The following is a 144,179-nucleotide window of genomic DNA, read 5'->3' on the forward strand; positions in this document are numbered from 1 at the left end:
AGTAGTTATATTCTTGTACATAGGGGCAGTATTATAGTAGTTATATTCTTGTACATAGGGGCAGTATTACAGTAGCTATATTCTTGTATATAGGGGCAGTATTTTAGTAGTTATATTCTTGTACATAGGGGGCAGTATTATAGTAGTTATATTCTTGTACATAGGAGGCAGTATTATAGTAGTTATATTCTTGTACATAGGGGCAGTATTATAGTAGTTATATTCTTGTACATAGGGGCAGTATTACAGTAGCTATATTCTTGTATATAGGGGCAGTATTTTAGTAGTTATATTCTTGTACATAGGGGGCAGTATTATAGTAGTTATATTCTTGTACATAGGAGCAGTATTATAGTAGTTATATTCTTGTACATAGGAGCAGTATTATAGTAGTTATATTCTTGTACATAGGGGCAGTATTATAATAATTATCCGTATTGCAGTCATATGGGGCATTCTAGGTGACACTTTCTCTAATCGCAGCATCTTGAGATGTTTTCTTTGCAGAATTCCCGTCATTGTTTTACCCCAGATTTATAATGGAAACTAATGTGTACGGTCTGGGATTTGGACGGGGCAGAATAATGATGAAAGGGAATTTGTGACTCTGTAAAGACCCTAAGAACCAGCAGGAAGGAAGCCTGCAGCGTTAACTTGCTGACTGAGGAACACCAATTCCTGTTGTTTGGAGACTTCCCGTCCGGTCTGGGATGAGGAATTCCTCCATGTTTTTTGGTCTTGGGTGAAAAGTTAACCTCGGTATCAGCCGTAACCTCTTTGTCTCAGGATATTTACTCAGGAGATGGTCTGATATTGTGTGATGAGGTGTCATTAATATGTAATTACAATCCTTTTTCTTTGGCCGTTACATACGCGTCCATACAGTTTTGTATGACCATCTATATAGTCAGGTGAACAGCGCCTCTAGTGGTCATCTGGGGTATAACAGATTTGGAATATTAGAAGTTTGCTAACAATATTAATAATAAAAACATAATATTCTACTATGAAACCAAATACAAATAGATTGAAAGGGTTTCCACAGTAAATTATTACTATTGTTGTGTTAATGACATGACATATTAATTGTTAATGACAGGATCATATTCCTCACCAATCGTTACACCGATGCCTCTACCTTGTGCCAGTCATTACACTGGCTACCCATCCACTCCAGAATCCAGTATAAACTTATTACCCTCACCCACAAAGCCCTCCATGGCTCAGCACCACCCTACATCTCCTCCCTTGTTTCAGTATACCACCCTACCCACGCCCTCCATTCTGCTGATGACCTGAGGTTAGTATCCTCAATAGTCAGAACCTCCCACTCCCGTCTCCAAGACTTTACACGTGCCGCGCCAATTCTTTGGAATGCACTTCCCAGGTCAATACGATTAGTCCCCAATCCCCACAATTTTAAGCGTGTCCTGAAAACGCATTTATTCAGACTGGCCTACCACCTCAACACATTAACCTAATCTATCCCTGTGTGGCAGAGCCAAAAGTTTTACCATAACCAGGTTCCCAGCATCATGTTCCCACATGCTTTATGCATCCATTAGCCCTCTGTGTCTGTACTGTTACACACTTAACATTATGGCTGGTCCATACAATTCAGGGTAACTGTTACCACCCACCTTTCGTGTCTACCTCTTTCCTCATAGACTGTAAGCTTGCGAGCAGGGCCCTCATTCCTCTTGGTAGTTGTTATAATCTACTGTATGTGATTATTGTTATGCTGTAATGTCTATTGTCTGTACAAATCCCCTCTGAAATGTAAAGTGCTGCGGAATATGTCGGCGCTATAAAAATAACATTTATTATTATTATTATGACATGAAAAGTCCAATAATAACTTGTAAAGTGGAAAAAAAAACCTTAAAAAAGAAAACCCCAATAGCGAGAGATCAGCTGAACCTCAACATGGATCAAACACATGTATATAAGCCGAATCATGTAACTTTCTAATATTACATCTTGTGTGTTAATGTTTTACCATTTATAAGATCTGTGCTTGCTGTCAGTGACTGTGAACATTGTTTACCCTTACATGGGACTGATAACTCTCAGCTGAGGGTTTGTTACATTAGGTGTTGTCTTGAGAAGCCTCCATGAGCTAAGCACATCAGCAGCACAAATCTCTGTCCTGTGCTGAAAGTTTGTTACAATGTATCAGTGCAGGTGAAATGCATCAGTCTGGAGTTCACAGCAGAGGATTGTCTCCACTGGATGCAATTGTAACAAACCCTCAGCTGCATACACTCACAGTTCCCAATTTTTGATTCAGAGATCTTGAAAATAGAGACTGAGACATATTTTTTTTTTTTTTTGTTCCAAAAAGTCCCCTGAAATTATTTGCTTTTTTTCTCTTTTGTCAGTAAACGGTAAAATCTGCATCATCAGCACGACGACGTAAACCAGGTCGTTATTGTTGTAGTAACTTTACATCCTCGTGAGATTTGCACTGGCGACGACTTATCCCAGTAACTTAGTGACCAGACATTTCCACTAAAGGGAAGGGTCTAGCAGGAACTATATATATATATAAATAAATATAAATATATATATATATATATATATTTACAGACACACACTGTGGCTTGTGAAAGTATTCACCCCCTTGGCTTCATACCTATTTTGTTACATTACAACATTTTTAAATATTTTTTGTAATCCAATTTGTGTGTGATGCATCAGCCCTAAATAGTCTAAGATTGCGAAGTGAGGAAAATATAGTCAGAAATTACATTTATTGGGATCAAATAACTACAAATTTGCATGTGCATACGTATTCACCCGTTTTAATGGGAAACCTCTAAAAATTTATGGTGTAAGCAATTCCCTTCATAAGTCCCATTCTTAGTGATGGGACTTCCCCCTGTGTGCAATCTAAGTGTCACATATCTGTCAGTATATACACTTTACCTTTTCTGAAAGGCCACAGAGGCTGCAACACTATTAACAAGAGGCTCCACTAACCAAATATCACCATGAAGACCAAGGAGATCTCCAAACACCACCATGAAGACCAAGGAAATCTCCAGACAACACCATGAAGACCAAGGAGATCTGCAAACAACACCATGAAGACCAAGGAGCTCTCCAAACAACACCATGAAGACCAAAGAGATTTCCAGACAATACCATGAAGGCCAAGGAGATCTCCAAACAACACCATGAAGACCAAGGAGATCTCCAAACAACACCATGAAGACCAAGGAGATCTGCAAACAACACAATGAAGACCAAGGAGATCTGCAAACAACACCATGAAGACCAAGAAGATCTCCAAACAACACCATTAAGATCAAGGAGATGTCTAAACAACACCATGAAGACCAAAGAGATCTCCAGACAACACCACGAAGACCAAGGAGATCTCCAAACAACACCACAAAGACCAAGGAGATCTCCAAACACCACAAAGATCAAGGAGATCTCCAGGCAACACCATGAAGACCAAGGAGATTTCCAAACAACACCATAAAGGCCAAGGAGATCTCCGGACAACACCATGAAGACCAATGAGATCTCCAAACAAATCAGGGAATAAGTTGTTGAGAAGTACAAGTCAGAGTTGGGTTCTAAAAAAAAAATCTCCCAATCTCTGATGATCCCCGAGAGCACCATCAAATCCATCATCATCAATTGGAAAGAAAATGATACCACAACAAACCTGCCAAGAGAGGGCGTCCACCAAAACCCTCAGCCCGGGCAAGGAGGGCATTAATCAGAGAGGCAGTACAGAGACCAACCCTGAAGGAGCTGCAGAGTTCCCAAGCTGCGACTGGAGTATCTGTCCATATGACCACAAAAAGCCTTACACTCCATAGAGGTGACCTTTATGGAAGAGTGAGAAGAAAAAAAGAAAGCCTTTGGTTACATACAAGAATTGTAAGGCTCGTTTTCAGTTTACCAAAAGACATGTGGGAGACTCCCCAAATGCATGGAGGAAGGTGCTGTGGTCAGGTGAGAGCAAAATTGAGTTGAGCTTTTTGACCACCAAGTTAAACACTATATCTGGCACCAAGCCAGCACAGCTCATCACCCCAAGAACACCATCTCCACAGTGAAACATGGTGGTGGTAGTGTCATGCTGAAGGGATGTTTTTCGGTGACAGGGACAGGGAAAATGGAGCAAGTTGAATGGGTGGTGAGAATTACGGGGATATTCTTGAGCAGAACCTGTTTCAGTCTGTCAGTGGGGTGGAGGTTCACCTTCCAACAAGACAATGACCCAATGCATACTGCTAAAGCAACACTAAAGAGGGTTTAAAGGGAAAAATGTAAATGTTTTGGAGTGGCCTAGTCAAAGTGCAGACCTGAATCCAATGGAGAATCTGTGGTCAGACGTGAAGGTCGCTGTTCACCAGAAGAAACATCTAACCTGAAGAAGCTGGAGCAGTTTTGCCTTGAGGAACGTGCAAAAAATCTCCGTGGTCAGATGAAGAAAGCTCATAGAGACGTGTCTAAAGTGACTTGCAGCTATAATTGCTGCAAAAGGAGGCTCTACAAAGTACTGACTTTAAGGGGTGAATAGTTATGCACACTGAAGTTTTCAGTTATTTTGTCCTATTTGTTGTTTGCTTCACAATAAAAAGAAAACAAAATGTTCACAGTTGTCGGCATGTTCTTTATATGAGCTGATGCAAACACTAAAAAAAAATTGAATTTTCAGGTTGTGAGGCAGCAAAACATGAAAAATGCCAAGGAGTATGGGGGGTGAATACTTTCGCAAGCCACTGTATATAGACTTAAAGCCCAAAAGTGCTAGAGTGTCACGATAAGAGAATCATAATGCACCATGATACTTCCAAATTACTCTATAGCAGGGGTCTCAAACTTGCGGCCCGCGGGACAACAGTTTGCGGCCCTCACCTCATGAGTCTCGCATGTGAAATCCCAGTCACACGTAGTACCGCTCATTAAGGTCATGAATATGGATGCCACTCCACTCTCATAGGCATGGCACCAATATTCATGAGCTTAATGAGCGGTACCACGTGACGTGTGACCACGCGCTCATACAGGAAGAAGATGTCGGCGCTGGATCATCGGAACTGCAGCAGGGGGAGGTGAGTATGATGATGGCTAGACAGCCACAGCAGCCAGGTGTCAGCAGGCAAGGCATATGAGTCACACTCGCATGCAGCAGGAGCAGCCGAGCAGGGACCGGACCGCGCCACAGACTCAGGTGCGCCGGGTTCAGAATGAGCAGTGGGGCGGTGCGGTATATTGCTCTCGGTGGCGGGACATCAGCCGGCCTTATTGCGAACTTGCGCCATTACCCCGGGCTCAGCAGCGGAGGCGACCGCGGAAATTGCTGCTCAGCGGGACAGAAAAAAAGCGGAAAAGACGCATCGGCTAACACTGAAACAGTGACACCAAGTGGAATTATCGATTACACAGCCCCAAACATGTCTTTTTCAAAGCCTGCAGTGAAGAGAGAGGTTGGTGATGAGCACAGACAATTTCAGGAAAAGTGGGAAGTGCAATATTTCTTTGTGGAGCACAGGGGCATCCGACGTGTCTTATGTGCACAGAGAAAGTGGCGGCGCACAAAGAAACATAACTAGACATGCTCAGGAGTATGCAAAACACCAGGGAGATGAAAGAGCCAGCCGGGCTGCTAATCTTAAAAGAGATCTACTGGGGCAACAAGATTTCTTTAAGAAAGCACCAAAGAGAATGCTGCAGCAGTCGAAGCCAGCTACGGGGTTAGTGAGATGATTGCTAAAGCAGGAAAGCCATTCAAAGAAGGTGAATTTGTAAAAAAGTGCGAATTACAGGCGGCGAGTATTGTCTGTCCAGAAAAGAAAGGTCAGGTTAGCAGCATCAGCCTTTCTGCCTACACCGTAGCAGAGCGCATGTCTGACCTGTCCAGTGACATTTATGATCAACGGTGTGAGGAAGCGGAATGTTTCCGTGTCTACTCAGTCGCTCTTGATGAGACCACAGACATCACCGACACGGCCCAGCTCGCAATCTATGGCCGTGGTGTTGGTGACCATTGTGAAGTCATAGAGGAGTTGCTCACAGTGATTCCAGTGCATGGCCAGACCACCGCTCAGGAGGTATTTCACCAGCTGTGTGACGCCACTGAGAATGCCGGTTTACCTTGGAGGAGGTTTGTTGGAATAACAACTGATGGAGCGCCATCAATGACAGGGAGGGAAAATGGGCTGGTGGCACTTGGTAAAAAAAACTGGAAGAGGAAGGTGAGGAGGAGGTCATTGCTCTGCATCATCCATCAGCAGGCACACTGCAGCAAACGCCTGAAGTTTGACAATACAAATATGCAAACAAAGTCCGTGGAGCCTCATTTAAGAGTCTCAAACACGGGATTAGCCAGATCTTCCTCCAGGGAAGGACCCAGCCAAGGAGTGGATCCTTTCGGAAACCACCATTACCACATTAAGTGGCCCTTTAAGTCAATATCCAGCTCTTTACGAGTTTACAGATATGACAAGGGAAATACCAAGGCCAGGTATCCATCCACAGACAGCTGTTTCGGGGAGTTGCCCCTCAGCAGTGTGGAGTAGGATTCTGGCTAGGTGGGAGCAATGCCTAGTAGACCAACATCACGAAACAATCACTGACCTCAGGGAGACCAGTCAAAGAAAACTCTGCGGCACCTAGGATTTCACTGAGTGAGCGCCTTTGCCGGCTGCCGCAGTTTTTTCTTTGACTGGTCTCCCTGAGGTCAGTGATTGTTTCGTGAAGTTTGACAATGTGATGTCTTTCGTTGTGAAATGCATCAACCAAATCAGATCCAGGGTCTTAAACCACAGAAGGTCCAGACTTACTGATGAGCATCTCCCAGCCCCACTGAGGGTCTCAACTGCTTCCTCCCTTAAGCCAAATGTGGCTCGGCTCTGCGAGAGTAAGGCTGAGTTCACACGTGGCGTTTTTTTCGCATTTCCGCGGTGGTTTTAACCGTGAAAAATAAGCATCCCATGCGATTCCGCAATGCTGTGCTAATGCTGCAGTTTTTACCGCTGCGGAATCGCTTCGCGGTAAAAAACGCAGCATGCTCATTAATTTGCGGAATCGCGGCGATCCCGCACCCATAGGAATGCATTGTTCCGCTTACTTCCCGCATGTGGCTGTGCACAGTATGCGGAAAGTAAGCAGAACAATTGCGGATGGTACCCACGGTCCGGAGTACCATATCCCTGTAAAAAATAGAATTTAAAATAAAAAATATTGTTATTCTTACCTTCCGGCGTCCCGCGCAGCCTTCCCGCCTCTCTCCACGCTCCCGGTCCCAGTAATCCTTTGCGAAAATGCCCGCGATGACGTCCAGTCTCGCGGTCATTCGCGCGACGTCATCGCGAATTACCGAGAGACATCGCGATCCCGCGAGAACGGACGTCATCGCGGGCATTTTCGCAAAGGATTACTGGGAACGGATGCGTGGGACGCCGGAAGGTGAGAATAACACTATTTTTTATTATTATTTACATTCTATCTTTTACTACTGATGCTGCATAGGCGGCTTCAGTAGTAAAAAGTTGGTCACACTCGTCAAACACTATGTTTGACGAGTGTGACCAACCTGTCAATCAGTTCTCCAAGCGATGCTACAGATCGCTTGGAAAACGCTAGCATTTTGCAAGCTAAATACGCTTGCAAAATGCTAGTTTTTCCGCAGGAAAATCGCGGGAATTTAAAATGCGATTTTCCCGCGGAATGGAATTCCGGAATTCTCGCGGTAATTTCCGCGAGAGTTCCGGTACGTGTGCACTTAGCCGCAAGAAGTAGGCAGGAGAAGCCATGTTCAAAACAGTTTATGTTCAATGTTCCATTCATGTTCAAAAAGTTACATGTTAAAGAACTGTTAATACAGACATCTGAATCTGAATAATAATGACATTTCTCTAGTCAGCAACTCTATGTGGTTTCTTCAGTCTTCTATATCTGCTGTATTATTATCATTTTCATTTTATTTATTACTGATTGATTTATTTTTTTCTTATGATTTTGTTGCTTTATTTTTTAACACAAAATAAGATGAAAAAATAAAGACATTTGATAACATTGGAATGTTTTTGTAAGAGCTTTTCTTGTGGAAAACCTGATGCGGCCCAGCCTCACCCAGATTCCAGCGGCCCCTGGGTAGATTGAGTTTGAGACCCCTGATCTATAGAGAGCCAGAGTGCCACATACAGTGTTTAGTACCGCATAACTGTGCCATAAAACTCTGTATGGTTCTTAAGCACTCCATAACAGTACCAATGTCCCCTGGAACAGTTCCAAAATACCCCCAAAATGTCATACTGTTCCATACCAATCCTGAGTGATCTGTAACACCATTAAAATCCCCTAAAACAAGTTCAAAGTGCCACATATAGTGACTTATTGCTCCATTTCAGCACCAAAGTACCGTGAGTGAGCTCCGGAGTATCCTATAACAGTGCCAGTGTGCCAGATACAGTACCTGAATGCCCCATAAAGGCATTAACGTTCTGCCCCATACAGAACCTTCAGCATCACATCCCATAAGACATTCACTATAACACTGCTAGCATTCTCCATACAATGCCGAAGAGACTGTGGGTAAAACACCCAGGACATATACAGTCTCCATATAGATATGGCCCTGGACAAATTCAGGATCAGGACCCCAGTGCTGAACCCATCAGATTATATTGTACTGTGGGAACCTAAACCCACTCCCCTCATCGATATCTGTATGACCCCAATACAATTCTCCAGGACTGAGAAATCCTGTTCTGAAACTGTATGCTAATGAGGCTGGAAGTGCATTAGGGGCGTGTCAGTGCACAGCAAGTGCATCAATCTTCTTCACTACCAACCTTTCTAAATACGCCTCTGCCCTCCTCTCCACACATTTTGTGAGATTAATTCTTGAAGTGGCAGGTCAAGATGAAAAATATGGACAAAATGCAAAGGTACGGTGGGCAGGACATGCTGGACGGCACGGGGAAAAGTGAAGACCAGGGCGACAGACAGACAAGCGGAGGGATGAACACAGGACAGCAGAGACCTAGGAGTAACGCTTGCAGCAACTTTTGTAGTGCGAACAAGTCCAGAGAAGACTTTGGTATGCTTACAGCAGATGAAGGGTTAATCAGGTCAAAAATGCATAGAAGCTGGCAGCTGAGATGAGCAGGCAAGCTTGTTTGTAAATAAAGATACACTCTGATGCAGCAGCATTTGTAGTGTGTACAGGTCCAGAGAAGAGTTTGTTTCATTTACAGCAGACGAAGTGTTATTTAGGCTGCAAATGGATAGAAGCTGGCAGCAGAGAAGAGCAGGCGAGGTTGTTTGTAAAGAACATGCACACTGATGCAGCAGCATTTATAGTGTGTACAGGTCCAAGGAAGAGTTTGTTATGCTCACAACAGATGAAGGGTTAATCAGGTTGAAAAAGGATAAAAGTTAACAGGAAAGATGAGCAAGCGAGCTTGTTTGTAAATAAAGATACACTCTGATGCAGCAGCATTTGTAGTGTGTACAGGTTCAGAGAAGAGTTTGTTACATTTACAGGAGATGAAGTGTTAATCAGGCTGAAAATGGATAGAAGCTGGCAGCAGAGAAGAGCAGGCGAGGTTGTTTGTAAAGAACATGCACACTGATGCAGCAGCATTTGTAGTGTGTACAGGTCCAAGGAAGAGTTTGTTACATTTACAGCAAAGTGTTAATCAGGCTGAAAATGGATAGAAGCTGGCAGCAGAGATGAGCAGGCGAGGTTGTTTGTAAAGAACATGCACACTGATGCAGCAGCATTTGTAGTGTGTACAGGTCCAGAGAAGAGTTTGTTACATTTACAGCAAAGTGTTAATCAGGCTGAAAATGGATAGAAGCTGGCAGCAGAGATGAGCAGGCGAGGTTGTTTGTAAAGAACATGCACATTGATGTAGCAGCATTTGTAGTGTGTACAAGTCCAAGGAAGAGTTTGTTATGCTTACAGCAGATGAAGGGTTAATTATAGGTCTGAACCATGAAGTAGAGGCAGATTGTAGAAATAAACAGCAGACATGATTGCAGCTGAGAGATCTGATTGAGTGACGCAAACTCCTAGGCACTCGTACTGGACACAAAGCGTTCCGAATCCTCATACACACGTGGATGTCAGAGTTTTTCTTTCACTGGAGTTCTCTGGGCAACTTGTAGAACCGAAAATGGCCCACAGTGACAGCTGAAGGGGAAGGGAGCAGGGTCCGGCCCTGGAGCTGAGACAGGAGGGACAGATTAGCATGTTTTTTCCTGAGTTGCACGGGAATTTTCTGTTAGGGTATATGTATTTGATGACAGGTTCCCTTTAAGAATGCATCAGAGAGTAATTTTTTATTTTACGGTATGCAATCATTTTTGCAAAACCTCACATTCCCCCAGCACGTGATAGCGATCGGGGGTAACTACCACGTACTACAGCAGCGGTGCTGTGGATGATTGTGAGCTGTGCGCAGTAGGCCTTACACCCCCTATAGCTGCGCCCCTGACTCTACTGCTGGGACTTGTAATTCCACAAATATAAGCGTCCGTCCAGAGGGGTCTGCTGCTATTATAACACAAGGAAGTGGCTGAAGGAAACACAGGTTTAAAGGCAGGAACCAGACAAAAAAGAGCCCGGACCACCATAAGGAAGAGGATATGGCCACAATGTACATACAGGAAAGCGGGGGCCGCGGCCTCACAACATGCTGCCTGTCAGGGAATAATGCTGCCGTATCCCCGGGGAGACGCTCATTGTATACATGGAAGTCACTGACATAGACTGGGGCTGTGATCACTCGCTGTACAGCTGGTATAACCTGGGCATCTCCTGTATATAATTATATATGTACAGCCGGTGTAACCTGGGCATCTCCTGTATCTAATTATATATGTACAGCTGGTATAACCTGGGCATCTCCTGTATCTAATTATATATGTACAGCTGGTACAACCTGGGCATCTCCTGTATATAATTATATATGTACAGCCGGTATAACCTGGGCATCTCCTGTATCTAATTATATACGTACAGCCGGTATAACCTGGGCATCTCCTGTATCTAATTATATATGTACAGCTGGTATAACCTGGGCATCTCCTGTATATAATTATATATATACAGCCGGTATAACCTGGGCATCTCCTGTATATAATTATATATGTACAGCCGGTATAACCTGGGCATCTCCTGTATCTAATTATATACGTACAGCCGGTATAACCTGGGCATCTCCTGTATCTAATTATATATGTACAGCTGGTATAACCTGGGCATCTCCTGTATCTAATTATATATGTACAGCTGGTATAACCTGGGCATCTCCTGTATCTAATTATATATGTACAGCTGGTATAACCTGGGCATCTCCTGTATCTAATTATATATGTACAGCTGGTATAACCTGGGCATCTCCTGTATCTAATTATATATGTACAGCTGGTATAACCTGGGCATCTCCTGTATATAATTATATATGTACAGCTGGTATAACCTGGGCATCTCCTGTATCTAATTATATATGTACAGCTGGTATAACCTGGGCATCTCCTGTATCTAATTATATATGTACAGCTGGTATAACCTGGGCATCTCCTGTATCTAATTATATATGTACAGCTGGTATAACCTGGGCATCTCCTGTATCTAATTATATATGTACAGCTGGTATAACCTGGGCATCTCCTGTATATAATTATATATGTACACCCGGTATAACCTGGACATCTCCTGTATATAATTATATATGTACAGCTGGTATAACCTGGGCATCTCCTGTATCTAATTATATACGTACAGCTGGTATAACCTGGGCATCTCCTGTATATAATTATATATGTACAGCTGGTATAACCTGGGCATCTCCTGTATCTAATTATATATGTACAGCTGGTATAACCTGGACATCTCCTGTATATAATTATATATGTACACCCGGTATAACCTGGACATCTCCTGTATATAATTATATATGTACAGCTGGTATAACCTGGACATCTCCTGTATATAATTATATATGTACAGCCGGTATAACCTGGGCATCTCCTGTATATAATTATGTATGTACAGCTGGTATAACCTGGGCATCTCCTGTATATAATTATATATGTACAGCTGGTATAACCTGGACATCTCCTGTATATAATTATATATGTACAGTCGGTATAACCTGGGCATCTCCTGTATATAATTATATATGTACAGCTGGTATAACCTGGACATCTCCTGTATATAATTATATATGTACAGCCGGTATAACCTGGGCATCTCCTGTATATAATTATATATGTACAGCCGGTATAACCTGGGCATCTCCTGTATATAATTATATATGCACAGCCAGTATAACCTGGGAATCTCCTGTATATAATTATATATGTACAGCAGGTATAACCTGGGAATCTCCTCTATATAATTATATATGTACAGACGGTATAACCTGGGCATCTCCTGTATCTAATTATATATGTACAGCCGGTATAACCTGGCCATCTCCTGTATATAATTATATATGTACAGCCGGTATAACCTGGGCATCTCCTGTATCTAATTATATATGTACAGCCGGTATAACCTGGGCATCGCCTGTATATAATTATATATGTACAGCCGGTATAACCTGGGCATCTCCTGTATATAATTCTATATGTACAGCCGGTATAACCTGGGCATCTCCTGTATATAATTATATATGTACATCTGGTATAACCTGGGCATCTCCTGTATATAATTATATATGTACAGCAGGTATAACCTGGGCATCTCCTGTATATAATTATATATGTACAGCTGGTATAACCTGGGCATCTCCTGTATCTAATTATATATGTACAGCTGGTATAATGTGGGCATCTCCTGTATATAATTATATATGTACAGCTGGTATAACCTGGACATCTCCTGTATATAATTATATATGTACAGCTGGTATAACCTGGGCATCTCCTGTATCTAATTATATATGTACAGCTGGTATAACCTGGGCATCTCCTGTATATAATTATATATGTACAGCCGGTATAACCTGAGCATCTCCTGTATATAATTATATATGTACAGCTGGTATAACCTGGACATCTGTATATAATTATATATGTACAGCTGGTATAACCTGGGCATCTCCTGTATATAATTATATATGTACAGCCGGTATAACCTGGGCATCTCCTGTATATAATTATATATGTACAGCCGGTATAACCTGGGCATCTCCTGTATATAATTATATATGTACAGCTGGTATAACCTGGGTATCTCCTGTATATAATTATATACGTACAGCTGGTATAACCTGGGCATCTCCTGTATATAATTATATATGTACAGTCGGTATAACCTGGGCATCTCCTGTATATAATTATATATGTACAGCTGGTATAACCTGGACATCTCCTGTATATAATTATATATGTACAGCCGGTATAACCTGGGCATCTCCTGTATATAATTATGTATGTACAGCTGGTATAACCTGGGCATCTCCTGTATATAATTATATATGTACAGCTGGTATAACCTGGGCATCTCCTGTATATAATTATATATTTCACGCATCCGTTCATTCCGTTCATCCGTTCATTCCTCACCCAAGAATCTGCAAAAACCCTAGTCCATGCCCTCATCATCTCTCGCCTTGACTACTGCAACCTCATGCTCTGCGGCCTCCCCTCAAACACTCTCGCACCCCTCCAATCTATTCTAAACTCTGCTGCCCGACTAATCCACCTGTCCCCCCGCTATTCCCCAGCTTCTCCCCTCTGTCAATCCCTTCACTGGCTCCCAATTGCCCAGAGACTCCATTACAAAACCCTAACCATGACATACAAAGCCATCCACAACCTGTCTCCTCCATACATCTGTGACCTCGTCTCCCGGTACTTTCCTGCACGCAACCTCCGATCCTCACAAGATCTCCTTCTCTACTCCCCTCTTATCTCCTCTTCCCACAATCGCATACAAGATTTCTCTCGCGCATCACCCCTACTCTGGAACTCTCTACCACAACATATCAGACTCTCACCTACCATCGAAACCTTCAAAAAGAGCCTGAAGACCGACCTCTTCCGACAAGCCTATAACCTGCAGTAACCACTGATCGACCAAACCGCTGCATGACCAGCTCTACCCTCGCCTACTGTATTATCACCCATCCCTTGAAGATTGTGAGCCCTCGCGGGCAGGGTCCTCTCTCCTCCTGTACCAGTTATGACTTGTATTGTTTAAGATTATTGTACTTGTTTTTATGTATACCCCCCTCACATGTAAAGCGCCATGGAATAAATGGCGCTATAACAATAAATAATAATAATAATAATAATAATAATAATATATGTACAGCTGGTATAACCTGGGTATCTCCTATATATAATTATATATATACAGCCGGCATAACCTGGGCATCTCCTGTATATAATTATATATGTACAGCCGGTATAACCTGGGCATCTCCTGTATATAATTATATATGTACAGCCGGTATAACCTGGGCATCTCCTGTATATAATTATATATGTACATCTGGTATAACCTGGGCATCTCCTGTATATAATTATATATGTACAGCAGGTATAACCTGGGCATCTCCTGTATATAATTATATATGTACAGCTGGTATAACCTGGGCATCTCCTGTATATAATTATATATGTACAGCTGGTATAACGTGGGCATCTCCTGTATATAATTATATATGTACAGCTGGTATAACCTGGACATCTCCTGTATATAATTATATATGTACAGCCGGTATAACCTGGGCATCTCCTGTATCTAATTATATATGTACAGCCGGTATAACCTGGGCATCTCCTGTATATAATTATATATGTACAGCCGGTATAACCTGGGCATCTCCTGTATATAATTATATATGTACAGCCGGTATAACCTGAGCATCTCCTGTATATAATTATATATGTACAGCTGGTATAACCTGGACATCTCCTGTATATAATTATATATGTACAGCTGGTATAACCTGGACATCTCCTGTATATAATTATATATGTACAGCTGGTATAACCTGGACATCTCCTGTATATAATTATATATGTACAGCCGGTATAACATGGGCATCTCCTGTATATAATTATATGTGTACAGCTGGTATAACCTGGGCATCTCCTGTATATAATTATATATGTACAGCCGGTATAACCTGGGCATCTCCTGTATATAATTATATATGTACAGCCGGTATAACATGGGCATCTCCTGTATATAATTATATGTGTACAGCTGGTATAACCTGGGCATCTCCTGTATATAATTATATATGTACAGCCGGTATAACCTGGACATCTCCTGTATATAATTATATATGTACAGCCGGTATAACATGGGCATCTCCTGTATATAATTATATGTGTACAGCTGGTATAACATGGGCATCTCCTGTATATAATTATATGTGTACAGCTGGTATAACCTGGGCATCTCCTGTATATAATTATATATGTACAGCCGGTATAACCTGGACATCTCCTGTATATAATTATATATGTACAGCCGGTATAACATGGGCATCTCCTGTATATAATTATATGTGTACAGCTGGTATAACCTGGGCATCTCCTGTATATAATTATATATGTACAGCAGGTATAACCTGGGCATCTCCTGTATATAATTACATATCTACAGCAGGTATAACCTGGGCATCTCCTGTATATAATTCTATATGTACAGCCGGTATAACCTGGGCATCTCCTGTATATAATTATATATCTACAGCTGGTATAACCTGGTCATCTCCTGTATATAATTATATATGTACATATGGTATAACCTGGGCATCTCCTGTATATAATTCTATATGTACAGCCGGTATAACATGGGCATCTCCTGTATATAATTATATATGTACAGCCAGTATAACCTGGGTATCTCCTGTAGATAATTATATATGTACAGCCGGTATAACCTGGGCATCTCCTGTATATAATTCTATATGTACAGCCGGTATAACCTGGGCATCTCCTGTATATAATTATATATCTACAGCTGGTATAACCTGGTCATCTCCTGTATATAATTATATATGTACATATGGTATAACCTGGGCATCTCCTGTATATAATTCTATATGTACAGCCGGTATAACATGGGCATCTCCTGTATATAATTATATATGTACAGCCAGTATAACCTGGGTATCTCCTGTAGATAATTATATATGTACAGCCAGTATAACCTGGGTATCTCCTGTAGATAATTATATATGTACAGCCAGTATAACCTGGGTATCTCCTGTAGATAATTATATATGTACAGCTGGTATAGCCTGGCCATCTCCTGTATATAATTATATGTGTACAGCTGGTATAACCTGGGCATCTCCTGTATATAATTATATATGTATAGCTGGTATAACCTTGGCATCTCCTGTATATAATTTTATGTGTACAGCTGGTATAACCTGGGCATCTCCTGTATATAATTATATATCTACAGCAGGTATAACCTGGGCATCTCCTGTATATAATTCTATATGTACAGCCGGTATAACCTGGGCATCTCCTGTATATAATTATATATGTATAGCCGGTATAACCTGGGCATCTCCTGTATATAATTATATATCTACAGCCGGTATAACCTTGGCATCTCCTGTATATAATTATATGTGTACAGCTGGTATAACCTGGGCGTCTCCTGTATATAATTATATATGTACAGCTGGTATAACCTTGGCATCTCCTGTATATAATTATATGTGTACAGCTGGTATAACCTGGGCATCGCCTGTATATAACTATATACAGTATGTACAGCTGTTATAACCTGGTCATCTCCTGTTTGTGACCCGTGTCCCGGTGCTGTGTCAGTAGTCGTCAGTTTATACAGCTCTGACTTCCCTGAGGATGGCGTCTGCACGGGAGGATGAGTCATTATTGCAGTTGATGCCACATCCTATATGAGCTGGGGGGGGGGGGGGGGGGTGTAGGACCCCAGTAAAGCTGGAAGAGACTAATTGACAATTCTTTTTTCTGCATTTTACATCCTTTTTCCTTCTCCAATGAAAGATACTGATAATTGGGGTCTCCTCTGCAGAACAATGATAGCCCCAGTAGACTCCTAAATCCATTCACCGCTCTTATCACCTGCAGGTTTGGGGTCGCTGTTCATGGGGGCTCATTGTAGTCGTATATGGAGTGTGATGCGTCGCTTTCCATCATGCTGTGATAAGCAGAATTAACCCTTACTATAAGGAAACAATGGCGTTATCATAGTCAGTGTAAATCTGTGGACGGTGCAATGAGCCCCGGATCTGGAGGGGGTCCTTGGCCACGAAAAGTCACACCGAGGAAGAATTTTGGCATTTGGGTCAAGGATCTTTTGCATTTCTTTCAGCGGAGATAAGTGGCGCCGTGCCTCAAAGTTGTTTGCCAAATTGCAAAGTTCCGCACTGAATTAACGGTGATGGACCACATACGAACCGCTGCTTCCCTGGTCTGTGCCCTCTTGCAGCATTGACTGGGTAGTTTGAGGCTTAGTGACCCCCTGCGGCCCCTCCAATCTCATGAGTCACTGTCGTGGCCCCAGAATTTACAGATCCGGCTCTGGGATCACAGCCACATCACCTTGTGACTGAATCATCCATCGCTCTGGATATTCAGGCATGAAAGGAATAGCAGCCATGGGGGGGCGCTGCGTCATGGTGAGGGTCTGTTGTCTTATATAACCAATGCACCACCAAAGCGTGAGGTCCTGAAACTTTAGGACCTTAAGGTCACCGCTATAATACAGGAACCGGATATAGGATGATGGAGACCTACAGACATAAAATACCAGGAGCCTAACTGACCCCCTCCTCACAGGCGCCCCCACCTCTTCATCGGGGGGGGGGGGGGATCTATAGATCAGGAGAAGCGCACAGATGACCCTTTCCTGGGCCGCCCCCTGCCACAGGCCCCACAATGTGATTCAGGATAACCTCGGTCCGATTGCACGTCCCCGTGATGAAGACCACCACCCCTTCAGGCGACTTTTGCTGGCACTTTCTTTGCCTACCACAGACCTCCGTGTAATCAGATGCCATCATCTTCCACGGCCGGCCAGGGATACAGATGGCACAAAGTGAACAGCACCACTAGCGCTCACCCCAGAAGCTGATGGGGTTGATACGATGCTTCGACTGCAAAATTTGCTGAAAGTTCTGCTCCAGATTTGCATTTGGCTGCATCTTGTGTATTGCAGAGTTATCTGATTATCCAGAATATCTGCTAATCTGGCGCCGGATTACCGGAGCTGTACTCTAGGGAACAATATAAGCAAACTGAGAGATTACATGAATGTCACATAGTTGAGAGCGTGCTAGCTTCATCAAGTATTTGTATTTCCCCATGTAATTGCATACTCCTATATAACAAAAATTGGAGAACTATACAATGTGTACAAGGTATCAAAAACTTTAATAAACAGTTCTGAATACATATTTTACATATTGAAAGGATCACTATTCACAAAAAGTAGCAAAAAAGGACAAATGACCCTAGTAAAAAAAAAAAAAAGCCTAGTAAAAAAAAACAAACATCATGGTAGTAGTCATGAAACAGGCGGATCACCAAGACACATGGCAGCGGCATATGAATAATGAAACGATCAAAGCAAGTGCAATTTAAACATCGCTATGTTGCCATCTTGTGCATAGTATCAGAGACCAGACCATCCGAGATCTGCTACAGGGTATTCACTCAAAGTATCGTGGTAATATAGCAAGTCAGAGAAAAGGTACAGTTATATACATAAGTGCTTACCCGTGAGCATAAGCATGCCAAGGAGCCAGGCACGACCCTGACGCGCGTTTCACACTAGTTTTATTCCCTAGGGTCATTTGTCCTTTTTTTGCTACTTTCTGTGAATAGTGATCTTTTCAATATGTATTCAGAACTGTTTAATAAAGATTTTTTGATACTTTTTTCACATTGTATAGTACTCCAATTTTTGTTTATTTTTAATTTTTACTCTAGGATACATATTGTTAGAGGTGTGCAACCACTGTGTACGGAGCAGGGGGTCGGTCTGAGGAAGGGTGAGGGTATAAGAACGGGTCACCATTTCCCTTAGAGAAGCACGAGCTGTAATTCTGTGTCTGTGCAGGATTGTGTTTCCTGTAGATAAGCAGCCTCCTGGGTTTTCAGATCTGGGGGAAGTGGGAGCGAAGCTGGGAGGTTTGATAAGAGATGAAGTCACCCTATTGGCAGCAGGACAGACTGCGGGAAAGATGGCAGCACTTCAGCACCAACCTGTGGCCCCATGCGGGCATTGCCCCGGGTACCAATCACATCACCTCACTGACAGGAGGAAATGTAACATATTAGTGACGGGACAGTTCCTCTCATCAATGTACAAGCTGTAGAGCTGGACCGCACAGAATATAATATATAACTGATCGGTAGTAACAAAAAAAGGCAAAAACCTGAAAAGCCTTTTCTGTGAGCGGCAATACAATGGGTGCACAGCGCCATCTCCTGTCTGTGACACATATTACATCTTGTGCAGTTCATGCCCTGCTTTCTATCAACTGCACGTCTGTCGCCTTCCTCAGGCCACGTTCACACGCAGCAGGTTGGTTGCAAAATTTTTTTGGACAGTCCTAACCATGTAAATAGGTTCCATAGGTGTCTATGCACTTGATGCAGAAACAACCACATTAATTCACCATCACCAGTAATGTGTCCCACTTGGTGCAGCTGCTAATCTCTACTGCTGCGGATGGGCTATGGATGGAATCACTCTCCTACCCCCTCTGGCAGATCACAATATAATCCCCTCTTACTCTTCCTGTAGAGGGAGACTTATCAGCTGCCTTCTAGTTCAGAGCCTCCACTCCTTCCTCAACCAGCAGGCAGAAAGCTATTTCTATTGGCTGCCAGGCAGAGTAAACAGAGGATCACTATGTGTGGGGGCACCAAGGAGGGAATGACTGCAGCATGAACTACTTCTGTGAGCTAGGATATACAGGGGGTCTACTACTGTGTGCTAGGGTGTCAAGGGGGTTCACTACTGTGTGCTAAGGTATCAAGGGGGTTCACTACTGTGTGCTAGGGTATCAAGGGGCTCTACTACTGTGTGCTAGGGTGTCAAGGGGGTCTACTACTGTGTTTAGGTATCAAGGGGGTTCATTACTGTGTGCTAGGGTATCAAGGGGGCTACTACTGAGCGGGGGCACCGCAGGACACAACTCCTGCACTGGGGCACAATAGGGGACGTTTCAGCTGTGTGGGGCAGAAAGTCAGCCAACATTGTGTAGGGAGGACAGAAGGAGCCACTACTGCTTTGTGAGGCCTAAATGGGGATATATTACAGGTCAGGGGTCCCATCAGTGTTTGGATGGGGATAAAATTTGGGGTACGACTACCGCATTGGTCTCAAAGTGGGGGCATTATACCTGTGTGGGACACTGCGAGTCTGTGATAAATCGGTGTAGATGCTGCTGGAGACAAGGAGCTCATATCATCTGTAGAGTTGAGTCATGGCTGGAGGCCGTCATGATGGCGGTTTGAAGCCAATCAGAAGACGTCACCGGCCGTTCCTGGATTTCCCTCGACTGCTATCACCCCTCTGGTCTGACGTGACATTTACAAACAAAACGACCAAACTGTTCTTTAAAAACATGACTTTTATTCCACGCCCCCACTCCAAATAATAATTAAAATATTAAACAGGAAATAACAAACCTCCGTACACACAGCAGGAAGGGAACACTGTACCGAGCGAGCACTGCGTCCAGTCACACCCACTCCGCGTCTCCCACAGACACCACTACTGCCCCTAGTGGCTCACAGCAGCACAAGCATCTCAGAGAAAAAAAAAAAAAAAAGTGCGGCCAATTGATCGATTTGCAACTTTCTCTACCAGAGGGGCTTGGAGAGTGCTGCGGGCCACCCCTCTGGCAAACAACAGCATCACTGCTACCGTAAAATAGTAAAGAAGGACCTAAAAAAAACAAAGATCAGAAATACTGCGCTCACGTGTTTATACAGGGGGTGAGGAAGTCAGATGTCAAAAGAAACGACATCCTGAGCAGCAAAGGGGTTGACCAGGCGACTTTTTACATCTTCTCCTCGGTCACCCCTCTCTTCAATCCTCCCGGCCACCTGCCATCTCCAGGAATGTGTCGCTGTGTGGGCATTTGTAATGCCTGCTCCAGCCGGGAAAGGGTTAATAGAATCGGAGAAGAGCGACTGAAGTCCACTGATTCAGTGAAAAGGCAGTTTGGACCCCGGCCAGCCCCTCTAACACCTATTTTGCCACCTATTGACCTCAAAATTTCAGTTGCAAAACAGTTTCCCCCCCTCCCCGAGAGATGGATGCAATAAGGCACTTGGGCGAGTTGATGGTGCCCGGGTCAGGAGAGTGTCAGAAGCAGGCGGGCGCGCCTTATTGCCACGCTCAGCGTCCACGTCTTGCTGCATTCAGAGCCGCCCCTGGACACAGACCCTGGGGGCACCGACCTGGGTGACGGGGGTGCAGGTGCTGGAGTAGCAGAGCACAAAAAATATTGCAGCACGCGTCCTTCAGTCGTAGGGGAGACCTCTCTCCCCTACAAAAAAAAAAATAGAAACATGTAAAAAGTCCAAAATTCTCTCACAATGTAAACAGTACACTCTCACGTCCGACTGCCCCCCAGTCCGATCCAGAAACTGCAATTCCCAAAGGGCAAACATTACTCATGTTGGAGTGTTGCAGAATGCCCGTTGTGGCCCTCCTGGATTTTAAGGCGTGAGGAGGGGGCAGCGTGAATTGGCAGCTATCCAACTCAAAATGGCCTCAATTCAAGGACTATCCCTGTGATCAGAAACGGTATGACCCCCCCCCCAGGCACAGGCCAGGTAGGCTCTCCCAATGTACCCAAGTAAAGTCTGTACCATCCAAGTCCCAATCTTGGGGGTGTTAGTGAGTCTGGTTATCTCTGCGGTGACAGCAGTCTCTCCAGGTACCCAGAGAACGAATCCGAGTGTTTGTATAGGAGCGCGGCCAGTAGGACCAGGAGCAGCGTCCCCAACGTCCGGCCACGGGTCTTCAGTAACGGGACCACACAGTTGGCCACAGTGGACACAAACACCAGAACCACGGCCATGAGGGCCAGCAGGATGTTGATGAGTTTGCCCAGAAGGTTACGAGCTGTTGCGTTCTCCAGTCCCTCCAGCTGGACCACCTGCTGCTGCTGTTGCTGCAGCTCCATCTTGGAGATCCTGGTCTGACAAGCTTCTAGCGCCTCCTAGAGGACAAAAAAATACAACGTCAGCTGAGATGTAGAGAACCAACAGCCAACCTGCAAAACTACAACTCCCAGCATGCCCCATATTCCAGTCGCTCCTGTACCACTCAAACTTTGGTGCAATTTTTAAAACATTTTTAGAGGAACAGACGACTTTTAGGCTACAAATTCGCAGAACAGATTAAAGACAGAAATAAAAAGGGAATTTTAGGTTTTGTGCAGAATTCATTGACAGTGTGCATTTTGATGAATTTGCTACAAAAAAATGTCAGCAAATATCGCAAGACATAAATAATCGCAAATGATGTTCAATTCTGCAGCATTTTCCTGCTTCCTGTCACTGAATAGAAACATACCCAGACCTAATAGCTAAATGGTTTGCTACCGTTCAGCTGCTGATCATGAGCTGCACAACTGTCTTTGCAGGTGGTTTACTACAATGTATCGGTCTGTTACATCAGATTGTCTGCGAACATCTGCAGCAAACCCTCAGCTGTGATCACACGTGTTGGGATTTGCACAGATTTCCTAGCGTATAGCCAGCAGAACGGCTGACTCTCACATTTCTGCCGTGGATTTGCAGGGCAACGTGCTGCAGACCCGTGTGAGGATTAGTCCCATTCGATGGGAGTAATCCTCGGCTTTTCCTTGCGGCATGTATGAAAATACAGAACGGGCAACTAATTCTTGCAGATTTTCTGCAGTAATCCAGATTTTACAAAACATGTGTGTGAATGAATCGATTAATAGATTCTGGTCCAGCAAATATGGCTGGCAGCAGTCAGTGACCGACAGAAGCAAGCCCGACGAGCCTCCTCCTGGCCACTGGCAGCCTCTTTGGATTAGGAGGTCTGATGCTACATCACAAGTGCACAAATCAGAAGAGGTGTAGGGCTCTCATCCGGCGGCCATAGACTACTGACGTGGCCACTGGTCCTGAAAAATTCACTTACTCCTGTCTAGTGAACGGTGTTACAATACCTCCATTCACATGCAATGGAGGCGGATTGCACTTAATATGACGCTGATTTCAATATGGGATCTGCAACAATTTCACAACATGTGAACAGACTAAGTTTAGGATGAGTTTCTAGCTTCTGGAATGTTCTCATTCACTGACAGCAAGCAGACGCTTTGGAAATGATGAAAAACAGAAACAAAATGTACATTAAAAATGTGAAAAAAAACCCCCAGAAAACATTAATTTTCAAGAAAGGACTTTGAATACAGATACGACGGGTCCCCAGACCAATCTGCATTGTGTGCACTGGGATATTAGGGTGAACGGTAACGCAGTGGGGGTGATGGGCCACATCACACGTTTCCATTAATATGGTAGTTCCATAGAGACTGAAGTATATGGACTGTAGTGCAGTGGTCAGTGTGTGAACACGGCCGTACGGCAGACCCAGATCAGAGCACTCACAGAGCCCCTAGATGATGTATAAGCTGTCTTAGTCCCATAACGGCTCCCATGATCCCTCACCTGGATGTCTCGCGCCCTCTCGTAAGACTGGTAAGCGATTTTCTCTTCCATGCTGGCCAATTCCTGCTTCAGGTTGAGGATCTCGTTCTGGTGCAGCTCCGTCAGGTCGTTCAGCTGCTCCTCCAGCCGCTCACATCTGAAAAAAAAAAAAAAAAAAAAAAAAAAAAATAGATGAGAGATCTGATCCAAAGATTTAAAACAGTCAATTATTGTAATTATGCAAAACTGGCAAAACACACAAATACTTAATTACAAATTGGCTTGTTAAATCTTTCACGACATCAACTAGCGTCATATGTTGTGTCCCTGCCTTTGATGTGGGCTCACACACGCTGAGCCCGCATCTCTCCCAGCAGATGATGGCTCTGTTATTCAGTCATCATCTGCTTCTAACAGCCGTGGGTGGAGTGGAGCGCCGGCAGCTGTTAACATGTTAAATCCCGCTGTCTATCTCTGACAATCCCACATGTCACTCCACGCTACTATCGGTGCTCCTGTAACATGATTTTGGGGCATTGTTGGGTTGTCATAACACCAGGGGGGTCTGCTGAAGACCCCTGTGCTTGTCATTACAATCTTCCTGTGAAAGACAACCCGTAGCATTCATAGATCATTATTTTCCCTATAGGCTAAAAACCCATCCAAAACTGAGTCTGTTAACACGTGGATTTGTTGCGGATCCCATATTGAAATCAGCGTCATGTATATAGAAGCCCAGCTATACAGCTCTGGCAAAAATTAAGAGACCACTGCAAAATTTTCAGCTTGTCTGATTTTTCTCTTTATATATTTGAGTAAAATGTAAATTGCTCTTTCATTCTATAAACTTCAGACAACATGTCTTTGAATTTTTTCCAAGAACTAAATTTTGTATTTATTTTCAAAAAAATGAGAAATGGTCAAAAGAACCAAAAAATGCAGAGCTCAAATAATGCTAAGAAAACAAGTTCATATTCATTTAGAAACAATATTAATGTTTTACCTCAGGAAGAGTTCAGAAATCAATATTATGTGGAATAACCATGATTGTTAATCCCAGCTTTCACGGGTCTCAGCTGCTTTCCACCAGTGTCTCACACTGCTTTTGGGTGACCTTATGCCGCTCCTGGTACACACATGTAAGCAGTTCTTCTTTGTCTGATGGCTTGTGACACTCCATCTTCCTCCTGATTACATTCCAGAGGTTTTCAGTGGGGTTCAGGTCTGGAGATTGGGCTGCAAATGACAGGGATTGGATGTGGTGGTCCTTCATCCACACATTGATTGCGCCATGCCACACAGCTACGTCATTGTCCTCAGAGTTGGGGAACATTGACTGAGCAGAAGGAATCAGCTGTTTTCCAGGATAACCTTGTATGTGGCTTGATTCATACGTCCTTCGCAAAGATTAACCTGCCCAATTCCAGCCTTGCAGAAGCATCCCCAGATCATCACCGATCCTCCACCAAATTTCACAGTGGGTGAAAGACACTGTGGCTTGTACTCCTCTACAGGTCTTCGTCTAACCATTAGATGACCAGGTGTTGGGCAAAGCTGAAATTTAGACTCAGAAAAGATTACCTTACTCCAGTCCTCTATGGTCCAATCCTTATGGTCTTTGGAAAACTTCAGCCTGGCTCTCCTTTGCTTCTCATTGATGAAAGGCTTTTTTCTAGCTTTACATGACTTGAGCCCTGCCTCTAGGAGCCTGATACAAACTGTTCTTGCCATGCACTTCACCCCAGCTGCCATTTCCCATTCCTTTTGAAGGTCACTTGATGTCATCCTGCGGTTGCTGAGTGACATTCGAATAAGATGACGGTCATCCCAGTCAGTGTAGAGTCGTTTTTGCCTTCTGCCGGTCTGTAAGCTTTGTTGTCCCCAATGTCTGCTGCTTGACCTTGTTGTAATGGACTGCTGTCTTAGAAATAATTTTAAGGATGGAGGCAACATGACGCTCACTGTATCCCTCTGCTAGGAAAGCCAGAATTGAGCCCTTTTTCTCACTCAAGAGTTTTCTTTTCAAAACCTTTAGCATGATTAAATGCTATTTTTTCGTTCCTATTACTTTTGGGATATTCCTAGCACTTGTTTTGTCATCCAGCTTGTCCTATTGCAGGAGGATTGTGAACACCACAGCAGGGTTTTTATACTTTCCTTCGTTAATAAGATTTGGTTCAGGTGAACACCTAATCAGAAGCATGTTAAGTAGAATGAGGTGGACTCTGGTTGGAATTCAGCTGACACTGGAATGGAATGGCCGTCAGACATGGAGAGAAGCGGATTTTTTATAAAATTGCAGTGGTCTCTTAATTTTTGTAAGAGCTGTATATACACATTGACCTAGGGAATCCTATTGCTAGATCAGTTTTATCTTATAGTGAACATGGTAAATAAAAAAAGGTTAAACAATTGGGAAATTGTGCTTTTTTGCAATTTCAACACACTTGGAATTTTTTTCCCCTTTTCCAGACTATTATATGGTAAAATTAATGGTGTCATTGAAGAGTACAACTCAACTCGTGAATGGAAAAAAGAAAAAAAAAAAAAAAAAAAAGCTATGGTCCTTGGAAGAAAGGGAGGAAAAAATGAAAACGGGGGGAAAAAAAAATAGAGAATGGCAAAGGCATGAAGAGGTTGATGAATAGGACATGTCAGGACATTCTGGGATTAGTTATCCATCATTCCTATCAGTCTCCACCAGGCGGCACTCCAAGCACACACTATATATATTGCTGTATATAAAAAGATAAAATTAAAAACGGTTTAAAAGGGGAAGTCCAGACACATAAATTGGAGTTTGACAAGTGATCCCTTTAAGTAGGACACAGATAATTGTTAGTGGTGGCCTGTGGTTCCCTAATGGTGGGGGACGTTGTGTAAGATCTCTCAGGCGTAGATTAGGTTTTTATTAATTAGTACAAACATGGGAACAAGATTACACTGAACATCATGTGCTAGGAGGAAAGAAAAAAACAAACCAATAAGTATAAAAACCCCCAAGACATTACACAACGTTAATGAGTGGATTAATCAGACGGCGCAGCCTTTATGGCTTCCTGACTGGGTTACACACCGCTGACTAACCTCAGAGATCAGCGCTGCTGTATATATAATGTACATATACACGGACAGCTCATGGGAATCCGCAGCAGTAACGTCACCTGCTGATATGCACCTATGTGACTGGACAGGATACTAATCACCTGAAATCCTCTGTGCTGCTGGGGACCTGTTTCTTCTGCTATGTGACTCAGAGTCTGTGACCTCATACAAGAACAGCACACTCATCTCCTAAAACACTGTGCTGCTGAGCACCTCAGCTCCTTCCACTCTCTCAGCACGACATAGTTTGCGCTGTTAAAGACTCAGTCTACAGCCCTTTACAATCTGTACGTCAGTCTGCTGAAATACTCTGTGCTGCTACACACCTTGCTTCTTCAACAATGAGACACGCAGTCTCCACCCTCCCACAAGATCAGTTCACCCCTCTAGTGAAACACTCTGTGTTGCTCCTTCCACCAGGACCATCACACGCCCTCGTCACCCTGCCGGCACTCACCTGTACCGCTCCTCCTGCAGGGACTGGAGGATGAAGGAGTAGTCACTTTGATACTGAGTCCTGAGTCCTTCTAGAGACTCCTCCAGTTGGTTTTGGGTTTCCCGCATTTCCTGGATCTCCTGAATCACCATCTCAAATCCCATCAGTCCTTGCATATCCAAGGTGTTTGTTCGGGAGCTGCCCCCTCCGCCCCCGCCGGGTCCCCCGCTGGTACTGTTGGCGCCCAGTGAGCCTGAGGTGGCGCTGGAGCAGTCCTCCTCGCTTCCATACTTGGGACTAGCCTGAAACATGTTCATAGGTGCAAGGCTCTTCCCCTGCGGCCCCCCATCTTCCCCTAAGACGGTGGCATCGTCCAGAGATGAAATGTTGTCACTGCTACCAAAACGGTTCCGTAACAAGGAGGCAATTTCCCGCGGCTTGGAGACCACTGCACCTGCGGCCGAGTGAGTGGCCTGAGAGAAACTGGACAGCCCTCCTTTAACGCTGCCAACCACCCCTCCACTGAACCCAGTCACTCGGGCCCCAACGTCCTTCAGACCCTGGTGCATATCTCTTAAGACATCCTTGGGTTGGCGTGCGATTCCGTTCTGCTCCACCTCGCGCAGCTTGCGATGATAGTGCTCCAGCTTCTTCTGCAGCTGGAGGATGTTCTGAGACGACTTCTGGTTCTTCTTCTCAAACACCTGAGGAACAAAAGAAGGAAAGTCAGGAAAGGCGGCCCAGTCTGTGACATAATGCTGTCGATATAAGAGCACCTACACTGACACACTGTAACAGACCATCAGATAGCCGCTGCACTTAGACCCCCATGAGAGATGTGCCTGAAAAACCCATTCCCACATCGGTATTATCAGTGACACATGATGGTGGTGTACTTGCAGTTCTTCTGCAATGCGATGTTAGGATCGGCGAGATGGTCCCCCAATATTATGATGCTGGATGATATTTTCCAGACCCGCGGAGGTCCATATATATGACATCTAATTATCTGGTGTTTCCATTACATTGTGGGGTCTCACCTGTTTGATCCGTGCGGTCTGCTGTCTGTCCGCGTTGTTCGCCAGCTTCAGGTACTCGGCCACGTTGTCATCTCGGGCCGTCTGCTCTATCTTTATCTGTTCCGTTAGTTTCAGGATCTTCTGCTGCAGCTGTAGAATGGCCGCCTTGGTCCGCTGTGGGTCAGGGGTTCCGTCAACCATGTCTGTGGCCAACATGCCGTCCGCCCCCGAGGACACCATACTGGACACCTGCGTGAGACCTCCTCCTTCTAGCCGGTCGAGCTGTGAGAGACAAAACGATGACAAAAATTATTTCCAACATGGCAGCTACAGAAGCAGATAAATGGATGGCAAAGAACTACAAATCCCAGCAACATTCTATCAAAGCTGAACTAGGATCGTTAGTTCTCTACTAGTTGGACAGATACTGCATACGTCGCTTCAATTACATGAAATTATCCAAACACTATAATTAACAAAGGGAAATTATCTATTTAAAGTGGCATCCGCTCGTCACCAGGGAAGCAAGGGAAATCCCATAGCCGGGGGCCTTCTCCGGGAGACACGGGGTTAAGCGTGCGTCCTCCTCAGGAGACATCTCAGTAATTGTATTAGCACAAGGTGGGATTTTCTGCTCTCCACCCCGATGTAATCCTGTAAATCTGGGAGCAGTCAGTGGTCAGGAGGCTGCAGCATGGATTAGAGGTGCCAGGCCCCAGTGAACAATGGGCCATTCTTAGTGGTCACGGGGGTGTTCTTAGAAGCCCCCCCAATAGTGTGTGGAGGTGGAAGGAACTCATATGTAACTCTTTGATGCTTCTTTTTCCCCTCTCTCTAGGAATGTTAACAGCCATCAATCACTGGTGAAAGATGGTACTTGCGCCCACTGGCAGAGACACCATGTAATCAAACCTTGTACAAAGGCATCACACTGATCAGCATTGCCTAGGCACAGTAGCCATCATTGGGCTCAGGTAACGCCAATCAGTGGACAGAGATTGTGCCCGGGAGACACAACCACAGAACACTCACCAGCACCTATTGGCATGGTGGGCGCATGCCGATCATTATCACTGAGGCACTATGAAAGCATCACCAAGACATACTGCCATCATAAATCATCAGTGGCACACTGCCCTATGGCAACATACTGATCTAAGCCGGGCACAGTGGGTGCACACTACCATCCTTGGGTCTGGGTAGCTGATTATTTCTATCCTGAATCGAACACTGATCCAAGTGACCTGAGCTCATAACCTAGTCACACAATGGCACCACACTGATACTGTCTCCAGGGCAGAAATAAGACTATCGCAGCCCCTGGGGCACAACATAGAATCATAGAATCGTAGAGTTGGAAGGGACCTCCTGGGCCATCTGGTCCAACCCCCTGCTCAAAGCAGGATTTGCTAAATCATCCCAGTCAGATGTCTGTCCAGCCTCTGTTTGAAGACTTCCATTGAAGGAGAACTCACCACTTCTCGTGGCAGCCTGTTCCACTCATTGATCACTCTAACTGTCAAAAAGTTTTTTCTAATATCTAATCTGTGTCTCCTCCCATTCAGTTTCATCCCATTGCTTCTAGTCTTTCCTTGTGCAAATGAGAATAAAGTTGATCCTTCTACAATGTGACAGCCCTTTAGATATTTGTAGACAGCTATTAAGTCTCCTCTCAGTCTTCTCTTTTGCAAACTAAACATTCCCAAATCCTGCAACCTTTCCTCATAAGACAGGGTTTGCAGACCGGTCACCATTCTGGTCGCTCTTTTCTGAACTTGCTCCAGTTTGTTGATGTCTTTTTTAAAATGTGGTGCCCAAAACTGGACACAATATTCCAGATGAGGTCTGACCAAAGAGGAGTAGAGGGAAATAATGACTTCACGTAATCTAGACTGTATGCTTCTGTTAATACATCCTAGAATTGCATTTGCCTTTTTTCCTGCTGCATCACACTGTTGACTCATATTCAGTCTGTGATCTATTAGTATACCCAAGTCTTTTTCACATGTGCTGTCACTTAGCCCTATTCCTCCCATTCTATATATGCTTTTTCCATTTTTATTGCCCAGATGTAGTACTTTGCATTTCTCCCTGTTAAAAACCATTCTGTTAGTTGCTGCCCACTTCTCCAGTTTATTTAAATCTTTTTGAATCCTCTCTCTCTCTTCTCTAGTATTAGCTATCCCTCCTAGCTTTGTGTCATCAGCAAATTTAATCAGTTTACCCTCAATTCCTTCATCTAAATCGTTGATAAAGATGTTGAACAATACAGGGCCCAGGACAGAGCCCTGTGGTACCCCACTTGAGACATTCTTCCAACTGGATGTGCAGCCATTTACGACCACTCTTTGGGTCCGATCACTAAGCCAGTTATGAATCCACCTAACAGTTGCCTTGTCCATTCCATACTTAATCATTTTTTCAATAAGGAGACGCCACAACTGTGCACACTCCTGGCACAACCATCCCGCACTGTTCACATCAATACTGACTGGGGTCCCGCTGGTGAATCCTCGCATGCCGCCTGCAGCACAGTACCCTGACCCCTTGTACCCTCAGCCTAGTGCCCCCCACTGCTGGCACTGCCCGCTGCTCACCTCCTGCTTGTGTAGCCTCAGTATTTTGTCCCAGTGCATGGCTGGTGCCTGCCGCCTGCTGCATACTCCTGCGCTCAGCTGCTTGTGAGCACAGAGGTATCTCTCCACCTGAAACTGTCAATCACAGGGATGAGCTGCTGCGCCCTCCCCACGAGGCGGGACCGCCAGCGGCCAGGAGGTGAGCTAACCCTTTACTTCCCAGAGAGATCAAAGGGAGTTTCACTATCACAGGACTCAGAGATTTTACCTCTATCGCTCGGCTATAAACATCTGTATTATTTCTCTTATGGGATTTTCTGCATGTTCCGTATAAGTGTGACCTGTGCCCCTGATCTGGGGTACCGCACCAGAAATGTGACGCTGCTTTATACACCCACATTCCAGACCGCTAGCAATAATCACATCAGCCAAAATATCTGTGGTCGGCGACTATCCTGCCATTTTAGGTCACTCGGATGTTAGGACACAGCACTAGAATCATTTTCGTATCACGGTCAACAGCTCTGCTTGCGATTAGTAAAAGGGGCGACCAAAAGATTAACGAGTTACAGTCCTAGAGGCAAATAGAAAACCAGGACACGATACGTAAACTCTCACGTAATGCCGGTGTCATCATTATTGCCGGGCGGCAGAAACCGCAGGCGGTCTTACTATGGATTGCTTCTGTTTTGCAGCACAGATGAAAAAAAATTTGTGGTGAAATCTCAAGTGATCTTTGTTGCGCAGTTCACGCCCGTGCGGTGAAAAGCAGTCACACAACCATTACACGTGCAGTAAATTCTAGGGGAGCTTTCACGTGACACTGTTTTACTTCAAAGTGACGCTCCCCCCCCCCCCCCAGCACAAATGTTGCGAATCCAAAAACGTGCGTAATGGATTTGCCAAGTTGGAATTGGCAAAACTAAAAGGCAGAGCTATTCGGCCTCTGTAACTGCACCTTAGGGGTGTAGTCAAATCACAATTTTTATTTTTGCAAAGATTGGTGAAAAATATTGCAGTTTTCATCAAAGTATAGCAAAACCAATGCACTTTACATTGATGTCATGGTAGGACCCTGTAAATGCACGCCTACACTAACAGCAGAAGATTTGTTACAATCGTATCCAGCCTAGACCAGCAGTGCCCATCTGTATCCAGCCTTGATGGTTTTGCTACAATGTATCAGTGCAGGTAATAAGTATCAGCCTGAACTCAATTGTCCAGACTAGATTCAGTTGTATCACAACAGTATACTTATTTGTAACAGTCTTTACCTCTGGATGTCAACATGGTTGTTCCTATTCACTGACAACAAGCAGAAATCTTGTAAATGGTGCAAAATTGAAACCCAAAGCTCCAGAAAACTTCATAAAACCAAACGCCGCCCATCGGGGATGCAATGGCAGCTCAGCGCCCCTTCGTGTACCACGCAGCCCCAACCATCTCGTGTCCATAATCCGTGAACGTTCCCGTGTGATAGCGGATTAATTCTGGGGTATAATCCCGTTATGCAAAATATGGAAACAATGTCTTCTTGATATAGGGTTATATAATGCACGGGAACAATGCTGGTAGTGTAAACCAACACACAATCTTGCTGCCAGCCACAAAAATCCTGTTTATGGGGCTGCGTTTCTCACGACATGGCATGCTGGGAGTGGTAGTTTCACCCCGCTTGGGGAGTCACAGGTTGCAGATACATTATATAAAGTATTGATGGACACACAGTTTTGCCAGAAGTGGGTCTGAGTCCAGAGCGTTCTGACCCCATTCTCTTGAATAAAGAGTTTATGTTCATGTGGGGGCCCCCCGATGTGGGCACAGCCAGTGCATTCTTGTGCGTCTGCCAACCTGCTCTCCCATCTTGTACAAAGCTTTTTTTTTTTTTCCATGAATTATGGCCAGAAAAATAAAAAACCGCCTCCGGGATCCTTTGCAGCTTCACATTTAAGACGATATTACAAACCTCAGCTGTTGGGAAGTAGCACCCTGGATCACAAAAGATGAATGACGGCAACAAGCCTCATGTTCTGCAGCAGCTGCAGTGACCAGCTGCCATCCCCTAGAGGGCCAAACCACCCACAGCGCCCAGATCATCAGGGCATAGTCTCAGTTTGCAGAAATCCACACAACCACAATTCGGTTTTAGGGGACTCATTCTTGCAAATCCACTGACAGATTTTGCTGCGGATTCTTACTCTATAGATTTTACCCTCTATATGGAAGCAGCAACATTTATCCAACCATGTCAGATAAGCTTCCTCCTCATTAGTCTATTTCTGGGCATCTGCAGGGGACAAGAGGGCCTGGAAGTGTTAACAATGTTCGCCCTGAGGAGCAAGGGTTAAAAGAAACTTCTCTCATGACATCATGGTGATCAGTGCACAGCTCATGTCTATGGAATGAAAACAGCAGCTCAGAGGGAGGTGTGGATCACAGCTGATACTGGAGGCGGAAGTGACTACTACCCCCAGCAAACACCACGGCTCACTGCCCCGGGGCAAACATCCTGGAATCAGGACTCCTACCCAGAGAGAGAAAGTGCAACACACGTTACCTGCACACACGGCCGCAAAACGTGAGCTCCAGCCGGGGAGAAGACAGACCCCAAATGTATACGGCTCCCCAGCCCATACACCCCCAAATGTATACGGCTCCCCAGCCCATACACCCCCAAATGTATACGGCTCCCCAGCCCATACACCCCCAAATGTACATGGCTCCCCCACCCAGACCACCAAATGTACAAGGCTCCCCGCCCAGAAACCCCCAAATGTATACGGCTCCCCCGCCCATACACCCCCAAATGTACACGGCTCCCCCGCCCAGAAACCCCCAAATGTATACGGCTCCCCCGCCCATACACCCAGAAATGTATACAGATCACCCCCCCAGAAACCCCCAAATGTATACGGCTCACCCGCCCAGACCCCCAAATGTGCACCTCTAACAAATCGTAAATGTACACAGCTGGACTGTCCGCTCCCCAGCCTGAACCCACGGCGTACACCGCTCCCCAGCCTGAACCCACGGCGTACACCGCTCCCCAGCCTGAACCCTCGGCGTACACCGCTCCCCAGCCTGAACCCTCGGCGTACACCGCTCCCCAGCCTGAACCCTCGGCGTACACCGCTCCCCAGCCTGAACCCACGGCGTACACCGCTCCCCAGCCTGAACCCTCGGCGTACACCGCTCCCCAGCCTGAACCCTCGGCGTACACCGCTCCCCAGCCTGAACCCTCGGCGTACACCGCTCCCCAGCCTGAACCCTCGGCGTACACCGCTCCCCAGCCTGAACCCTCGGCGTACACCGCTCCCCAGCCTGAACCCTCGGCGTACACCGCTCCCCAGCCTGAACCCTCGGCGTACACCGCTCCCCAGCCTGAACCCTCGGCGTACACCGCTCCCCAGCCTGAACCCCCGGCGTACACCGCTCCCCAGCCTGAACCCTCGGCGTACACCGCTCCCCAGCCTGAACCCACGGCGTACACCGCTCCCCAGCCTGAACCCACGGCGTACACCGCTCCCCAGCCTGAACCCACGGCGTACACCGCTCCCCAGCCTGAACCCTCGGCGTACACCGCTCCCCAGCCTGAACCCTCGGCGTACACCGCTCCCCAGCCTGAACCCTCGGCGTACACCGCTCCCCAGCCTGAACCCTCGGCGTACACCGCTCCCCAGCCTGAACCCACGGTGTACACCGCTCCCCGGCAGGTTTGCTGCAGTGCTCACAGGCAGCGATTGTTTACCTTAGAGTAAGCACCTGAGCAGGATCCCATTGTAGTCTAATCTAATGTACACATCAAATCACCACAGCCTCATAGTCAGCCGCCATAAATCACTGCACAGGACGTGGCAGGTGCAGTCGCTCAGGACAGCTGAATAGGTCATAATAAGCAGAAAAACTACAGGAAAAAAAACAAAAACTGTCAGCATGGTAATTACTGTTATAACTTGAAACATGGCGCCACATGCTGGTGCCCCTAGGCCCTGGCAACAAGGCCACCTCAGAGAGCAGGCCTCATTGTCCATAGCAACCAATCACAGGTCAGCTTTAGTTTTAGAAGCAGCATTTGAAAAATGAAACACAGCCTGTGATTGGTTGCTATGGGTTACCTTATACTTTGAGGCCTGTATGGTCCAAAACAGCCATTTTGTAAGATGAATTAATATTACTTGTAGCTGGTCTACTCACTCACAGCCATTTTGTAGAATGGTTCAAGATTTATAGGAAGGTAGCCCAATAAACAAACAAGGCCATGAAAGGGACAAAGTCCTAAAGGAGAGCAAGATCCTAAAATGGTGTCCGGTTCTTTCCGTGATGACTCATTTTAAGAAACAACCTAGAACTAAGCAGCGAAAGTGTAAAATGGAAGGTTAATGAGATGCGTGTTCACGGCTGGGCACATGCCTGTAAATCTCCCAGATGACATGTCTGAAGGCAGGCGATGCAGACAGAGATGGATGCCGACAGAAAGCCCGCAGGCTAACTTTACTGACAAGTTAATAATGCCTCCCAGGATTCGGGAGGAAGCGCATGGACATGAGGGGAAAAAAAAATTCTGACCAAAACAAAGATGTCACCGAGCTGTGACATTGAAGAACCACATCACTGTGGACAGAAAAAACAATCATCCCCTTTAATGTGTGGAGGAAGGGAGGTGACAACCACCAAGCACAATCCACACCAAACGCCGGCGGTTGTCAGAGAGAGTATATAATAAAAAAAATGCACGCACAGCATCTTGGTTGCTTGTTCACTGGGGTATTAAATGGCGGCTATAATCCCATGTACCTGACAGGATTTACACTTGTCTGTACGGAGGGATTTGGCCCCAAGGGCAGGAAACATTACGCCTATCGCTTACACGGGGGCAGTCATGGAAATCCGGGCGTAACACACAGACGAAGCCGTGAGCAAAAAAATGTATAAATGACTGACATTTCCTTGAAATATACAAAGACGCGGCTACAATACGGCACCGAGCCGCCTCATGTAAAAGGAGAAAAACCAATCTCAAAAGTGTAAAGTGAGAAAAAGAATAATGGCCGACTTGTGCTACAAACGCACACCTCTGCAGGACAGAGTCACCAATACGTGTCAGAGGACATGGCGAGAGCGGCGTCATCAGCGCCACAAGATGGAGGCGCACAACCCCCAACATTCACATTTTACCTATAGTCATGATTGGTATCGGGCAGTGAAAAGCGCGGTGAGGAGGAGGCGGTGAATACATGATAAATCTGAGGTGTGCGAGACCCCCAGAGACAAAGGAGTGTGAGGAAGTAATCAACGCTCGCCCCCCGCGCTGATCACACGCGAATTCTCTGGAGGACGCGGCATCTTTATGTTATTATGGCTCCTACACTAATATCCGACAATTTTTTATATTAAGCTTAAAAAAAAAAAAGAAACCCTCCATGTTACCACAGATTGTGATGCGGTTTTCGTCTGTGTGATATTTAGAGGGGGTCTACATGGCGACGTTTACGTGACTGAATTAGCAGCCTTAAATCACGGTCACACGTGACGGCACAAAAAAATGAGAAAAAAATAAATTAATTGCGATATACACTGTAAAACTGCAGTGCTGCAAATATTAAAAAGAACAGCTGTGGCATTCAGGGCCCTGGGATGTACGGCGGCCATATTGGTGTCAGCCATCTTTTCCAGATATTAATTAGGAAGTATCGCTGTGACACAAGGGAAGGACTCGTACATTTCCCGGTGATGTCGTCAGGGCTCACGAGCCGCGTGCCACCGGATAACCGGCGCCCTGTAATTTCTGGCCTATTATAAGTCTATGAATCCCATATTAGAAATGCTCGTATCGACATGATTCATTGTGAGGAATGGTGATGCACCGGCGGCAGGCACAGAGCGGACGGGTCGGACCAGATTCATCATGACACCTAATAATTAAGGAGTCATTCCCATATAAACCATCCTCCATAGGGAAACACACTAACCACGGATCCCCAACATGGCGCCAAGCACCCCACAATACCGGATCCAAGCTCTCCCCTAGAAGCCATTTTCTATGGCCAAATGCACATACTCGTGGCTTTTAATCCCACTCCTCTCTTATCAGGCTTGGACTGTTTCTAGAACCCTCGCCTATGCTTTACACTGCAGCTCTGCTTGTTCAGATTGGCAGATTTATATTACAAGATGGAAGAATATGAACCACAGGTAGGCGAGGAGCCTTAACACAGGAATATCCTTCCACCATACTTTACACTGCATCTTTGCTTCATTAAGGTATAGCTATCACAACGACAAAGGCAGCAGTACAAAAATACAGAATATTCCAGAGGTATGAAACATTTACAGGCATGAGGGGTCCGAAGCAGCCAGGGACCGAATCAGCCTGGGAACCTGTATTGCTGCGGCCTTACATGCAGACTTGCTCTCTTAGGGCATGTGCACACATTGTGGATTCTGCTGCGGATCCGCAGCGGATTTGGCCCTGCGGATCCGCAGCGGATTTGGCCCTGCGGATCCGCAGCAGATTCTGCTGCAGTGTACAGTACCATTAAAGTCTATGTAAAATGAAAAACGCGGATCCGCAGCGTTTTGACACCTGCTCCATTATAGGAATTCGCAGGTGTCAAAACGAAGGGGAAATCCACACAATCTGCAGGAAATCTGCAGGTAAACCGCAGGTCATTTTACCTGCGGATTTAGCCAAATCCGCGTAGAAAAATCCGCAGGGTAATCCGCAACGTGTGCATGTACCGTCAGGGTATGTGCACACGTTGCAGATTCTGCTGCAGATTCTCCTGCGTTGTATAGTACCATTAAAGTCAATCTGAAATGAAAACCGCTGTGCACATGCTGTGGAAAAATCCGCAGCATAAACGCTGCGGGTTCATTTCCGCAGCATGTCAATTCTTTGTGCGGATTCCGCAGCGTTTTACGCCTGCTCCATTATAGGAATCCACAGGTGTAGAAATGCAGGTGGAATCCGCACAAAATCCGCAGGTAAAACGAAGGTCATTTTACCTGCGGATTTAGCAAAATCCGGCGGAAAAATCCGCAACGTGTGCACATACCAAGGGATCGGCCTGTATATAGGGGCAGGGATCAGCCTGCAATAAGGGGCAGGGATGAGCAGATCAGTTCTTGCTGCCCTGGTCCGGCATCCAGTCCAGTCCTCCGTGCAGTCGGTCTCCACTACCGAGCTGAGGATGGAGGGCGAAGTGAGGATCGGCTGCACAGAGGACCAGACTGGCGTCTCCAAGCCGCTGATTGCTGCGATTCCTCCAGGGGAGAAATCCTTTGCTTACATCTGTACCGTCGGCCGTGAATATGGCCGTGTGCACACACCCTTAAAGGGGTTGACCGGGATGTTAAGAAACTAATGTTACAAATAAAATACAAATTAAACACCGCCGCTTTGGTGGTCCCGGTCCTGCAGCAATAACATCACATCCACCATTTAACTGGCCTCAGCCAATGTATGGCAAGTAAATGGGTAGCTGGCGATTGGCTGCAGTGGTCCTGTGATCCTACACAAGCGACTGCTAGCTCCAATCACTGCCTGCGACAGCAGCTGATGTGTCACCATTGTGGTATGGGGGTGGCCGCAGATAGTCAAACTTTTACAGATTGTTAAAAACTGAGTTTTTGCAGAATACCTGTCCCCCATCTTTTGATTCCATTGCATAGCTTCCTCTCAGTTTGGAGAATGGGTTCTGACAATGACAGAGAAGCCCAGGGGCACGTGAGGAAGGCATGGACTCGTATGAAGAAGCTGGGCCCAGCACGGGGATTCGGTGCCACGTAGCACAGATGCAGCTGATGGCATTTGTGGACCTTTCCATCCCCGATCTGTTTGCAGATACTTCACTGATGATTGTTTCCTCTTTGCAAACAGGAACCGGGCGCGGCCAAATTAGGAACAAGCTGTCCGAATATACCAGAGCTCCCACCAGACACCATTGTGTGCCCTGAATGAACCCACATTGTACCAGGAGCAGACACTCATCACAGAACAAGGAGACAGGTTAGGCTGGTACTTGTGGTTTCACCAGTGCTGTATAGGAGGGCACAGTCCCGAATGTCCCCCTTTGCAAAATATCATTCACAACCTACAAAGGAAATCCTGCAGCGTAAATTTCCTGTGGTTAAGTTATCTGCTACAGCTGGATCATTTATTAAAAGAATTAATTGCAACATAAGCAATTATCCTAAAAATCTGCAAAAACAATTGGAATCGGGAGGGGGCAACGAAGGAAAGAGTGAAAGAGCAATGCCCACGTGCCCCATGGGTACATATAGTAAAGGACTGCACCCCGCACAGGTTATGAACACCTCTGGAGAAGGTTTTTAAAAATGTTTCTTTTAAAGGGTCTTTAAGCTCCACTCCCCAATCCTATATGTACTTTTTGTTGGGGCAGCACAGATTTCTATGTGTCTAGGTATACCAGGGTTCATAAGCGACCATCTGTAGCTGGCTGTGGCGGCAGGGGTTAATGGTACATGGTCGCCATCTGTAGCTGGCTGTGGCGTGGCAGGGGTTAATGGTGCATGGCCGCCCATCTATAGCTGGCTGTGGCAGCAGGGGTTAATGGTGCATGATCACCTATCTGTAGCTGGCTGTGGCAGCAGGGGTTAATGGTGCATGGTCACCCATCTATAGCTGGCTGTGGCGGCAGGGGTTAATGGTGCATGGTCACCCATCTATAGCTGGTTGTGGTGGCAGGGGTTAATGGTGCATGGTCACCCATCTATAGCTGGCTGTGGTGGCAGGGGTTAATGGTGCATGGTCACCCATCTATAGCTGGCTGTGGTGGCAGGGGTTAATGGTGCATGGTCACCCATCTATAGCTGCTGTGGCGGCAGGGGTTAATGGTGCATGGTCACCCATCTATAGCTGGCTGTGGTGGCAGGGGTTAATGGTGCATGGTCACCCATCTATAGCTGGCTGTGGTGGCAGGGGTTAATGGTGCATGGTCACCCATCTATAGCTGCTGTGGCGGCAGGGGTTAATGGTGCATGGTCGCCCATCTATAGCTGGCTGTGGCGGCAGGGGTTAATGGTGCATGATCGCCCATCTATAGCTGGCTGTGGCGGCAGGGGTTAATGGTGCATGGTCGCCCATATATAGCTGGCTGTGGCTTCAGGGGTTAATGGTGCATGGTCACCCATCTATAGCTGGCTATGGCAGCAGGAGTTAATGGTGCATGGCCGCCCATCTGTAGCTGGCTGTGGCTTCAGGGGTTAATGGTGCATGGTCACCCATCTGTAGCTGGCAGTGGCGGCAGGGGTTAATGGTGCATGGTCGCCCATCTGTAGCTGGTTGTGGCAGCAGGGGTTAATGGTGCATGGTCGCCCATCTATAGCTAGCTGTGGCAGCAGGGGTTAGTGGTGCATGGTCACCCATCTGTAGCTGGCAGTGGCGGCAGGGGTTAATGGTGCATGGTCGCCCATCTGTAGCTGGCTGTGGCAGCAGGGGTTAATGGTGCATGGTCGCCCAGCTGTGGCGGCAGGGGTTAATGGTGCATGGTCGCCCATCTGTAGCTGGCTATGGCGGCAGGGGTTAATGGTGCATGGTCGCCCAACTGTAGCTGGCTGTGGCTTCAGGGGTTAATGGTGCATGGTCATCCATCTATAGCTGACTGGAAGCAGGGGTTAATGCATGGTCATCCATATGTAGCTGGCAGTGGCGTCAGGGTTCAATGGTGCATGGTCGCCCATCTATAGCTGGCAGTGGCGGCAGGGGTTAATGGTGCATGGTCGCCCATCTGTAGCTGGCAGTGGCGGCAGGGGTTAATGGTGCATGGTCGCCCATCTGTAGCTGGCAGTGGCGGCAGGGGTTAATGGTGCATGGTCACCCATCTATAGCTGGCTGTGGCAGCAGGGGTTAATGGTGCATGATCACCTATCTGTAGCTGGCTGTGGCAGCAGGGGTTAATGGTGCATGGTCACCCATCTATAGCTGGCTGTGGCGGCAGGGGTTAATGGTGCATGGTCGCCCATCTAGAGCTGGCTGTGGCGGCAGGGGTTAATGGTGCATGGTCGCCCAGCTGTGGCGGCAGGGGTTAATGGTGCATGATCACCTATCTGTAGCTGGCTGTGGCGGCAGGGGTTAATGGTGCATGGTCACCCATCTATAGTTGGCTGTGGCGGCAGGGGTTAATGGTGCATGGTCACCCATCTATAGTTGGCTGTGGCGGCAGAGGTTAATGGTGCATGGTCACCCATCTATAGCTGGCTGTGGCAGCAGGGGTTAATGGTGCATGGCCGCCCATCTGTAGCTGGCTGTGGCTTCAGGGGTTAATGGTGCATGGTCATCCATCTATAGCTGACTGGCAGCAGGGGTTAATGCATGGTTGTCCATATGTAGCTGGCAGTGGCGTCAGGGGTTAATGGTGCATGGTCACCCATCTAGAGCTGGCTGTGGCAGCAGGGGTTAATGGTGCATGGTCGCCCATCTGTAGCTGGCTGTGGCGGCAGGGGTTAATGGTGCATGGTCGCCCATCTGTAGCTGGCTGTGGCGGCAGGGGTTAATGGTGCATGGTCATCCATCTATAGCTGGCTGTGGCTTCAGGGGTTAATGGTGCATGGTCGCCCATCTGTAGCTGGCTGTGGCGGCAGGGGTTAATGGGTGCATGGTCATCCATCTGTAGCTGGCTGTGGCGGCAGGGGTTAATGGGTGCATGGTCATCCATCTATAGCTGGCTGTGGCTTCAGGGGTTAATGGTGCATGGTCGCCCATCTGTAGCTGGCTGTGGCGGCAGGGGTTAATGGTGCATGGTTGCCCAACTGTAGCTGGCTGTGGCAGCAGGGGTTAATAGTGCATGGTCACCCATCTAGAGCTGGCTGTGGCGGCAGGGGTTAATGGTGCATGGTCACCCATCTGTAGCTGGCTGTGGCGGCAGGGGTTAATGGTGCATGGTCGCCCATCTGTAGCTGGCTGTGGCGGCAGGGGTTAATGGTGCATGGTCACCCATCTGTAGCTGGCTGTGGCAGCAGGGGTTAATGGTGCATGGTCACCCATCTGTAGCTGACTGTGGCGGTAGGGGTTAATGGTCCATGGTCACCCATCTGTAGCTGGCTGTGGCGGCAGGGGTTAATGGTGCATGGTCACCCATCTGTAGCTGACTGTGGCGGTAGGGGTTAATGGTCCATGGTCACCCATCTGTAGGTGGCTGTGGCGGCAGGGGTTAATGGTGCATGGTCACCCATCTGTAGGTGGCTGTGGCGGTAGGGGTTAATGGTGCATGGTCACCCATCTGTAGCTGACTGTGGCGGTAGGGGTTAATGGTCCATGGTCACCCATCTGTAGCTGGCTGTGGCGGCAGGGGTTAATGGTGCATGGTCACCCATCTGTAGGTGGCTGTGGCGGTAGGGGTTAATGGTCCATGGTCACCCATCTGTAGCTGGCTGTGGCGGCAGGGGTTAATGGTGCATGGTCACCCATCTGTAGCTGACTGTGGCGGTAGGGGTTAATGGTGCATGGTCACCCATCTGTAGCTGACTGTGGCGGTAGGGGTTAATGGTCCATGGTCACCCATCTGTAGGTGGCTGTGGCGGCAGGGGTTAATGGGGTGTGTGGGGGTCCTTCTTTTGGTCAGGTACTTTAGAACTCTTGAGACTCACCTGCATGAGGGGGGCCGCAGGTGACAAACAGCAGGATTACTGCCGGCTTCAGGAATTCTGTCTGGGTATAAATGTCTGAGCGACCCAATGCTGGGGTCACGGGCGACAATACTGGGGTCACGGGCGACAATACTGGGGTCACGGGCGACAATACTGGGGTCACGGGCGACAATACTGGGGTCACGGGCCACACCTGCGGCCAAATGCATCAGGTACAGTCATCGGTAGCTGCGTAATTAATCCATCCAAAACTGGGGTTAAGTTTACAAATGTTATTGTCCTACTGAAAACATATGAGGGAAAAAACTAAAACCACTATATACAAGTGACGTCCTGACCATTACCCCACTTACTGCCCTCTATATAGGGGGAAATTTACTTTTTTTTTTTTTTTCCAGAAAAAAAGTTTAAATGATGCAACTCTTGATTCTTGCCACCAGATGGCAGTGCAGAGCAGGGTCCTGTGTACATTACTGGTGAGAGAGTGAATATAACCTTTCCTGGGAAGAAAATCGTGTGATTTAACCATTTAAAATATTGGAGTAATCTGCAGAAGGATTAAACTGGCTGCAAAGGAGATTTGCATATTGCTTTCCCATTGACATAACTGTAACTGCTGTTAGAAATAGCATGACGAATAAAGCTGGCATCTGGCATTCTGCAGCTGGACGCCCAGGACGGGGGGGGGGGGAGATATGGCTCCTTGCACATTTCCAATCATACATTTGGGAAGTGCTATTTAAGCAATTCCCTTCTACCATGATTCGAGAAGCATAAGCCAACAGAGTGTAGGGCACAAAGGAATAAGCTGCGGCATCTCGTGCCCTTCCTGTCACCTCGGCACCAGCTCGCCCGGTAGTGGAAGCGATGAGGTCTGCGGCAGGAAACCGCTCTGCGCACCCAGCGGTATAAATATATACGGAAATTGCAAAACCTACAAAGCTTCAGATGACTTCGCTACTTAACTCCTTCAGTGCTGAGACTCCAGATAAAAATGGTTTCGGAGAAAGGCATCTTCTTTGTGGGATCTATGCAGTGACATAATGGAGGCTCTAAAATCCAAGGAAGGAACTAACCTGATACCTTGCAGAAGATGGCACAGCGTCTGGTGGAACTTCCCCTTTAAGGAACAAGCAAACACAAACTGCTAGGACATGCTATGGTGGTCCTGGTGCAGTGAGAGGATGGGGGCGGCGTTGGATCCGGGTCCCACTGTAATTCTGAATATCGGAGGTCTTTATGGTCAGACCCCCACAGATTAGCAAGTGGCGGCCTACCCCTGTGACACTCTTACTGTAATCCCCCATTATGAGTCGGGGGGTCTCATGCCTCCCTGGGAGGTCCGTGCAGGAAGCCACATGCTGTCATTTCATCTTGTATATAGATACACAGCAGACGCCGGGGCCCGGTCGCCATGACAAGTGGCGCTGGCGAGGTTGGTTTTGGTGTAATCGGCGCTCTACTTGGGGACGGGACATGAGGAAATATTTAAAGTAGATTCAGAAGCCAAATATCCCACAGACGCCTCGTTGCCTCCTGTTCTACATTCAAGAGTTATTTTGTCACTGCACAAGTCATGTCCTATCTGGGTCTAGGAAAGCTGGGTGGCGACGATTAAAAGGAAACTGTCAGCAATATTCTCGGTTTGCAACCAGAGGTCGTACAAGATAGAGCGGTGTGCAGGGATAGCAATTGTCGCTATTCATTTTTTTTCTCCATCCACAATGGGCGCCGGGGTGGCATCGATGCTCCTGCGGTCCGTGGCTCCTCGCCACTTCTCTGCCGCAGTCACCTCTGACTTCGTCTGAAATCTCGCACACGCGCCGCTCTTCTTCAGGCCGGTAAATGCACAGCACCTGTGTATTGACTTGTGCAACAAAATACTGCTCTGGACAAAAGTAGAGCAGCACGTGTGCAAGATTTCAGCCGGAGTCAGAGGTGACACGAAGCCCTAAGGGATGGTGAGACGTGAAGGTGCGCAGCGGACTGCAAGTGCATCCCCCCCCCCGTGCACTTTGCAGACAGATAAAGACGAATTTTGCTGCAATGGTGCAACATACGACAGGTATCAAGGCATTTTTTTGCAGCCTGCCTCATTCTCTACTTGTCTACTAGACAGGTCCTGTTTAAAGGGATATTGCCAAAAAACAAGTTATATCCCGATTCCAATAGGGGATATCACACTGATCTTTGGGGGTCCGACTGTTGGGACCCACAGCGATTCATAAGAGGGTCTGCAGCCCCATCGTGTATGGAGAGGAGGTGGCGTGCTCGGCCTCCAATCCAAGCACTTTGGCAATAAATCTGTGATGCATGCAGAACCCCATTAGTGAGAGCATGGAGGGTCCCCGATGACAGACCACCAATATCTGGTCCGTTTTTCTATACCTAAAGACCCTTTAATGTACAGCGGGGTAGGATGGCTAAATGCCATATTGCACAGTGATACCTCCTGCTTACCGGTCAGGTCTGCCATTCAGGGTCATAGGAAAGCTGGATAACAAAACACATTGTGGTCTTCTTCCTTCCTTAGTCCTCGGCTGAAGAAAAAGTTTGTGGTGGATGAGAAAGTGGTGTAATTTGGAAATATTACAATGGGGCCTGTAAGATTCAACTGAGACCCCCCCCCCCCCCCCCGCCCGGCATCACGAGTGTTTAATAGTGGCAGTGTTCTTATATGGACCCCAAGGCTGCACTGCACCCACTATAGTTACGCACCTGGGAGGAAGACCCTTATAGATAGCAACACTCCCATCATCTACAAGCCCAGGACATTGGGGGGGTTGGTGTTATCTCGGCAGGAGCTGCTCCCTGGCCGGTATCACAGACAGTTGTGGTCTCGCACACAAGGTCACATACGTTTTCGGTGGATGTTTCCATCCCGGTGGTGAGTAGAGCGGCCACGGTGGACTCGTGCATGCTGCTGCAGACGCTCGGCTCTGCTACCTCGTTCTAGAACGCACTTTGCACAATCGCTGAGAGCGATCAGCTGATAACTGACCAGTCATATGGGATCAGAGGCAGCGCTGTAAAGACGGCCGCCCTCCTGACGACGGGCCACGTCCCAAACAGTGTTGTCCTCAGGTCAATGCACTCGATGTGAGGGGACGGGACCTTTCCTCTCCATTTGCTGATGAATGCCATCAGTTTCTCTGACATTTCAGCACAGGACAGAAAAGACCGAGCCATGATCTCTGCTGGTACCGGCTCATCTCCAGAGCAGAGAAACTGCAGGACAGCGACTATCGGCAGATAAAAGAAGAGCGGCCTGTAAGGCCACATGCCCACAGTGAGTATTTGAGTGTTTTGCCCCAGTATTTGTAAGCCAAAACCAGGAGTGGATGGAAAATGCAGAAGTGGTGACGGGTTTCTATTATACTTTTCCTCTGACCGTTCCACTCCTGGTTTTGGCTTACAAATACTCAATGTGTGCATGTGGCCTAAGGCGGTATTCACACAGAACATTGAATGGAGTGGGTCTGCAGCCGATGCAAACATTTCTGCAAGGATAGATCCCGTGCGGTGTAGGATATAGAGGATGTGTCCCGTGTGGTGTAGTATATAGAGGATGTGTCCCGTGCGGTGCAGTATATAGGGGATGGGTCCCGTGCGGTGCAGTATATAGGGGATGGGTCCCGTGCGGTGCAGTATATAGAGGGTGGGTCCCGTGCGGTGCAGTATATAGAGGGTGGGTCCCGTGCGGTGCAGTATATAGAGGGTGGGTCCCGTGCGGTGCAGTATATAGAGGGTGGGTCCCGTGCGGTGCAGTATATAGAGGGTGGGTCCCGTGCGGTGCAGTATATAGAGGGTGGGTCCCGTGCGGTGCAGTATATAGAGGGTGGGTCCCGTGCGGTGCAGTATATAGAGGATGTGTCCCGTGCGGTGCAGTATATAGAGGATGTGTCCCGTGCGGTGCAGTATATAGAGGATGTGTCCCGTGCGGTGCAGTATATAGAGGATGTGTCCCGTGCGGTGCAGTATATAGAGGATGTGTCCCGTGCGGTGCAGTATATAGAGGATGTGTCCCGTGCAGTATATAGAGGATGGGGGACCCGTGCAGTATATAGAGGATGGGGGACCCGTGCGGTGCAGTATATAGAGGATGGGGGTCCCGTGCGGTGCAGTATATAGAGGATGTGTCCCGTGCGGTGCAGTATATAGAGGATGCGTCCCGTGCGGTACAGTATATAGAGGATGGGTCCCGTGCGGTACAGTATATAGAGGCTGTGACCCGTACGGTACAGTATATAGAGGATGGGTCCCGTGCGGTACAGTATATAGAGGATGGGTCCCGTGCGGTACAGTATATAGAGGAGGCATCCCGTGCGGTGCAGTATATAGAGGAGGCGTCCCGTGCGGTGCAGTATATAGAGGATGTGTCCCGTGCGGTGCAGTATATAGAGGATGTGTCCCGTGCGGTGCAGTATATAGAGGATGTGTCCCGTGCGGTGCAGTATATAGAGGATGTGTCCCGTGCGGTGCAGTATATAGAGGATGTGTCCCGTGCAGTATATAGAGGATGGGGGACCCGTGCGGTGCAGTATATAGAGGATGGGGGACCCGTGCGGTGCAGTATATAGAGGATGGGGGACCCGTGCGGTGCAGTATATAGAGGATGGGGGACCCGTGCGGTGCAGTATATAGAGGATGGGGGACCCGTGCGGTGCAGTATATAGAGGATGGGTCCCGTGCGGTGCAGTATATAGAGGATGGGGGACCCGTGCGGTGCAGTATATAGAGGATGCGTCCCGTGCGGTGCAGTATATAGAGGAGGCGTCCCGTGCGGTGCAGTATATAGAGGATGTGTCCCGTGCGGTGCAGTATATAGAGGATGTGTCCCGTGCGGTGCAGTATATAGAGGATGCGTCCCGTGCGGTGCAGTATATAGAGGATGCGTCCCGTGCGGTACAGTATATAGAGGATGGGTCCCGTGCGGTACAGTATATAGAGGCTGTGACCCGTACGGTACAGTATATAGAGGATGGGTCCCGTGCGGTACAGTATATAGAGGATGGGTCCCGTGCGGTACAGTATATAGAGGAGGCATCCCGTGCGGTGCAGTATATAGAGGATGTGTCCCGTGCGGTGCAGTATATAGAGGATGCGTCCCGTGCGGTGCAGTATATAGAGGATGGGGGACCCGTGCGGTGCAGTATATAGAGGAGGTGTCCCGTGCGGTGCAGTATATAGAGGAGGCGTCCCGTGCGGTGCAGTATATAGAGGATGGGTCCCGTGCGGTGCAGTATATAGAGGCTGTGACCCGTACGGTACAGTATATAGAGGATGGGTCCCGTGCGGTGCAGTATATAGAGGATGTGTCCCGTGCGGTGCAGTATATAGAGGATGCGTCCCGTGCGGTGCAGTATATAGAGGATGCGTCCCGTGCGGTGCAGTATATAGAGGATGCGTCCCGTGCGGTGCAGTATATAGAGGATGGGTCCCGTGCGGTGCAGTATATAGAGGATGGGTCCCGTGCGGTGCAGTATATAGAGGATGGGTCCCGTGTGGTGTAGTATATACAGGAGGTGTCCCGTGTGGTGTAGTATATACAGGTGTCCCGTGCGGTGCAGTATATAGGGGATGTGTCCCGTGCGGTGCAGTATATAGAGGATGGGTCCCGTGCGGTGCAGTATATAGAGGAGGCATCCCGTGCGGTGCAGTATATAGAGGATGTGTCCCGTGCGGTGCAGTATATAGAGGATGGGTCCCGTGCGGTGCAGTATATAGAGGAGGCATCCCGTGCGGTGCAGTATATAGAGGATGTGTCCCGTGCGGTGCAGTATATAGAGGATGTGTCCCATGCGGTGCAGTATATAGAGGATGGGTCCCGTGCGGTGCAGTATAGAGGATGGGTCCCGTGCGGTATATAGAGGGTGCAGTATTACTAGTATTGGACTTATAGGTCATGTTCACACTCAGCATAAACCTTAGAAGATCAGTTTGCCTCGTGCACACATCGCTTATTTTTTCTTGCAGATCTGAAGCAGATTCTTACAGGGTTTCTCCCTTAGGCCGGGGTCACACTTGTGAGTGCAATGCGGGAAACTTGCGCCTCATTACCCGGCCCTCGGACCAGTGTGTATGGCTGCATGTATTTCTGTGTAGCTGATGGCTCCGGCCCGAGTGCCGGTGGCAGTGACGGGTATTGAGGCGCGAGACTCGCCTTGCACTCGCAAGTGTGACCCCAGCCTTAGTCTAATGGATGCATTTTTTGTGTTTTCCGTATGATGAGACGTGTACGATGCAGGAACAACAGCAGAATACACAGTGTGCACGTGTCCGCTCTATTAAAGGTTCACGTTTCCTTCCATTATTTTGGCTAAAAAAAAACAACACTGGAAAAAACAAAACCATAAAATAATTGAGGCCATAAAACGTCTCAAAGTCTGGGCTCAGCTATGTAATGTGTGTCCTCTCCGGAGCTGCGGATTTCTGCTGCAGGAGGAAGATTTTGACCCCGATGAGACTCTCGTAAAACGAGCGCTATCTTTATTGCTTAGATAAACTGGAGATAAGAAGGGTAATCGCTACCTACAGGATCCTCAGGAGAAACTGGGATGGAGGCCCGATACCTGGGATGGAGAACTTTAACCCATCGGCCTCCCAGAATAGATCCAACCTGACCTGCGCTGACCGTGACGTCTGCGGTGTTTTCCTGCTGTTATAGCAGCCATTATTAGCAGGTGTGGAGCAGTCATGTAGTCACAGTCCCCCACTTCCCTACATATTGATAAAGAAGTAAACTTTGGAAGATTCTCACATATGACGGGGGATAGTTTGGTGACCGAAACACCCCACCATTCCTAAGAACAGGGTCTGCAGCCCAAGCCTGAACCTTGGTGGGGCTGCTGAGTGCAGCGCTTGTGTCAGCGCCCTAGACAATGACTGGAGCGAGGCCGGACCCAGGACAGGGCTGCAGCGCTCGGTTCTTGGGATCACACGTTGTTACCTTTAGGCCGAACCCAGGACAGGGCTGCAGCGCTCGGTTCTCGGGATTGCACGTTGTTAGCTTCAGGCCGGACCCGGGACAGGGCTGCAGCGCTCGGTTCTCGGGATTGCACGTTACCTTCAGCCCGGACCCAGGACAGGGCTGCAGCACTCTGTTCTCGGGATTGCACGCTGTTACCTTTAGCCTGGACCCAGGACAGGGTTGCAGCACTCTGTTCTCAGGATTGCACGTTGTTAGCTTCAGGCCGGACCCAGGACAGGGTTGCAGCACTCTGTTCTCAGGATTGCACGTTGTTAGCTTCAGGCCGGACCCGGGACAGGGCTGCAGCGCTCGGTTCTCAGGATTGCACGTTACCTTCAGCCCGGACCCAGGACAGGGCTGCAGCACTCTGTTCTCAGGATTGCACGCTGTTACCTTTAGCCTGGACCCAGGACAGGGTTGCAGCACTCTGTTCTCAGGATTGCACGTTGTTACCTTCAGGCCGGACCCAGGACAGGGTTGCAGCACTCTGTTCTCAGGATTGCACGTTGTTACCTTCAGGTCGGACCCAGGGCAGGGCTGCAGCGCTCGGTTCTCAGGATTGCACGTTACCTTTAGCCTGGACCCAGGACAGGGTTGCAGCGCTCTGTTCTCGGGATTGCACGCTGTTACCTTCAGGTCGGACCCAGGGCAGGGCTGCAGCACTCTGTTCTCGGGATTGCACGTTACCTTCAGGCCGGACCCAGGACAGAGCTGCAGCACTCTGTTCTTGGGATTGCACGTTACCTTCAGGCCGGACCCAGGACAGGGCTGCATCACTCTGTTCTCGGGATTGCATGCTGTTACCTTCAGGCCGGACCCAGGACAGAGCTGCAGCACTCTGTTCTCGGGATTGCATGCTGTTACCTTCAGGCCGGACCCAGGACAGGGCTGCAGCGCTCTGTTCTCAGGATGGCACGTTGTTACCTTCAGCCCGGACCCAGGACAGGGCTGCAGCACTCTGTTCTCAGGATTGCACACTGTTACCTTCAGGCCGGACCCAGGACAGGGCTGCAGCACTCTGTTCTCGGGATTGCACACTGTTACCTTCAGGCTGGACCCAGGACAGGGCTGCAGCCCTCGGTTCTTGGGATTGTATGCTCTTACCGTCTCTTTGTATAGGGGGATAACATGAATTATTTTTGGACTATCCCTTTCAGCCTATAATTGTATATTTTAGCCCAGTGTTTGCCATCCACTGGCAGCTGTAATATTACAACTCCCATCATTACCAGACAGAGTTGTAGCATGGCAGCAGCTGGAAAGCGGCACTCTATCCTTACTGTCTCCGGTAATATATGGCCAGGTCGCTACACATCTGATCTGCGGGGTCTCCTGGAATTGCCCTGGAAGCAATATTCCTGTATTGTACGGCTTCTATCCCAGCGAACATGGCCGTATTTCACCCGTTGACGCCAGGCTCCTCACCGTCTCTTCCCCCTCCTGCCAGGGGTGGGATCAGGCCGGGCCGTCTGTTTGCTTCTGTTAAGACTGGTATTTAGTTTGGGTCTCGGCCAATGTATAAAATTCTGGAGTGTCTCGGTCTTCATAAATTATCTGCTGACAATGACTGTCACCGGTTACTAGAGCAATGGAGGCGGTGAATGAGAGGAAGGACACGTCTGTGCCGAGAGCAGCAGGGGGGTATCGGTTTATGTGTTATTACAGTATGTGGCGGTAATACGGGCCTCAAATAGTGACAACCTTATAAGTCCGAAATGGGCTCCCAGCAGTTGTCACTTCCCTTGCCCCACCGCTCCTCCATGCAGAAAAGAAAGTGGATTTCAGAAAAGGTCCTATACACCTCAAACCACCGCACAGACCAGCCGCTCCATCAATCCGCCAGCGTCATCTATCCGCCAGCGCCATTAATTTGCCAGTGGTCTGATGCACCAGCACCATCAATCCACCAGCGGCCTTTTGCACCGCTGCCAGACAGTTTCCTTCTGATGAGATGTCTGGGTGGCATTTACCTTTGAACTTATAATTTAACCATTGACGGAGCCTTTATCAATCATCTGCCTTTTATTCAGAAATCCTAAAAGAGTGGCGTGGGACTTATGACCATTTTTTTCTGATATGGTGCAGGTTCTATGAAGCCTCTCGATCCGCGCTCCATTCCTCCACTACGTTCCAATCTCCTGCTCGTCAGCTAACCAGAAAGTTGTGGGATAAATAATCACAAGTGGAAGGTACCGCTGGCCAGACCCGCATTAGGACACGTCACTTGGCTGCAGCGTCGCTCTCCCTCCTCGATCCTGTTCATCCGATCCGGGGTGTCAGATTGAGTTGGCGCCGTAAAGCCGCAGATCTCCAGAAACCTGAGTGCAGGGGATATAGTTATAAGGCTGAAGCGCTGTAAAAGTAGGCCAAAACAGCCAAGAGGGCATCGGCCTGAGCGATCAGGATACAGACGTTGCCGGGTGGGTTAAGAAACAAACCTTAACGCTGCCAAAGACTGACTGGGGAGGACGGATGGTTTTCTGGTAGATGACTATGGGCCGTGATATCTGGCACTGACCACCAGAGGCGCTGGGGCCACAGAATTAGCTCTAGCGCCACCTATTGAAGACACAAGATGCCTGAAAGGTCGGTGGGTGCACGCATCCTTTTGGAGAAGGTTAAACTCTTTAGTCCTATATTTCAAGGTTCCTAAAGTGTGAAAATGTTGTTAATGCCAGCACCTATAGTGCAGGAGAGTGACAAGCTGCATGGCATAGTCTATGGCCATTACCAGATGGATATTTTTTTTCTTTAAATACAGCAGGTTAGGTCTTTCAATGTCGGCTCAATGGTCGGCAGAGTCTCTTTGTAGCAGTGGAGTCTTGGGGGTGAAACCAGTAAAAAGCCATAAGGATGTCAGCCTGCATCGGGATAGAGCTGGAGCGACAATCGTGAGGAGGTCGGGACAGCAGTGACCGATGCTTTTGGCGGTGGTCTCTGATCCATGGCGGCAGCGTTCCCTCGCTCTTAACCCCAATCAGCTGCTACGATTCCTCCAACTCTGCCGCCACGGGTTCAGACACTGGCAGAGTAGGCAGGAGCTGCGTCCGTCCTGTGCGGAGACTACACCCATGGGGGACGCAGAGAGCCCCTAATGGGCAATTCCCAACCACCAGCCCTGCGGTCGCCTCATACACCTGAAACACGTAGATATCGCCAATCCATCACAGAGCATCTCCGGAGCAGATTCCTGGTGTGAACAGCGTTTACTAGACTGAAGGCCACGGCGGTGCGAGACCCTTGTGTAATATAGAGGGAAAGTTCAGCCGTGCGGTTGTGCAACTCATCTGTGAATCGCAAGTGTAAAAGTGCATTTCTCCTGAGGAGCGGCTGCCGGGCCGCACTCCTATTCCAGGGTCATCGGAGAGACACATTCCAAGTTCACACACTGCGTATTTGGGGCAGATTTTTACGCACGTGTCACAGATTTTGCTGTGGATTCACAGCAGATTTTTCCCTTTCTTGCAAGGGCTGAAATCTGCACAAATAACAGACTAAAATCCAGAATCGTTCAGCGAGATGTAGATGAGATTTGCTGAAAATCTGCACCCGACAAGGTGTGAACGCCTCCTAAGGGAGCCTGCAGATTTCAGAACTCACATGTGAAACAAGCCGTTCTGTAAATCTGCAGAAGAACGGCCGGAGCGTCTGCGCCACAGGTCTGCCACTTGTAATCTACAGCTCGGGGGATCGTGCTAAACTGTGGATGTTCTGCCTGTAAATCCATAATCTGAGCATTTACCTCTTCAGTGCAAAGTCAGAAAGCAGCCACGAAGTATAATGTCAGAGTGAGAGAAGGGGAACAAAAAATGAATCAATGATGATCACAGAGTGTAGCCAAGAACGCTCAGCGAGCTTCATCGCCCGTCATGTGAGAAGCTTTATTCACTCCTGGGAGCTTTCATCCAACAATACCGGAACACGAGGTTTAGGACTTCGCCTCTGTAGTGGTCACATTGCAGCCGGAGCAGAAATCTTAAAGAGGCAGGACTCCAGAGAGCTCTTCTGATAACCTATTAGGTACCTGTAAGAATGACCCGAAATTTCCTTTAACTCCATTTCAAGCTATATTTTGGTATTGGTAAAGGTGGTAGGTTTTTAGGGTAGGAGCCCTGTCTCGTCATGCGATAATCCAAGCAGAGACTGTGTGTAAGTGAAACTTTCTGCATCCAGATGTAGAGAGAGGAGCAGCTCTGGAGCACAAACTGCTGCCCTAATAAGTGATGTACTGTGCAGAGCAAGTCTGCCTGATTACCTGAAGCCTGTCTGGTCATTCATCATCGAATGATGGCGACCAGCAGCCGCCAGCAAAAAAGGAGAAAAAAAAAAAAAATCTGCATTTCTCATTTTCCTTCACTAATGAGTATCTTCTGGTACCGGGCCGAGCCGCCCTGAGCACACAAACGAGCCAGAAGAATAAATATAATAAGATCAAATAGTGAGCCTGCTTGTTGATGGTTTCCATGCATCTTCCTTAAAGCCGTAGCTTTACTGAAAGGTGCAGAGCCACAGTCCTCGGTGGTCAGCATCTCACCAGGCGCAGAGCGGAGCCAAGTATCGGCTTACTGATGGCTCATTACAGCGGCTCAGTTTCTTAATGAAAATGTCATTATCCCGCTGGTGGCTTCCTGATCGCTTTCTGCTTTAATTACAGCAGGACGCGGATTTCACTGGGGTAAAACGAGGCTGAGAAAGACGACAGACTCCCGCACCCCAGTATTGCAGCTGTATTAGCATTTTGCTCCTCTTTGGACCAGGGGAAAGCAAAGTGATCAGTAATACGGCAGCCATGACAGCCACCCGCCCTGGGGTTGTCACCCAGCTTTTCCGTGTCAGGAATGGTAAAATCTCCAGATGTCCTATTCTGCAGTCAGCCATACTGGTGGTCTCCCAGCTTTCCCCACACCAGATGAGTGTCTGCAAAATGTAGTCTTCAAAACAACATCAGGTCAGCAAAGAGAAAAACATTACGGCAAGAAAGGAAAACCCTGAGAAGAGTCCGAAAACTGCAGGAAGGAATCTAGAAAAAGGTGATAATCCTCTGATACGAGAAGACAGAGGGGCCCCAAACCGCCGGCCGAGAAGACAGAGGGGCCCCAAACCGCCGGCCGAGAAGACGGACGGGCCCCAAACCGCCGGCCGAGAAGACGGACGGGCCCCAAACCGCCGGCCGAGAAGACGGACGGGCCCCAAACCGCCGGCCGAGAAGACGGACGGGCCCCAAACCGCCGGCCGAGAAGACGGACGGGCCCCAAACCGCCGGCCGAGAAGACGGACGGGCCCCAAACCGCCGGCCGAGAAGACGGACGGGCCCCAAACCGCCGGCCGAGAAGACGGACGGGCCCCAAACCGCCGGCCGAGAAGACGGACGGGCCCCAAACCGCCGGCCGAGAAGACGGACGGGCCCCAAACCGCCGGCCGAGAAGACGGACGGGCCCCAAACCGCCGGCCGAGAAGACGGACGGGCCCCAAACCGCCGGCCGAGAAGACGGACGGGCCCCAAACCGCCGGCCGAGAAGACGGACGGGCCCCAAACCGCCGGCCGAGAAGACGGACGGGCCTCGAACCGCCGGCGCAGGCCGAGAAGACGGACGGGCCTCGAACCGCCGGCGCGGGCCGAGAAGACGGACGGGCCCCGAACCGCCGGCCGAGAAGACGGACGGGCCCCAAACCGCCGGCGCAGGCCGAGAAGACGGACGAGCCTCGAACCGCCGGCGCAGGCCGATTAGACGGACGGGCCCCGAACCGCTGGCACGGGCCGATTAGACGGACAAGCCTCGAACCGCCGGTACAGGCCGATTAGACGGACAAGCCTCGAACCGCCGGCGCGGGCCGAGAAGTCCTGCTCTCCGTTGACAGATCCTCATCGCCATGATCAGGAAGCCAGATGAGATCCTCCTCGCCAGAAGGAACTGGGCCGGGCACATTCCTGGCATCTGACGACGAAGGAACTCCACCGTCGCTGCAATGCCTGGTCCCCTGCGAGCTCCATACACTGAAAGTCTGTTCCTGGATGACAAGCCATATGGCAGAGGGAGTTATCACCCAGCTTTTTCAGACCCCCGAGACAGTGTACACCCATGCCTCTTTTCCTGCAGGTTTGTACAGTAGCAGTCGGTCACTTCTTTGTGCAGAATCAGATCGGCTTTTTTTGCAATGTAAAGGGTAAAATTTGAAGCAAATCTGCAGCAGGATCCTCTCAGAAGTAGCAGATTTTCAGGCAAGTACGATGTGGGAGAACCTTAACCAAACACACAGCGGATGAACGTGGTCTTACCAGTCACTGCTGTGGCCGAGTCCTCACCTGGCAGCAAAATCCACACATCGGCGTGAGGTTATGTGTCAATGGAATCTTTAAAGCAGAAACTATAAGTCTTTTTTCCTGCAGAATTTGGAGCGTTTCTGCCACTAAACCTCCGTGTGCACGTACCCCACCAGGGGATTTTGTTGCAGATTTTAACCCGCTGCCTTGAAAAAGTAAAATTCACAAAAGAAATGTTCAGGTTTCATATTTTTAATTCTGCACAGTACGTAAAAGAAGAAAAAAAACAAACAAACAAAGTCCATAGCGGGCAGAACATTTGGCAAAATCTCATCCATGCGGTCGGCGCCGTATTGCGTTGAGAATCACAACACGGTCACATTTTCCAGCAAAAAAATCACAACCAAGAACATCGAGGCGAATTCACACTGAAGAGTAAGAAATACCAGCGCTATATTCCTCATGTGAATGCCGGCGCCTGGGAAAAGTTGGGGGGCTGTCAGTACGGGGGTCTTTCCTAGATCCCTGAGCGATAGAAGTGACAATAAGGAGACTTGTGTGTACAAGAGGAGATGGAGAAATTAGCAATCAGGAGACGGAGAGAATATACATATCTAATACCAGCCCCCCGGCATCCGTGCGCCCCCCGGCATCCGTGCGCCCCCCCGGCATCCGTGCAGATGGCACAGAGATAATCCCTGACCATGAATGCAAAAAAAAAAATTGACAATTATCCAACAATGCAAAAGAAAACTAAGTAAAACAAAAAGTGTCACCCCACCAGGGTGCAGAGAGCGTCTCGGACCCACCTTAGATAGCTGCCTCCGCAGGCTGAACCGCTGGACCATGTTGAGTCCCTTCTTCACACAAAGGAACAGGAAGAAACGGTGGCCGCCGGCAATTAAAGGAGCATTCTCCAGAAGAAAGTGGGGGCAGGAGAGTCAGGGCGAGGGCAGAGGGTCCCCCACGATCAGCTCAGGACAGAGGAGACGCAGGCAGATCAGCCACCTGAAGTTTAGGGAGCCTCATTGTTCCTGTCGTCCGCTGCCAGTGACAGGCGAGGAGGGAGGGGCGGCTGCTGCTGTCTACGCTTCCTGTGAGTCAGCTGTGAGAGGGTCCCAGACAGATGGACCCTGAAGACAATCCCCCTGACACTATCCGCCTCCTCCGCCAGACACCTGACCCCGCTATTACCTCAATTTCATCAGCTGCAAATATAGCTGCGGCTGCAGGGTGTACTTACTTATCCCAGGACCTCATCCTCCCCTGCCTGCAGCGGCTGATATCAGGGAACAACAGTTTGCACCATCAGCCTCGTCTTCTGCGTTATATTATTTTTTTTAACCTGCTGAAGACTACAAATCCCAGAATGCCCTGGCATCCAGGGTGGTAAGGGTATGCTGGGAGTTGTAGTTTACAACAGTCGGAGACGCTCCGGGTTGGATTGTACAACGCAACAGAAAAATGGTGCAACTCAAAGAAAAAAAATAAAACCGCCAAATCTGCACGAGCGCCATGTTTAGGCATAAGGGATGGAGGCGTCGGTTTTCGGCACTTTGCTCCCCGTTACAGGAGCAGCCTTTTGCTGGATTTGGGGGCGATTCACCATCTATCGCCGGCTGTGACGAGCCGATCTTCTGACGACCTCGGAGTGACGCTTCCAAGGTGAAACAATCAAATGAGAAACATCTCGCACTTCAGCGGCTCGGAGCACAAGGGGTTAAGTGCGATGTGGAACCAGTCGGAGGCAGGGGAGCGGCGGCATTAAATAAAGACCATTGTTCTGCCGCTGCCCCGGCATTCACCTCCTGAGATTACAATACAGCAGCGATGCACTCCAGCTGCTGCAGAACTACAACTCCCAGCAGCCTCCAACTGCACAGCTGCTGCAGAACTACAACTCCCAGCAGCCTCCAACCTGCGGCTGCACAGCTGCTGCAGAACTACAACTCCCAGCAGCCTCCAACCTGCGGCTGCACAGCTGCTGCAGAACTACAACAACCAGCAGCCTCCAACCTGCGGCTGCACAGCTGCTGCAGAACTACAACTCCCAGCAGCCTCCAACCTGCGGCTGCACAGCTGCTGCAGAACTACAACTCCCAGCAGCCTCCAACCTGCGGCTGCACAGCTGCTGCAGAACTACAACTCCCAGCAGCCTCCAACCTGCGGCTGCACAGCTGCTGCAGAACTACAACTCCCAGCAGCCTCCAACCTGCGGCTGCACAGCTGCTGCAGAACTACAACTCCCAGCAGCCTCCAACCTGCGGCTGCACAGCTGCTGCAGAACTACAACTCCCAGCAGCCTCCAACCTGCGACTGCACAGCTGCTGCAGAACTACAACTCCCAGCAGCCTCCAACCTGCGGCTGCACAGCTGCTGCAGAACTACAACTCCCAGCAGCCTCCAACCTCCGACTGCACAGCTGCTGCAGAACTACAACTCCCAGCAGCCTCCAACCTGCGGCTGCACAGCTGCTGCAGAACTACAACTCCCAGCAGCCTCCAACCTGCGACTGCACAGCTGCTGCAGAACTACAACAACCAGCAGCCTCCAACCTGCGGCTGCACAGCTGCTGCAGAACTACAACTCCCAGCAGCCTCCAACCTGCGGCTGCACAGCTGCTGCAGAACTACAACTCCCAGCAGCCTCCAACCTGCGACTGCACAGCTGCTGCAGAACTACAACTCCCAGCAGCCTCCAACCTGCGAATGCACAGCTGCTGCAGAACTACAACTCCCTGCAGCCTCCAACCTGCGGCTGCACAGCTGCTGCAGAACTACAACGCCCTGCGGCAGGTTGGCAGAGTAGGATAGGAGTTGTAGGGCATCAGCTTTTGCAAAGCTACAGGTGGGGACAGCGAGGTTGCAAAACTACAACTCCCAGCATGCCCAAAATCCTCCAACATGAGACTCAAGCTGTTGCAAACCTATAATTCCCAGCATGTCCCTATAGTGAATTTTCAACAGCCGGGGAGTCACAGGCTGTCACAGCATGCTGGGAGTTGTAGTTCTGCATCAGGTGGAGCATTACATTTCAAAAGCATGCTGGACATGGAACTCCTTCCATGATCTGGCAAGACTACAGCACCCATCATGCCTCAACCACCTACAGCTTGTGTTTTCTTCAAGTTAACAGAGCATGTTGGGAGTTGTAGTTCTACAGCAGCTGAGAACAGAGTTTAACCCTAGAAAATTCTCCAGCATTCAGGCGTGTGCTGGATTATTAGAGATTCTGGACTATTGGACTACTAACTCCAGACAAACTGAATGAACGTGGCCCATTATGCACCGACCCAAATGAACGATCCAGGGAAGAAAAATCATTTAACTCCTGACGTCATGGCACGGATCAACAAAGGCGGCCTTATAGATTTTTCTGCTCTGGATTCCCCTTGGAGACGTCTCGGTCCACCTGGCGAGATCCCGGGGACGGATGGGAGTGCGGACTGTCTTTGACACTTCACAGCTGAGGGATTGTTAAATCAGCACAAATATCTGATACATTGTGTCATTGTGGAGACTGGATACAAGTGTAACAAACCCTCAGCTGTGCAGTGCAGGATTTGTTTTAGGATCCCACCCAGAGATTCACCTTCTGCTCCTATACTGCACGACTAGTCAGATCGGCGCTCCTAGCCTGGAAATGCGGCAGGAGCTGTAATGGCAGCAGCAAAACAGCGCCACCCCTGTTCACAGGTAGCAGATGGTACTGCAGCTTCGTCCCATTCACTTACATATACGCGACAGGGGCGGCGGCGTTTCTGCGAGGCAGCGGCCATATCTTTAAGATGCCCTGGGTGCCATCATGATGGGGTTTCACAAGGGCAGGGTGGCTCGGGCACCGGCTGCTCAGACATTCAGGCTGGAGGCAGCAAATAGCCAGGATTCTTGGCATGTCTTGGGTATTAAGAGACGCCCCATTTAATCAGCCGGGATAACAGGAATTAAATGATTTGGCTTCATTTTCTTCCGAGACAGACATCTGGAGCAGATTAATGTTTTGGGCAGATCAGGTCATCGCCGCCTCCTCCCTTCGCCCGGCAGCAGAGGGCATCTCTGTATACGCTGCCAGAGACGAGCGACAGGATAGGATTTTCTATGGCGTCGACCGACTGCGACGGACACAAACGTTCACCGATGTGTTGGATCTTCTGCCGCCGGTCACTGATCAACGATGTCGACGCAAGTCACACAAGACTTTTATCCCCATCAGAATCACAGCCGTCGCGTCCCCGGCCTCGGCCTCATGCCACATGGCCTTGGCAAGAACCATAAGGCTAAAACTTGGGAAAAAGTTACAATTCAACACAAAATTCTTTAGTTTTTTTTAAAAACAAAAGCTCTGCTTGCGGTCACTGACGCCCTGTAAGTCTGGGTCCACAGCCATGTAATCTGGTTAATAGCGGAAGGATAACCCACCGTGCAGCGCTATTCGTTCCGGTAGGGACAGGACGGCGTGGGGTCGGTCGGGCACCAGTCATATTGGTCGTGCAAGTGGTCTGTCATTTTAACTTTCCATTTCTTTGCTGGTAACGCAGATGTGACTCCGGCCTCCACCCGAACTGCCAGCAGAGGAATAATGACATAAATCCGCAGACCGCCCCAGGGACAGGACCTTTTCCTTCTACTCCCCTCCATCACTCACTCTAGAATAGATTACTTTTTAGCGACTACTCTGATCCTCAGGATGACGGCGAAGGCAGAGATGGGTCATATCACCTGGTCCGATCACGCCCCGGTGATTTTAGACCTTAAAGGGAATCTGTCACCTCATTTTTGGCCTATGAGATGCAGCCACCGCCATCAGGGGCTTGTCTACAGCCTTCTGTAACGCTGTAGATAAGCCCCCCGATGTAACCTGAAAGATAAGAAAAATGAGAGATTATACTCACCTGGGGGGTCCGGTCTGATGGGTGTCTGTGTCCGGCGCCACCTCCCATCTTCTAGAGAGGACGTCCTCCTTGCTTCTGCCGTGGCTCCTGCGCAGGCGCCCTGTTGAGGGCAGAGTAAAGTACTGCAGTGTGCAGGCGCCGGACCTCTCTGACCTTTCCCGGCGCCTGCAATAGGGCAGATATAGTACGTCTGCGCAGGAGCGCGACAGAAGCAAGGAGGACGTCATCGCTAGAAGATGGGAGGCGCTGGACCGCAACACCCATCGGAACGGACGCCCGGGTGAGTATAATCTCTCGTTTTTCTTATCCTTCAGGTTACATCGGGGGCTTATCTACAGCATTACAGAATGTTGTAGATAAGCTCCTGATGGCGGTGGAAGCACCTCATAGGCCAAAAATGAGGTGACAGATTCCCTTTAAATCCTCTCGACCAATTGCTAGACGGTGTCACATGCAGTTGAACGAGTTTGTAATTAAGCACCCGACAATTCGGAGGACCTTACTGAACCATCTCTCTGACTTTCCGCTTGAACGTGGGTTCGGTTTCTTCCCCTGCAGTGCCGTGTCATGAGGGGGCTCCGTATTAAGGAAGGCTCTAGATTAAAAAAGAAACGTTAGAACGGAATTTGACAAACTGACCTCCCAACTAGCAGATGAGGAGCGTAAGTCGGTAGCCTCGCCTTCAGTAATGGCCTTAAATAGAGTTGTGGAGCTTAGAAATAAATTGAAAGATATAACATCACGCAAGATCGAAAAATTCCTTCTTTACTCTAAACAAAAAGTATTACGAAAAAGGAAACAAAGCCCGCATACTTTTGGCCAGAATGTTGAACGATTAGGGCCCTAAACGCCCATCCACGGGCTGAGAGAGACTGACGATACGATTCGTTATGACCCTACTGTCATTACGGAATTGTTCTGTAACTTCTATAGTAAATTATACAAACTACAAGATATTACCTATTCAAAGAAATCCGATAGAATGGGACCTCTACGTCAATTTTTGTCAAGTCTTAACCTCCCAACTCTCCCTACTGAGGCCTTGTCGTCTCTCAGAGTGTGACGCGGGAGGAGGTTTTGGGCCGACCTCCCCTTGGGCAAGTCTCCTGCTCCAGGCCGGCTGACATACTTGTACTATAAAACCTTTCCAGAAGAGCTTTCCGCTCACATGGTCAATCTCTAAGGCTTTTTTGGAGGGCTCCCCCAATCCTGGACTCATTGGCTCATTCCTACTTGGTTCTTATCCCAAAATCGGGGGAAGGATCCTCTGGATTGTTCAAACCATCGGCCAATAGCGTTGCTCAATTCTGATTTTAAGGTATTTACTTGTTTGTTGGCCAATAAACTGAACTGTTGGCTTCCTCAGCTTATTAATAAGGGTCAGGTGAGTTTCATCCCTAACCGACAGGGGGGAGACCACACGAGAAGGGCGATAGACACTTGATGTGGCTAATACAAAAAAAACTACAGTCTCCGATACGGAGTCTAGATGCTGAAAAGGTATCTGACCGTCTTAACTGGTCTTATATGTTTGGCTGTTCAGGCAGCTATAAGAGTTTTGTGCAGCACGCCGACTACCTCACTTAGGCTTCCATTCCACAGGTCTTCATTTAAAAAAAAATTCAATGGGACCCGGCAGGGTCGCCCTTTATCGCCCCAATTATTGTTTTATGCACTGAACCGGCGATGAACAGGCAAAACCCGAACATATCGGGGATAGAAGTTTGCAATAAGATGTTTAAGATTTCCTTATTTGCGGATGATTTTATTTTAACCCCGACTAATCTTCATATTACGCTACCTCATCAGATGGATGATCTTAAAAAATATGGAAAATTATTTAGAATTGAGAGTCCTCAGTGGCCGAGACCTTTTAATGGCGAACTGAAAAGATGGTAAATTGCAAGCTTTCCAGACTACTCAGGTCGCTACATCAGGCAAAGACTAATACAAAATCTGAAGAATCACATATTTATACACAACACAGAAAGAAAGAATGCAATAAATAAGACAAGTGTCATGGAGCAGAAATGTATCCTTATGGGAGAGTTATTGGAACAGTTGTGGCCATAAATATTGGAATGTTCATAGATAAGGAGTGTGAATGTTTTATAGTCTGGTTCTGCGTTGTGATGCCCCCATAAGGTCTGATGGGCACACACAATAAGAGAAAAAAGAATGGGTGAACCTGTGGCAAAACATTTTTCCATCTCTGGTCAGATCATCATGGACATTAAATTACTTGTTTTAAAAGGCAATTTCAAATCTCAGAAAGACAGAAGGGTCTGGGAGAATAGACTCATGATGACCTTTGATACCCTCAGTGCAGGAATGAATGTGTTTCATTGATGTAAAAAGACAAATCCATGCGACACATTCATTCCTGCACTGAGTGCATCAATGGTCATCATGGGTCTATATGGAATGAGAAGGTGTGTCCAAACTTTTGGTGTGTGTGTGATAGATTATATATATTTTAACTTACTGCTTAAAAAATATGGCGATTTTTTTTATTATGGATGAATAGGACCGGAATAATCCCATAGCCCCTTCTGGGTCCCATTCGATTCACAAGGGAAATATGGCTCTCATGTATGAAGTTTGGCTTCTCCTAATTTGCCTCTGATTTCTTTTATATCCCCAGCAGTCTAGAGCATGCAATGGCCCACCCTTGGTCCTCTGCGTGCCTGCTTAGATTTGCGGATGTGGTAGACGGGGAAACGAATGAGCTTCATTCCCCTGATACTCGAAAAATGGGGTGACAGATTCCCTTTAAAGGTTACATTCCCATAGGTCTATCCCTTTGATGTATTGGAAGAGATATTGATAATCTCCCAATTTCCTCTGTTTTGTATTGTCAAAAGCAACTTTTACTTGTCTATTTGTCAATAATTGATGATTAATTAATACAAGTTTACAGTTAAAAAAATAATTCCGACTTTACACATCTACTTAAACCATGAGGGGCACAATAGGACAACGTTGCGCAGACCGCCCATATTACCGACGCGAGGGTCTAAATAGACACATCAGGGGTAAGACATCTCCGGCAGGCATTGGGTTAACAGTAATTGGTGTAAGTTTACAATTAACGTCGGTCCCTGCGCCGACCGCGTCCTGACAAATCTCCGGTGAATCGTCTGGGGTTTCAGTGAAACACAAACATTTGGATTAGGCCGGCGTTGTATGACACTTCTGTGGGCACCAACGGGCGCAGTGCCAGGGGGAGCCGAGCAGACGCCATGTAACCAGAAGCCACCCAGGCTGAGGAACCGCTGGAGGATGATGTAGCAGCTCTGATGAGGGTGGTAGTACGGGCTGAGACACTTGCATACAAAGCAATCCCTGCCCAAATCACAGCAGGAAAAAACAAATCTCAGAGAGATGAAGAGTAAATAAAGGAGTCTCTCTGCAATTTTATTAGCGCCAATTTCATCTAACTTCTACAGAGCTGCACTCTCAATTCTGCTGCCTGCACAGAGTAAGGCTGGGTCCCTATTTGTCCGCAGCGCCCACATAGATGTGTCAGATTCATCAAATATGGCAAGACACTGCGCTAGATCTAAATGGAGCTCCGGATGTGACTGGGGTATAAGATATAATTTTACGATATGAAATCACTAACTTTGGGGGTCCACATACTCGGAGCTGCTGCCTACAACACAGAAAACAAGAGAGGAAGCGGGCGCCACTGAAGGACAAAATGCCAACAGGTCCTCGTTCTCTGGTTAGTGGGGTCACAGATGTCAGTGTTAAACTTACTTAAAGTTACAGCCAATTTTCACTAATTTGCTGTCTGTGGAGGCAAAAACTAGAAATCCCGTTTCTTTACTTTTCGGGATGAAGCAGGGAGAGGCGCCAGGAAATTGGCAATGCAGTGTGGGCGACACCTGGTGGCCAAACTGCGACATGACCGCGCCATATGGAGAGGTTACACTGGTGCCTTGTCCCAAAGTAACACTGAAAATATCGATCGGCTTAGACTGAGCCAAATATGGCGAAACGCGACACACCCTGCCGGCGTCACAACCTTAACCAGTTACCACAGCAACCTGCCGCCAAGTGACCAGATTGGCAGAGCCATACAGATGCTATAGTGTATTTATTACAGGGCACACCATCACTCTCTGCTGTACTGATCTGATAATGGGGTGACGGGGTGTTACCAGATCAGTGGACCCAAAGGTAGCGTCCTGCGCTCTGGTGGCCGGACGTGGAGCCCGGCGCTGGCATTACCAGGCACCGAGCTGCCCTGACCTTTGTACAGACCCTTATCAGATCTCCATTAACCCCTGACTGATAAGTCGGCCGTATCCCCCGATATTCCAACACTTTTAGAGGTTAGCAATGGGGGGAGAAGGGGTGTTAGAGTTTCGGGCGGATTACCGGAAGTGTATATCCAGATTATACGCCGCCCTCCAGGCAAACAGCAGAGGCTCGGCGTTATCTGATGTCCTTGGCATCAATCGTAGCTCAGATTACTTTCACAAGTTCTTAAAGGAGAAAGGAACCCAAAAGTATGAGGAGGTAAAAATATTAGAGGTGCTGTCCAGCACATACAGAAAAAAAAAAAGTCACTAAAAGTAAAAATTTCCCCGCTATTCCGGCGCCTGTACTATGGTGGTCCCCATATATGAGGTGCTGTGCATGCATGAGACCACTGCAACCAATCACTGACCTAAACAGTCGTGTGCCTTATGTGCAGGCACCACCGCTGAGACCAGTGATTGGCTGCAGCGGTCTGATGTATGTACAGCACAACTGAATAACTACAGTCATGGCCAAAAGTTTAGAGAATGACACAAATATTATATTTTCACATGATCTGCTGGCCTCTGGTTTTTGTCAGATGTTTTTATCACATACAGAAATATAATTGCAATCATATTATGAGTAACAAAAGGTTATATTGACAGTTAGAATGAGTTAATGCAGCAAGTCAATATTTGCAGTGTTGACCCTTCTTCAGGGCCTCAGCAATTCTCCCTGGTATGCTCTCAATCAACTTCTGGATCAAATCCTGACTGATAGCAGTCCATTCTTGCAAAATCAATGCTTTTAGTTTGTCTGAATTTGAAGGTTTTTGTTTGTCCACCCGTCTCTTGATGATTGACCACAAGTTCTCAATGGGATTAAGATCTGGGGAGTTTCCAGGCCATGGTCCCAAAATCTCTATGTTTTGTTCCCTGAGCCATTTAGTTATCACCTTTGCTTTATGGCAAGGTGCTCCATCATGTTGAAAAAGGCATTGTTGATCGCCAAACTGCTCTTGGACGGTTGGGAGAAGTTGCTCTTGGAGGACATTCTGGTACCATTCTTTATTCATGGCTGTGTTTTTAGGCAAGACTGAGAGAGAGCCCATTCCCTTGGCTGAGAAGCCACCCCACACATGAATGGTTTCAGGATGCTTGACAGTTGGCATGAGACAAGACTGGTGGTAGCGCTCACCTGGTCTTCTCCGAATAAGCCGTTTTCCAGATGTCCCAAACAATCGAAAAGGGGATTCATCAGAGAAAATGACTTTACCCCAGTCCTCAGCAGTCCACTCCCTGTACCTCTTGCAGAATATCAGTCTGTCCATGATGTTTTTCCTGGAGAGAAGTGGCTTCTTTGCTGCCCTCCTTGAGACCAGGCCTTGCTCCAAGAGTCTCCGCCTCACAGTGCGTGCAGATGCACTCACACCTGCCTGCTGCCATTCCTGAGCAAGCTCTGCACTGCTGGTAGCCCGATCCCGCAGCTGAAACACTTTTAAGAGACGGTCCTGGCGCTTGCTGGTCTTTCTTGTGCGCCCTGGAGCCTTTTTGGCAACAAGGGAACCTCTCTCCTTGAAGTTCTTGATGATGCGATAGATTGTTGACTGAGGTGCAATCTTTCTAGCTGCGATACTCTTCCCTGTTAGGCCATTTTTGTGCAGTGCAATGATGACTGCACATGTTTCTTTAGAGATAATCATGGTTAACAGAAGAGAAACAATGATGCCAAGCACCAGCCTCCTTTTAAAGTGTCCAGTGGTGTCATTCTTACTTGATCATGACAGATTGATCTCCAGCCCTGTCCTCATCAACACCCACACCTGTGTTAATGGAGCAATCACTGAAACGATGTTAGCTGGTCCTTTTAAGGCAGGGCTGCAATGATGTTGAAATGTGTTTTGGGGGATAAAGTTCATTTTCTAGGCAAATATTGACTTTGCAAGTAATTGCTGTTAAGCTGATCACTCTTTATAACATTCTGGAGTATATGCAAATTGCCATTAGAAAAAATGAAGCAGTAGACTTTGTAAAAATTAATATTTGTATCATTCTCAAAACTTTTGGCCATGACTGTAATCTGCCTCACTGGAGCGGAGGAAAACAAATTTTACAACATTTCCTGATTTTATCCATCCTGGACAAACTCTTTGAATTTCACATGCGAGTCTCTTATTTAAAGGGGTGACATGTCAGAAAACCCCAGACACTTAAAGGCAATTGCATTACTCCCTCCACTAGGGGGCAAATTATCAGCACTTAAGCCCTTTATTGACCTGGATAGGATGTGCTCCTGACTGCCCCCTAATGGCAGCAACATAAATTTTTGGTTGCGGCTGTGGTCGCACTTTTAAAGAGGGGTGTTGGCCCACAAAACATCAGTAGCTGATAAATGTATAACTACTGGGGGGGTCTGATCTATCGGATCCTCACTGTTTTGGAGGCCGGTTCCCTGAGTGAATGGAGCCGTTGTGAGTATGTGCAACCACCTCTATTGACAGTCTACAGTTGGGTGGTCGCACATGCTCACAATGGCCTGCCGTTCTCGTGATCGGTGGGGTCTCAGCAGGCAGAATCCCCAGCGACTATGCATGTATTATCTATCTGGAGGATGCAATGTCAGAGACCATTACACTGAAGACCCCTCCTGGAAAGACTCTGCTAATAATCCAAGGCCTCTTACCTTCTCAGCCGACTCCTCTCCAGACAGGTAGGAGGCGCTGCACATCTCTAGGGCGGCAGTGGCCATGTAGGCGTCAGTGGTGGACGAGGAGCGTGGGCGTCCTGGATAGGTGAGGACAGCCATGATATCCTGAGCAGAACGCCGGCCGATCTGCGGACTCCCCCGGGTCTTGCCTTTGCGGTTCTGCTGCAGGCTGCTTCCTCTTCTGACTTTCGGGGGGGCCCGGATCTGTTGCAGGACACGATTCAGGGCGGTGGGCTGAGACGTTCCATCAGATTCCTGTAGCTGGGACTGATCCGGTTCTGGTTCGGGCTCCGGCTGGGCTTGTGACACGTCATGGGGCGAGACGGACGAGCGGCGCCTCTGATGCTGAAACAAGTGCTTCAGGCCCTGGCCGATCACGTTGATGTTGTCGAAGTGCGAGCCCTTGGGGGCCTTCAGCTCGCCGTCCACCAGCCTCTTGCAATCGTTACCCCCGGGGTCGGAGTCATCGTAGAGGCTGTCGCTGCCGAGGGTCTCCATCAGAAAACAACCATTCCCTCCACCCCCCCAAATCTTCAGTGTGCAGGTCGCTGCTCGTGTGGAGTCCTCCGAGGAGGTTACTTTAACTTGAAATGGATGGAGTAGGCCCCCAAGACTCGCGGGGACGGGCGTAGGGAAGTCATAAGAGTTGGAGGTCAGTGCTCCTCGGAGGTCTGGTACTTTATATCCGCTCCCAAATCTGAAAAAAAAAAAAATGTGGGTACACATGAAAGAGGGGTGCGGACCCCCAACATTCTCAGTAGGCAAAACATCACCCTATCCAGGGGGTGCTCTTAACCCTATCCCATCCTTGACTGCACTTTGCGTCTTTTACTCACATGTGGCCGGTGACCGCGGCTGGACATCTGTACGGCACCCTCAGCCTGCAGCCTCCTGTGAGCAGTCCCCCGACGTCTGGAGCTGTCACTGTATGGGCAAGAGTCACAAGTAAATAACATACACGTTCCTATGACAACACTTCTGGTATGACACTCATTCCTACATCATTGTGCTCCATTCCCCCAGCCGTCTCTTAACAGGGCGGACGTGGATCCACCTGTGACCAGGCAGAACTTTCAGAGGACGGGACCAGAAGTGTTATCCTGCAGGCGCCGGGACAATGTGTGTCCGTTTTATGAAATCCATTAATAATTGCCGCTCTTATGAAGGATTAGTCAGAGACGAACAAATATTGGAGCGGCGATAACGGCAGAGCCGAGCGCGGCCTAATCCAAGGGCACTTTGCCGGTGCGGCGCATGCAGCTAATAGCACAGGACAGATCTGGCTCACTGCTCCGGGCCGCGCTCACATGCATATTTTATGTTATATTTATACCCTTTATTATGTGCGGATCATTCCGGCAATGGTTAACCCCAAACTGGCCGGGAGCCACCACTCTGAAAAGGGGAAAAAAATCCCCCCCTATTGTTTGACAATGGATGATTGTTGGGGAGGGCTCCCCAGGCCATAGATATAGATGACCCCTCCATAGGATAAATGTCATATCGCAATGGGGGTCTGACCCCCTTGCACCCACCGATCAGCGGGTCCCACTCGGCCCACTATGTAGTGGTCAATATCAGATCGGCCGTCAATATCCAAGTCTTGGACAAACCTCTATTAAAGAAATCTGCAATTAAAGTAACAATGTACATCTGCCTGACAGCCATCTCCCCTGTTCATCCTGTGCTGCCTGTTTCATGAACGCAATAACTACAGTAAAGACTGACCACTAATAGCCTGGGTGACCCCTACGGGCACCGTCATGGCGGCCGACATTGGCGATTACCGCGTGGTAACAGGAGGAATCCTATTAATAACAGCTGCAGTTACACGGTGACGCCGCGGCGGAGGCAGCGCACATGAGGGATTTACCAGCCGAGGTGTGGAAGAGAAAGAAAACAGTCAATTGGAAAGAACAGGGAAAAAAAAAGGGTTTTGTGCCAGTTGAGTGGGATGGCAACTCCAGCGTCGTCCTCCCTCCCCCCCCCCCCAGAGAACGACTGGAGGAATGTGGAGGCAGAACAGACGCTGCCGGAGCGTCACCAGGAGGCAGCAGCGAGTCCGGGGAGACCGGTGCCAGAAAAACAAAGAAACCCCCCGGGAATAACACCATCAGCCCCAGCCGGCAGGTGCAGGAGAAGCAGGGCACTACAAGTCCCAGGACGACTAGCAAACCAGGCACCTGTCGTGACCAACACAGAGATAAATATTTTCTTATGGCATCAACTGATAATCGTTTTTATGTATTAGCATTTTCAAGATCTCTTCCGACTGTCAGTGAATGGAAACGTTTCCCCAGCATGAAACCCCCCCCCCAAAAAACCCTACAATATATGTATCACACTGCTGAGGGTTTGTTACATTGCATCAGTCTGGAGAACAGGCTGTTCAGCTCACAGAGGACAGTCTGGACACAACTGTAACAAACCCTCAGCTGTGAGGCTCCCGCGGCTCAGAATTAACATTGTTAAATACAAAGTCGCAGCTGGAGGTTTGTTACAGTGTATACAAATTCAGTCATGACACAGAAGAGGTCTACCTCCGCTACAATGTCTATAAAAAGTCTGAAGCTTTTACTTCCTGGGGCAGCTGTTTTCTATATCCACCATGCTTTACACTGCAGCTCTACAAGGTCAGCAGGTAGGAAAGTCCATAGAGCAAGGACTCGGGGTGCACCGTAAGTAATGCATTGTCTGCTGCTGCCTTCCGCAAGATCCCTTCCAGCGTTCGCCACCTGTCTCACCATCAGCCTCTAATCAGTCTTCCTACAGACAATAAAGCCAATTCCACCTGTCCGCCACGACTGGCAAGGGTTAAACTGCTCCGTCCCAGGTTGGCCGGTCAGATTAGGAAATAGAAAGGCAAGCGATGATTTAGTGAGAACCGGCTGGACCGGTTATTCCAGGACCGGGTGCTGCGCCAAAAGTAATACCAAAAAGAAACAAAAACAAACAAAACGACTAATAAAGTCAAAACCGGATCGCTGAATCGCAGCGGTGGGACGCCCTCCGATCGGTGGTCAGAGCCGCTCATCTGCCGCGAGGTCAGTGAAGACGTCCGCATTAATGCACAACGGGAACCAGAAATAACCCGGGCGGAGAGCAGGGATCAGCACAGGAAGCGGGTCAGGATCAGCGGCCAGCAAGCACAAGGTTAAAAAGGCGAGAGATTAAAAAAAGGGGTTTAGGAGGAATATTACAATAAAAAAAAAATTATGACAGCAGAGTGCAAATGTAAGCGCCATAGTCCGGAGGAGAGGGCTGCGTGACCGCTGCCACCACGAACAGTCCGCCACGCCCGACACCACGCAGCACGGACAAGAACGCACAGAGAGTGTGGACGGCAACAACCTTCTGAAACTTTTTAGTTTTCCTCTTATCTCAATAACCTTCCTGCCGTCGGTGAATCAGGTCACTTCAGTTTACATCCAGAGCTCAGCATAAGACGTTACAGGACCCGGGACCGGCCACCACGGCTTTAGCCCGACGAAGCTTTCACGTCCCAGCAGGGAAAGTAAAAAAAAGCCTCACGGGACCCTGGTCTAGCAGTCGTGGAGCACCGTCGTGGCTGCAGAACCAGGGTCCTGAAAAGCTCTTGTCCTCAACTCAAACGGATACCTAATGCGATTTCTCACAGCTGAAGGTTTGTTACAGTGTCTCCGGTCCAAATGTTACTGAATAGTACAAACCTCAGGGCTCCTGCTAGGTGGGCATGGTCGATCAGCATTACCAGGCCGTTTAGGGCGCAGAGGACTGATGAGACTGGATGCAACTGTAGCAGACCTGCAGCTGTGAGACATACGTTTTAGACTATGAATGTAATTAGGTAGGTTTCCTTTAGCAGCAAGCAGAGATCTTGAAAACTGAGGAATTAAGCTACACAGCACCACTTTACAGCAAAACACCCCTCAATGTCCCCCCAGGGCCACCTGCCAAGGTTAACCCATTATGTACAAGTTTATCTGACTTCATACCCATCTGCCACCATCAAATATCTGCCCTGACATGTACGCCATTACATAAATTAGAAAGGGTCATAAGATGATTAAACTTTAACCCCACGGTGACTATGGAGGGGCGGGTGGGGCCCCTGGCAGCTTTGGACATAGATCCGGACATAAAGGACTCACGATGTGTACCGATGCCGGATCCCACGCTCTTCTCCGGAGCCGTCTGCTCCTGGCAGGTCCCGTAACGAATCGCTTTTCCGCAGCGCTGCCATGTACAGCAAATGGAGGGACATGTGCTTGGCGGGGACTGCAGATCCCACGGAGGACCGGCTGTGCTTACAAATGGGAACTTTCCGGTTTCTCATCCCTGCAGCGCGGGAACGATCACTTTGTACTGATCAAGGTTTGATGAAATCACAGCCAGTGTTACGTAGCGGACGGTACACTGCACCGTGCCCCCGGTATTACACCTGCTCAACCCAGATAGCCTGCAGGATTAAGGGGAGAGCGGCCTGGAAGCAGAAAAACTAGAAGAACTAGAACTGGTAAAAAACAGATGTTGCAAAAGTGACAACCACAGACCCTAAAAAACAAAATCACTATAAAGTGTTGCATCGCCCCCCTGATTCTGCCTCTAAGCCTCACAATAATACAGGCATGCTGCTCATGAAGCAGGAGGCCCAGGATGAACCAAGTAAATGCACTGAACTCTACTGGCACATGTGGGATTTTTACACCGTGTTGGGGAGGGGCATAGTCTACTTACATGGGACTGACAGTTCACTGTAAATCACATCCACTGAGGCGACAGCTTTTATCCGATGTCTCAACAGGAAGGACGACACAATGAGGACGTCAGAGCGAGATTAGGCTGCGGCCGCGTAATGGGAAGTAATGACCCCAACGCAGTGGAGATAATATCCATCCACAGAGGGTAATGACCCCGGGTGGGAGAGTCCGAGAATGGTACCGTCACTGCAGGGAGGGAGGCAGGGTCCTTAAAGGGGGTCCACCAGGAATGGCGAGGTGGGTGCACACAAACAGCTTGTCCACTCACATAAGGTCACCACGACCCTATTCTTGTATAAGCCATAAATGTCTGAGATTACAGACAGTGGTCTCCAGAATGCTAAAAAAACTACAACTCCCAGTTTGCCAAGAGAGCCAACTGGTGGGCATGCTGGGAGTTGTGGTGGTTGGTCAGCTATAGGGCCACAGTATGGAGGGCACGGCTTTACATGTTCATCTTACCATAGAAAACATATCAGAACCGTATGATCAAAGAGACCGCCCCGAGAGGTCCGCAAGGCATTAGCAGAGATCCACCAAGTTTTCTTTGGACCCAATTTCTACAGGACAGTGACGGAATTCAGGGAAATCTCCCCCTACCCCAAGCTTAATGTGTACTTGCTCTGATACAATGTATCAGTCTGGGGGGGATGTTCCCAGCAGAAATGGATACAACTGTAGCAAACAGAAGTATTCAGTCCCCGGATGGTAACAAGACTGTTTCCAGCAAGCAGAGATCTTGAATATTATGTAGTATTAATACACCAGGTCTTATTGGAAAGCTGCAGAACTTATCGTCAATGATTCCTGGGGGGATCCGACTCTCGCCAGCGGGAATAGCCCCTGATCCCACCAACCATAGATGCCTTGTGTTAATCAATAGAGTTTATGGGACATTAAAAGGAAGGAAACCCCGGGGAGCAGCTCTGCCCGACTAATAGAATGATGGAGGGTCAGAGGCCGCGCAGATGTCAGCTAGACACAACACAAGGCCTTATGCAGAAAAACAAGTCTCCATTTAAAGGAGCCAGCACTGCAAAAAACAGGTAGTTCTCAGCTAGTGTCATTCTGTATCTGGGAAAGATGGGTAACTACCAATACAATGGAGTGTCCCCTGAATGACAAGCCTGTATCCAGGGGAAAGGGCTGCATCAGAATCAGTTATACGAGTCTCCCATAACTGACCGGTCCAATGGAAATACACCCTCCATGGAAAGCAGCAGCCACATTGGTGCCGCCACACCCACCCACTCGAAGAAGTGGCCGGGACACTGGGAGAGTTAGCGGGCCTCTTCCTTCAGAGGTGTAGGGGGCAATGTGGCCTCAGCTTTTTTAGCGGTGTAGGAGCAGCAGCAATGTAGCCGTTACTTCTTTCAGGGTGTAGGGATGGTAACTAATGTAACTACTTTGGGGGGGTGGGGGGGTGGCACCAAAGAAACTGCAACATTAGCACCACCCCTGCACCCCCAGAACAAGCAGCAGCCACATCAGCACCACCCCTGCACCCCCAGAACAAACAGCAGCCACATCAGCACCACCCCTGCACCCCCAGAACAAGCGGCAGCCACATTAGCTGCACCCCCCCAGAACAAGCGGCAGCCACATTAGCACCACCCCTGCACCCCCAGAACAAGCGGCAGCCACATTAGCACCACCCCTGCACCCCCAGAACAAGCGGCAGCCACATTAGCACCACCCCTGCACCCCCAGAACAAGCGGCAGCCACATTAGCACCACCCCTGCACCCCCAGAACAAGCGGCAGCCACATTAGCACGACCCCTACACCCCCAGAACAAGCGGCAGCCACATTAGCACCACCCCTACACCCCCAGAACAAGCGGCAGCCACATTAGCACCACCCCTGCACCCCCAGAACAAGCGGCAGCCACATTAACACCACCCCTGCACCCCCAGAACAAGCGGCAGCCACATTAGCACCACCCCTGCACCCCCAGAACAAGCGGCAGCCACATTAACACCACCCCTGCACCCACAGAACAAGCGGCAGCCACATTAGCACCACCCCTGCACCCACAGAACAAGCGGCAGCCACATTAGCACCACCCCTGCACCCACAGAACAAGCGGCAGCCACATTAGCACCACCCCTGCACACCCAAAACAAGCGGCAGCCACATTAGCACGACCCCTACACCCCCAGAACAAGCGGCAGCCACATTAGCACGACCCCTACACCCCCAGAACAAGCGGCAGCCACATTAGCACCACCCCTACACCCCCAGAACAAGCGGCAGCCACATTAGCACCACCCCTACACCCCCAGAACAAGCGGCAGCCACATTAGCACCACCCCTACACCCCCAGAACAAGCGGCAGCCACATTAGCACCACCCCTGCACCCCCAGAACAAGCGGCAGCCACATTAGCACCACCCCTGCACCCACAGAACAAGCGGCAGCCACATTAGCACCACCCCTGAACCCACAGAACAAGCGGCAGCCACATTAGCACCACCCCTGCACACCCAAAACAAGCGGCAGCCACATTAGCACCACCCCTACACCCCCAGAACAAGCGGCAGCCACATTAGCACGACCCCTACACCCCCAGAACAAGCGGCAGCCACATTAGCACCACCCCTACACCCCCAGAACAAGCGGCAGCCACATTAGCACCACCCCTACACCCCCAGAACAAGCGGCAGCCACATTAGCACCACCCCTGCACCCCCAGAACAAGCGGCAGCCACATTAACACCACCCCTGCACCCCCAGAACAAGCGGCAGCCACATTAGCACCACCCCTGCACCCCCAGAACAAGCGGCAGCCACATTAGCACCACCCCTGCACCCCCAGAACAAGCGGCAGCCACATTAGCACCACCCCTGCACCCCCAGAACAAGCGGCAGCCACATTAGCACCACCCCTGCACCCCCAGAACAAGCGGCAGCCACATTAGCACCACCCCTGCACCCCCAGAACAAGCGGCAGCCACATTAGCACCACCCCTGCACCCCCAGAACAAGCGGCAGCCACATTAGCACCACCCCTGCACCCCCAGAACAAGCGGCAGCCACATTAGCACACCCCTGCACCCCCAGAACAAGCGGCAGCCACATAGGCCGTAATGACGCAGCACGATGCGCTATGGACGCTTCCCATCAGACCTTGTGTCACTGCAGTAGGAGCAGAACTATATTCGGGTTTTATAATAATCCTGTTTACACAGCAATTTGTTATCTTCCTGGACCAGAGGAACAGATATAAACTTAAATCAATGCCGGGCGGGCGCGCTGCCAGCCGGGGACTATTAGAGAACTGGTAAAATGGAAACGTCAGCTGGAAACCTGGCGAATGGAAATGGGGAAGAGGTAGAAAACGAGGGAGGGGGCTCTAGACCGCAGGGTAGGGTTTACAAAACATGAACTGAATCTAAGGCCAAATTCAGACGTCTTGTGAACAGACAGTCTCCCTACAGCAGCCCTATATGAGGTTGGTCACTTTGGGGCAGTCTGTGCAGAGACCGTGTTTCACAGTGTCTGAATCCAGCAGATTCGAGCACATCCAGCAGATTCACGCACATCCAGCACTGCTCAATCACAGGAGACAGCACAGCAGGTAATATTTTGAAGGGAAAATTACATCCAAATTGTCAGGTTTTATTTTCCTTTAGGGGGTATAAGACCCATTCTTGTCCACAGAATTCAGACACATTTTCTGGACAGAATTGCCATCATTACCCAAAAGACGTGGACTTCTTGCAAGATGACAGCGGCGAGGGCAAAGCTGCAGTGTAGCCCAGGGCTGTACCGGGGTCCTTGATTAAAGGGCTCTCAACCAATGGCCATGTGACACCCCATGGGCGTTTGCTACTCAGCTTTTGAAAGAAAGGGAAGTCTGCAGTCGTACAGTTCTATACCAGGGAACGTCTCTTTTCAGGCCTCTAGGAAAGCAGGGTGACAGCTGCTAAGCTGGAATGTTGGGCACATTGGGATTTTTCTCCTTCTCCCCCGCAGACTCCTACAAATCAAGGGTGACTCAGGGCCGACCATGGATTTGCACAACGTAAAAGGGCCTTTTGAGGAGGTAAATGGATTTTCCGTATAGAGTAACAGTAAATCTGCCTTTATCTGCTCCCTGCTCTGTGAATGCGGATTTAATGGCTCTCGCTGCAAGACAGGAGATGTATAAAAATAGAACAGAGCGAGCGTCCTTCACGCTGGAAGACCGGCAATGCTGGGAAAAAGCAGTTAAGAGCAAGCAGCAGCCTGGGGGAGCCGTGACCCCCAGCAAGGCACGGCGACTGCATGCAACCAGAATCGGGGTGATCGGGGGCCGAGCCTGCGGTAAACCAGTCCAACATACAACCTAACTGCAGCAAGCGATCGGTGCAGCGGTGGCGATGACGAGGTTGTACGCGTTTCATAGAGGTTTCGGCCACTTTATAACCTAAATGGGGAGGAGGGGGATTAAAGTTCCTAATGAGGGCGGTCAATGCAAAGCATCATGGAGTCAGCAATCTAAGGGGCATTACCCTTTACAATGCCCCTCCTGAATAGGTCTTCTCATTTCAGACATGTCTGACAGATGCGGCACATGGGCAGCTCTCCATTCACTTCTACAGAGCTCAAAAATACATCCGAGCTCCTATAGAAGTCAATGGAGATCCACAGATACTGCGCAGCATCTACTCATGGCGGTGCAGGAGAGGCCCCGTCCTCCGTAGGCGCCCTGATGTGAACAGAGAGGATCCGTGCCTCTCCGTTCACTTTATGGGCTCACGTCTGCTCAGATATTTCTTTTTTTGGGGGGGGATTACTATAGAAGTAAATGAAACCGGTTTCAAGATGGAACACGAGAGTCAGAGTAAGCATTTTTGGTAGATCTTATATTGAGTTTTGCAATGTTCTTGTAGACTTGTTGCTTAACTTTCTTCTTAGGAAGACCTCTGTTTGCGGTCAGTGAACGGGACCCCTCTTCCTGACATCCTGAAGACTGAAACCCTGCACAGACCGCAGGCTTCTTCCAGCTGCTACAGATGTATCTGGAGCAGACAAACCCCAGACTGATACACTGTAACAAACAATCAGGACGGAGATTCTTCCCTGATGAGTTGTAGGTCATTGAGGATAGTCTGGACTTGAAACAACAGTAGCAAACCCTCAGCTGTGAGTAGCACATCTGGAAGGTTTTTAGACCCTGGAATTAAAAATATCAATAAAATCCCAAATTCAGCAGAAGGAATATAGAGAACAGTCCGATCTTTCATGTCATGTGGTAAATTCTACTTTTAGGCCATGATTCTGTTAAATGTAAACCCCATTTATACAAATCCACTTCCCAGTGTCTCTTCCTGCTGCAAATCCTCATGGCTGAAAAAGCCTCACAGATGGGTATTAGTAATTATGCAATGTACTTAGAGGAGGAGACACATCCGTGATACAAAGAGACCCCCCTGGAGGCTGAGCATGTACCCAGAAGACCCTCTCACCCCTCCCGGTAATCAGTGCCGATCATATACACTGATACACAGTAACAAGGTAACTGCTAATTTATACAAAACCTATAAAAAATGACGGCCATCTGGTCAAGCAGGCCCTGTAGATTAAAGGGTCCCCCGCACTAGACCAGAGGAGGACAGACCACCTGAAGAGAAGCGGAAAATATAGCTCTGCTCAATCAGGAACAGTTTTGCAACTTTCTCATGTACTTTATGAGCCATTAACTCATCATATCCAAGATCTCCGCTAGCTGTCTGATTGGAAACCATCCAGATCCTGATTTAATCAGCTGGACTTTGTTACAATGTATCAGAGGAGACAAAGTCATTAGCTTCAAGTCAAAGTTTTGTCCCTGATCTGTAAGTCTATAATGCCACAGGCGATGCCAGGCGGCGTCTATAGGCTCCCGCTATGCCGAACACCCACACTGCTGTACCTCTCGGATCCGGTACAGGGATCTACTTGGTTGCTAATGACAACTACTCCAGGCTAGTAATCATTAGAAACTTTTCCCATGGACAGTTCTTTTAAGAAGTCAGACACCTCTGTAGCCGCACAGGTTATTCTCCCTATTAGCTGTTTTCAGTGTGCCCCCCCCATTTTCCCGCACGTGCCCACGTGTCCTACAGCGCAGTTCCCTGCCCCATGAGAAAGCAGCAAACGTGTCTCCAAGATACGGAGCCTGGCACCGGCCCAGATCTCCATTTGTCATCTATGCAGATTTGATGCGAGGAGGCGGAAGAAAATCTACATAACCGAGACGGGTGAAAAACAGGCGCAGCTCAGGGTGCTGCACCTCATCAGGGGTATCGGACGGGACCCTACAGTGACTGCAGTGAAGACCCCTATCAGTGTATAGCCAGACTGGGGGGCATGAAGTTTAACCCCTTGCTTACTCAGTACAAGACTATGGTCCATTACAACACGTCCCTACAACCTTCCACACCCAACATGCACCGAGCCTGTAGTGGAGGCTCCCTAGCTTTTAGAAAACCTAGAACACCCAGAATGCACCAACAGCTCGAAGTTATTCAGCAAAAAGTTGCAGAGCTACAAGTCCCAGCGGACACTGGCACAAACCTGCTGAGATTTGTAGTTTTGTAACATCTGAAGAACTACAGGTTGGGGAGCAGTGGTAAAAGGAGAAGTGCGGCCTCCCCGCCAGACGGAAGGACGAGGCTTATGGGCCAACCACCTGCCGCTCCCTGCCAGGCGTGCACAGATCTGCTTGCCTGTGCCCAGCGACAGTTCATATCTGCTGCCAGAGCGCAGGGTCCGTGTGTGGCCGTCCACTCACTGATGTCAGGGGCTGCACCTGCAAGAGGGGTGCACCGTGCTTATATGCCCCCCCCCCCGCAGGATAGTGGGTCCTTACTGTATCCCACCCCCTAGTCCTGCAAGAGGGGTGCACCGTGCTTATATGCCCCCCCCCGCAGGATAGTGGGTCCTTGCTGTATCCCACCCCCTAGTCCTGCAAGAGGGGAGCACCGTGCTTATATGCCCCCCCCCGCAGTATAGTGGGTCCTTGCTGTATCCCACCCCCTAGTCCTGCAAGAGGGGTGCACCGTGCTTATATGCCCCCCCCCCCCCCCGCAGGATAGTGGGTCCTTGCTGTATCCCACCCCCTAGTCCTGCAAGAGGGGTGCACCGTGCTTATATGCCCCCCCCCGCAGGATAGTGGGTCCTTGCTGTATCCCACCCCCTAGTCCTGCAAGAGGGGAGCACCGTGCTTATATGCCCCCCCCCCCCCCCGCAGTATAGTGGGTCCTTGCTGTATCCCACCCCCTAGTCCTGCAAGAGGGGTGCACCGTGCTTATATGCCCCCCCCCCCCCGCAGGATAGTGGGTCCTTGCTGTATCCCACCCCCTAGTCCTGCAAGAGGGGTGCACCGTGCTTATATTCCCCCCCCCCGCAGGATAGTGGGTCCTTACTGTATCCCACCCCCTAGTCCTGCAAGAGGGGTGCACCGTGCTTATATTCCCCCCCCCCCGCAGGATAGTGGGTCCTTACTGTATCCCACCCCCTAGTCCTGCAAGAGGGGTGCACCGTGCTTATATGCCCCCCCCCGCAGTATAGTGGGTCCTTGCTGTATCCCACCCCCTAGTCCTGCAAGAGGGGTGCACCGTGCTTATATGCCCCCCCCCCCGCAGTATAGTGGGTCCTTGCTGTATCCCACCCCCTAGTCCTGCAAGAGGGGTGCACCGTGCTTATATGCCCCCCCCCCCCCCGCAGGATAGTGGGTCCTTGCTGTATCCCACCCCCTAGTCCTGCAAGAGGGGTGCACCGTGCTTATATTCCCCCCCCCCCCCGCAGGATAGTGGGTCCTTACTGTATCCCACCCCCTAGACCTGCAAGAGGGGTGCACCGTGCTTATATGCCCCCCCCCCCCCGCAGGATAGTGGGTCCTTGCTGTATCCCACCCCCTAGTCCTGCAAGAGGGGTGCACCGTGCTTACATTCCCCCCCCCCCGCAGGATAGTGGGTCCTTACTGTATCCCACCCCCTAGTCCTGCAAGAGGGGTGCACCGTGCTTATATGCCCCCCCCCCCCCGCAGTATAGTGGGTCCTTGCTGTATCCCACCCCCTAGTCCTGCAAGAGGGGTGCACTGTGCTTATATGCCCCCCCCCCCGCAGGATAGTGGGTCCTTGCTGTATCCCACCCCCTAGTCCTGCAAGAGGGGTGCACCGTGCTTATATGCCCCCCCCCCCGCAGGATAGTGGGTCCTTGCTGTATCCCACCCCCTAGTCCTGCAAGAGGGGTGCACCGTGCTTATATGCCCCCCCCCCCGCAGGATAGTGGGTCCTTGCTGTATCCCACCCCCTAGTTCTGCAAGAGGGGCGCACCGTGGTTATATGCCCCCCCCGCAGGATAGTGGGTCCTTGCTGTATCCCACCCCCTAGTCCTGCAAGAGGGGTGCACCGTGCTTATATGCCCCCCCCCCCCGCAGGATAGTGGGTCCTTACTGTATCCCACCCCCTAGTTCTGCAAGAGGGGTGCACCGTGGTTTATGTCGGTCCTGCCAGGTAGGGGGTCCTTACTGTAACCCCTCCCCCAGTCCTCTAGGGGGGGTGCACCGTGGTTATATGCCCCCCCCCCCCGCAGGATAGTGGGTCCTTACTGTATCCAATCACATAGATCTGCAGGAGGAGTGCACTGTCAATATACGACCCCCCTGCAGGATAAGGGGGGGGGGTCGGTGGTCCTTCCTATATCCCATACCCCAGTTCTGCAGGAGGGGTACACTGTGGTCATACATTCCCCCTGAAGGATAGAGATGGGGGGGAGGTGCCCTTTTGTTATATGACCCCCCCCTTCATGCAGGATAGGGGGTCCTTCCTACATCTTGTCCCTTGGTCCTGCGGGAGGGGAGCACTGTGATTCTACTCACTGTATCCCCCCCCCCCTCGCCTTGTCCTACAGGAGGACCCCCGCAATCACTGCCCTGAGCCTTCCGCTCCCATGCTGGGATTTGTAGTTCCCCACGGCTGGGGAGCGCCACAGGTTGCCCGGACATCCCGCCTCCACCGCAGACATTACCTGGAGCTGGTGAGGTGACCGGCAGTGTCGGCTCCACACGGCAGCTGCACCCGCCGGGATGACACTGAGCGCGGAGCGGCTCCTGCCGGGAGAAGTCACGGCCACTCCCCCTCAGCCGGCGTTTTGCGTCATGACGCACAGGCGTGGTATGCAGCTACTGGGCGTTCCTAACAGCACAAGCCACACCCAAACGAACGTAGACACGCCCTCCTCAGGCAATTCAGCAAGAAGTGGGCGGGGCCTCCACTGGGTATAAAAGCAAGAGACACCTGCAGTACCGACCAGTCACCGCTGGAGGCAGTGAAGGAACAAGCGTCAGTTCATAGTGGCGGCAAAGAGTCCGGCTGACACAAGTCTCTGCGGGGTCGGGAAGGGAACTGGGGGCTCCAGGCAGATGGCGCCGGTGCCTCCCCCAAGCAAAGGGCTGGGGCAGAGCCTGGTCAGGTAACAAGCGCTGAACACCACTGCCACTGGAGTTTTTACCTTTTTCATTAAAAAAAGACAAAAAAAAAAAATGAGGTATTATAGGGGTGAGGCTCAATGGGGAAAGTCCAAGGTGTAGAACCAGTCATTGCTCGGAGACCATTTACACCACAGCGATATTCACCTGTGAAGTCCAAGACTTTATATGTCCGAGCCAAGGGCGGTTATGGAAACGCTGTTATAACGGGGGCGCTTTGGTTTGAATTAGGGTCCAGCGTTTGGTGGATATCCCAAAGAAAGTAATCAGACCCCACTATAGATAAAAGCATCTGTGTGCATCCATCATGCCACAAATACAGCTGCCCAGAACCGATGGTGGTTCAGGTGCCACATCTGTGTAGTGATGATGGCTCTGGTGATGTAGTCACATAGGGAAGATGATGATACGTCACCAGAACAACGATCAGCACATGAATCCAAAATCATCATCAATAGGAAATGAATTGGGATATTAGTTATTAGAACCATAATAAGTAAATAAGTGCAGAACCAGATCCACCATCAGTGCAAGAATACATCACCAGTACCATCATCACTACAAGAAAACATCACCAGTACCATCATCACTACAAGAAAACATCACCAGTACCATCATCACTACAAGAAAACATCAGCAGTACCATCATCACTACAAGAATACATCACCAGTACCATCATCACTACAAGATAACATCAGCAGTACCATCATCACTACAAGAAAACATCACCAGTACCATCATCACTACAAGAATACATCACCAGTACCATCATCACTACAAGAAAACATCACCAGTACCATCATCACTACAAGAAAACATCAGCAGTACCATCATCACTACAAGAAAACATCACCAGTACCATCATCACTACAAGAAAACATCACCAGTACCATCATCACTACAAGAAAACATCACCAGTACCATCATCACTACAAGAAAACATCACCAGTACCATCATCACTACATGGATGTCACCAGAACCATCATCACTGCAAGAATACATCACCAGTACCATCATCACTACATGGATACATCACCAGTACCATCATCACTGCAAGAAAAAATCACCAGTACCATCATCACTGCAAGAAAACATCACCAGTACCATCATCACTGCAAGATAACATCACCAGATTCACCATCACTGCATGGATGTCACCAGAACCATCATCACTACATGGATACATCACCAGATCCACCATCACTGCAAGAATACATCACCATCATCAGCACATGAATACGGCACCAGAGCCGGCATTAGTACATGAATACATCACAAAACCCATCATCGGTACAGGAATACAGCGTCAGAGCCATCATAAGTACTTGAATACAAGACCCAAGCTTAGTACAGCAATCAATTGAAATATCAGGTCAGCCCCATACAAATCTGTATAGCAAGAACCTACAACTCCCAGTACTTCTTTATCGGTCTATGAACCATACAGGAAGCCACAGTACTGATGAGATGCAGAAAGGATCACAAATAAACACTTTCATCCATGTACCTTATAGGTGACATCTTCTTTGTCTAGTTTCTTTCTTTTTGTCTCCATCTTGTCCAGACGCCATGATGAGTTTTCACAGCCACAGCTCGTCTCTGCAGACTGCTCTCTTTTACGGTCTTCTGCAGTAGATCCCATCACGGTACCCTTAAAAAAAAAAAGTGTCCTCTGCATAAAAAATATCTTCATATTATGACCTAAATTAGCCTCCTATGGTATATGGCCACCACACTGTCTGCCCTTATGAGGTATGGCCAGCACACTGTCTGCCCTTATGAGGTATGGCCAGCACACTGTCTGCCCTTATGAGGTATGGCCAGCACACTGTCTGCCCTTATGAGGTATGGCCAGCACACTGTCTGCCCTTATGAGGTATGGCCAGCACACTGTCTGCCCTTATGAGGTATGGCCAGCACACTGTCTGCCCTTATGAGGTATGGCCAGCACACTGTCTGCCCTTATGAGGTATGGCCACCACACTGTCCCCCGCTATGCTAACCCCTCTCCATACTGTGCCCCCATTTCATGCTGCACCCTCTCCGTGTCCATTCTGTGCCCACTTTCACACTATACCCTCATATTAGCCACCACACTGCCCTCTCCAAATTGTACCCCTTCCTCACACTGTCCCTCTGCACACTATGATGGTCTCCACATCTGTCCATACAGACCCCCTATCCACAACAGAACCCCAGTATACACTATGATGTCCACCACAGTCGCCCATTATATAATATGGTCACCGACACAGCCCCCATATACAGTGTGGGTGCTTGTGATAACGTCACTTCATCGCACGCCATGCTGTGTGCAGGGCGATGTGGCTGCTGAGGCGCTCTGCGGAGCCTGGAGCAGCGGGGAAGCGAGGAAAGTAAGCTGCATTATACTCTATGGAGGGCTGCATTGGGGGGCTGCATATACTCTATGGGGGGACTGCAGTATACTCTGGGGAGCTGCATTCTACTGTATGGAGGACTATGGGAAATGCATTATACTATATTGAGGATTATGGGGAGTGTATTATACTATGTGGAGGATTATGGGGAGTGTATTATACTATGTGGAGGACTATGGAGCACATCATACTATATGGAGGACTGTGGGGTGCATTAAACTAAACAAGCAAAATGCTGCCTATTCGTCGAGTGATTGAATTGTTTATGCAGGAACAGAAATCCTTGTTCTCAGCAGCACGTCGCCGGTGTAAACTGTACATATGCTGCTGATAACATGATACTATATGGGGACAGATTGATCTACTAGTGATTGTTCTGTCCCCATTATTCGTCCTCAGCTGGTGTAAAGAGACCGGGAAACAAGCAGCGACCGATATTGTCTATAGCGTCCTGAACTCAGCGCATGTAAATACAACCAAAATGTGTTTGGGGCCCCTCTGTAAACTTTTGCCCAGAGCCCCACTTTGTCTAAAACTGCCCCTCCATACTGTAGTGAGGAAGAATAAAAATGTGCAGTTTCCTGTTGCCCCCGACCCATAAGATGTGTATTACACTATATGATGGGTTGCAACCTGTTGATACCAGTGCATCAACCCCGTATGCAGTACTCTACAGGTGGTTCCCCAGTACATTGCCATATATGATGTATATTTCTTCCCCAGCGTTCCCCCGGACACTATGATATTTTATATTACTGGAAAGTTGCATAAAATATTACAATATTACATGTAACTTGAAACAATGGTTTGTTTGTTTTTTTTAGCCCCCTCTCTGGACACATAAGGGGGAGACGAGCCAATATCCACATATAATGTCAGACCTGCTGCCCCCACAATCTGCTCATTGTGCCCCCGGCCCCTCGCTCTGTATGGGAATGATCGGCCATCTCTGCCCCCCCGATCTGCTAATTGTGCCCCCGGCCCCTCGCTCTGTATGGGAATGATCGGCCATCTCTGCCCCCACGATCTGGTCATTGTGCCCCCGGCCCCTCGCTCTGTATGGGAATGATCGGCCATCTCTGCCCCACGATCTGCTCATTGTGCCCTCCGGCCCCTCTCTCTGTATGGGAATGATCGTCCATCTCTGCCCCCACGATCTGCTCATAGTGCCCTCCGGCCCCTCGCTCTGTATGGGAATGATCGGCCATCTCTGCCCCCACGATCTGCTCATTGTGCCCGCCGGCCCCTCGCTCTGTATGGGAATGATCGGCCATCTCTGCCCTCACGATCTGCTCATTGTGCCCGCCGGCCCCTCGCTCTGTATGGGAATGATCGGCCATCTCTGCCCCCACGATCTGCTCATTGTGCCCGCCGGCTCCTTGCTCTGTATGGGAATGATCGGCCATCTCTGCCCCCACGATCTGCTCATTGTGCCCGCCGGCCCCTCGCTCTGTATGGTAATGATCGGCCATCTCTGCCCTCACGATCTGCTCATTGTGCCCGCCGGCCCCTCGCTCTGTATGGGAATGATCGGCCATCTCTGCCCCCACGATCTGCTCATTGTGCCCGCCGGCCCCTCGCTCTGTATGGGAATGATCGGCCATCTCTGCCCCCACGATCTGCTCATTGTGCCCGCCGGCCCCTTGCTCTGTATGGGAATGATCGGCCATCTCTGCCCCCACGATCTGCTCATTGTGCCCGCCGGCCCCTCGCTCTGTATGGGAATGATCGGCCATCTCTTCCCCCACGATCTGCTCATTGTGCCCGCCGGCCCCTCACTCTGTATGGGAATGATCGGCCATCTCTGCCCCCACGATCTGCTCATTGTGCCCTCCGGCCCCTCGCTCTGTATGGGAATGAGCATCCATCTCTTCCCCCATGATCTGGTCATTGTGCCCCCAGCCCCTCGCTCTGTATGGGAATGATCGGCCATCTCTGCCCCCACGATCTGCTCATTGTGTCCTCCGGCCCCTCGCTCTGTATGGGAATGATCGGCCATCTCTTCCCCCACGATCTGGTCATTGTGCCCCTGGCCCCTCGCTCTGTATGGGAATGATCGGCCATCTCTGCCCCCACGATCTGCTCATTGTGCCCGCCGGCCCCTTGCTCTGTATGGGAATGATCGGCCATCTCTGCCCACACGATCTGCTCATTGTGCCCCCGGCCCCTCGCTCTGTATGGGAATGATCGGCCATCTCTGCCCCCACGATCTGCTCATTGTGCCCCCGGCCCCTTGCTCTGTATGGGAATGATCGGCCATCTCTGCCCACACGATCTGCTCATTGTGCCCGCCGGCCCCTTGCTCTGTATGGGAATGATCGGCCATCTCTGCCCCCACGATCTGCTCATTGTGCCCGCCGGCCCCTCGCTCTGTATGGGAATGATCGGCCATCTCTGCCCCCACGATCTGCTCATTGTGCCCCCGGCCCCTTGCTCTGTATGGGAATGATCGGCCATCTCTGCCCACACGATCTGCTCATTGTGCCCCCGGCCCCTTGCTCTGTATGGGAATGATCGGCCATCTCTGCCCACACGATCTGCTCATTGTGCCCGCCGGCCCCTTGCTCTGTATGGGAATGATCGGCCATCTCTGCCCCCACGATCTGCTCATTGTGCCCGCCGGCCCCTCGCTCTGTATGGGAATGATCGGCCATCTCTGCCCCCACGATCTGCTCATTGTGCCCGCCGGCCCCTCGCTCTGTATGGGAATGATCGGCCATCTCTGCCCCCACGATCTGCTCATTGTGCCCGCCGGCCCCTCGCTCTGTATGGGAATGATCGGCCATCTCTGCCCCCACGATCTGCTCATTGTGCCCTCCGGCCCCTCGCTTTGTATGGGAATGATCGGCCATCTCTTCCCCCACGATCTGGTCATTATGCCTGCCGGCCCCTCACTCTGTATGGGAATGATTGGCCATCTCTGCCCCCACGATCTGCTCATTGTGCCCGCCGGCCCCTCGCTCTGTATGGGAATGATCGGCCATCTCTGCCCCACGATCTGGTCATTGTGCCCGCCGGCCCCTCACTCTGTATGGGAATGATCGGCCATCTCTGCCCCTACGATCTGCTCATTGTGCCCCCGGCCCCTCGCTCTGTATGGGAATGATCGGCCATCTCTGCCCCCACGATCTGGTCATTGTGCCCGCCGGCCCCTCACTCTGTATGGGAATGATCGGCCATCTCTGCCCCCACGATCTGCTCATTGTGCCCCCGGCCCCTCGCTCTGTATGGGAAGGATCGGCCATCTCTGCCCCCATGATCTGCTCATTGTGCCCCCGGCCCCTCGCTCTGTATGGGAATGATCGGCCATCTCTGCCCCCACGATCTGCTCATTGTGCCCGCCGGCCCCTCGCTCTGTATGGGAATGATCGGCCATCTCTGCCCCCACGATCTGCTCATTGTGCCCGCCGGCCCCTCGCTCTGTATGGGAATGATCGGCCATCTCTGCCCCCACGATCTGCTCACTGTGCCCCCGGCCCCTCGCTCTGTATGGGAATGATCGGCCATCTCTGCCCCCACGATCTGCTCATTGTGCCCTTTGGCCCCTCGCTCTGTATAAGAATGATCGTCCATCTCTGCCCCACGATCTGCTCATTGTGCCCTCCGGCCCCTCGCTCTGTATGAGAATGATCGTCCATCTCTGCCCCCACGATCTGCTCATTGTGCCCCTCGGCCCCTCGCTCTGTATGGGAAGGATCGTCCATCTCTGCCCCCACGATCTGCTCATTGTGCCCCCGGCCCCTCGCTCTGTATGGGAAGGATCGGCCATCTCTGCCCCCACGATCTGCTCATTGTGCCCCCAGCCCTTCGCTCTGTATGGGAATGATCGTCCATCTCTGCCCCCACGATCTACTCATTGTGCCCTTCGGCCCCTCGCTCTGTATGGGAAGGATCGTCCATCTCTGCCCCCACGATCTGCTCATTGTGCCCGCCGGCCCCTCGCTCTGTATGGGAATGATCGGCCATCTCTGCCCCACGATCTGCTCATTGTGCCCGCCGGCCCCTCGCTCTGTATGGGAATGATCGGCCATCTTTGCCCCACGATCTGCTCATTGTGCCCGCCGGCCCCTCGCTCTGTATGGGAAGGATCGTCCATCTCTGCCCCCACGATCTGCTCATTGTGCCCCCCCGGCCCCTCGCTCTGTATGGGAATGATCGGCCATCTCTGCCCCCACGATCTGCTCATTGTGCCCTTCGGCCCCTCGCTCTGTATGGGAATGATCGGCCATCTCTGCCCCCACGATCTGCTCATTGTGCCCCCGGCCCCTCGCTCTGTATGGGAATGATCGTCCATCTCTGCCCCCACGATCTGCTCATTGTGCCCGCCGGCCCCTCGCTCTGTATGGGAATGATCGTCCATCTCTGCCCCCACGATCTGCTCATTGTGCCCGCCGGCCCCTCGCTCTGTATGGGAATGATCGGCCATCTCTGCCCCACGATCTGCTCATTGTGCCCCCGGCCCCTCACTCTGTATGGGAAGGATCGGCCATCTCTGCCCCCACGATCTGGTCATTGTGCCCCCCTGGCCCCTCGCTCCATATGGGAATGATCGGCCATCTCTGCCCCACGATTTGCTCATTGTGCCCCCGGCCCCTCGCTCTGTATGGGAATGATCGTCCATCTCTGCCCCCACGATCTGCTCATTGTGCCCGCCGGCCCCTCGCTCTGTATGGGAATGATCGTCCATCTCTGCCCCCACGATCTGCTCATTGTGCCCGCCGGCCCCTCGCTCTGTATGGGAATGATCGGCCATCTCTGCCCCACGATCTGCTCATTGTGCCCCCGGCCCCTCACTCTGTATGGGAAGGATCGGCCATCTCTGCCCCCACGATCTGGTCATTGTGCCCCCCTGGCCCCTCGCTCCATATGGGAATGATCGGCCATCTCTGCCCCACGATTTGCTCATTGTGCCCCCGGCCCCTCGCTCTGTATGGGAATGATCGGCCATCTCTGCCCCCACGATCTGCTCATTGTGCCCGCCGGCCCCTCGCTCTGTATGGGAATGATCGGCCATCTCTGCCCCCACGATCTGCTCATTGTGCCCCCGGCCCCTCGCTCTGTATGGGAATGATCGGCCATCTCTGCCCCCACGATCTGCTCATTGTGCCCGCCGGCCCCTCGCTCTGTATGGGAATGATCGGCCATCTCTGCCCCCACGATTTGCTCATTGTGCCCACCGGCCCCTCGCTCTGTATGGGAATGATCGGCCATCTCTGCCCCCACCTCACATATTCCGCACATTCCAGAACACAAGGAGAAGCTTTGTTCAATGACAGAAATTGCAGATTCAGCCCCACAGCTGACAATGGCCGAGCGCCGCACCACGTGCCTGTCACCGGCAGCACCGCCGTCATCTGTCTGCACCGTACACACCATGTACGATTTACTGCGCATGATTAGAGATGAGATGTGATCTGTGATAACTTTTCTTTCATATTATGTATTGTCTGAATCCAGCAAAAATGTTACCAGCTGGATCATTTATGGGGCTGGAAAGGGTTAAAGAAAAATAATTGATGACTTGTCCTGTTCACATCTCACTTTCGAAATAGATCCAGAAATGGAGAAAAACAGAAGCAGAAAGTAAATTGGGAAGTGTCAGAACTTTTTATGCTACAATGATTTGCGGGAAATCTCCTTCATTGTTTGTGCTATTGCCATGCTGGGGGCGCTGTTGTATTGATTTGATTATAATATTTAGGTAATTTTGGATAGTGGTGGGAATGAGTACTGCAAGTAGCAAGAGTTTTTAATTAAAGGGGTATACCCATCTAAAAAGAAGTGGTAGTTAAGGTATACACTGTCATCATTTTATGATCTTATGAGGTCTAGAATACAAAGCCCCAGATATAGCAGAGCTGTATTACAATCTTTCAGCTGAACCCTACTTTATACACAGGTGATTTTTGATGTGAAAATTCTTCCCCTTTAAAAACTTGTCACACACAGCGGCTAAACTAAAATATTCCATCATTTATTGGTACTTTGTATAAAGTTCTTATCTTCTTATCTATTGTTTTTTTTTTCCCTAACACCAGCAGGAAACTTTTAATTTCAATGAAGCCGTTTAGTTCCTCTTTCCACGTAACCACAAAGCAGGAAATAAATTCTGTACACGGCAGGTTGTCCTCCAGCAAACAGCACATATTTACCTCCATCTCTTTCCCAGGGCTGTGTATGTACTGTGTTATGTACTGAGATTGTTTCCTTGTGATGTAGGAGTATTGTCCTTGGTTATCCAGTGATACAGTGCCTTGCGAAAGTATTCAGCCCCCAGTAACTTTTCCACCTTTTCCCACATATCATGCTTCAAACATAAAGATACCAAATGTAAATTTTTGGTGAAGAATCAGCAACAAGTGGGACACAATTGTGAAGTTGAACGAAATTTATTGGTTATTTTAAATTTTTGTGGAAATTATAAAACTGAAAAGTGGGGCGTGCAATATTATTCGGCCCCTTTAACTTAATACTTTGTTGCGCCACCTTTTGCTGCGATTACAGCTGCAGTCTCTTGGGGAATGTCTCTATCAGTTTTGTACATCGAGAGACTGAAATTCTCGCCCATTCTTCCTTGGCAAACAGCTCGAGCTCAGTGAGGTTGGATGGAGATCGTTTGTGAACAGCAGTTTTCAGCTCTTTCCACAGATTCTCGATTGGATTCAGGTCTGGACTGTGACTTCACCATTCTAACACCTGGATACGTTTATTTGTGAACCATTCCATTGTAGATTTTGCTTTGTTTGGGATCATTGTCTTGTTGGAAGACAAATCTCCGTCCCAGTCTCAGGTCTTTTGCAGACTCCAATAGGTTTTCTTCAAGAATGGTCCTGTATTTGGCTCCATCCATCTTCCCATCAATTTTAACCATCTTCCCTGTCCCTGCTGAAGAAAAGCAGGCCCAACCCATGATGCTGCCACCACCATGTCTGACAGTGGGGATGGTGTGTTCAGGGTGATGAGCTGTGTTGCCTTTACGCCAAACATATCGTTTGGCATTGTTGCCAAAAGTTTGATTTTGGTATCATCTGACCAGAGCACCTTCTTCCACATGTTTGGTGTGTCTCCCAGGTGGCTTGTTGCAAACTTTAAACAACACTTTTTATGGATATCTTTGAGAAATGGCTTTCTTCTTGCCACTCTTCCATAAAGGTCAGATTTGTGCAGTGTACGACTGATTGTTGTCCTATGGACAGACTGTCCCACCTCAGCTGTAGATCTCTGCAGTTCATCCAGAGTGATCATGGGCCTCTTGGCTGCATCTCTGATCAGTCTTCTCCTTGTTTGAGATGAAAGTTTAGAGGGACGGCCGGGTCTTGGTAGATTTGCAGTGGTATGATACTCCTTCCATTTCAATATGATCGCTTGCACAGTGCTCCTTGGGATGTTTAAAGTTTTGGAAATCATTTTGTATCCAAATCCGGCTTTAATCTTCTCCACAACAGTATCACGGACCTGCCTGTTGTGTTCCTTGGTCTTCATGATGCTCTCTGTGCTTCAAACAGAACCCTGAGACTATCAGAGCAGGTGCATTTATACGGAGACTTGATTACACACAGGTGGATTATATTTATCATCATTAGTCATTTAGGACAACATTGGATCATTCAGAGATCCACAATGAACTTCTGGAGTGAGTTTGCTGCACTGAAAGTAAAGGGGCCGAATAATATTGCACGCCCCACTTTCAGTTTTTGAATTTCCACAAAAATTTAAAATAACCATTAAACTTCATTCATCTTCACAATTGTGTCCCACTTGTTGTTGATTCTTCACCAAAAATTTACATTTGCTATCTTTGTTTGAAGCATGATATGTGGGAAAAGGTTGAAAAGTTCCAGGGGGCCGAATACTTTCGCAAGGCACTGTATATAACTATTGTCGCTGGTGATGTATGTAGTAAAATAAACTGTCTCTTGTGACTATGTACTAAATATTGGAGCAGATGATCCTAGTCCCTGTTGATCTAGTCCCTGGTGACCTAGTGGCATCATTTGATCCAGGTTCTGGTCTTGTTCCTTGCTCCGCGCTCCCATCACAGAATGTGAACAAGGGTCTTAGACACAGAACTGAAGCAAGTCCAGATGATCCGATGTACACCTGTACGGTATAATAGGAAGCGTATAATTACTCAGCGATTAAGACTTTAGATAAATGGACATCGCACGTCAGAGCCGAGGAGGAGGTCACGGCGTCCCATCACTGCCTGGAATCCTGGTGTCTCCTCCCAGAGATCTGCGGACAATTTAACAACTTTCTAATAATAATCAGGGTGGCCCTCAGGCACGGTCAGAGGCATCTCTGCAGATCACCATCCACCAGGTGATCAGTGACTGCAACTCTGGTTTGGATGAAATTTATTGCGCCACCTGCTGGACAGTGCTAAGAACTGCCAGAGCAGAGCAATAATAATAATAATAATCTTTATTTTTATATAGCGCTAACATATTCCGCAGCGCTTTACAGTTTGCACACATTATCAATGGTCTGGAGGGGCTGCAGTATACTGTTCTTCTCTCCCTTCTTGGCTTCAAATTAGCTCTTTTCCAGAAAGAAACATTTTGCTTATTCCTCATCAGTCAATATCAACTAGGACTACAAATATCAGTCCAGACCCATCTGGGAAGGTTGAAAGGCTCAGCCTTCGTCTGACAGATAATGGGGACTTTGCAGTTTTAACCATTAATGAACATCAGATAATCCCTTTTAAGTAAAAAAAAAAAAAAAAAAAAGTGCTTGTAAAAACAGGCAACTTTACCTCTAAGTAAGAATCCTCTCCGTTCTCAGGAATTAAGGAATTTGTAGTTTCATTGTTTAGTTCTTGTTGCTATAGTTACCGGCCATTTATAGATGTTGTAAGTGCTGCGCTGTAGCTACCGGATCTGGCCGCCTCCGTGTCTCTGCGCTTCTCCGCACCGCTGCCGGTAGCATCGGAGTACGTACTGTTCAGACCCATGGCGTGACCATGACACTAGTCCGTTCTGATGGTGTGGAAGCCCAGAGATGGAGGAGAGGAAGAAGATAAGATGAGCTCTTCACTGTAATCTAAAAATATTCAAGATTGTCCCATTGCCGAGCCCCAATCTACTGGCAGAAATGCAAAACGCAGCAGTCACCAGCGCATTATACGACGGGTGCAATGCTGCAGTTACCAGGACAATGCACCAGTATGAAGGGGGCGCTGCAGTATATCACTGTATATTGGGGGTGCTCCACCTGCATTTCTGCATACACTGCACTCCTGGCACTGCACCCTGTATTATAATGCCATATATTATTGGAAGGTTGCAAAAAATGTTTACTTCAAACTTAAAGAGTAACCGTTGTTTTCATTTTTTAGTACTGAAAATAAGCAGCTTTGTGATGGATCTTATCACAGGCATCTGCTTCCTTCTGCTCCCGGACTGATCACTCACACTAATGGGTAAAATCTATATTCTCTGAAAACACTTTCCTATTGCTGATATAGGAGATGACAGTTAGTGCTCATGAAATTCTATGGAGAAGGCCGGGGGAGCGAGAAGCTGACAGACATTCTGCTGTAAGTTCTCCTAAAGGGACAGTTGACCTTTAAAGGGAATCTGTCAGGAGCCTAAACCACACGCAGTGCGCGTCAGAGCCGGCTGCACGGTTCCCATAGCGACAGACCTGTCAATCACCTAGATTGGTGTAGGTGACCCAGCAATGGGCAGCAGCACCGGACTAGTCTTATCTCCGGCCAGAGCTCCGCAGTGTTTCAGGAAAAATCTGCGATCGTGCAGCAGCCCATGGTTTGACAGGTCCTTTTTACCCTTTTAAGCCCCCTCCCTGGACACACAAGGGGGAAACGAGCCAATATCTGCATATAATGTCAGACCTGCTGCCCCCACAATCTGCTCATTGTGCCCGCCGGCCCCTTGCTCTGTATGGGAATGATCGTCCATCTCTGCCCCCACGATCTCCTCATTGTGCCCGCCGGCCCCTCGCTTTGTATGGGAATGATTGGCCATCTCTGCCCCCACGATCTCCTCATTGTGCCCGCGGCCCCTCGCTCTGTATGGGAATGATCGGCCATCTCTGCCCCCACGATCTCCTCATTGTGCCCGCCGGCCCCTCGCTCTGTATGGGAATGATCGTCCATCTCTGCCCCCACGATCTCCTCATTGTGCCCGCGGCCCCTCGCTCTGTATGGGAATGATCGGCCATCTCTGCCCCCACGATCTGCTCATTGTGCCCCCGGCCCCTCGCTCTGTATGGGAATGATCGTCCATCTCTGCCCCCACGATCTGCTCATTGTGCCCGCGGCCCCTCGCTCTGTATGGGAATGATCGGCCATCTCTGCCCCCACGATCTCCTCATTGTGCCCGCGGCCCCTCGCTCTGTATGGGAATGATCGTCCATCTCTGCCCCCACGATCTGCTCATTGTGCCCGCGGCCCCTCGCTCTGTATGGGAATGATCGGCCATCTCTGCCCCCACGATCTCCTCATTGTGCCCCCGGCCCCTCGCTCTGTATGGGAATGATCGTCCATCTCTGCCCCCACGATCTGCTCATTGTGCCCGCGGCCCCTCGCTCTGTATGGGAATGATCGGCCATCTCTGCCCCCACGATCTCCTCATTGTGCCCGCGGCCCCTCGCTCTGTATGGGAATGATCGTCCATCTCTGCCCCCACGATCTCCTCATTGTGCCCGCGGCCCCTCGCTCTGTATGGGAATGATCGGCCATCTCTGCCCCCACGATCTGCTCATTGTGCCCCCGGCCCCTCGTTCTGTATGGGAATGATCGTCCATCTCTGCCCCCACGATCTCCTCATTGTGCCCGCCGGCCCCTCGCTCTGTATGGGAATGATCGGCCATCTCTGCCCCCACGATCTGCTCATTGTGCCCCCGGCCCCTCGCTCTGTATGGGAATGATCGTCCATCTCTGCCCCCACGATCTCCTCATTGTGCCCGCGGCCCCTCGCTCTGTATGGGAATGATCGGCCATCTCTGCCCCCACGATCTGCTCATTGTGCCCCCGGCCCCTCGCTCTGTATGGGAATGATCGGCCATCTCTGCCCCCACGATCTGCTCATTGTGCCCCCGGCCCCTCGCTCTGTATGGGAATGATCGTCCATCTCTGCCCCCACGATCTCCTCATTGTGCCCCCGGCCCCTCGCTCTGTATGGGAATGATCGTCCATCTCTGCCCCCACGATCTCCTCATTGTGCCCGCCGGCCCCTCGCTCTGTATGGGAATGATCGGCCATCTCTGCCCCCACGATCTGCTCATTGTGCCCCCGGCCCCTCGCTCTGTATGGGAATGATCGGCCATCTCTGCCCCCCACGATCTGCTCATTGTGCCCCCGGCCCCTCGCTCTGTATGGGAATGATCGTCCATCTCTGCCCCCACGATCTCCTCATTGTGCCCGCGGCCCCTCGCTCTGTATGGGAATGATCGGCCATCTCTGCCCCCACGATCTCCTCATTGTGCCCTCCGGCCCCTCGCTCTGTATGGGAATGATCGGCCATCTCTGCCCCCCACGATCTGCTCATTGTGCCCGCGGCCCCTCGCTCTGTATGGGAAGGATCGGCCATCTCGGGCCCCTACGATCTGCTCATTGTGCCCCCGGCCCCTCGCTCTGTATGGGAATGATCGGCCATCTCTGCCCCCACGATCTGCTCATTGTGCCCCCGGCCCCTCGCTCTGTATGGGAATGATCGGCCATCTCTGCCCCCACGATCTGCTCATTGTGCCCCCCAGCCCCTCGCTCTGTATAGGAATGATCGGCCATCTCTGCCCCCACCTCACATATTCCGCACATTCCAGAACACAAGGAAAAGCTTTGTTCGGTGACAGAAATTGCAGATTCAGCCCCACAGCTGACAATGGCCGAGCGCCGCACCACGTGCCTGTCACCGGCAGCACCGCCGTCATCTGTCTGCACCGTACACACCATGTGTCACTCAGAATAGAATATGGATATATCTATACAGTCATATTGAGATTATCGTTATTGTTCAACAATTTTGGTTCTCGTGTCCTCAGACCGTTCTCTTCTCCTTTTTCTGTTCTCCATGCTTAATGTGGCACACACAGACACACAATGCAAAGATTGAGTCTCCTTCTCTGCTTTTTATCTGGTTTCAGGTGTGATTTCCATATTGCCCACACCTGTTGCTTGCCACAGGTGAGTGTGAACGAGCATCACATGCTGGAAACAAAGTTGTTTAACCAAAATTTTTTGTAAAGGTGCCAACAATTTTGTCTGGCTCATTTTTGGGGTTTTGTGTGAAATTATGTCCAACTTGTTTTCTATTTGTTTTGTGTTGTTCCAATACACACAAAGGAAATAAACCTGTGTATAACAAAACATGGGGAATTGTAGTAATTTCTGGGAGAAATACTTCAATTTCTAGTTCATTTTCAAGGGTGTCAACACGTGTAGATGCAATTACTGAATGCACCTGTAAAACCCACCGTAGGCATACAGGGTGAAGTGGGGGTCCGGAGGCGCTGTGCACCCTGCTGTCATTAGTATAAGCATATACTATGTTCATCTTCCTGGACCGCATCGGAACGTGTCACGGCTATAAAAAGAAAGCGCCATTAATAATGTATCACACCGGTGTCTTCATAATGGAACAATGATACACAGAGAACTAGAGAAGACCACCTTTTGCACCATGGATAGAAGTGGTCGTCAGTACTCTATATACTTTTCCTGTGTCATTTTCACACCTTCTGTGACCCTAAAGTGGCTACCAGCTCTCTCCCTCGCTGAACACCTCCTTGCTGACATTGCAGCCTTGTTGGGATACAGTGGCTATCCACTACTCTGGCCATCTGGACCATCCAGGGTTAAACGGCATCATCACTAAACATGGCTGGTTTCCAATGAGTGTTCATGTATGTTGGGGCTACTGCAGCCATCTCTGCTCGTGAGCGCGGTTTAGGGGCGGCCGAATAGTAGGATTATGCACAACTGTGGCCTCTGGAGGATCAGACACCTCGAGGTTCACGGACTCCAGAGGTGCCAGCAGCTTCACATACCTGTCTGTCGCTTTATAAAGGTATCGTGCCGCTGAGTCACTTCTCACGGACAAGCTGTGAGTCTGGGAAGTCATGGAGTCCGATGTAAAAAGCCAGGAGGGTATGTCATAAACAGAGGGGCAAGACAAAGGTGTAGTCAGGTCACAGTCCGGGGTAAGAAATCCAAGGTCAGAGTGAGTCAAGGCAAAAGGGGAATACAAACAGGAAGTCAAAAGGAAAATCCAAGGTCCGGCAACAAAGATTAGAATATCAGAGTACAGAGCAAACACCACTGAGCTGAAAGCTACGACTGAAAATAGTCCCAGCATAGCCAGCCAGCTAAATGGCTAGGCAATTGCCCTGAAAGGGTGACACCAGGATGATTCCAGAAAGCCTGGCCTAATTGGGCTGCAAGGAAATCACATACAAAAATCTGAAATCTCAGCACATTTCTGCATACTATAGGACGACCGAGCTGTCACTCACAAGGCTGGCAGCCCAGCACGCCCCTTCAATCCGTAGGACAGCTGAGCTGTCATTCACTGCGTCCCTAGGGCACAGTGAGCGGCCGGATTGTGATAGGTACTTTAGTAGTTTGTCTCAATCCAATGAATTTGTCTGGCAATAACCTTCTTCATTCTGCCTTTATCTGCACAAACCCATCTCTGCTTTGTGTCAGTGATAAATCTCTTCACAGTACGATGATCACACTTAAATTTTTGTGAAGTGTCTAATGCTTTCACACCTTGTGCGATTCATTGCAGTATTTTCGACAGCCGAGATCGTTTTCATTCCCATATTTCTTGACACCTAAGGCTGCTTAACAATGTGGAACGTCCTTAAGTTGTTTTACTGTAACTGGGCACCTGGCAAGTAATTATCACAGGGGTCTGAGATTGATGTGAGTAATCTGAAGACCCCGAGACACAAACTGTCCATGAGGTTATGGGAAAAACAAAAAAATTACATTTTTTTATGACCTTTATGTCCAATTTGCAAAATCATTTGGAACGTGGTGTAAACTGAAGTTGCAGTTCTTACAGTGATTGGTATAGGCAATCCTCTGTAATCTAGGCAGAAAACCCCAAAAAGTCCAGCTGGAAGAAAGCGCCTAAGAGTCCCTAGTAATGGCTGTGGGTAGAAGATTTCTCCCTGTGGATTTAGTAGTATATAATATATTTTGCCCCTGGTGATCTAGGTATATATAGTAGGTTTTTCCTCTGGTGGTCTAGTGTTATTTAGTACGTTTTGCCCCTGGTTCTCTATAATGTTTTGGCCCTGTTGATCTAGTGGTATATAGTAGGGTTTTATCCCTGGCAATCTACAGTAGTGGTATATAGTAGTTTGTATCCCTGGTGATCTAGTGGTGTATAGTAAGTTTTATAGGTTGTATCCCTGGTGATCTAGTGGTGTATAGTAAGTTTTATAGGTTGTATCCCTGGTGATCTAGTAGTATATGGTAGGTTTTATCCCTGGTATCAGATATATAGTATGTTTTCCCGATGGTGATCTAGGTATATAGTAGGTTTTGCCCCTGGTGATCATGTGGTATATAGTAGGTCTTGTACCTGCTGAGCTAGTACGATATAGTAAAGTTATTTTGTGCTTTTTTTTTTTCTTTTTTTTTTTTTGCAGGTGGATTGGCTGAGACTTGTTCATGGAGATCTTGTGATTCTGTTGCTTTAGTGGTATATACTTAAGTCACTTCCTTGCAAGTTAGTGAAAAGTGTTAGTTCTTGGTGATCTAGTGGTATAAGTATTATCCCTGGTGGTCTGCTGTCATTGGCACATAGTGATCCTCTGGAATATACTTTCTATACCTTATTGTCTAGTAGCACAAACTGAGACAGTCTGTTAAGAAGTATTAAGAGCAAGTGATTATGATACCTGGTGATCTAGTGGTGTGTGTGTATATATATATATATATATATATATATAATGTATAGTAGGTTTTATTCCTGGTGATCTAATCCCTGGTGGTCTAGTGGCCTCATTGGCCCAAGCTTTGGTGGGCCCGTTCCTTGCTCCACATTCTCGTTACAGAATGTGATTTGGGAGCTCAGAACCGAATCCAGAGCAGATCATCAGATGGAGCGCACGTAATAGGAAGCGTATAATTACTCGGTGATTATTACATTAGAAGGACCTCGCACGGCAGAGCCGAGGAGGAGGTCACCGTGTGTCATCACTGCCTGGAATCCCGGCGTCTCCTCCCAGAGATCTGCGGACAATTTAATAGCAGCTTCTAATAATAAAGTCGGTGGAATCTCTGGAAAATGTAACTTGGGTGAAGTTTCCAGGAAAGAAATCACTGTACAACACAAGTCCCTGTCACATCCCCCACTCCTCTACAGACTCCAGATTTTCCCTGTGGTCCCCGTCCACCAGGACTGTGACACAAACAGATACAAAGTGACATTAGGTTTCTTCTGTTTTGCTGATGTTCTGCTCAGGAGAGCAACATTTTTAGGATATATTCACACATTGCAGATTCTTAGTCCAAATCCATCACTGGTGACCTATTAGTAACTACAGGAATCAGTCCCTGGTCGTCTGGTGGTACATACTAGTAAATTCAGTTCCTGGTGACCTAGTGGAACATACTAGTAAATTCAGTTCCTGGTGACCTAGTGGAACATACTGGTAAATTCAGTCCCTGGTGACCTAGTGGAACATACTGGTAAATTCAGTTCCTGGGGACCTAGTGGAACATACTGGTAAATTCAGTCCCTGGTGACCTAGTGGTACATACTAGTAAATTCAGTTCCTGGTGACCTAGTGGAACATACTGGTAAATTCAGTCCCTGGTGACCTAGTGGTACATACTAGTAAATTCAGTTCCTGGTGACCTAGTGGAACATACTAGTAAATTCAGTCCCTGGTGACCTAGTGGTACATACTAGTAAATTCAGTTCCTGGTGACCTAGTGGAACATGCTGGTAAATTCAGTCCCTGGTGACCTAGTGGAACATACTGGTAAATTCAGTCCCTGGTCACCTAGTGGAGCATACTGGTAAATTCAGTTCCTGGTCACCTAGTGGAACATACTGGTAAATTCAGTTCCTGGTGACCTTGTGGAACATACTGGTAAATTCAGTTCCTGGTGACCTAGTGGAGCATACTGGTAAATTCAGTCCCTGGTCACCTAGTGGAGCATACTGGTAAATTCAGTTCCTGGTGACCTAGTGGAGCATACTGGTAAATTCAGTTCCTGGTCACCTAGTGGAACATACTGGTAAATTCAGTTCCTGGTGACCTAGTGGAACATACTGGTAAATTCAGTTCCTGGTGACCTAGTGGAGCATACTGGTAAATTCAGTTCCTGGTGACCTAGTGGAGCATACTGGTAAATTCAGTCCCTGGTCACCTAGTGGAGCATACTGGTAAATTCAGTTCCTGGTGACCTAGTGGAACATACTGGTAAATTCAGTTCCTGGTGACCTAGTGGAACATACTGGTAAATTCAGTTCCTGGTGACCTAGTGGAGCATACTGGTAAATTCAGTTCCTGGTGACCTAGTGGAGCATACTGGTAAATTCAGTTCCTGGTCACCTAGTGGAACATACTGGTAAATTCAGTTCCTGGTGACCTAGTGGAACATACTGGTAAATTCAGTCCCTGGTGACCTAGTGGAACATATTGGTAAATTCAGTCCCTGGTGTCCTCATGGCAAATCTTAGACACTGATCCTAATGGCCTACTTGTAAATGCTGAGGAAAACTGTCTCCGGTGGTCTAAAGGGAAATACTGGGAATCAGTTCCTGGTCGCCTTGTGTAAAATGTTGGATTTTGTCCCTGGTGGCTAAGTGATAAACACTGTTCAGTCACTGGTGATCTACTGGTAAAAAATGGATGATTAGTCCCAGATGATCCACTAGTAAATACTGGATTCTGCTTCTGGAGGCCTAATAGTAAATACTAGACTCAGTCCCAGGTGATGTAGTGGTAAATTTTGGATTCACGCCTTTATGTCCAAGTAGTTAACAATGGATTCAGTCCTTAGTGATTAAATAGTAAATACTAGATTCAGTCCCCCTCGGCCTAGTTTTAAAAGCAGGTTTTAGTCCCTGGTAACCTAGTGGCAAATTTTGTGTCCAGTCTTTGGTAGTCAACCCTGGATTTAGTCCCTGGTGGCTTAGTGGTTTACACTTAGTTTGGTCCCTGGTAGCCTAGTTGTTAGGTTCACCTGGTGAGATTGATTCTCCTGCTCAAGGTCTGGGTGGGCACACAGGCCATGGGCATTGGTGCAGCACGCAGATGAGGCATGTGGGAAACAGATGGCAGAGGTACTGAAAGCTGCTGACAGAAAGGAGGCATCCTGGAGACTGCAGCAGGTAGCTAAGGTACTGGAAGCTGCAGGCAGACAGGAGACCTCTTAGAAGACTGCAGATAAGTAACAGAGATCATGGAAGACCGGGAACAGGTAGCTCAGGCAGGAAGCCCCAGGCAGACAAGTCTTGGAAGACTGCAGAAAGGTAGCAGAGATTATTGAAGACTGGATACAGGTAGCTAAGGTACTGGAAGGTGCAGGCAGACCGGAGACGTCCTGGAGACCACAGACAGGTAGCAGAGGTCCTGGAGGCAACCAGCAGCCTGAACTCAGGAACACAAAGTCTTAATACCATCACACAAGTGTGCATCTTGGAGCCTTTATATAATCCCAGGCAGATGGTCACATAGGATCACGCTGGGCCACCTGCAAAGCCCGACGTGGAGCACAAGAGTTCAGTGGACCAGGGTAAAGGAAGCAAAGCCCTGATCTGGGACATGCGCCTAACCCTAGTGATAAATAGTTACATTCCCTGGTGGCCTAGTGGTAAATACTGAACCATCCCAGGTGGCCTAGTGGAAAATGCTGGATTTGGTCTTTGGTGACCTAGTGAATATAAATGATTTGTTCTTTTGTGGACTAGTGGTAAATATTGGATTCAGTCCCTGGTGGTAAATGTTGGATTCAGTCCCTGGTGACCTGGTGGAATCGGTGGTGGCATTTACTAGCACATACTGAGGTGTCCTATGCTCTTTTTCAGGTCTTGCTCCTGTTTTCCACATACAGCACCCCGCAGTGTGAATCCAGCCTCACCCCAGCCGCACTTGTGTCCTCCGCTGTCCATGTTGCCATCAGTGGTAACAGTATCGTATTCAGGATGTTGTGGAGCCGGACGTGCGGGCAGAGCTCGGCGCGCACTATATCATTAGCCGTGATTAATAGGAGCCGGGCATATTCCATTCAGAACCATTAATTTGCACAGTAATAAATAATACAAAGACTCCGTTATTAAAGGTATCGCCGATATCCGGAGAATTCCATGAGTCATAGGAAAGGCAACAGCAGCTTAAAGTGACGCTCCACCTGGATCAACAGCAAAAGGTGAAGTCCGGGGTCTGGGGGCCACATCTGCATGATCTGTTACTCTCCGGAGTCTGTGGAGGTGTAATAAAAAAAATCAGTTAGTTGGAAACCATCAGCAAGTGGGTTAGTTGTTGCTGACAGATCTTATTGGAACTGCATGTTCATTCCAATTATGGCAAACTAAATATGCAAAACAGCTTATTAACATATGAGCTTGGCCGGGCTGAAGGGGCTCATAGGAGGGGTGTCGGTAGAAACACAGGAGCGTTTGAGATCCGTCAACAGCAGCTCACTGACGCTTTCAAATTGAAATACTTTATATTATTAAGCAAAACAAGCTGTAAATATACTGTATATAAATGTATACATACCCAGTATATGATAAAATATATATATATATATACATACACACACACACACACATATATACTGCAGAGACTAGGATCAGGATTTATTTGAGAATTTGCAAGTCTCTTGGAAGGTTTTCCAGTTCTCTGAATCTCCATCCGTGCTTGGCCGATGATGACTGGGATCTTGTTGCTGTTTATTATTTTTATATTCTTATTTCTTTTGTCGTAGGCGTGCGCTGCTGCTTCTCTGCACTATCATGGCGCCACCTGCTGGCAGAAATATGGCAATCAGGTTCTCATTGTTACATTGTATCTTTTCAGGTAAATGATAGTTTTTAATGATCACTTTTTGGGGATACCCACAACTTTTTTTTATTGCATTTTATTCAATTTGTGTAGGAGGCAAAATGACAAAAAAAAGAAAACTGCCAGTTTTTTTTCCCTTTATTTTTTTTTAAACTGTGTTCATAGTGCAGAAAAATTCCAGGATGTCATAACTGCATTGATACTAATTATGTGTTGTTTTCTTTTTTTTTTTTTTCTTTTAAATGAATTGGGGTGAAATTTTTTTTTTTTTTTTTTTTTTTTTTACTTTGACAGCAGACCTGGGGGCAATTGTTGGGCCTCTAGCTGCCATTATAATGGGTGACAGAGGAGGAGCCTTGCTCTCTCACCTCTCAGACGCTACAGTGGCTATTGACCATATTCAACAGCAGCAAGGATCAGAATTCTCGCCATTTCTGGCCATTGCAGCGGAATATACAACTGATGCCGAGCCGTATATTGGGGGTCCGCACCATGCGGAGCTGTACATGTACCATACGCTGCAGGAAGGGGTTAAAGGCGTTCTCCCGGAAGGGGTTAAAGGCGTTCTCCCTATCACCTTCAGTCTGAGGGTACATAGACCTAAAGGGGCAGACCACCGACCAGGACCCCATTGTGTGAACCTGAATGGCTGCTGCGGTCATGACTACCTCTGGCTGATATGGGGGGGGTCACACCTTTGGTTTCCATGTGAAAGTGATGGTTAAAGCGGATTGTCTCATCTTTTCAATTTACATCTTACTAAAAATCCTTTTCCATAAGAGATTTTACAATGTATACGGTATATCTCAGGGGTGTAACATTTGGTGTCATCACTCGCATACCGGTCACTAGAAATTCATCATGGCTCCTGATGGCAAAAACTCTCTGAGGATCTGAAAAAAAAAGAATTGTTGCTCTACATAAAGATGGCCGAGGATATAAGACCGCCGACACCCTGACCCTGAGCCGCAGCTCGGGGGCCTGGACACTGTACATTGTATCAGAGTCAGATCTTCAGTGCTATCCCATGAAAAGATAATACAATATTTACATAAATATGAGGGGTGTACTCACTTATTGATATTGTAACTAGTTGCCACCTCCCTAGTCTGTCGGAGGTGGCCTGTTTCCTAGGTAAGGAGCGCAGCGCTTACAAGCTCTCTGCTTTAAAACGTGCAAATGCTGCTCTCAATCTAGGCAGCTTGAGGGGCTTTGGACCCCCTGCGACCCTCAGAAGCTGCAGAGGCAAAGCTGTCTCTCATTGCAGCAGTTTGGGCCAGCGGCCCGACCATGGTACTGACCCAGACTCACAATCGTCAAGAGCGCCCCTGCATCCCCTAGCGGCAGGGAACCAGGGGTCAAAGGAACGGTGCGTGGCTGAACAACGAACCTTTTAAGCTTAAAGTTTCAGGAAGTGTAAAATTGCTGCAAGACGTCTGATAAATGTGTGTAGCAAGTGATGAATTCATAAGCTCAAAGTTCTGTTACACTGGAAAGTTTTTTAAAGTTTTCATATTATAATTGTAAAGTTAAACTTTCCAGTGTAAAATAACTTTTATTACATAGGCAGTTACTAAATGTTATATATACAAAACCACCAGATGGCGCCATGAGCTTTTATCAGGAGGTGACATCCTCTGTGCTGCTGCTTGGTCATTTTTGTTCAACTGTATATAAAAAAAACAAAATTCAATATTAAAAAAATCCTCCTCTCTCGCATTATCACTGATACTCAGACTGGTGTACCACATTCTGTGACATTTTCTTTATTTTAATGAACACACCAGCTAAGTGTAATCCCCATATATCACCAGGAGGGGGCACAATTGTCTCAGATTTCACTGTGTTCCGACAATCTGCAAATGTTCCATAAAAAAAATCCCAATAAACTGGAAGATGGCAAAAATGCCCGTCCTCCAAAATAGAACGTCCCCTTAGAATGAGGATTAATAGTTATTTATTGATGATTCCGTTCCTGTGATTTCCATACTACGCGATGCAGCGCGAGCGGCGCCATTGTTGGACTAAGCGGTGGAATCTTTTACTAATAATCAATCCGTTAAATATCCCATAATTTCCTCTGTCAGACAATAAGAGGACAGGACACTTGCTGACAACTATTGGCTGTAACAATCCTAAGAGGTAATCTCGACCCTTTAACAAGTCACGTGACTTGGTACAAGAAGCCAGATTCCCAGGGGAGCATAGCGATGGCGGTACAGGTGCGATCACGGTTACAAAATTGATGCCGTTGTTGAGAAATCTGGCATCTAATTTTTTTTATGCAAATGAATGGGAAGTGCACTGGGGCGTGTCAAAGCAATTCCAGCTCTCCGGCCCCGCCTCCTATGTTTGATAGCTCAGTCCAAACAAAGCTGCTACTCGCCAAGATCTCCTGTAAGAGCCAGACTGACCTGTCAATCAAACGCAGGAGGCAGGTGTCGTGCGGCCAATAAGGAGTGAGGGCCGGGAGCCGGACGTGCTTAGTCACGCCCCAGTGCACTTGATGCTATTTTGCATTTTAGTTTCACACCGGATTTTTCAGCAATGGAATCAATTTATCCAAAATGAGAATTTCCACAGTCACAGCTGTACATTTTTAGGTAGAAATATCTGACGGGTTCACATTAACACCAACCGAAAGCGATCAGACAGCGCTCTGCCAGTGGTGACAAAACCCCCCGATGGCCGGATAATATATATTAGTGCTAAAAGGAATTATCTATAGATGCTAACAAGAAATGTCAGAATGCCAACTGCAGGGCTTCTATAGAAGGGCGCCAACCATAGGGCTCCTACAAAACGGTGCCAACCGTAGGGCTCCTACAAAACGGTGCCAACCGTAGGGCTCCTACAAAACGGTGCCAACCGTAGGGCTCCTATAGAACAGTACTGGCTGCAATGCCCTTATTAATACAGCAGCCGATGGGATCAAGAAAAACATTTCAGTTTGTGCCCAATTGTAGAACAGTGGATCCTCTGGGGCACAGTGGGCGAGTGGATCCTCTGGGGCACAGTGGGTGACGGAGGGGACTCTGCGCCCCAGGTGCTCGGAGGGGCACCCACAATCCTTTTTACTAGTATTGTGATTATTATTTATAAAGCACCATTGATTCCATGGTGCTGTACATAAGAAGAGGTTACATTCAAATTACAGATATCACTTACAGTAAACAAACTAACAATGACAGACTGATACAGAGGGGAGAGAGGACCCTGCCCTTTAGGGCTTATATGCTACAGGATGGTGGGGAAGAAGACAGTAGGTTGGGGGGTTGCAGCAGCTCCGGTGATGGTGAGGCCGTAGCTTGAGTAGTGGTGAGGGGGCAGTGGGGTCATTGAAGGCTGTAGGCTTTCCTGAAGAGATGGGTTTTCAGGTTCCGTCTGAAGGATCCAAATGTGGTTGATAGTCGGGCTTGTTGGGGCAAAGAATTCCAGAGAATAGGGGCTTTTTGGGAGAAGTCTTGGAGGCGGTTGGATGAGGAGCGAATAAGTGTGGAGGAGAGAAGGAGGTCTTGGGAGGACCGGAGATTACGTGAGGGAAGGTATCGGGAGATTAGTTCAGAGACATATGGGGGAGATAAGTTATAGATGGCCTTGTAGGTCAGAATTAGTAATTTGAACTGGATGCGCTGAGGGAATGGGAGCCAGTGAGGAGATTTGCAGAGGGGAGAAGCGGAGGAGTAGCGAGGAGAGAGATGAATTAGTCGGGCAGCAGAGTTAAGGATGGACTGGAGAGGTGCGAGGGTGTTAGCAGGGAGGCCACAGAAAAGGATGTTGCAGTCGTCGAGGTGGGAGATGATGAGGGCATGCACAAACATTTTAGTAGATTGAGGGTTGAGGAAAGGACGGATTCTGGAAATATTTTTGAGCTGGAGGCGACAGGAGGTAGAAAGAGCTTGGATGTGCGGTTTGAAGGACAGGGCAGAGTCAAAGGTTACTCCGAGGCAGCGGACTTCTGGTACTGGGGAAAGCGTGATGTCATTAATTGTTAGGTCGGGTAAGGAAGATCTGTGAGATGGAGGAAAGATGATGAGTTCAGATTTGTCCACATTGAGCTTGAGGAAGCAGGAGGAGGAGAAGTAGGATATGGCTGATAGACACTCTGGGATTCTGGACAGCAGAGCGGTGACGTCATATAGCGCCATTCCATGGTGCTGTACATGAGAAGGGGGGTTACATACAAAGTTATAGATATCGTTAACAGTAAACAAATTTACAATGACGGACTGGTACAGAGGGGAGAGGACTCTGTCCTTGCGGACTTACATTCTACGGGATAGTGGGGAAGAGACAGAAGGTCGGGGGTGCAGCAGCTCTGATGGTGATGAGGCAGCAGCTCAGGCGGTGGTGAGGCGGCAGAATAGTCATTGCAGGCTGTAAGCTTTCCTGAAAAGATTGGTTTTCAGGTTCCGTTTGAAGGATCCGAGGGTGGTGGATAATCGGACGGGTTGAGGCATGGCATTCCAGAGGATAGGGGATATTCGGGAGAAATCTTGGAGGCGGTTGTGTGAGGAGCGAATAAGTGTGGGGGAGAGTAGGAGGTCTTGGGAGGATCGAAGAGTACGTGAGGGAAGATATTGGGAGATTAATTCAGAGATATAGGGAGGGGAAAGGTTGTGGATGGCTTTGTAGGTCAGTGTTAGTAGTTTGAACTGGATTCGTTGGTGAAATGGGAGCCAGTGGAGGGATTTGCAGAGGGGAGAGACAGGGGAGTAGCGAGGAGAGAGGTGGATTAGTCGGGCAGCAGAGTTGAGGACAGACTGGAGTGGTGCAAGAGTTAGCAGGGAGGTCACAGAGGAGAGTGTTGCAGTAGTCAAGGCGGGAGATGATGAGGGCATGTATAAGAGTTTTAGTAGATTGAGGGCTGAGGAATGGACGGATTCTGGAAATATTTTGGAGTTGGAGGCGACAGGAGGTGGCAAGAGTTTGGACGTGTGGTTTGAAGGACAGGGCAGAGTTGAGAGTTACTCCGAGGCAGCGGATTTCAGGTGTGGGAGAGAGTGTGATGCCATTTACCATAATAGATAGATCGGGTAGGGAAGATACGTGAGATGGAGGAAAGATAATGAGTTCAGTTTTGTCTACATTGAGTTTTAAGAAGCGAGAGGTGAAAAAGGAGGATATGTGGTAATCTTAATGTTACGTCTTTATGAAAAGCCTCACTCCTCCGAGCATCACATCATTCAACGTGTTTTCCTTTGCCGATTCTTTATCGTCAGTCAGCTGCCTGCGGCGGCAGTGACTTTCTGTGGTCGGAGAATCGTCTGTGACTCTATGAATCTATTAGTCTATTAAAGGGCAAAGTCATCTGTCAGTCACAGGACGGCCGCCCCGGTGACTTTAAACAAAACCATTCCGAGCCCCTCATGTCAGTCCGCGCATACACAGCATCTTGGGAGACGTCCGGCACTCTATATGGGCGCTTTAACCTTTTCACATTATTGAATATCTCGGGCTGCGACCTGATTGATGGCGTCAATAATACAGTGACCCAGGAGTGGAATATATCGAGTGCAGAAGACGGAGCGGAGCGCTCAGGTCCTGGAGCCGTCATCACCAGGCCAGAAGGTGATGAACCCCAGGTCTGCACTGGTGGGAACCGGATGTGGAGAGGTTGGAGGTCCGGTCTGACCCTGCATAGAAGCTTCGGAATGAAATGAGTCTGAACCTTTAAGGTGTTCTCTAGGCAGCGGTTGGGTGTATGCTCCTCAGCTCCATTTACTTCTATAGGTCTGTGTGCCGTGGGGCTCCTGTTACGTCTATGGGAGCGGTTGGTGCATTCTCCACAGCTCCATTTACTTCTATAGGTCTGAGCCGTGGGGGTTTGTGTTACTTCTATGGGAGCAATATTGTCGATGCGTGATCTTTTCTCCCATGGACAGTGAATAGAGCAGTGGCCGCACATGTGCCATTCCCATGGGGGTCTATGGTAGCCCCATTGTTGGCATTGCCCAAGGCCTCAGCAGTCAGAACCCCCCCCAGAGATCAAACCTTTATCTCCTATCCTGTTAACCCCTTGCATCTCTCCACACCTCACGTCACACAGGAAAAGAGTATCCCAGCAGGTGACCTTTACTCACTATACAGTGAAGTTCAGGAACTTTCTACTATACTTTGGAGGGAATTTATCCCTGTAGTCGTGTTAGTTGAGATTTGACGATTTTGCGCAAAAACTGGCCACACTTGAAACAGACAAAGTAGAGAAGGCGAACGCGAAAGATTTGATTCGCAACTTTTTAAAGTGTCACAATCCCTGCTGCTTCAGGGTGTTCTAAAAACGGAGAGAAATCTCTGGACACAAGATTTATATGTAAAGATGCCCCAAACATATATACTGTATAATATTTAAACCTTGTTGCCTTTTTTTTTTGCAATATATTTATCAGTAACAAGAGAAAAGGTAAAAGAAAATACCTTTGTGATAAATTTCCTTCTGTGTTTTTTGACTTCTTCGCTCTCAAGAACTCTGCTTCTTGTCATTGAATGGGATCAAGAACCTGAAAACCCCACAGAAGTAACAGAAGTAAGAAGCTGCTACAATTGTATCCAGTGACCTAAACATCGACTCCAGATTGTTCTTTTTTTTTTTTTTTCTTTTCTACCTGCAATGATACATTGTAACAAACTATCAGCACAAGTGTTAGATTTGTGCTGCTGATGTGGATTGTCTAGACTGGATGCAATTGTAACAAACCCTCAGCTCTGATAAATCTTATGTCTGGATAGACTTTTAGTCTCTATAAACTCTCCACGGTATAAATGAAGAGGAATCTATAATGGAAAGTTCCGGAGATTGTTACTTACAATGATTATCGGAAATCACTTTGATCTGATTTTTACACTGTTGGATTCTTCTAAACTTTTATTATCTCATTGTAGTTTATAACAATTGAGGATGCAGTGTAAAGCATGGCGTCAGCGAGACAGGAAGTGCATTTCAGACTAATGTTGCAGAAAATGTAGTCACAAATCATAGCTGTGTTCTAATAGAGAGAGGTTGCAGTATAAAGCATGGAGTAAGGATTTTGCAGGCCTTCAGACTAGCTATGAAGTGATGGGTCGGCTATTAATTTAATATAAATTGCCTGATGCAGTAACTGGGGATCATGAGGATGATTCAGCCTGACGGCGTCCATGGTGGCTCCTTCAGTGAATGCGACCATGTCGGTCTGTGGCACCTTCACCTTCTGTCCACTGACCAGATGTGGATAATATTCTCTGCAGGGCAGAGAGAGGCACCGAGCGCCCGAGAAGAGGCACAGAGTGCCCGAGATGAGGCACCGAGCGCCCGAGATGGAGCGCCCGAGAAGAGGCACCGAGTGCCCGAGATGAGGCACCGAGCGCCCGAGAAGAGGCACCGAGTGCCCGAGATGAGGCACCGAGCGCCCGAGAAGAGGCACCGAGCGCCCGAGATGAGGCACCGAGCGCCCGAGAAGAGGCACCGAGCGCCCGAGATGAAGCGCCCGAGATGAGGCACCGAGTGCCCGAGAAGAGGCACCGAGCAGCGGAGAATACTGCTGATGATGAAGAAGATGCAATAACAAGAACCAGCAGCATAAAATCTCACATCACACAAGATACAGTCATGGTCAAGTGTTATTAAAATTATTCCAGAAAATGAAACATTTCTCCCAGATAATTATTGTAATTACACGCGTTGGTCGTTCTGAGGACGGACCCAAACCCACTGACAAATAAATCACCTTCAACTAATTTGATTTCTGATTCGTTCTTGCACCAGCAGCGCACCTGAGGTCGACTTATTCTGACTTTCTATTATATCACAACTTAATATTTGGTTGCACCCTTTGTAATAAATAACTGCGATCAATCGCTTTCTATAACCACCAGCAAGCTTCTTACTCCTCTCAGCTGGAATTCTGGACTCTTCTTACAATCTGCTCCCGGTCTCACATTTCGCCTTCTCCCAACAGCAATTTTAAGATCTCTCCACAGGTGATCCAAACTCGTTACTGACACTTCAGAACTCTCCAGCGCTTTATTTCCATCCATTTCTGGGGGCTTCTTGAAGTATCTTTGCTGGAAGACCCATGACCTAGGACACAACCTCAGCTTTCTGACACTGGACACTACATTGCCACCCAAAAGCCTTCAGTAATCTTCAAATTTCATGATGCCTTGCACAGAGTCAAGGCACCCAGTGCCAGAGGCAGCAAAACATCTCTGAACCTCCACCATATTGGACTGTAGGTACTGTGTTCTTTTTCTTTGTAGGCCTCATTCTGATTATGGTAAACAGTACCATGATGTGTAGAATGATGTGCTTTACCGAAAATCTCTATCTTGATCTCATTTGTCCACAAGATGCTTTCCCAGAAGGATTTTGGCTTACTCACGAACATTTTGGCAAACTAAAGTCCCACTATTTTATGTCTCTGTGTTAGCATTGGGGTCCTCCTGGGCCTTCTGCATAGCATTTCATTCCATTCACTTGTGGATGGATCGTTCGCGCTGACACTGATGCCCCCTGCTGCAGGACAACTTGGATTTCTTCTAAATTTGATTGGGGCTTATCCACCATCCTGTGTTGCAATCTTTCAGCATTTTTTTTTCTCCGCCGTCCACGGAGAGGAGCTACAGTGCCATGGGTTGTAAACTTCTTGATTATGTTGTGTACCATGGACAAGGGAACATCCTGATCTCTGGAGATGGACTTGTAACCTTGAGATTATTGATATTGTTCAATTTTGGTTCTCTTGTCCTCAGACAGTTCTCTTCTCCTCTTTATGTTCTCCATGCTTAGTTTGGCACACAGACACACAATGCAAAGATAGTCACATTCTCCACTTTGTTACAGGTGTGATTTCCATATTGCCAACACCTGTTACTTGCCACAGGTGAGTGTGAACGAGCATCACATGCTGTATACAAAGTTGTTGCCCCACAATTTTGGAAAGGTGCCAACAATTTTGCCAGGACCATTTTTGGGCTTTTGTGTGAAATTATGTCCAGTTTGCCTTTTTCTTTGCACTAGGGCTTCTTCTGTCTGTCAAGTACTGCTTAGATACATATCTCAGCAGTCAGTATCACACATGACAGGAGTAGATGCCCTTGCTCTGCACACAGCATCACACAGGATAGGATTAGATACACGGCTCAGCAGTCAGTATCACACAGGAGAGGATTAGATACACGGCTCAGCACACAGTATCACACAGAATAGGATTAGATACACGGCTCAGCAGACAGTATCACACAGGATAGGATTAGATACTCGGATCAGCAGTCAGTATCACACAGGATAGGATTAGATACACGGCTCAGCAGTCAGTATCACACAGGATAGGATTAGATACACGGCTCAGCAATCAGTATCACACAGGATAGGATTAGATACATGGCTCAGCAATCAGTATCACACAGGATAGGATTAGATACACGGCTCAGCAGTCAGTATCACGCAGGATAGGATTAGATACACGGCTCAGCAGACGGTATCACACAGGATAGGATTAGATACCCTTGCTCTGCACATAGTATTACACCTGATAGGATTAGATACACAGCTCAGCAGTCAGTGTCTCGCATGGATACAGTTAGATACTGCCTGTCCAGCTGGTGTATCTCACATACATGGCTGGTGTAGGTGCTGGTCAGTGGCCTGGAGCCCCCATTGTTTAGGGTCTCTCTAGCAGTGAGGTGGGATACTTTCTATCAGTTATTTGCAATCCTCCTGTCTCCCTTCCGTCTGTCTGTCCGTCCTCAGCACTCGGACGGCTCCTTGTGGTTTTTTCTTCCATGTTTGAGACAATTGATTGGATTGACTTGAAGCCGCTTATGCAAAGCGTCCTGCGTGCCCGGCCTGAGCTGAGACTTATGTTGTATCGGGAGGGGGTGTGATAATAATGAGCGGAGCCCACCGTTTCTCACGGACACATTCAGCTGCTCTGTTGGCAATCGGTAAACCGCGGCGGTTGTACTGGCGTCCGGCTGAGCTGGGTGTGTACAGAAGAAATGGGGGTGAAAAGCGTGACATCCTTTTGTGGCGATATCACCTGCTACTCCAGGACCCCGACCCGTGACACTGCTGCCTCATCTCCTACAAGTGCTGGGGGTCCGGTATCGGAGGCGGAGCGCTGGCGACTAACACTGATTCACACTAATAGTCCTGATACTCCAGCGCAAATAAGAGAGAATGGTGCCAGTAATGAAGTATCAGCCTCCGCTCCTGTAACAGAGCTCCGACCCTGCATGGTATTATCATAACCAGGTCACATAATTGTCATAATGGTTATTTGAATTCCGGAATCACCTGGGTTCCCGGGATGAGTAAAGTGGTTTTATTGGATTTAAATAGACTCTTGTTCATCACATCTAATGGAGAAGGCAACATTGTATCAGTTACTGTTTATAAACAGAATACATTGTAACAGTTCTGATGTTTGCATGTTTATAAACGGTAACTGTTACCATTTGTTATACTTTGTATCAACATGTACATAGAAAAGAGGGGACCACATAGCAATCCCCAATCCTTGGCACCCAAGATACGGTCATGCTCATTGTTATTGGCACCCAAGAAGTGTAAGTCCATAATGTGGAATATCTCCTGAAAAAAATGAATCAAGTGAAACAGTTTTTTTGTATCGAGCACCTAAAACCTAAATCTGCTGTGCCCCTTTACATTAAATTAGTATGGAAACACATTGTGACTCGCCTGTGGTAAATAACAAATGAGACTCATCTGTGATTGTCGGTGCCCATGTGACATGAATTAGCCAATGAATGATGACTTCGGTGTTTTAAAAAGCCACATGGTCGGCCCTATTCCTTTTGTCACAATGGTGAAGTCAAAGGACCTGACTGAGGACCTCCGAACTGCTATTAGCAAACTCAAGACCTCCAAAGGTTATAAGGCTATCTCCAAACACTTTGGTATCCCAGTTTCAACATTGCGCAATGTTATTAAGAAGTTTGCCAAGCATGGAACCATCAAGAACCTTCATGAACGTGGGGGAAAGAGGAAAATTGGCAAGAGATGTCTTCGAAGGTTGGTGCGAATGGTGGGGAAAAAAACATGTCAAATATCCAGAGACCTGAAGGGAAACCTGGAACAGCATGGGGTTATGGTTTCTACAAGTACCATACGCAACACAAGAGACCAAGCAGCGCTTTATGGGCCAAGGCCAAGCAAAACAACATTGCTGAAAAGACAAAAAGGAACGACTGATCTTTGCCAAAGAGAACTCTGACAAAACACACTCCTTCTGGGAAAATGTTCTTTGAACAGATAAACAAAATATAACTTTTTGTCAATGCAAAGCAACAGTTTGTTTACAGATTTCCCAATGAAGCTTATAAGGAAAAGAACACCCTACCAACAGTTAAGCATGGTGGAGGATCCATATTGCTGTGGGATTGCTTTGCTGCATACTGGAGGCCTTGACCATGTGACAGGAATCATGAAATAAGATAATTATCAAGAGATTTTAGAGTGAAATGTCCTACCCAGTGTAAGAAATCTTGGTTTGAGTCGAAGATCATGGATCCTCCAGCAAGACAATGACCCAAAGCACACATCCAAAAATACACAGGAATAGTTGACAAGAAAAAATGGACTGTTTTAAGATGGCCATCAGTGAGTCCTGACCCCAATTCCATTGAAAATCTTTGGGGTGAGCTGAAATCTGCCATTGGGAAAAAGAACCCTGCAAACTTTCAAGCGCTTGAACAAAATGCAAAGGAAGAGTGGGAGAAAATACCAGCTGAGCAGTGGAAGAAGCCTATAGATGGCTACAAGAAACGTCTGGAGGCCAAAGGGTGTACAACCAAGTATTGGGGCCTTTATTGCTGCACATGCTGGTTATTCTGTTTCTTCTTTGAAATTGCAACATGTTTGTTTTTAAACCGGGGGGCAGGGGGCATTTATGCACACTTTATCCAAGTACAATTTATCAAAGTACTGGCAGTTATAACATGGATGAATGTGACACGCATCTCTATTCTCTTCATACAGGTAACCAGCTTTTCCAATCTCTGCTCTGAATCCACTCCTGTGTCTCCATTCAATGTCAGCAAGCAGTTAATCCTGAATGCTATCTCTGTGTTTTCAACTCTGCAAGCTTCTATATGGTATATAGTTTTTTTTCAACTTACTCTGCTTGTCCCCTTATGTTGTGAGGTCAAGAAACTTTTCAAAGTGCTTTATGATCCATGTAGTGCTGGACATGTGTTTATTTGACCACAACATTTTATTGGGTCCTGGTGTCTCAATTTAGTGTGATTGATTAACGAGAAGAGAGAGAGCCCAAAAAAAAAAAAAAAGTTCTAAGTCTTATCCTCCTATATATTCAGACATAGCTTGGGGATAGCATTTATGCAGGGGGCATTTATGCACACTTTATCCAAGTACAATTTATCAAAGTACTGGCAGTTATAACATGGCAGTTAGACAGGGCTGGAGACAGGTAGGACATTTATATACATCTACTCCCTGTACATTTGGAGGACAACAAATATATACCATATGCATTTGTGTAATTTTAATCCTGGCCGCTGCATTCACACACATCCACCGCCCTGGCATTAACTCTCTACACTCCATCCACATTGGCCCCTCGCTTCTTTCCTCTCCTATGTATAGCACTCATGCTCTTTTCACGTTGTTAAACTGCACAGATCCAGTCAGTCCCACCATTCAACATCAGAGACGCTCTCACAAATCACTTAACCATCTGCTCACTCTTTCTATCCTCCTTCTCCTAGTCGCAGGAGACATTGCTCCCAACCCTGGTCCCCCATGTTATATAAAGTCAAACCTCCCGACTGCTACACTCAGAAACCCCTCTAATCTTATTAATATTCCCTGCATGCCATCTGTCTCTCTTAATTGTGCACTTTGGAATTCTCGCTCAGTGTGTAACAAACTCTCCTTCATTCATGACTTTTTCCTTTCTAATTCTCTTAACCTCCTGGCTCTTACTGAAACCTGGATCCAGCAGTCAGACACTACCGCTGCTGCTGCTCTTTCATACGGGGGGCTTCACTTCTCTCATACCCCAAGATCAGACAGTAGAGCTGGTGGAGGCGTTGGTCTGCTCCTATCACCAAAATGTACCTTTCAGGTTATCCCTCAAGTACCCTCACTTGTCTTCCCTTCTTTTGAGGTCCATGCCGTCAGACTCTACACCCCCTTCTCCATGCGAGTGGCGGTGGTGTATCGTCCTCCCGGCCCCTCCCATCAGTTCCTGGATCATTTTGCCACTTGGCTTCCACATTTTCTCTCCTGTGACATCCCTACCCTCATCATGGGTGATTTCAACATCCCCATTGCTCTTCCCCTCTCCCCATCTGCTACTCACCTTTTATCTCTAACCTCCTCGTTTGGCCTTTCGCAGCTTACTAATTCTCCAACGCATGAAGACGGAAACTCCCTCGACTTGGTCTTCTCTCGACTTTGTGCAGTGGATGATTTTGCAAACTCCCCTCTCCCGCTCTCTGACCACAATCTTCTTTCATTCTCTATCAAGAACTGCCAGGCTGCTCAGGTCACCCCCACTGTCCAGACTTATAGAAACATACAGGCCATTAACACCCAGAAACTTCTGAAGAACTTGCAGTCTTCATTGGCCCCTATCTCCTCCCTCTCATGTCCTGATTCTGCATTGAAGCATTACAATGAAACACTTCAAACTGCCCTGGATGAATTTGCACCCCCTATAAATAGAACACCACAACGCAGACGGCGACAACCCTGGCACACGGTGCAAACACGTTTCCTGCAGCGGTGCTCCAGGTGCGCCGAACGTCTGTGGAGAAAATCCAATCTACCCGAAGATTTCATCCATTTTAAGTTTATGCTTAGAACATACAACACTGCCCTTCACCTCTCCAAACAAACCTATTTCAACACCCTCATCACCTCACTGTCCAATAACCCGAAACGTCTCTCTGACACTTTTCATTCTCTACTCAACCCAAGAGTACAGGCCCCAACCACGGAGCTCCGAGCTGACGATCTGGCCAATTACTTCAAAGAAAAAATTGACCAGATCCGACAGGAAATTATCTCCCAATCACCTCATACCATGCACTGTCCTCCCTCCCCCACTGCATCTAACTCACTCTCTGATTTTGAACCAGTCACAGAAGAAGAAGTAAGCAGGCTCCTTGCATCTTCTCGCCCAACTACTTGCACCAGTGACCCATTTCCGTCACATCTCCTCCAGTCCCTTTCCCCTGCTGTCACCCCTCACCTAACTAAAATATTTAACCTCTCTCTCTCTTCTGGTATTTTTCCCTTCTCATTTAAGCATGCCATCATACATCCACTACTTAAAAAACCATCCCTCGACCAAAACTGTGCCGTTAACTATAGACCTGTCTCTAATCTTCCCTTTATCTCTAAACTCCTGGAACGCCTGGTCCACTCCCGTCTTATCCGCTATCTCTCAGAAAACTCTCTTCTCGACCCTCTCCAATCCGGTTTCCGCTCTTTACACTCCACTGAAACTGCCCTCACTAAAGTCTCTAATGATCTGCTAACAGCTAAATCAAATGGTCATTACTCCATGCTAATTCTCTTGGATCTCTCTGCAGCATTCGACACTGTGGATCATCAGCTCCTCCTCACTATGCTCCGTTCCATTGGCCTCAAGGATACCGTTCTCTCCTGGTTCTCCTCCTATCTCTCCGACCGCTCCTTTACTGTATCTTTTGCCGGTTCCTCCTCCTCTCATTTTCCCCTTACTGTTGTGGTCCCCCAAGGATCGGTTCTAGGTCCCCTCCTCTTCTCCTTGTACACTGCCCCTATTGGTCAAACAATCAGTAGATTTGGTTTCCAGTACCATCTCTATGCTGATGACACCCAATTATACGCTTCTTCTCCTGACATCACGCCAGCCTTTCTAGAAAACACCGGCGATTGTCTAAACGCTGTGTCTAACATCATGTCCTCACTATATCTGAAACTGAACCTGTCAAAGACTGAACTCCTGGTGTTTCCTCCCTCTATTAATGTACCTATACCCGACATTGCCATTTCTGTGTGTGGTTCCACTATTACTCCCCAGCAACAGGCCCGCTGTCTTGGGGTCATACTTGATTCCGAGCTTTCCTTTGCCCCCCACATTCGATCACTGGCTCGCTCTTGTCATCTGCACCTCAAAAACATTTCTAGAATTCAACCTTTTCTTACCTTTGACTCTGCAAAAACTCTTACTGTTTCTCTTATTCATTCTCGTCTCGACTATTGTAACTCTCTTCTAATCGGTCTCCCTCTTACCAAACTCTCCCCCCTCCAATCTGTCTTGAATGCTGCAGCCAGGATCATATTCCTCACCAATCGTTACACTGATGCCTCTACCTTGTGCCAGTCATTACACTGGCTACCCATCCACTCCAGAATTCAGTATAAACTTATTACCCTCACCCACAAAGCCCTCCATGGCTCAGCACCACCCTACATCTCCTCCCTTGTTTCAGTATACCACCCTACCCGCGCCCTCTGTTCTGCTGATGACCTGAGATTAGCATCCTCAATAGTCAGAACCTCCCACTCCCGTCTCCAAGACTTTACACGTGCCGCACCAATTCTTTGGAATGCACTTCCCAGGTCAATACGATTAGTCCCCAATCCCCACAATTTTAAGCGTGTCCTGAAAACGCATTTATTCAGACTGGCCTATCGCCTCAACACATTAACCTAATCTATCCCTGTGTGGCACAGCCAAAAGTTCTACCATAACCAGGTTCCCCGCATCATGTTCCCACATGCTTTATGCATCCATTAGCCCTCTGTGTCTGTACTGTTACACACTTAACATTATGACTGGTCCATACAATCAGGGTAACTGTTACCACCTACCTTTCGTGTCTCCCTCTTTCCTCATAGACTGTAAGCTTGCGAGCAGGGCCCTCATTCCTCTTGGTATTTGTTATAATCTACTGTATGTGATTATTGTTATGCTGTAATGTCTATTGTCTGTACAAATCCCCTCTGAAATGTAAAGTGCTGCGGAATATGTCGGCGCTATAAAAATAAAATTTATTATTATATTATTATAAACCAATATTTTATTGTTGCATTACTTTGGACCACTGATTCAAAAAACCTGAGGATATAGCTATGGTACATTTCCATTTATTTCTGAAGATATTGTACAGTCTATGAGAAAAATAAAGGGGTGTCAATGACAAGCAGGACTGTAAAAGTATTCGCCCCTCCACCGTCTTCCATTAATCTTTTCCTCCCTTTTTTTGCTAATTCATCTACTTTGGAAAGAGGAGAATTACTTGGTGTGACGGCCGTCTGCAAATCTGGGGTGCAGTAGGAACAGCACCCCGAGTAACCCCGAGACCCTTAACCCCTATACAGGGATCTGGAATTGTAGCAAGGCCCAGGGGGTAGCTGTCTGGTGGAGCAGTGGACCAGAGCAGGGTGGCCGCCAAGGGGTTAAAACTAAAACCCGTAATCGTGGTCAGGAGGCAGGAGTCGGAGGCCGGAGGGCAGCAGAGGAGCAAAATCAGCAGGCAGAGGAAGAGTCAAAGTCCGGGCCGAGGTCAGTAAAACCAGAAAGGCAGCAAAGGTACAAAATCAGCAGGCAGAGGAAGAGTCAAAGTCCGGGCCGAGGTCAGTAAAACCAGAAAGGCAGCAAAGGTACAAAATCAGCAGGCAGAGGAAGAGTCAAAGTCCGGGCCGAGGTCAGTAAAACCAGAAAGGCAGCAAAGGTACAAAATCAGCAGGCAGCAGAAGGGTCAGGAATCCAAGCGAAGGTCAGCGTCAAAAAACGGAAGAGAGGCGGAGGTACAAAAACAGCAGGCAATAGAATGGTCAGAAATCCAGGCTGAGGACAGAGTTAACTATAGCAACTCACACAGTAACACGCAGGGGAACCAAGAATACATCCGGCGGCCTGCAAGACCAGTCCCAAGGTATTTGAGGGATCAGGTCATCCCTCACAGGTTCCCGGACTGATGATGTAATTAGGACTGCCCCCAGGACCATCCAGATGGTGATGCAGTAAGCCCTACATGACTGACAGAGGGGCGGAGCCTGCGCCCACCAGATGCCTGCGCAAGAGCCTCTTCTCTGTCACCACCCTCACCCAGGGGCGAACCACGGCGCCTCCCAGTGGCCGAGGCAGGAACAGCCGTCCCCGAGTCCAACGGCGATGCGACGGTCCGGCGCCTCCTAGTGGCCGAGACCGGAACAGCAGGCCCCGAGTCTGGCGGCGAGGTGCCAGTCCGGCCCCTCCTAGTGGCCGAAACCGGAACAGCAGGCGCTGAGTCTGACAGCGACGTGACACTTGGATTTTCACCTTGCAGTAACAAAATTGATGAACTTGGCTTCCTCTTCTTAAAGCCCAATAGTAGCCACATGGGCTACCCTTACGGTATGTGCATCATCAACTTCTAAAACTTTAAAGGGAAAGGAAATACTTTGAAGTGATTTCCCACTTTTGGACATATTGCCTCCTGTACCTAAACCGACCCTCCGCTTTGAGCTCTGTGTCCTCTGTCAGGGCTCTTGACCACTGCAGCCAATCAACATCCACTGATCAAATGCAGACTTGGCAAATCTATCCGAGCGAGGTTCGTGTGACCCCTTCAACAGCGTTTGCAGACTAGTGGTTGTCTGCAGAGAAAACGCGAATGACACAGCTTCAGAAGCAAAGCAAACTTTATGGCATTATACATTAGCAAATAGTCTTTATCCCCATTGGAAACACTCCTGTACTGATTAGATATAGGGCGGACATTCCCTTTAATATCCCTCTATAGCCTTCACAGAGCGTGGTAAATGAAAGAATTCTGTCTGCCTGCAGCTACCACTAGAGGGAGCTACGGAGCTACCTGTGTAGACATTGAACATGTAATCTCCTGAGCTCCCCCTAGTGGCAGCTGCTGGCAGATACAAGGGATTTAGAGCTCAGTTTTGGACGTGACAGGAGTAATGTATAAGAAAAGCAGAAGATTTACAAATTCTCTCAACATTATGTAGCTTTAACCTTTAAAAAGTAACTACTACATTAAAAACCCATACAAACTTGCTGAGCCGTGATCCAGAGGACATGACGAGAAAGAGGAAGGAGACATAGCTTTCTTTTGTATGAGCATTATGTTTCCATTAATTACCTTTTTACGTAATGCAAGACATTAGCAGATGAACGGGGACTCAGATGTGTGGGGCAGATCATCAACCTACAAGGAAACAAAGACTTTGCACTTATTCAGTGCAGAAAATCAATCCGGAAGCTTCGTCCCAGGCTGGACAATGGGATGAGTGGCCAATAAAAGGGACCATTAGCAGCTGAGAAGATGCCGCCTCTGGTGACCTCCCCTACTACACAGAAATGATGAGCGAAGGAAACACACAGACTGGACGAACGGCGAAAACTTCAAAAGAAGAAGATACTGGAATAAAGGCGACTTCTACTGAATGACTGACCCCAATAGTAATAACAGCAATGGGGGCTATAATAATAGTCATCCTGAGAGCTCACATTATAGATGCACATCCAGACCCCAGATCTACTGCTACATCTCATCATAGTAGTTATATTCTTGTACATAGGGGCAGTATTATTGTAGTTATATTCTTGTACATAGGGGCAGTATTATAGTAGTTATATTCTTGTACATAGGGGGCAGTATTATAGTAGTTATATTCTTGTACATAGAGGGCAGTATTATAGTAGTTATATTCTTGTACATAGGGGGCAGTATTATAGTAGTTATATCCTTGTACATAGGAGTAGTATTATAGTAGTTATATTCTTGCATAGGAGCAGTATTATAGTAGTTATATTCTTGTACATAGGAGCAATATTATAGTAGTTATATTCTTGTACATAGGGGGCAGTATTATAGTAGTTATATTCTTGTACATAGGGGTAGTATTATAGTAGTTATATTCTTGTACATAGGGGGCAGTATTATAGTAGTTATATTCTTGTACATAGGGGGCAGTATTATAGTAGTTATATCCTTGTACATAGGAGTAGTATTATAGTAGTTATATTCTTGCACATAGGAGCAGTATTATAGTAGTTATATCCTTGTACATAGGAGCAGTATTATAGTAGTTATATCCTTGTACATAGGAGTAGTATTATAGTAGTTATATTCTTGTACATAGGAGCAGTATTATAGTAGTTATATTCTTGTACATAGGAGCAATATTATAGTAGTTATATTCTTGTACATAGGGGGCAGTATTATAGTAGTTATATTCTTGTACATAGGGGTAGTATTATAGTAGTTATATTCTTGTACATAGGGGGCAGTATTATAGTAGTTATATTCCTGCACATAGGAGCAGTATTATAGTAGTTATATTCTTGTACATAGGGGCAGCATTATAGTAGTTATATTCTTGTACATAGGAGCAGTATTATAGTAGTTATATTCTTGTACATAGGGGGCAGTATTATAGTAGTTATATTCTTGTACATAGGGGGCAGTATTATAGTAGTTATATTCCTGCACATAGGAGCAGTATTATAGTAGTTATATTCTTGTACATAGGGGCAGCATTATAGTAGTTATATTCTTGTACATAGGAGCAGTATTATAGTACTTATATTCTTGTACATAGGAGCAGTATTATAGTAGTTATATTCTTGTACATAGGGGGCAGCATTATAGTAGTTATATTCTTGTACATAGGGGGCAGCATTATAGTAGTTATATTCTTGTACATAGGAGCAGTATTATAGTAGTTATATTCTTGTACATAGGGGCAGTATTATAGTAGTTATATTCTTGTACATGGGGGGCAGCATTATAGTAGTTATATTCTTGTACATGGGGGGCAGTATTATAGTAGTTATATTCTTGTACATAGGAGCAGTATTATAGTAGTTATATTCTTGTACATAGGAGCAGTATTATAGTAGTTATATTCTTGTACATAGGGGCAGTATTATAGTAGTTTTATTCTTGTACATAGGGGCAGTATTATAGTAGTTATATTCTTGTACATAGGGGCAGTATTATAGTAGTTAGGTGCAGTATTATAGTAGTTATATAAGAATATAAGTACTATAATACTGCCCCTAACTACTATAATACTGCCCCTATGTAAAAGAATATAACTACTATAATACTGCCCCTATGTACAAGAACATTACTATAATACTGCTCCTATGTACAGGAATATAACTACTATAATACTGCCCCCCATGTACAAGAATATAACTACTATAATACTGCCCCTATGTACAAGAACATAACTACTATAATACTGCCCCTATGTACAAGAACATTACTATAATACTGCTCCTATGTACAGGAATATAACTACTATAGGGGCAGTATTATAGTAGATATATTCTTGTACATAGGGGCAGTATTATAGTAGTTATATTCTTGTACATAGGAGCAGTATTATAGTAGTTATATTCTTGTAAATAGGAGCAGTATTATAGTAGTTATATTCTTGTACATAGGGGCGGTATTATAGTAGGTATATTCTTGTACATGTGGGGCGGTATTATAATAGTTATATTCTTGTACATAGGAGCAGTATTATAGTAGTTATATTCCTGTACATAGGGGGCAGTATTATAGTAGTTATATTCTTGTACATTGGAGCAGTATTATAGTAGTTATATTCTTGTACATAGGGGCAGTATTATAGTAGTTATATTCCTGTACATAGGGGCAGTATTATAGTAGTTATATTCTTGTACATTGGAGCAGTATTATAGTAATTATATTCTTGTACATAGGGGCGGTATTATAGTAGGTATATTCTTGTACATGTGGGGCGGTATTATAATAGTTATATTCTTGTACATAGGAGCAGTATTATAGTAGTTATATTCCTGTACATAGGGGCAGTATTATAGTAGTTATATTCTTGTACATTGGAGCAGTATTATAGTAGTTATATTCTTGTACATAGGGGCAGTATTATAGTAGTTATATTCCTGTACATAGGGGGCAGTATTATAGTAGTTATATTCTTGTACATTGGAGCAGTATTATAGTAGTTATATTCTTGTACATAGGGGCAGTATTATAGTAGTTATATTCCTGTACATAGGGGCAGTATTATAGTAGTTATATTCTTGTACATTGGAGCAGTATTATAGTAATTATATTCTTGTACATAGGGGCGGTATTATAGTAGGTATATTCTTGTACATGTGGGGCGGTATTATAATAGTTATATTCTTGTACATAGGAGCAGTATTATAGTAGTTATATTCCTGTACATAGGGGCAGTATTATAGTAGTTATATTCTTGTACATTGGAGCAGTATTATAGTAGTTATATTCTTGTACATAGGGGCAGTATTATAGTAGTTATATTCCTGTACATAGGGGCAGTATTATAGTAGTTATATTCTTGTACATTGGAGCAGTATTATAGTAGTTATATTCCTGTACATAGGGGGCAGTATTATAGTAGTTATATTCTTGTACATAGGGGCAGTGTTATAGTAGTTATATTCTTGTACATTGGGGCAGTATTATAGTAGTTATATTCTTGTACATAGGGGCAGTATTATAGTAGTTATATTCTTGTACATAGGGGCAGTATTATAGTAGTTATATTCTTGTACATTGGGGCAGTATTATAGTAGTTATATTCTTGTACATAGGGGCAGTATTATAGTAGTTATATTCTTGTACATAGGGGGCAGTATTATAGTAGTTATATTCTTGTACATAGGGGCAGTATTATAGTAGTTATATTCTTGTACATAGGAGCAGTATTATAGTAGTTATATTCTTGTACATAGGGGCAGTATTATAGTAGTTATATTCTTGTACATAGGAGCAGTATTATAGTAGTTATATTCTTGTACATTGGAGCAGTATTATAGTAGTTATATTCTTGTACATAGGGGCAGTATTATAGTAGTTATATTCTTGTACATAGGGGCAGTATTATAGTAGTTATATTCTTGTACATAGGGGGCAGTATTATAGTAGTTATATTCTTGTACATAGGGGCAGTATTATAGTAGTTATATTCTTGTACTGTATCCATGCAGACATCATGGCGTCTCCTGGTTTGGGATATTATGTGTCCAGTTCTTTTCTTTCTTTGTTCCTTCTATTACTTTTGATCCTGATGAGTTAGTGACAATCCGCCTTGAAGTGTGCGATAGAATTTTGCACCATTCAGTTTCGCCAAAAAAACATGTGACCACTAAGACTGAAAATGGCCAGCAGGGGTTGAAGGGTTAATAGGACGCCGCTGTCTGGAATCCTAATCCGTATAAAATGCTATTTATTTACATGAAGCCGTAATGAAATCTATTTATTACTCGTCTCATCACCTCCCGGGGCTGTAATTAGCTCCTGCCGCTGGATGCGAAGGCGAAGCCGCGAAGAACGCAACCCGGAATTAGTCTCGCTGCTTAATTCTGCGTTTTGGTTTTTTTTCTTCGTGCTCCAATATAAGTGTCAGCAGCCAACATTTCTACCGCACACAGTCAGAGGGTTTTTTTTCTAATAAATTTCTGTTATTCATAAAGTTACATAGTTCTTCCCGGATTCTCATCAAACCTCAAAAACATGAGCAAAAAAAGAGATAAAATTGGACTAAAGGGTGAAAAGATCATGATTTTATCTTGTCTTATATGTACAATGCTGTTTATACATTTTATATTGGTGAATTCACTTATTAATAAATGGAAACCATCAACAAGCAGGTTAGGTCCTGGTCCTATTACTTAGATCCACTTATACAGTACTGATACCTGTACATTGTTAAAAAAAAAGTACCCCAAAGTTTTTTAAATATTGAAATAATTCTCATAAACATGTTTGGCATGACAAAGCAGCTTGCTGATGGTTTCCCCCCCAAAAAAACCCTATTTGTTTGTTTGTTTTTTTAACCATTTCCATTTTCAATATATGACAACCTAGTGCATGCATTATTCTTATGTCACTGGGTCTTATAAACTCTGCAAAAATTTGCCTAGCCTGCTTGCTAATGGTTTCCACATATTAATAATCTCTAAACCCTGTTCTAGTACTTATCTTCTACACTTGTGTTAATGTCATCTGTATAGTTACATGTTTACATTTATTACCACTTATAAGTACATGGAAACCATCAGCAAACACGGTTGTTGATATTCGTAGAACTCGGAATATCCTGGGACACTGACATACGAAGTGTAGAACAATGTTTCCAAGAACTAAATAGTTAGGTAATCATAATATGCTTGATCTGCAACAGCAACTTGTTGATGGTTTCCTATAAAAGCTGATTTTTTAAAATTTTTAAGATATCTCTATTCAGTTATTTTCTTAGATATGAATGCTCAGAATACAGTACGTGTTATGTATATGTCAGTGATCCAGGATGTTCTGGGTGTAGAAAGTTTTTATCCTGCTTGCTAATGGTTTCCACTGATTAATACATATTAGAATAGGGCTAAAAAACTTACAACCAAACTTGTACCTTTTATTAACTGTATAATTAGTTCTCATTACACTTATGGAAACCATCAACAAACAGGTTCGGTGATGTTCCCAGGACTTAGATTATCCCACCCCATCATTAAAGTGAAACATGAACTTTGTATTTGTCTTAAAAGTGACTTAAGGTACAAAATGGAGAAATAATCATTATAATAGTTGGCAGAAATATTGTCATCAGCAGCTTGCTGATGGTTTCCAGATTTTACCTTGATTTTTTTTTTTTATGATCCATTATGTAATGAATCGGTGCTGAATTGTGGAGCTATTTTGGATGTTTTTTGTAGCCATATGCACATTATATATTATTACGTATGTGATATTACACCGTGCTCCACGTGCCGGAGAGGGAAGCCGTGATGTCCGCACGGAGCTCTGTACTGCATTAATCATCCTGCCATGTCTGCTAGATGTAATAATGTAATGCCGCCAAACCCAGAGATCTCGGGAGAGAATCCAGACGTCTCACAGCAGCACCCGAGTGTTTGTGGGTGGAAATATAATATATTCCCAGATCCCGGATTATGGCAGCTGCGTGGGAACGTGATGGATCTGTCTCTGATTTGTAGTTTCATGTTATCATTGTGGAGTTGTAGTTCTGGAAAGTTTAGATTTGATTCGACTTTTATTTCAACTGCCCAAAAAATGATTGTGAAGTCGGAAAAGTTGGGCTTGTTTAGGTTACAAAAAAGACGTCCCATCGGAAATCTCATGTATAAGTATAAATATATGTGTGGTCAATACAGAGGACGGCACAGGACTTATCCCTTCCAAAGACCTAAAAAAAGGGCCAGGGGTCACTCATTATGTGTGGAGGAAAGGTGATCCTGGTTAATAAGAAATGATTCTTTACAGTTAGAGCAGTCAGACTGTGGCTTAGCCGATAACAAGAGGTAGTAATGGCCGACACTACAGTATAACAGCATTTATAGAAGATGGTTTTCTCACATCAAATGACATTGTGGGTTATGAATAATGTAGCAATAGAGAACTGGTGGAGAAAGTGAGACCTTGGTGGACCTGCTGTATGTTTCTTTCCTACATATGTATCTTTCAAAGTGATCAGAAGCTGATATCTGATGGAGAAAAACTGGAGCGACTGTCATCCAATAGCACAACAAGTAAGAAGGTTGTCATCCGATAGCAGGTGTGGCGGAACTGCCGTCGTCGGAGCAGGTGTGGCGGAGCGGCTGTCGTCGGAGCAGGAGTCGCGGAGCGGCTGTCGTCGGAGCAGGAGTGGCGGAGCGGCTGTCGTCGGAGCAGGTGTGGCGGAGCGGCTGTCGTCGGAGCAGGAGTGGCGGAGCGGCTGTCGTCGGAGCAGGAGTGGCGGAGCGGCTGTCGTCGGAGCAGGAGTGGCGGAGCGGCTGTCGTCGGAGCAGGAGTGGCGGAGCGGCTGTCGTCGGAGCAGGAGTGGCGGAGCGGCTGTCGTCGGAGCAGGAGTGGCGGAGCGGCTGTCGTCGGAGCAGGAGTGGCGGAGCGGCTGTCGTCGGAGCAGGAGTGGCGGAGCGGCTGTCGGTGGAGCAGGTGTGGCGGAGCAGCTGTCGGTGGAGCAGGTGTGGCGGAGCGGCTGTCGGTGGAGCAGGTGTGGCGGAGCAGGAGTGGCGGAGCGGCTGTCGGTAGAGCTGTGGAGTTGAGTGATTCTATTCAATGTAATTCAAATTTGTGCCAAATATTAGGAAATTCACCGGATTCAAACAATTTGTGATTCAACTCAGTTAACACAAAGCAGAAGACTTGTATCGACCAGAGAAGGCTTCCATGAGCTCAGGCACAGCGCAGCTTTCTTTTATCTGGGGCACAGATTCAGTATCGCGGTATCTCAGCCTCCTGGATTGTTGGTGCCCCCTTCTGCCCTTGCGCCTCTGGAGCTATATTGTAACTTTCCTCCTTCCATCGTGGCCGTCGTTCTGCTTGCGTCTTATAGCGCCACGTGCAGCCGCCTCCGCTGCGTCCTCGTTTTGTCTGGACCCCAGGATCTCCTTGTTCCTCCCTCTCTGGATATCTGTTGAACATGGCGCTGCGGGGCTCAGATGTGACTGCTCTAAATGATATATTACAGCGGAGAACATCTCCGTCTCAGGCACCGCCGTCCCCATGTATCTGACGCTTAAGTCCGAGGCCTCCTGTCATCTCTCCATTTACCACCTCTCTCCCAGCGATGTCCCCCAGTCCCTGTCACCGCATGTCACAATGACTCAGTGTTACATTAATGTCTCACTTTATCCTCGCACTTCCCAAAAGATGCGAAACCAACGCGTCCGTAATCTCTGCAGCTGGAGCGATAGATTCAGACAGGAGAGAGGTCACGGGGGACTCCGGGGTCTACACAGCACGAACGTATCCGCATGACATCTCCGAAACGCGTGCAGAAAACCGAGAGACCGGAAAAGATCAGAGACCCGAAATAAGTCCTCCAACGTTACTGAGTATCCACAGTGCGCATCACTGGAAATACTAACCGTATGGATATATCACACATGATGGACTGAGATACAGCAGCTCCGTAGTATCACATGGGATACAATTAACTACACCATTCAGGGGACAGTATCACATCTTAGGATTAGATACATGGCTCAGCAGAGAACATCACCCCTGATGTGATTAGATACAACAGCTAAACAGAATGTATCACGTATGATAGAAATTGATACAGAGCTCAGCCAATAAAATAACAGATTGGAAGCTTAGATACATTGTTGCAATGTTTCTGCTGTAAGGATACATTCTCGTATTACTTGATTGGGCATTTAGTGCTGTGGGACGGTTTCACAAGTGATGGGATTAGATACAGCCGCTCAGGAGACAGTATAATAATAATCTTTATTTTTATATAGCGCTAACATATTCCGCAGCGCTTTACACACATTATCGTCGCTGTCCCCGATGGGGCTCACAATCTATATTCTCTATCAGTATGTCTTTGGAATGTGGGAGGAAACCGGAGTACCCAGAGGAAACCCACGCAAACACGGGGAGAACATACAAACTCCTTGCAGCTGTTTTTCTGGTGGGATTTGAACCCAGGTCTCCAGTGCTGCAGTGCTAGCCACTGAGCCACCGTGCCGCCCCAGTATCACCCTAGATACAGTGTCTGTGGGAAAGATGACACCGTACATCTCAGCTCAGTATCTCAGCGCCGGCTCCGGGTCGCCCTTCGCTGCAGGTTCTCTGTTCAGTCCTCTGACGACAGATCAGCTGTGGACGTTTTCCTCAATGATTTCAGAATTAGGATTAATTCCTGTGTCCTGACGAACGTTACGTCACAGACGGAAGATTCCAGGATCCATGCGGGAACTTAATAAGGTTTGATCTGCCCCAGGCCTCCGCCGTGGGGTCGGCCGCCTCTGATCCAAGAGCGCAACCGAGTGACGTCCTTATTAAAACAATAATCTGCGACTTCATCTCTGTCTGTCGCTGGGACATGTAATGAGGATGTGGCCTCAGCCTAATGAGAGGGAAACCACGCACCTCACCCCGATCCAGCATCTAATTACCGCATAAATGGACGACGTAGGCAGGAGAATCCCAGAATGTGCCGGGGGCCTGTGCCGAAATCCACGGAGTCACCGCAGTCATGTGTTCAGCAGTATCTGCACCAAGTGTCATGCTGCACAATGTTCCGTAATATATACCGCCGATATGTGCCGAGCGGTGCAAAGGTTACATGCAAGAATGGGAAATGCTGCAGGGAAGACGCTTCATACAAAGAAGAGATAAGAACTTATATCAATTAACAAAATGCAAAGTGAATGAAGACGAGAGAAATCTAAGCCCATCACCTCCATCATCAGTATCTCGTGACTACCCATCACCTCCATCATCAGTATCTGGTGACTGTCCGTCACCTCCATCATCAGTACCTGGTGACCGCCATCTCCTCCATCATCAGTATCTGGTGACCGCCCATCACCTCCATCATCAGTATCTCGTGACTACCCATCACCTCCATCATCAGTATCTGGTGACTGCCCATCACCTCCATCATCAGTATCTGGTGACTGTCCGTCACCTCCATCATCAGTACCTGGTGACCGCCATCTCCTCCATCATCAGTACCTGGTGACCGCCATCTCCTCCATCATCAGTATCTGGTGACCGCCCGTCACCTCCATCACTTCTTCTCGTCACTTGTACACGGGTTATGGAGGATCTCAGCAGGAAGTTGCTACAAACATCTTTGAGATCTTCTGTGTACGAGGCTTGAGTGGAGCCTTCTGTCTCTTCACGTGATCCCAGACAGACGGGATGATGTGAGATCGGATCATCACTCCCAGGACTCCTCGTCCTCAATGACATTGACTGGATGTTGAGGGTCGTTGTCCAACTGCAGAAAAAAATTGGAACCAATCAGACATCTCCTAATGCTATTACTAGTGATGAGTGAGTATACTCGTTGCTCGGGTGTCCTTCGAGTAGTTTGGCGTGCTTGGAGATTTAGTTTTCGTCGTCTCAGCTGCATGATTTGCGACTTGTAGACAGACTGAATACATGTGGAGATTCCCTAACAAACAGGCATTACACACATGTATTCAAGCCGTCTAGCAATCGCAAATCATGCAGCTGCGACGACAAAAACTAAATCTCCAGGCACGCCAAAATACTCGGACACCCGAGCAACGAGTATACTCACTCATCACTAGCGATTTACATGATGGATCAGTATCTGCCTGGATGTCTTAACAATACTGTACATGTAACCCACATACTGATCTGGTAAACTTGGATTAGGTCCTGTATTATATCCCAGAGCTGCACTCACTATTCTGCTGGTGCAGTCACTGTGTACATACATTACATTACTGATCCTGAGTTACATCCTGTATTATACCCCAGAGCTGCACTCACTATTCTGCTGGTGCAGTCACTGTGTACATACATTACATTACTGATCCTGAGTTACAGCCTGTATTATACCCCAGAGCTGCACTCATTATTCTGCTGGTGCAGTCACTGTGTACATACATTACATTACTGATCCTGAGTTACATCTTGTATTATACTCCAGAGCTGTGCTCACTATTCTGCTGGTGCAGTCACTGTGTACATACATTACATTACTGATCCTGAGTTACATCTTGTATTATACTCCAGAGCTGTGCTCACTATTCTGCTGGTGCAGTCACTGTGTACATACATTACATTACTGATCCTGAGTTACATCCTGTGTTATACTCCAGAGCTGCACTCACTATTCTGCTGGTGCAGTCACTGTATACATACATTACATTACTGATCCTGAGTTACATCCTGTATTATACCCCAGAGCTGCACTCACTATTCTGCTGGTGCAGTCACTGTATACATACATTACATTACTGATCCTGAGTTACATCCTGTATTATACTCCAGAGCTGCACTCACTATTCTGCTGGTGCAGTCACTGTGTTTATTCTTTAATCCTACGGTTAAGGTGGGCGCTGTTCTAATTCTTGCAGAATTGTGCATACTGCTCCGGATTTACTGTCGGCTTTGTGAGCACAGTGGTGTTCAGCACCATGGAGGGCGCCTGCACTTTGGAGTCATTATTTGTAAATACTGTACATTGTTTTATCCTGGCTGCATCTTGTATTATAGTGATCCTCGTCCTCTTCTGTCTTCTGCTCTATTTTTCGTCTTATTTCTGGAGTTCTGTTCATGGACCTGGAAGCTCAGGATGAGCCTGTTGTGGAGCGAGATGCGACATCTGGGGTTATAGCCCACATATTGGTCTGTGATGCTTCCAGCATACAAGGGGTTGATGATTGATGAGATGTGTGAGATCTGCCGCTGCCAGGCGTCCCTTGTATTCTGTCTCTGGCATTGATCGTCTTATTGATCAGTCAGATGCATTATGACGTCTCCTGATTAGAAATCTTTGCAATTGACTTCAGTTTGCAGTAAAAGTTTCCTCTTACACCAAGGGACAATAATCCCCCGAACATGAAATCCTTCCTAGTGCATCTGTGTATTGTATCATCACTGCATGACACCTGTGCGACTGTAGGGGGCAGCACAAGGGCACAGAAAATGGAGGTGACACAACTGATGCCGATCCCTGCTCACATCTAATGACAGTGGGAAAAGGAAATAGCAAGGAAGTGGATGCTATAAGGTTAGCACTAGGGGGGTCGGTACAGGCAGGATCTTATCGTGTATCTCTGTATACAGGGAGCTCCCCCTAGTGGTGGCTGCAGACAGGATCTTATGTATCTCTGTATACAGGGAGCTCCCCCTAGTGGTGGCTGCAGACAGGATCTTATCATGAATCTCTATACAGGGAGTTCCCCCTAGTGGTGGCTGCAGACAGAACCTGATCATGTATCTCTGTATACAGGGAGCTCCCCCCTAGTGATGGCTGCAGACAGGATCTTATCATGTATCTCTGTATACAGGGAGCTCCCCCTAGTGGTGGCTGCAGACAGGATCTTATCATGTATCTCTGTATACAGGGAGCTCCCCCTAGTGGTGGCTGCAGACAGGATCTTATCATGTATCTCTGTATACAGGGAGCTCCCCCTATTGGTGGCTGCAGACAGGAACTTATCATGTATCTCTGTATACAGGGAGCTCCCCCTAGTGGTGGCTGCAGACAGGATCTTATCATGTATCTCTGTATACAGGGAGCTCCCCCTAGTGGTGGCTGCAGACAGGATCTTATCATGTATGACTGTATACAGGGAGCTCCCTCTAGTGGTGGCTGCAGACAGGATCTTATCATGTATCTCTGTATACAGGGAGCTCCCCCTAGTGGTGGCTGCAGACAGGATCTTATCATGTATGACTGTATACAGGGAGCTCCCTCTAGTGGTGGCTGCAGACAGGATCTTATCATGTATCTCTGTATACAGGGAGCTCCCCCTAGTGGTGGTGACTGCAGACTGAATCTTACTGGAAGCTGCATTTTCTTCTCACATATATCAATACACATATCCATGTAGTCTTAAACTCCTATATCTTCTATTGGTTTTATTTTCTGTCTATTACATGGTTATGCTTTTACAATATATAAAACATGATGTAAATTTTGTGTGAATGTGGAGATCTCAGTGACGGGTTCATGTCAATCATTTCTTATCCTTTTTCGCGGTTTCACCTGTTTCCTCCTCTGAGAGACACAAATGTTTCCGACAAGGATCTTCTTAGAGCAGATGAGATGTAGGACGTCATGTTTCGCCTTGTATCTCCGTCTTGCTTCTCCTCTTCATCTCACACATAATGAAACACAACCCGCGTCTCGGCGCTGTCTGCGGCTCCTGAGAGCCCTTTATTCCACTTCACCTCCATGAGAGCCCTTCAGCGGCTGTCACGTCTCCTCGCGCTGCGCTCACGCTTCTCCCAACCACACGACACCGGACTCTTTCTTGCAGAATCTCACAGATGCTCCATCATGTCGGTACAAGAGCAGACGACACTAAACTGGAACTGGGGTTTTTTTTTTGACATCTCATTAATAATAATAACAAAACTTTGCCGTTACTGACTGATCTGTTCTTTTTTTTCTCGAAAAAAGAATTTCCTCCAAAGAATCTTCTTTTTTTATTTGCTATAATTTCATTAGTTGCAAAAGTAGAGAAACTGAAATAATGGACGACCGCTTCTGGACAGCTTAACTGTACAGCCTAAAATAAACGTAAAGCTTCGTACTTACCCCCCAGACCTGCGCCAATTCTCCAATGTCAGAGCTTTGACATTATGTCACAAGTTGCCGACATCAGAGGAAAGAGGCCAGTCAGGAACGGAAGTAGGAAGATTTATAACTTTATGCTGCACAGTCCATCAGTTCAGTAGTGGACAATCTCTTTGTGATTTAACGATCCATTAAAGCTTTTTTGTGCCATTTGGATATTTATTCCATCCCTCAGGGGTAAAAATTATCAACTTAAATTTATTCTGCTGTATTTGTTCAAATATTTAATGAACTTCCTCCTATTGTGACGGCTGGAGCTGCTTCTCTTTGGTGAGGTGTGATGTTAGGTGGTATGGATGATGTTGCTGCTCGCAGCTGCTTTTCCAGATTTGCGTCGGTCTGCAGTGCAGAAGACTCTTTGCGATGAATTTTGGAAAGAACTTGCAGCAGTAAGTTCTGAACACACATGTATATTAAACTGCAGGTCTCCACACTGGGAAATTCATCACTGATGATGTAACATTTGTAGTACTCAAGCAGCGGGAGATCTGTAGTATATGTAACATAGGAGACACTGAGGCTGCCGTATACATAACATAGGAGACACTGAGGCTGCCGTATACATCACATAGGAGACACTGAGACTGCCGTATACATCACATAGGGGACAATGAGACTGCCGTATACATCTCATAGGAGACACAGACTGCCGTATACATCTCATAGGAGACCCTGAGACTGCCATATACATCACATAGGAGACACTGAGACTGCCGTATACATCACATAGGAGACACTGAGACTGCCGTATACATCTCATAGGAGACTGAGACTGCCGTATACATCTCATAGGAGACACTGACTGCCGTATACATCTCATAGGAGACACTGACTGCCGTATACATCTCATAGGAGACACTGACTGCCGTATACATCACATAGGAGACACTGAGACTGCCGTATACATCACATAGGAGACACTGAGACTGCCGTATACATCTCATAGGAGACACTGAGACTGCCGTATACATCTCATAGGAGACACTGACTGCCGTATACATCACATAGGAGACACTGAGACTGCCGTATACATCACATAGGAGACACTGAGACTGCCGTATACATCTCATAGGAGACACAGAGACTGCCGTATACATCTCATAGGAGACATTGACTGCCGTATAAATCTCATAGGAGACACAGACTGCCATATGCATCACATAGGAGACACTGAGACTGCCGTATACATCACATAGGAGACACTGAGACTGCCGTATACATCACATAGGAGACACTGAGACTGCCGTATACATCACATAGGAGACACTGAGACTGCCGTATACATCTGATAGGAGACACTGAGACTGCCGTATACATTTCATAGGAGACACTGAGACTTCCGTATACATCACATAGGAGACACTGACACTGCCGTATACATCTCCTAGGAAACCCTGAGACTGCCGTATACACTGTGTTCCAAATTATTATGCAAATGATATTTTTCTATGATTTTCCTAAATAGTCAGTATAAATGACAGTCAGTCTAATAAAGGTCATCACCCGTTAGAGCATACATCAAATTTTATTGAAGAAACCTCCCAATGATAACAGTATAATCTCCAAAATGAATAAAAACTCAAATTGCACTGTTCCAAATTATTAGGCACAGTAGAATTTCTAAACATTTGATCTGTTTTAAAGAACTGAAAATGCTCATTTGTGGAATTTGCAGCATTAGGAGGTCACATTCACTGAACAAAAAAGCTATTTAACTCCAAAACATCCTAACAGGCCAAGTTACATGCTATCATAGGAACCCTTCTGACATCACCTTCACAATTCTTGCATCCATTGAACTTGGGAGTTTTTGGAGAGTTTCTGCTTGGATTTCTTTGCATGAAGTCAGAATAGCCTCCCAGAGCTGCTGTTTTGATGTGAACTGCCTCCCTCATAGATCTTTTGCTTGATGATGCTCCAAAGGTTCTCTACAGGGTTGAGGTCAGGGGAAGATGGTGGCCACACCATGAGTTTATCTCCTTTTATGCCTATAGCAGTCAATGACTCAGAGGTATTCTTTGCAGCATGAGATGGGGCATTGTCATGCATGAAGAGGATTTTGCTCCTGAAGGCACGTTTCTGCTTTTTATACCATGGAAGACAGCTGTCAGTCAGAAACTCTATATACAGTACTTTGCAGAGGTCATTTTCACACCTTCAGGAACCTTAAAGAGCCCTACCAGCTGTTTCCCCATGATTCCGGCCCAAAACATGACTCCTCCTTGCTGAAGTCGCAGCCTTGTTGGGACATAGTGGCCATCCACCAACCATCCACTACTCCATTCATCTGGACCATCCAGGGTTGCTCGACACTCATCAGTAAACAAGACTGTATGAAAAATAGTCTTCATGTATGTCTGGACCCACTGCTACAATTTCTGCTTGTGAACACTTTTTAGGGTTGGCCGAATAGTAGGATTATGCACCACAGCAAGCCTTTGAAGGATCCTACACCATGAGGTTCGAGGGACTCCAGAGGCACCAGCAGCTTTAAATATCTGTTTGCTGGTTTGTAATGGCTTTTTAGCAGCCACTCTCTTAATCCGATGAACTTGCCTGGCAGAAACCTTCCTCATTCTGCCTTTATCAGCACAAACATGTCTGTGCTCAGAATCAACCACAAATCTCTTAACAGTACGATAGTCATGTTTAAATTTTTAGGAAATATCTAATGTTTTCATCTCTTGACCAAGGCTTTGCACTATTTGATGCTTTTCAGCAGCAGAGAGGTCCTTTTTCTTTCCTAAATTCCATGAAACCTGTGCCCTGCTTAATAATGTGGAACATCATTCTTAAGTAGTTTTCCTTTAATTGGGCTCACCTGGTAAACTAATTATCACAGGAATTTGAGATTGGTTTCAGTGATCCAAAGAGCCCTGATACACAATACCATCTATGAGTTTATTTAAAAAACAAAAAAATACATCTTTATGACACTTAACTCCAATTTGCATAATAATTTGGAACGCAGTGTACATCACATAGGAGACCCTGAGACTGCCGTATACATCTCATAGGAGACCCTGAGACTGCCGTATAAATCACATAGGAGACACTGAGACTGCCGTATACATCACATAGGAGACACTGAGACTGCCGTATACATCTCATAGGAGACACTGAGACTGCCGTATACATCTCATAGGAGACACTGACACTGCCATCTGTTGTGAGTTCATTTTCCCCTTCGTCACTGAGGTCTGGTGAACTCCCTATTCTGGTAAAGGAAGGTAATGAGCCTGATTATCAGGCACCTGAGCCTAATGATGATGACTGGCTGAGTGGAGTCACGGACTGGATATAAGGCTGCCGACGCCCTTCTGCCCTGCGGGTGATTTCTCTGTGGACTTCTAGGAGACCAGTCTGATTCCTGCTCCTCTAAAGCTAAGTTTTCTGCTTTGCCTGTTAGCATTTGTGTTTTGTTTTTGTTTGCCTTGCTTTTCTGGATTCTGCCATTCCCTGCTGGGGTGAGCTGAATCTCCTTTTGCCGGTTGCTCTGTCTTCAGAATATTCCTGAGTACTGACATAGCTTTTTTGAAGCCTAGGGCCTTCAGGCCTTCAGGGCCTTTTTCACTGTCAGTCTGTTGGCTCTTATTTTCATAGGGTTTTTCACGGATTGCAGACAGCAGCCTTCCTGTCCTTTCCTATCTAGTTAGCTTGGGCCCCGTCTTTGCTCAGTCTATTTTTCTGTCTGTGTTAGTGTTCTTTCTTCTTGCTTCACCGTCATTATATGTTGGGGGGCTGCCTTTTGCTTTGGGGTCTGCTCTGGGGCAGTTTAGATTTCCCTTTCTGTCTTTAGGCTATATAGTCCTCCGGCTGTGATCGAGGGGTCTAGGGCATCGTAGGAACCCCCCACGGCTACTGCTAGTTGTGTTGATAGGTTCAGGGGTCTGCAATCCGATAGCTGCCAACTTCTCTGGTTTTCTGGACTTAGCTAGCATTTCTGTTTTTGCCTCCTATGGTGACTCATTCATAACAGCCATCTTTGTCACATAGGAGACACTGGGACTGCTGTAAACATCACACAGGATATAATGGGGCTGGTGACATATACATCACTGAAGGGGCTGGGGGCATATACATCACATGAGAGGCTGGGGGGTATACATGACATGATGGACTGGGGAATATACATTACATGAGACACTGGGGGCAAATATGCATCACAGGAGGGGCTGCTGTTATCATCGCTGTTGGTGGGCCTGGAGCGCACGCTGACACTACGCTCACAAACTACGTCCTGACGCTGGCACTGGTCAGCACCAGGATGTAATCCTTCATTGCACGTATCACATCATTCAGTAGTTAATGCTGCAAGCGTGTGCTCGTAGTGTAAGGAGCAAATAAAGGGAAAACTCCAGTCCCGAGCAAGGCGATTCCCGTCCCGGGCACTGCGATTCCCATCCTGAGCACTGCCATCCCCGTCCCCAGCACTGTGATACCACAGAATCTGCCCAAAGGCTGGAGAAAAGGGCATCATGGACCGTAAATGGCCCAGGGACGGCAGTTTCCCTCCCCTGCATACTTTTTCAGCTAATTATTTTATTGCTCCATTGCATCTAAAAAGAAAAGCAGCTACAGTATGCAAGTAGCCATGATTCCATGATTCGAGATCTGCCTCTGTTTTATGTATACAGCTTTAATGCAAACACTGCTTGCTTGTGGTTTTCCACCATGGAGACACATTGGTCTGCATAGGAGCTGTATACTCAAAACAGTAGTGAATATTTTAAGTAAGACTAATTAGACTAATTGGAACAATAGTAAAATTAGTTGTAAGAGTGTTCACATTATCTTTAAGAAAGCAGCGAAATACGAGGCTCCTATGTTCATGGGCGTGAATACTTTCCCTCCTTTTCCTATTTGCGGTGGTTGTATCTGGCTTCCATATTTGTGGTTCTGGTGGGTGTGAAAAACACCTTCAACGTCCTTGTTTTTCCGGTGGCCATTGACATCAGATATCGTTGGTCTATTGATCCCAGGAGTCCTGAGCTCCATGAAGAATATTAGTCAGGACCGGCTGGGAGCACGGACCCCCTTACTGCCTGCAGGTCGAGCGGCATATATCTTAATGAAGCAGCTGTCTGGGAGGGCACAGATGCTTCCATGTGTTTTCCTGGCAGTAAGTGTCCCGTTCGGTGGCAATAAAAGGTGTATATGTAAGGTCAGTCTCCTCTGTTCTGCTGGCACTTAAAGGGGTCAAACCATCCGGACATTTTTCAGTATGTCCTATAAAGGTATATGGACGTCGTATTGGGACAATGGCTGCCACATAAAGCCTAAGGGTATGTGCACACGCTGCGGATTCCGCTGCGTTTCCGCAGCGTTTTTGGCCGCTGCGGACCCGCAGCAGTTTTAGCTGCGGTGTACAGTACCATTCAAATGAATGGTAAAAAAAAAACGCTGTGTAGACGTTGCGGAAAAATCCGTGTGGATTTGCTGCGGTTTTGAAACCGCAGAAAGAAGTGACATGTCATTTCTTTCTGCGGAATCCGCAGCGGGTTCCTATCTCCACCATTGTGGAGATGGTGAATCCGCAGGAACCAAACCGCAGGCAAAACCGCAGATAATCCGCAGGTCTTTTGACCTGCGGTTTATCTGCGTTTTTTTTAAAATCCGTGTGGCTTAATCCGCAGTGGATTCCGCAGCGTCTGCACGTACCCTAAGAGGTCGGAGATGGCAAATACAGACTCTTGTCCCTTGCAGATCACTCAATAAGCATTCAATGGGTCCCACCATATTGGGCAACGCACTTTACAGCAAGTCGCCTCTCTAATTCTTCATAGGGGTCTATAAACAGACAAAGAAATGGACCCGACAACATGCAGCCGATGTCATATACCACGACGGTCACAGGTCGCCTTTGTGACATTTACGCTTAGTGCAGCTCAAAGTACAAACATGGTGGAAGCCTGAAGCCGGAGTCGCCGGCCCGATCTGGGCTTCATATAACTAAAAAAAATGCTCCAAATGGTTAACAAGAAAAAAAGGCTCCACACCATAAGGAATGTGACAACGCGGCTGCAAATTCAGCGATTTCCTAGTTTATAATTAAGTATCAATACAAAAAAAAAAATGGAAAAAAAGGAAAAAAAAATGAGCATCGGGCTGTGGCACATTCCCCTGTAAATGGAGGCAGAGGAGGGAAAAACTCTCTACTTAATTTCAATAAATCATAAAATGCCAACACTCTCCCCGCTGCTTAATATCCTCCTGCGACTGCTAATAAATTAATCCACTGCGAGCAGGCGGCTCCGTAATGAGGAGACGGAATATTGCTTTGGGCGATATGTGGGCACCGCGTGGTTAACCCTTACATTGCACGACGTCGGCCAATGCTCTGCGATGTAATGCCACGTTTATATTTCTTTGATCTGTTTTGTATTTTTAATTCCATGTGTTTTAAGTGATCTTTTTACTCATAGAATCATAGAATCGTAGAGTTGGAAGGGACCTCCTGGGCCATCTGGTCCAACCCCCTGCTCAAAGCAGGATTCGCTAAATCATCCCAGTCAGATGTCTGTCCAGCCTCTGTTTGAAGACTTCCATTGAAGGAGAACTCACCACTTCTCGTGGCAGCCTGTTCCACTCATTGATCACTCTAACTGTCAAAAAGTTTTTTCTAATATCTAATCTGTGTCTCTTCCCATTCAGTTTCATCCCATTGCTTCTAGTCTTTCCTTGTGCAAATGAGAATAAAGTTGATCCTTCTACAAAGTGACAGCCCTTTAGATATTTGTAGACAGCTATTAAGTCTCCTCTCAGTCTTCTCTTTTGCAAACTAAACATTCCCAAATCCTGCAACCTTTCCTCATAAGACAGGGTTTGCAGACCGGTCACCATTCTGGTCGCTCTTTTCTGAACTTGCTCCAGTTTGTTGATGTCTTTTTTAAAATGTGGTGCCCAAAACTGGACACAATATTCCAGATGAGGTCTGACCAAAGAGGAGTAGAGGGAAATAATGACTTCACGTGATCTAGACTGTATGCTTCTGTTAATACATCCTAGAATTGCATTTGCCTTTTTTGCTGCTGCATCACACTGTTGACTCATATTCAGTCTGTGATCTATTAGTATACCCAAGTCTTTATCACATGTGCTGTCACTTAGCCCTATTCCTCCCATTCTATATATGCTTTTTTCATTTTTATTGCCCAGATGTAGTACTTTGCATTTCTCCCTGTTAAAAACCATTCTGTTAGTTGCTGCCCACTTCTCCAGTTTATTTAAATCTTTTTGAATCCTCTCTCTCTCTTCTCTAGTATTAGCTATCCCTCCTAGCTTTGTGTCATCAGCAAATTTAATCAGTTTACCCTCAATTCCTTCATCTAAATCGTTGATAAAGATGTTGAACAATACAGGGCCCAGGACAGAGCCCTGTGGTACCCCACTTGAGACATTCTTCCAACTGGATGTGCAGCCATTTACGACCACTCTTTGGGTCCGATCACTAAGCCAGTTATGAATCCACCTAACAGTTGCCTTGTCCATTCCATACTTAGTCATTTTTTCAATAAGGATTGTATGAGAGACTTTGTCAAATGCTTTGCTGAAGTCAAGATATACTATATCTACAGCATTTCCTTGATCCACCCAATCAGTGATACCGTCATAGAAGGAAATTAAGTTAGTCTGACATGACTTATTAGTTAGAAACCCATGCTGACTCTGTTTAATCACTTCATTCTTATCCAGGTATCGACATACATGTTGTTTAATAATTTGTTCAAAGATCTTTCCTGGTATAGAAGTCAGACTCACCGGCCTATAGTTGCCTGGGTCCACCTTCTTCCCCTTTTTGAAGATAGGAACAACATTTGCTCTTCTCCAGTCTTCTGGCACTTCTCCTGTTCTCCAAGAATTTTCAAAGATTATGGAGAGGGGTTCAAAAATTTCTTCTGCTATCTCCTTCAGTACTCTGGGGTGTAATTCATCTGGACCTGGAGACTTGAATTCATTTAGGTTAGCTAAGTGTTTCCTCACTATCTTTCTGTTTATAGATATCCTGGATTCTTCTATTCCCTTAATAGGACAGTGAATAACAGTTGATGTTGCATTTCCTTTCTGAGAGAAAACAGATGCAAAATAGGAATTTAAAAGTTCAGCCTTCTCAACATCCTGTCTTACCATTTCATCATTTTCATCCTGTAAAAATCATATAGCATCTTTGACTTTTCTTTTACTTTTGACATATCCCCAAAATCCTTTATTATTGCTTTTGACATCTCTTGCAAGCCTCAGTTCATTTTCAGCTTTAGATAATCTGATTTGTGCCCTGCAGGTTCTGCAGACAGCATTATATTCTTCTTTAGATATGCCTCCCTCTTTCCATTTTATAAACATTTTTTTCTTCCTTTTTAGCATGTGCTTAAGTTCTGTGTTCATCCATCCTGGTTTCCTTAAATGCTTCCTATTCTTCCCTCTTTTCGGAATTGTTAACAACTGTGCTTTGAGAATTTCATTTTTCAAGATTTCCCATCCTTCCTGGACATTTTTGTCTTTAAGGATATCCAGCCATTGGATCCCTCCAATTCTCTTTCTGAATCCCTTAAAATATGCCTTTCTGAAATCTAACCTTGACGTCTGAGTCTTCACAGGTCTTCCACCTCTAGTTATCCAAAATTCTAAAATAGCATGGTCGCTACCTCCTAGGGTCCCAGCCACTTTTACCTCCTCAACCATTTCCTCCCTGTTTATAAGGATTAGATCCAAGGTAGCAGTTCCCCTTGTTTTCTCCCTTACCTTTTGGAAGATAAAGTTGTCAGCAAGAGAGGATAAGAATTTCCTTGACCTGTTAGTTTTGCCTGAGAGAGATTCCCAACAAATGTCTGGATAGTTGAAATCTCCCATGACAACTATGTCATATTTTTTGGAGAACTTGGTCATCTGATGCATAAAGAGTTCATCTATATCTTCGGCTTGCACAGGCGGCCTGTAGTAAATGCCTACAATGGTGTCCTTTCCATTGTTCTGTCCTTGTATTCTTACCCAAACAGTTTCCACAGAACCCCCAGTCTCTGAAGCTTCAATCTCTGTGCAGATATACGCGTTTCGAACATACAATGCGACACGCCCTCCTCGTTTATCAAGTCTGTTTCTTGCAAATAAGTTGTATCCTTCTAGTCTTGTATTCCAATCATGTGTATTGTCCCACCAAGTTTCAGTGATTCCAATTACATCATATTTCTTTTCCTGTGTTAGTAGTTCCAATTCTCCTTGTTTGTTGCCCATGCTTTGTGCATTAGTATAGAAACATTTTAGTTTGTGATTGGTTTCTCTTTCTCCAATATTTTTATTAATTAGATTCTTTCGTCTTTGTTCTTCCTTTCCACTTCTAATAGCAGAGTTCTCAATAGCATTTGTCAGGTGTATGGCTTTTTCTGGTCTTTTGCTTCCCTTCCCATGTTGTTCTAGTTTAAAGCTCTCCTTACAAGTGTAGCAAGGCGACTTCCAAATACTTGCTTTCCAGTCTTCGTAAGGTGCACCCCATCTCTAGCAAGTAGTCCATCGTATAAGTAGTTCACTCCGTGATCCAGAAATCCAAATCGTTGCTGACGGCACCATCGACGTAGCCAGTTGTTCACCTGCAGAATCTTATTCCACCTCCTTGTTCCATGGCCATCCACTGGGAGGATGGAAGAGAAGACCACCTGCGCTCCCAGTTCTTTCACTTTCTTGCCTAAGTCTTCAAAGTCTCTGCAGATGGTTTCCAGGTCGTTTCTTACGGTGTCATTTGTCCCCACATGTAGTAGCAGGAATGGGTAGTCATCTGTAGGTCTGAAGAGTCCTGATATCCTGTCAGACACATCTTTAATTTTTGCACCTGGAAGACAGCACATTTCTCTTGTAGTTATATCCGGTCTGCAGATAGCGGCCTCTGTTCCTCTCAGCAGGGAATCCCCCATGACCACCACTCTCCGTTTCTTCTTCACAACATTTTTCTTTCTCCATCTAGGAGGACTCTGAAGGCGTACAAGGTTGCTGTTTGTTGGCAAAGTCTTATCCTGATGTATTTCTTCATCGTT

General features: G+C 47.5%; 1 protein-coding gene across 5 annotated transcripts; it reads right to left on the reverse strand.

Moving 5' to 3' along the window:
* Positions 1–20,570: 20,570 nt before the first annotated feature.
* TMCC1 (transmembrane and coiled-coil domain family 1) lies at positions 20,571–81,338 on the reverse strand. 5 transcript variants are annotated; one of them, XM_073574972.1, is made up of 7 exons: positions 81,217–81,338; positions 68,315–68,402; positions 67,455–68,175; positions 28,237–28,497; positions 27,218–27,900; positions 23,677–23,812; positions 20,571–22,190 (listed from the first exon to the last, which is right to left on the reverse strand). In XM_073574972.1, exons 3-7 carry the CDS (start codon positions 67,974–67,976, stop codon positions 21,876–21,878), a joined length of 1,917 nt encoding a protein of 638 aa, XP_073431073.1. In that variant the 5' UTR covers positions 67,977–68,175; positions 68,315–68,402; positions 81,217–81,338; the 3' UTR covers positions 20,571–21,875. The 5 variants fall into 5 exon arrangements, with proteins under 5 accessions (XP_073431073.1, XP_073431075.1, XP_073431074.1 ...); XM_073574974.1 differs by lacking the exons at positions 67,455–68,175; positions 68,315–68,402; positions 81,217–81,338 and adding an exon at positions 38,889–38,987; XM_073574973.1 differs by lacking the exons at positions 67,455–68,175; positions 68,315–68,402; positions 81,217–81,338 and adding an exon at positions 38,432–38,882.
* Between the last annotated feature and the right edge of the window lie 62,841 nt (positions 81,339–144,179).

This window comes from Dendrobates tinctorius, unplaced genomic scaffold (genome assembly GCF_039654945.1).
Source record: "Dendrobates tinctorius isolate UK_male_01 unplaced genomic scaffold, ASM3965494v1 ptg000041l, whole genome shotgun sequence".
In the NCBI taxonomy this organism is placed as follows: Eukaryota; Metazoa; Chordata; class Amphibia; order Anura; family Dendrobatidae; genus Dendrobates; species Dendrobates tinctorius.

Excerpts from the sequence above, each read along its gene's own strand:
- TMCC1 (XM_073574972.1), bottom strand. The coding sequence starts at position 67,976 with ATGGAGACCCTCGGCAGCGACAGCCTCTACGATGACTCCGACCCCGGG. Across the intron at positions 27,901-28,236 it reads AGACCGCACGGATCAAACAG|GTGTTTGAGAAGAAGAACCA; the intron begins GTGAGACCCCAC and ends TTTGTTCCTCAG. Across the intron at positions 23,813-27,217 it reads CTGCAGGAGGAGCGGTACAG|ATGTGAGCGGCTGGAGGAGC; the intron begins GTGAGTGCCGGC and ends TTTTTTTTTCAG.